Source organism: Lygodium microphyllum, chromosome 11 (assembly GCF_053477565.2).
Source record: "Lygodium microphyllum isolate KBCC chromosome 11, Lygodium_microphyllum_v1.1.10, whole genome shotgun sequence".
NCBI lineage: Eukaryota > Viridiplantae > Streptophyta > Polypodiopsida > Schizaeales > Lygodiaceae > Lygodium > Lygodium microphyllum.
Genome location: NC_141145.1, coordinates 107,936,451 through 108,080,629, shown reverse-complemented (window position 1 = coordinate 108,080,629; position 144,179 = coordinate 107,936,451). Strand labels below are relative to the sequence as shown.

The 144,179-nt window shown below is 37.7% G+C and overlaps 1 protein-coding gene across 1 annotated transcript; it reads right to left on the bottom strand.

Moving 5' to 3' along the window:
• Window positions 1-135,612: 135,612 nt before the first annotated feature.
• Window positions 135,613-139,785, bottom strand: LOC148029208 (Sodium Bile acid symporter family). The gene is made up of 5 exons (XM_087687976.1): window positions 139,198-139,785; window positions 137,433-137,528; window positions 137,026-137,332; window positions 136,697-136,944; window positions 135,613-136,250 (listed from the first exon to the last, which is right to left on the bottom strand). The coding sequence occupies exons 1-5, from the start codon at window positions 139,593-139,595 to the stop codon at window positions 135,995-135,997; spliced, it is 1,305 nt and encodes a 434-aa protein (XP_087544102.1). The 5' UTR covers window positions 139,596-139,785; the 3' UTR covers window positions 135,613-135,994.
• Window positions 139,786-144,179: the final 4,394 nt, after the last annotated feature.

Genomic DNA, 144,179 nt, shown 5'->3' with positions numbered 1-144,179 from the left:
GCTACTTATATCTCACTCCACAGGTCAAATCTCTTGGAGCTTCCTTCTGGAAAAGTATTCCCAAACTCACGAAGCTTCCCTGTATCACATCAATCCAGGACGTTAGACTATCTAGAGCTCAGCATTGTGAAAATTCTCAATCTCTGCTCTGTGTCTGCCATAGCCAGACAGGACCTACCTTACTTGGAGCTTTAATAACTCCTCAACCAGACCATTTCAGCTCTTTAATTCTTCTAGGGAGTTGTTCTTCTACTCAAGGCGCTTCATCCTAGAACATGAATCAATGGCATTGTTGCGCCCTAACCCCAGCATTGCGGAAATCGCACAAAACTGTCCTGAACTGCGCCGAATCTGTTCGCGCCCTCTGCGTGCTTCATACAGCCAGCGATCTTGACGATTATGATAGGGCTTTGATAGCCCATGAAGTTAGCTTCCTAGGCATGTAAGAATTTTTGAAAATGATCAAGTATAGCTCCTGCAATGTTGAAAAAACCATACCCCTGTCTCAGAAACCCTAATTCCACCATAGCCATAATTTCTCAAGCTTTTTTTTCTCAGTTTTTCTTTCTCCTGACACTCAACCCAAGTCTCTGTCACTCTAATCCCTTGACCCAGCATCAAATCAAGGAGGGGAAGGACCTGAGAAGATTGAAGAACGACCGAACGATCCCGAACAAGAAGAATCAAGAATCAAGCTCAACATCAACACTGACATAGTGTGTTTTCACACTGTCACTAACTGTGTCTCTTGACACACTGCATTCTGCTCTTCTACTGATAAAATCTCAGAATTCTGGTGTTGATTTGCTGCTGATCTTGCAACCTCAACATGGGAAAAGACTCTCCAAATGCTCGATTCAAAGGAGTCGGGTTTCACACCTGGCAAAGCCGCATCAAGCTCATCTTGATGAAAAACGGTCTCTGGGCCATCACAAATGGCAAAGAGAAGAAACCTCGGGACGTGGACCTTGCAACTACTTGGCAAAAGAATGATGACAGAGCCCAGGCCATTATCAAACTGGAGCTAGACGACACTTATATCCACCATGTGGATAACTGTGAGACCTCACAGGATACATGGAAGAGACGACACCCTGTTCGGTGCACAATCTAAATCATCAATTACGGCCTCTTGATTGAGTTCTTTAGGCTTGAAATGAAGTCTAGCACATCACTTGCCACACATCTCAATTACATGGAAGGACTCCTAACCCAACTTGCATAAATCAACATTAAAATGGATGAAGATGTTTGCATCGGTGTTCTACTTAAGAGTTTGCCTCCTGAATATAATAATGTATCAACAACTTTAATCAACATGCCAAATCCTGAACTTGTTGATATCCAGGCATCACTGTTAGAAGAGGAAAAGAAGCTAAAAACTAAGGAAGAACCAAGTACCTCTAGAGATGAGCATGCATTATATGTTGGAAACAAGTACAAAGGCAAGAAGAATCAGCTCTTCTGTGACTTCTGCAAAAGGACCGGACGCACCGAGAAGTTCTGCCACGCAAGAAAGAGATCCCAAAAGGCCTATCTAGTCGCAGTCAAAGAAGAAGAAGAAAATGGAGCAAAGGAAGAAGAAGATGAAGATGAAGACCACCAGGATCGGAAGGACAAGACTCATCAGTCCTTCTACTCTCATAACTCTGATAGACTGTTTTAAAAGCCTTGTACTTCCTTGCCCTAATGCTTCCTGCCATAAGCTTTGTAAACTCCTTATGTAACTTGGCATTACAGTCCCTGTACACTTTGTGAGGCCCCTGTTACAGCCTCTGGATGTCCATCATGTCTTGGTGCCCACACTTAGCCTTTTCTGCAACAGCCTCTGGTGTCTACCATGTTTGTGGTGTGCCCACACTTTGCAGGTGGTTCTCATTACAGCCTCTACACACTTTGTGCCTTTCTAGTTGTGATTGAGGAGGGGCGTTGAGAATCAGCAATCACACTCACTAAATAGCCTCTTTGTATGGAGCTTCAGGGTCAAGGATATGGAGGCTAACCTATCCCATATGCACAATGGTGCCTACTGCAGTTTCCTACTTTCCTATAAAGCATTGTACTTGCTTCCTTTTCTTAATGCAATGATAGTACTCTTTTCTTTTCAGTGAAGTGTCAATGTCATTGTCCACATACACAAGACTGTCTTTATGAGTCCAAGTCTCAATCTTGGAACCTAATTCACTTGTGTAACAAACAGTGTCTTTTCCATCACGAGTCCACACTTCTCCTTCCATCCTCCATAGCTTCTGCTTTTGCCATGATCTAGATCCCACATTTATCACACATCTTAGGCACACTCCAGAGGGTTATGGATATCTAGTAGATAATAGGTCAGGAGCCATCATCATGAATGATGAGGGGAGGAGGGTGACAGCTCGCATGAGAGAGTTGTGCCAATAAGTTTTTCGACACAACGTCTTGGATCATTGGAAGAACGTACCGGAAGGGAGCAAGGACTACATAGTAGCATCCTTGCACGAGGATTTTCCGGTGCCAGTCTCAGTAGATAGATTCTCTACATGCTGGATGATGGATTGCATGCGTGCATACATGTCACATAGAAGATCTACGCAAGGCAATCAAGAGTGAGGCTGCAAAGCCCGAGTGGTTAGATACAGACGACTAGCGTCGACTGAGGGAGGAGGCTATAGCTTCTCCAGGACGTTGGAGTTAGCAGCGCGAGGCGGCGAGGACACAACTCGAGGCCGGAGTGGTCCATCATCTTGGGAGTGGCGTCCACATGACATATTTGGAGGACTTTATAAGTTTTTCTTTTGTTTTGCTTGTTTATTTTTTTGAAATATTCTTTGTACTGACCATCATGTTTCTAACAGTTAGCATTTTATTTTCTTTGCAGCACTCCATTATAAATCGCGATCCGACTGGCCTTGAGACTCGATATGCAGAGAGGCACGGTCTCATTGCATTGATCGACCGATTGTATAAACGCGGCGGCCTTGTAAGTGACTCGTCTTTCTTGTCCGTAGTTACCATGAGATATTTCAATGCATTATTGTATGGTGGACTGATGTGTTGTTTCTTTTTCTGCAGAGTCCGTTCGATGCTCCTTTGCGACGGGACGAGCTTTCAAGGGACGAGGATTTGTAGCTCGCCCTTGGATCCTTGAAGCTCACACACCTTTATTTTTGAGTTGCCTAATCTATGTAGACATTTTCTATGTATTAGTGATATCGTATCATGATTGTATTAATCGCTTATTATGAGATCATGTATTTATTTCCTGTATCAATTTTATGATTTCACTATACATTGTTTTTGTTTGCAAGCGCATTGTACACAGTAGTGCAGTTTTTTTTTCATGTTACCGTCGCTATTAACGTTGCAAATTTTACTGCTCGGGTCGTTATTGGCGTCGTTATATACCTCGCAAATCGTCGCTATCAGCGTCGGTATTGGCGTCGAGATACCAACGCTGATAGCGACGGTAATATCGATTGTTCTATGGCGTCGCCAATAACGACACTTTTTGCGACGAACGGGAGCAAATTTTGTTATTTGCATTTTCATCGCTTTAAACGTCGGTATAAGGCCTATATCTTGTAGTGGTTTTTTCTTCTTTTCTTGTTTATTGTAGTGGTAGTGGTTTGTTGTTGTGGTAGTCATAGTCGTAGTCGTAGTCATCGTAGCCATGGTTGTAGTAGTAGTAGTAGTAGTAGTAGTAGTAGTAGTAGTAGTAGTAGTAGTGGTGGTGGTGGTGGTGGTTTTCTTGTTTGTTGTTGTTGTAGTAGTTGTTGTTTTTTTTTTCTTTTTTATTGTTATTTAGTTTTCTTGTTTGTTGTTGTTGTTGTAGTAGTGATAGTAGTAGTAGTTTTTTCTTCTTTTCTTGTTTGTAGTAGTAATAGTAGTAGTAGTTGTTGTTTCTTTTTTTTGTATTTTTTTCTTCTGTTCTTATTTATTGTAGTAGTAGTGGTAGTAGTAGAGAGAGAGAGTTGATGTGGTAGTCGTAGTCGTGGTCGTAGTCATTGTAGTCGTGATTGTAGTAGTAGTACTAGTAGTAGTAATAATAGTTTTCTTATTTGTAGTAGTAGTAGTAGTAGTAGTAGTTTCTTTTCTTTTCTTGTTTATTGTTGTTTAGTTTTCTTGTTTGTTTTTGTAGTAGTAGTAGTTGTTGTTGTTGTTGTTGTTGTTGTTGTTTTTTCTTCTTTTCTTGTTAGTAGTAGTAGTAGTAGTAGTAGTAGTAGTAGTAGTAGTAGTAGTAGTAGTAATAGTAGTAGTACTAGTAGTAGTAGTAGTAGTTGTTGTTGTTGTTGTTGTTGTTGTTGTTGTTGTTGTTGTTGTTGTTTTTTCTTCTTTTCTTGTTTATTATAGTGGTAGTGGTAGTGGTAGTGGTAGTGGTAGTGGTAGTGGTAGTGGTAGAGAGAGAGAGATGTTTTGTTAAAGGAAATGAGAGAGGGAGAGGAAGAGAAAAAGGAAGAAGGAACGAGAGAGAGGGAATAAACATACAACATAATAAAGAAAGAGAAAAAGAGAGAGAGATGGAAGGAGAGAAGAGAATGAATGGATTGAAAACAAAGAGAGAGTGGTGGCGAGGTTCGATGCAATACCACAAGACAGGAAACACCCCGACATATGCTAATTTGTGGGTGGGTGGAGACTTTACATACGTTAATTTTACTGAGTTACGAGAGAAGAAATCCATTATCAAACAATTTAAGAAAGAAAAAAAGAATGATAACAAAAATAAATTGTTTGTCGTAACGTAGACAAAATGCAAAATGATGAAGGTTGTTATGTTCAAGATCGCGATGCGTATCTTAATCAGCGTGTCCCGTGTCCTTGCTCTTAATGTAAGCTGGCAATTAGATACAAACGTCGATTTTCTATTATAGAACACGTACGACGCTTCAGTGAGTTTCAATCTGAGATCATTGATCAAGCAATCTCATATTTTGAGCAAACGGTAAGAAAAGTGTATATTAATCATGCATTATATTCGCAAGCTAATTGAATACCATATACAAAAACATTGGATGTGGCTAGCAAATTTTCTATCCAGGGAGGTGACGTCTCGTCCCAAGGAGGAGTGCACACTTTGCGGCCAGTTAGAAGCATTTGTGGGCGTGTGATGGATGGAGTGCCTGAGCCAATCCACCACTTGGAAGGTACTACCCAATCTATACTGTCAATACCAGAGGAGACATGCAGCCTTCCAGACTTACCTATAATCTTGGAGCCTAAGATGGAGGCAATGATTGATGCATTGATGCCCATGGATGTCGAGACTTTTGATTCGCTTAGAGAGGAAGCATCCATACCATTATATGATGGGTGCCGAGTATCTCACCTGAAGACATTGCTTGCACTCCTAAGTGTGCAAGCAAAATACGGGTGGAGGGATGCAAGTGTGACCGAGTTGTTCAGGTACCTTGTACGTATGCTTCGGTGATTTCTTTTCGACACTATCATTAAAAACATTTGTGCTTTTAAAGGTGTTTTATGATTTTTTTTTTAAGTAAGTGAAGTATCATATATTACCGCTTGCAAATACCATGCTTGAGTCTCGTGATGATGCAAGACATGTTTTACGAAAGCTTGGCATGGACTACAACAACATCTATGCATATATCAACGATTGCATACTATTTCGAGGAGAATATGAGACTATGGAGACATGTCCAAAGTGTGGTTCTCACAGGTGTCGACAGGACTTGCAAGGGCAAACCATCCCTCAAAAAGTTCTTAGACACTTTCCGCTTATCCCTAGTATAAACCACATGTTTTGTACGTCCGACATGGTGAGCTTGACAATGTGGCATGCACATAATAGGTCCATAGATGGAGTTCAATGAATATCAGCGGATTGATATGCATGGAGCCACATTGACTCTACCTTTCCAGGCTTTGCCTGAGAGACAAGGAATCTTCAACTCGGTCTTGCTATGCATGGCGTGAACCCATTCGGTCTGCACTCAAATTCTTACAGAGTATAAGCTTAATCATGCCCATGTTCATGACCTTAGATATGTTAGTGTTGGCTTTGTAGTGATTCAAAAAACTATAACAATCCTCTAAGAAGCTTGCCAACAAGTTTCCCATATTATCTTGAAGGATTTGGTAGGTATTCCATCTGACCTTGCGGATTTGACATTCTTCATTTGTGATGGTCATGAATCTAACATTGAGGTGTATAATGGCTTCATATCCCTTAAAGAGTAATCTAATATTAGTCTCAAAGTTGGAGAACTTATGAAGTATGGCCCTACAATAGAGGCTAGGTGTCCCTTGAATAAATTCAAATATCCCTCAAATTTTCTTTGACCAATTTCACATTATCATCTTCCAAATAACAAAAAATATCCCCTTTTTTCTTTCATTTTGAGTGCATTGAAACTAGCTTTTACAAAAAGATATATAATTAACTAGTGCTCCTAAAACGAACCTTACCACTTTAAACTTGTCACTTTGAATTAGGGTGCATTGATTCATTAGAGCATTGCCTTGTTATTTATTTTTCTTGGCTAAATCATTAGTTGTAGTCCTTGAAGAGTGAGGAGGTTTACTTTCAAGATAGGGTGAGTTTCAATAAGAATTTAGTAGTGCAAGTAAAAGAGTGTTGGGATAGGGTGAGTTTCAAGAAGAATTTAGTGAGTGCAATGAATTTGTGTCTCTTGAGAAAGACATTGCATTCAATTCATAGCAAGATAGCCATTGCTCTTTGCTTCTTGGGAAGCATTGATCACACCATTGCATTTTAGCTTCAACCGGAAGCTTTTTAGGGTTCTTAAGGACCTCCTCACCTTCCTCAACATCAAGAGTAGCCCCTAGCCCTTCCCAGACCTACATGCACAACCACATGGATAGTAGTAGATTAGTTTATAGCAAACATTCAATTTCTATCAACTTCCCTACTCCATTTAGGCTTCATTGGCAACTCATTAGAGGATTCAAATGCTTGTTTTATGCTTGTGTATTGGATCTTCTCCTGGCATTGATATTTGGAACTATTTTGCTTCAGTTATGGACTATTATAATAGTCCATAGCTGACAGTGTAAAACTGGGAAACAACATTAACATTTGATGTATGCTTGTTGGTATAATTTGACATTTGATGCCTATCGGTCACCGATATATATAGTAGTAAGTTTATGGTTGATAGGTCTAAGGAGTCATCTACTTCATTGTCTAATCTCACATACGCTTGATAGGTCTGAGGAGTCATCTACTTCATTGTCTAATCTCACATACTCTTCTCAGGATGCCCAAATGGTCATGTATTGGTGCTACTACATTGGGAGATGATATGCCTTGGATCTAAGATGCATTTGGCCTGGTTTTAACAAAGATTATACTCACATTTCTTGTCATTTTTACGGTTGTTTATAGTAGGGCTGAATGTACTTAGCAAAGCTTTGTGATATACCTATTGTATTTGAGTAATCTCTCGAGTACTAGTGAAACAATGTACATGCATACCTTGAATGCTAATCACTTGGAAGTGATTTTAGAGATGTTTTATGCTTCATTTGGAGAGCAGGAAAGGTTTTCTTGGTGATTATAAGAAATTGCAAACAACAGGTACTATATCTATAAGTGATTTTGATGGGGTTGTATGCTTCTAGTGAAGCTTATAAGCATGTTTTTGGTACAAACATAAGGTCACATGCTTGAGCAGTGATTGAATATGTGTTATGCTTCATTTTTTGATCTAAAAACAAATTATTTTGTGCTTGCAAAAATCTCGCTATTGTATACTATGAATAGCAAAGACCATTTGTAGGTAATTTGTACCTAGACTTGTTTGCTGCTATTTGGTGATATCTATATGCATGCTACTAGTTTGAAGTGTCAATGTCATGCTAAAATATGATTAGTAGAACGGAGATTTTTAAAGTATACTGAAGTTGGTTTTTTGCACCTCTTGTGTGATGGATTAGGCTTGTTCTCTTGTCATTTTGAGCTACAATCATGGCTAGCAACAGTGACAGCAATCATCTTTTGCACATCAAGAAGCTTGAGGGGCACATAACTTTGCAATTTGGAAAAAGAAATGCTACAACATCTTGGTGCAAAAGAAGCAAGTGAAGCCTATCAAGACAAAGATGGAAAGACTAGAGGACATGGAACAAGAGGATTGGGATGAACTCAATGAGCTTGCTTGTTCAACCATTGAACTTTCAGTTTTTAATGCCTTTTTGTTTAACATAGAGGGATTGGATTCTACCTATGCTATTTGGAAGAGACTCGAGGAGTTGTATGATCAGAAGAGTGCTGCAAGTAAAGTTTACTAGCTGAAAAAGTTAATGGATCTCCACATGAAAGAAGGTACAACAATGTCTACACACCTCAATGAGTTTAATTCCATTTTCAGCTAGTGCTAGTTGCCTTGAAGTCCAATATTGATGATGAGTTCAAGGCTACTTTCTTGTTATGTACTCTATCTGAAAGCTAGGATACTTTTAAGATAGCCATGAGAAACTCGAATGCTATGCTAATGTATTCCGATGTAGAGAGTGCTCTGCTTATGGAAGAGATGAATCAACAAAACAATGCATCTAACAAGTCATCTAGTGCTTTGTATATTAGAGGCAGATCTTAGTAGAAGGGAAAATCTGAAAGAAAAAGATGCAAATCTCACGAGAAAGATATAGAGTGCCATCATTGTGGCAAGAAGGGTCACTTCAAGCATGACTGTTGCTACAAAAGGAAGAAAGAGAATGGGAAGGATAAGAAGACTAATGACAATACGGATGAGAAGAAGGATAGTCAGTCAACAAAGAAGAGCACTGCCAAGATAGGAGTGAAAGTAGTCAACCATCAGAGCGATATTGGTAATGCCATACTCTTTGTCTCTTCTTGCTTTAGTGCACATGTCTTGGTAGCAGATACATATAATGACATGCATACTTGGATCTTGGATTTAAGTGCCTCATTTCATGTTACTTCTCAACGTGAGTGGCTCTCCGATTACACTGGGGGTAGACATGGTGTTACCCACTTGGGGACAACTATGCATGTGATATTGTAGGCATTGGCAATGTGTAGCTACAGTTTCAGCATGGTTCAATCTTTACTCTTCAAAATGTAAGAGGCATGTATCCTAGCTCAAGAAGAGCTTGATTAGCACATGGCAACTAGATGATGACGGTTATCATACCACCTTTGGTAATGAAAAATGAAAGATTTGTAAGGAATCTAGGGTCATTGCTAGAGGTTCAAAGAGTGATACTTTGTATTTGTTACATGTATCAAGTGCGCGTGACCATGTTATTTCCGTAATTGAGTAGCCAAGTGTTTCTTTGTGGCATAGTTGGTTGGGACACATGAGTTAAACTGGAATGAAAGTGCTCTCTCATTTGGATTATTTGTCTTATTTTGTGGTATGCTGATTTTCATCATTGTAATCATTGTGTCTATGGTAAACATGCTTAGATTTCACATAAAAAATCTATTCCATTGAAATCTTCTCCTTTAGAGTTTGTACACTTAGATGTATGTCAGATACCAAGGCTAACTTTAGAGGAAAAGAAATACTTTATCAGCTTTGTTGATGATGCTACATACGTAGTCTAGGTGTATCCTATTCATAGAAAGGGCGAGGCTCTAGATAAGTTTAAGAAATTCCTAGGATTTGCTAAAAATATGACTGGCAAGACACTTAAGTGTCTTTGCTCTAACAATGGTGGGAAATATGTGTCCAAAGCCTTTCAAGACTTTTGTGACAGTAAAGGGATAAAAAGAGAGCTTGTTGGCCCTCATAATCCACCCTAAAATGGAGTTGTAAAGCATATGAATCAAACCATTTAGGATAAGGTTTGCACTATGATGTCTCATGCTACATTATCCCATGGCTTTTGGACAGAGGCTATTGTAACAACGATTCACTTGATCAATCGATCTCATTGAATAAGCCTTTGGGAGGCCTTTGGGAGGGAGAATCCCTCAAGAAGTGTGGCTGGACAAAGCACCTTCATATGCTCACCTAAGAGTGTTTGGCTACGAGGCTTTTGTACACATTGATAAAGAGGAACACAACAAACTTGAGCCAAAAGTCTTGTAAGTGCGTTCTTCTAGGATATAGTGCCGAGGGTAAAATGGGATACAAATTATGGAATCTCAAGAGAAAGAAAGTAGTACACATCAATGATGTTATCTTTCATGGAGATCGCATGCATAAACAACCCCAAAAGGCAAAGGAGGCAGAAGGGTTGTTTTCAAGAAATATATACCTATTGGAAAGGAGACTATCTACTATGTCCCACGGATATCAATGAATACCTATTATAAATACTCTTGAAAATGCAAGAAATGATGCTTAAAATGGTTGGCAGGGTATTGCCTATGATGCAGCCTATGACGCATCATAGTCTCAGCAAGTTGACATGAAGTTCGGACAACCGATAGACACACGCACGCACACACACACACACACAAACTCTCTCTATCTCTCTCTCTGTGCGTGTCACTGTGATCGAGCTGCAGTATTGACCATACCACGTACGTAAGAGGACACACCTGATAAACGAATAAAAATCACTCGTGCCCTCATCGATAATTTTCGACAGAAGGGAGTACTAATACAAATTATAGCCAGTGATCACTCTCACTATTGATAGATTGCATAGACGAATACTGGCCAAGATCCATACTCACACTGCCCAAGATCCATACTCATACTGCCCAAGATAGACTTCTTGGAGATCGCATACCCAAGGGACTCACTGTTTTCTTTTCTTCTTGTTTTGAAAGACAAATTGCCCATTTATATCTGCAAAAATCTGCACAGATGTGGAGATTTGGGGTTGCAAAAAAGTCTGTACAAATATGGACATATTTGAGATATTGTCAGTGAGCCGCATATTAAGAGAAGAAGAAGGCATGGATGAGGTGGGTAGTCTCAACACTGGTGGGTTTGTCATGCTCGACGTGATGGCGAGGCACAGCAGAGATGGCAGCCGCAGCTTTAACTGGAGCACCATTATAAGGGGCCGGATCTGCGATATTACTACTATTCAGGCGCCCAGAATTACTGTTCCCGGGATGTGCATCAAGAAGGGATGGATCCTTGTGGTAGTGGTGGTGCTGATGATGATGATGATGGGCGAAGTCGAAGAGTCTGTGATAGGCAGTGGCTGCCGTGGCTGACAACATGCGAGGGGCTGGGGAAGGAGGTCCTGCATTAATGGCTGAAGCTGAGAATGCGTTCATTGATATTCCTAATTCTGGCGCTGTACTGCCAGCACTTAGAGGCGAGCGGGTGCCATATCTCTGCTGCAGAATATCCTTCTTCTTCTTCATGGTCATTGTCTGCTTGCGGCATGATGATGGCGCCGTATATATTTCATCTTGCAGATGATTATCATGATCATGATCATGCAGGGTATGGAGAATATCAGAGTAGGAGCAGTCGCAGCTGGAGTTGAAGGCGGAGGGGTAGATGCCTTGACACATGGTGGCTTGCTTGCTTACACTTATCACTTCTGATCTGATCTGATCTGATATGATATGAATGAGAGAGAGAGAGAGAGAGAGAAAGGAGTGCTGCATTTGCTTCTATATAGGGATCAGAGCGTGGTGGTAAGCAGCATCCTGATTCCCAGCAGAAACTGTGGGCGCCGAATTAGAATGGGTAATAATAAAAAACCTAAAAGGTACTGATGCATTATACAAAAACTACAAAAGTGTGAGACAACCAAGGTAATGCAGCCCTCCACACCCTGCCCATGACAACCGTAGAGACCAGAGGTTCAAAGAATGAGACATTCCAGTGACCGTAAATGAATTTATCCCAACCCTACACAACATGATATGCCTTATAAGCATCGATTTTCTCGGCTACATTTTTAAAAAAACTTTGATCATATAGAAATTTTTAAGTAGCTACAAAAAAGGTTTTAAGCCTCAAGATTGTAACTTGCACATAAAAAAGCCTCAACAAGATCCCGTATAAATTCTTACTGGCTTGCTTGGCCGGCCTTTTTGCTCGCAGAAAAGAGTTGAATGGCAAGTTTTATTCTTTAAATCTCATTTAGTTGCTTTTCTTATAAGCTCATAAAAGCATTTTAGGTGCTCTGCACCTATATTGATTCTCCCAGTTCTTCACACAAATGTTGAGCTACATCTTTGTTAAATATGCAAATTGACTCAATGGTATCAAACCATTTATATAACACATATAATGGATTTATACATCACATAATTCCCATGCCTTGCCTATAGTAACCTTTTTCTTTAACCTAAAAAATAGATTGATTACATGGTCACCAATTTTCACCAATTTTTTATAGGAGTGTTATAATGACAATGGACTTTCTCTTTGCCCATAAGTTCTAATGTGCAAAGATTTATTTACCATTACAATATCCAAAAGTCATACTAAAGACACCAATGTTCTTAATTGTCCCAAATACATTTACTTAACAACCTCGGTCATCGCATGGTGCAACCTCATGCCAATAAATTAGGAAGCCATAGAAAGCCTCCTCATGCCAACTCCCACAATCCACAACCTTGTGGCTATTAGAAGTAGATAAGGACAATGCACCTAAGAGGATGTAAAGTATGGGTGGTCATTATGGTGCCCTTCAAAGTATTTAAGTACGCCATTAGGTGGAGCTAGGGATAGAGACCATGGAGATAGACACTAATATAGGAAAAGAAAGAAGGTCACACATGCTTGAATATATGCCACATGTCCTTGTTTGCATCGGTTAATTAGTAATAGTTAAGGTAATTTGCATCTTGAGACATGCTTCATGCAACAATAAGGAGGTTCACATAAAGATATTATATTTTGGTTCTTTTATGGTTCTCATGAGAAATCATATCATATGCTCTCCTAGTCATTACAAACTATTCAATATTATTTGGGTGAGCATCTACAAGCACAATGAGTGGTGAAGGCACATAGAAACCAAACTTAAGAGACACCAAAGGTTAGCTCTAATTATTTTTAATGAAAAAGCTTTGATGTACTATACAAAATACCAAGTTGTAGCATCAAGTGGTAGTAACAATTAGTGAGACTTCGTAATATGCCACCATAAACATGGTGGTTCATCAATAAGTGTTGCTTTTACACACCCAAAATCCAATAATATGAAGACACATGGTGGTTCTATGGCTCTACACCTAGGCCACACAAAGTGTACTAGCACCATGTCAATGCTTCACACCAGCGTTACTAACATTAGGGTAACATGAAGAGATAGATTGTCTAAGGAGAATGGAGATCATATAAAGTAGATACTTGGTTGTCATTCTAAAATTACTGATAATTAGAAAAAAAATCTCCATCTTAGTTGGAGAATCTCTCTCTCTCTCTCTCTCTCTCTCTCTCTCTCTCTCTCTCTCTCTACGTGTGTGTGCATGCGCGCACATGTGTCACATTTTGTTTTAAGGTGGCATTAGGACTTATTCTCAATGGCTAGGGATAGGCTCTCCTAGATGGGGAGTTTTGGGTTAGATTCTTTTGTGTGTGTGTGTGTGTGTGTGTGTGTGTGTGTGTGTGTGTGTGTGTGTGTGTGTGTGTGTGTGTGTGTGTGTGTGTGTGTCCATGTAAGAACCCAATTAATTTCAATGTGGTACATGTGATATGTATTTTAGTGAAGGAAATGTAATATGTTTTTTAATTAAGGTAATCATATTCACTTGTAGGAAATTGATGACAATCTAGTATTAAGAGATCATGTACTTCTGTATAATCGATGGTACAATCAAACTTATGATGAGTGGCTACCAAATTGTAATGATGAAGTCATCCATTATTGTAACTTTAATTAACTATATAATATTTAAGCTAAACAAAAATACAAGCATAGGTAGTTACACATAGAAGGGCACATCCTAAAAGATCATTTCAAAATTTGCAAGTATTAGGATAGGATATTATTATGAAACTTGGGTATCTTAGCAAACCCTTTTCACTTTTTTGCAAGTGTTAGGATATGATATTATTATGAAATTTGGACATGTCTTGACAAACGCTTTTAACTTTATGCAAGGGTACAAATGCTCATACACATGCATCTAGCAAGCTTTGTACTCTGCAATGGGTGACAATATTTTCCATATTCTATAATGCATAAGCAAGTGTAAGGCATCTCTTTTACAACTCATATGGAAGTACACATAGCATATGCATGCATGTACACACATCTAATATTCATGATGATTAGCACACTCAAACTAATTCATGCCCAAATTTGCAAGCCTTACAATAATCGAGTCAAGAATTAGGCATTTAAAAAAGACAACATTATTCTATGTCAACAAAGACTTAATAGCTTAGATGCTTGTGTAATTCCATCCCTAGATTAGAAGCATTAAAGGATCATGAATCAACAATGATTCACTTAAATACATGTTCTTCTTCCATATCTTACTTCCCCAAAGTTTGCAAGATGTATAATCCTTTGCAAAAATCAAGAATCTCAAAGGACATGTCAACATACAATATCAACAAGAACATAGAACACTTGTAAGACCATTATGTCATAGATCATGTTTTCAAGGCACTATTATAATATTACCTGATGAAATGCACCAAATGCATCCATTTGATTCATATATAAGGGGATAGGTAAATATATCCATAGTTCATCTATAAGGAGATAGGTGTATACATCCATTGTTTCATCTATAATGAGAACTTATCTTGAACTTACTACCACTAAAGTGAGCAAAACATGGAGGAGCAAGTTCTCTCTCTCTCTCTCTCTCTCTCTCTCTCTCTCTCTCTCTCTCTCTCTCTCTCTCTCTCTCTCTCTCTCTCTCTCTCTCTCTCTCTCTCTCTCTCTCTTTCTCTCTCATAACCTTTCACAGGCCATGCAGAAGTTCCCCCACATAATGACATGGGTAAAGAAGCCATCTTGCTTAGATAAATTTTGGTTAATGAGTGACCATATTATGATCGGACAATAGGAATGAGATGAAAAGCTGCATGATATATGAATATGATACAAAAGAGATAGAATCAACAAAAACATCAACATGTGCTGATAAGTTGGAGAGGACATATCTAGCCTATAGATCCATCTCATAGGATAGTTAGCAAGACATAGCTAGTATCTCTTTTATATATGTTAGAGATATGATATTTTATTATAGCTACAACGCATTGATGATACTCTAGAGGGTGCAAAAAATAATGTTGACTATCAGGCAACTCATGAAAACTACAGCTATACTGAGGAGATGATAGATCTAGGAGTCGGGCTACCATAGATATCTAGCATGAGGTTCAAGCTAATGATAGACTATATGCGCGCTTGTAGGAACGAAAAGAAAGCCTTTGACAAACATGGTGATGTGATAAGTTGTTGGACTACATGGATACTTGAAAGGGAGGTAGAGAGGGCCAAGGCCAGTGTCGAGGCTAGTTTGAGATCAAGTGGCTCAATGAGTGTTACCATGTGCTTTGGCCATGTAATGCCTTGTGATGTGTGGCTCTAAGTCAATACCCATGGTCAAAGTGGACCACCTAAGGATGGCCATTGAAGATATTGGTAGATATTCTCATTACCATGCTCTCATAAGGTGCCACCAATGATCCATGGTGTTCTAAGTTATAAGACTTCCATTATGAGGAGAAGCTATGTGTGAGCCCAAGATCATGACTTGTATGTCAAATGAGGTCTATATAATTGGATGGAAAAAAGGTAACCTTTGTGGATCTAGTCTATGGGTTAGATAGAGTAGTTATGTTGGTAGAAACTAGAGGCACAATGCATCCAGTTGCAGGGTGCGGGAGTTATTAGGGACCACCTATTTTGGGGTTTGGGGTCATGCAGGCAACCCTTGGATGAGGGGGTCTAAGGGGGGGCAATGGACCCCTTGAAGAGGGTTCAATTCTTGGCCCCATGATAAAGGGAAAATTTCCTAGAATATTCATGATCGACTAGGGAAGGTTCATTATATGGTCACATAGGCCAACTAAACAACCTTTCTAGGCTATAAAAGGAAGACCCCAAAGCGATCATCAAATTTATCTTTCACTAATCAAATTTTTTCCATCTAGCTTGAAGCTATTCGTCTACCATTTATCTAGGTTGAGCTTCGTAGTAGAAGCACATGGGTGGGTAGAGCTATTTTTGTACTAATGAATTGTTTGGAATTAAAGAAGTTTATATTTTTCATATATTTGTTATGTATTCTCTACTCCTCACTTGGACTTGTTCACTACAATGTGTAATTTTTCCATGGTATTAGAGCCCAAGGAACTTTAAGAAGTGAAGAATACGTGAGAGACGAGGGCTTTAATAGTAAAGAGGAGCAATGTTATCTAACAAATCAAGTAACAATGCTGCTATACTGGCAATTCAAACATTAAAGGTTCGTCCACATACCTTCAACTTAGGCAAGCTAGATGGTACAAACTATACTTTGTGAAAGTTTAAAATTACAACTATCCTTAATTCTTATGAGCTTCTAAAGATGATGCTAGGGATTGACCTAGAATCACAACCCACCACTGATCCATCAAATTTGAGTGTTATTATCTCTCCAAATCTAGATCTTCTATGGGCTTGGAAAAAAAGAAATACATATGTATTGTTTGTCTTAGTTACAAGCTATTCTAATTAGAAGCAAAAGAATATAGATGCATTGTGTGTCTTATAAGCTATTCTCACAGTGTTTTGACTTTGATTAAGCATATAACCAAGGTATTAGAGGATTGGAACCTATTGAGGAATTAGTATGAAATGTGAAATCGATTAGAACCTGGAGAATCAACTAATAGCAGAGAATTTTTTTGAAGGAGAGATAAGTGAATCATTCATCACTCGAATTAAGAATCTATAAGATCACCAAATGGTTGGTTCTCAAATACAAAAGACTGGCAATAGGGAGCTAGCAACAATGAGCTAGCTCAAAGGTGTTTTCAAAAATTTTGACCAATGTTTGATGGATTGCTAATTACCCTAAACACTTAGGTGAGACCTCAAACTTTGACATTTGAGAAATTTTATGCACTACTAATGGAGGAGTTATGGCTTAAAGCTTGAGAAGGAAGCAATAATGGAGATGCTACATTGTCTATCAATGTGCAAGGCAAAGATAGTTTCTCTCCCACAATGGTGACAAAAAGAAGAGGGATGTTAAGAATAAATTTCAAGGAGAATGCTTCCATCACAAGAAGAAAGGACATATAATTGCATTTTGTCATGTCAAGATGGTAGATGAAAAGATTGGCACCTTGAAAACTAAAGGAAACGAGACAACTAGTATGGATAAAGAAGAGTTCGATTTATTTATGGTGACAATTGAGAAAGACTATTTCTTTGTACAAGAAGGATCTACCAATCACTCATGTTTATTGGATAATGATGCCTACCAAAAAAGGTTTATATAGTTCCATGCATCCTCTGCAAGAATCCATCATTGTGATAGTTGGAGATGATGCAAAATGCCATGTTGAGGGCATAATTACTATTTCCTTATAGTTGTAGCAAATGATGGACTTAAAAAGCTTTCAAATGTCTTTTAAGTTCTAGCGATTAAGAGAAATTTGTTATCAATTGCTTCCATAATTGATCTTGGCCATGGAGATGAGATTCACCAAGATGTGAAAAACTCTTGATAGCATTAGCAAATTTATCGACAAAGGGTAAAGGAGCAACCTATATGAGCTAAGTTCTCTTATAATCATTGTCGATGTGAACATAAGTAAACTTTGGAATGAAACATTTGTCCACATTGGATTTGAAGTATTAAAGGATATGCATAAGCAAGGTATAGTTTCTTATCTACCTGTCATTATTGAAATGAATGAATTATGTGAAGCTTGTATAATGGGCAAGAAATAGAGAAAGTTATCTCCACAGGAAAGAAAGAATAGAGCAAAAGCTTCTCTCTAGTTGTTGCATGTTGCATTATAATATTATAAAATGCCTACACTAGCCTTGGGGGGATCTTCTTATTTTATGTTGATTACGGATGACTATAATAGGAATATGTGGATATATTTGCTTCGCAATAAGGCTCAAGCTTTGGCAAGTTTGACGAATGGATAAAACTTATTGACAATGAAACATGGCAAAGCATGAAGAATTTTAGAATAAATGGTGGTGGGTGAGTTCAATTCAAAGGAGTTTGAAGACTTTTGCAAGAGCAAAGGGATTAAGATTCCACCATTGACGACGACATCTCAAACACCTCAATAGAATGGCATTATGAAATGCCAAAATCACACCACTATATAAATGGAAAGATGGATGCTTAAGGGAAAGGAACTGCCTAACCAATTTTGGATCGAAGCTTTTAATACTACATTTTATGTTCTCAATCGGAATTACACAAATCCTCTCAAGAAAACAATTCCTCGTGAGGGATATATTGATAAGGAACCATCTATCTTGCACTTTAGAACTTTTGGATATGAATGTTATGCACATGTTTCTAAGGATAATAAGAGGAACAACTTAAAACCAAAAAGCACCAAAAGTATATTCTTGGGTTATAGTGATGAGCAAAAAGCTTATATGTTGCATGACCAAGAGGCAAAGAAGATCATAGTGAGCCGTAATGTGGTACTTAAGAAGTAGCCACATATAGTGGAGGAGAAGAATGCAAGTTCATCCACTTTATTATTCAACAAATAAGTAGTCCATTATGAACCTATCCCAAGAGCTATCCCTACCTTCAAGGAGAGGGAAGCATCATCTTTCGATGATGAGGAGAAAGTTCACCATCTTGTAACTATACCCCTAGAAAAGCCATTGCTATGATGGGTGAAGATGCTCTATGATTGTGATAATCCTATCCCTCCAAAATGTAGAGGAAAAGGTAGATTGACTAAGGAGTTTTGAAAGAATAGAGGAGCAAAGAAAGAAAGTTTCTCACATTGTCAATATGGCCTTGGTTGAGATTGTGAGAAAAGTAAAGGAGCCAGTAGAGTTGGAAGAAGCACTTAACAATCTAGCATGGACAGCATATATCCAAGTTGAATATAATAACATAATGAAGAATGACACTTGGGAGCTAGTGGATTGGCAAAAAAAGAGGAAGATTATTGGCATCAAATGGATCTAGAAGGTAAAGTATAAGATTGATGGCAACTTAGAAAAGTACAAAGCTAGACTAGTTGTATAGGGACTACCACAGCCGGAAGAATTTGATTTTCAAGATTCATACACTCTAGCTTTCAAGATGACCGCTATTTGCATAGTGTTTGTAGTGGCTACTCACAAAAAGTGGCAAACTTACCAAATAGATGTTAAATCAATGTTATTGAATGTTGACCTCAAGGAAGAGGTGTACATGGCTCAACCCACTAAATTTTGAGCCCCCCCATTTTGAGAACAAAGTTTGTAAGCTAAAGAAGCCATTGTATGGGATAAAATAGGTCCCTAGAGCATGATACCAATAGATTTTTAGGATTAAACTTAAATAGATATACCTCAGATGCTAACTTGTATGTTTACAAGGATGGTGAAAAGTATGTAGTGATTGTCCTTTATGTGGATGATCTTCTTATTACAAGTCACTATGAATATATGTTTCATCAAACTTGAAAGACTTTGAGCTCTAAGTTTGAAATGTCAGATTTGGTATTGCTGCACTATTTTATGAAAGATTTGGTCTTGCTACACTATTTTTTAGGGATTGAAGTCTTCTTGACAAAATCTTTATCTCTTAGAAGAAGTATGCATGGGAGATCTTGAAATATTTGGCATGACCAACTGTAAGGAGATAGCTATACTCATGGAGGTCAATATAAAGTTATCCATTGAGGATACATCAACATTAGTAGATATTGGGAGATATAAGAGCTTAGTTAGCATTCTCATATATGTATGTAATACCAGGCAAAATATCAATTTTGCTATTGGTGTTTTGAGTAAGATATCCAACAAACCACGAGAAAGTCATTGAAAAGCTAGAATGTATATACTTAGATTCTTGAAGGAAACTCTCGACTATGGTATCACATACAACTCTAGAGTTCTCTTGTGGGCAATTGTGACTCTAACTGCATAGATGATTGTGATTCAAGGAAATTGATTTTTGGATGTTGCTTCTCTTTGGGTTTAGTAATCTTCTCTTGGATCGGTAAGAAGCAACCCCAATAGTAGCATTGTCCTACCAAAGTAGAGTACAAGGTAGCTTGCTTTGTTGCATGTAAAGCATTATGGTTAAGGAGGATCCTATCGCATATGGGAGTGGAGGATGAAGATTCAACAAGGCTAAGATGTGACAATTGAAGTTGCATCACCATTGCCAAAAGTCACATGTTTCATGTGCACACCAAACATATTGAAATCTAGTATCACTATGTACATAATATGATGAGTAGAGCTTGTCTACTTTTCAATGAAGGAGAAGGGAATACATATCTTCACCAAATCTCCTACAAATGATCTCCTTTGAGTTTATCTCTAGAGACTCCACATTGGGTCGATGTAATTCATCTATAGGTAGACATTGAAGGGGTTTGTTAAATGTACTCAATGCCCCATCCTCATAAAGTGCCACAAATGAACTATGATGCTCTAAGTTGTAAAGTTTCCATTAATATGAGGGTAAGCAATGTTTGAGATGGGCCCTAAGCTATGTGTCAAATGAGGTCTATGTGACCAAATGGAAAAAAGACAATATTTGTGGACCCATGGAGATCACTCATAAATATATGTATATATCATGTTGGTTCAACATAAGGGATTTTAAAATTACAATTTTTACACATTTTTCACATATAGAAGGGTCCCATATAAAGGGGTTACTTATAGATTGAATAGAAAAAGGTTATGTTTTATTAAGGACAAATTCACACATAAGGATATTCATAAATAGGCCTTGAATGCACATGATATAGAGGGATTTCCTCGAGTTTGTGGATCTAGCCTTTGGATTAGATAGAGTAGTTATATTGATAGCAACTTGAAACACAATGCATTGAGTTGTAGGGTATGGGAGTTATTAGGGACCCCTATTTTGGGGTATAGGGACTTTAGAAGTGGCCCCTAGTCGAGGGGGTTGTAGGGGGGGAAATGGCCCACCTGGCAGGGAGTAGCATCTCCTAGTCCTGGTAAAGGGAATATTGCCCGGCCTGGCTGACTAGGGAAGGTTCACAATATAGTTAGACAAGCTGAACAAACTACCTTCTTAAGCTATAAAAGGAAGACCCCTCTAAAGCCATCATAAATCTATGTTTTACCCAATCAAAATTTTTTCGGCTAGTCTTAAACTTGTTGCTTATCATGTATTGGGATCACCATCTAAGCTTCACGGTGGAAACATATCGGTGGACATAGCTATCTTTCTATCAAGTTGTTAAAGAAGTTTTTGTTCTTCTCATATTTGTTGTGTATTCTCTACTCCTTGTTTGGATTTTTTTTCGCTACACCTTGTAAATTTTTATTAATATGTAGCCTCATTCCTACTTATCCTCATTCCTAAGGATAAGTAGGTTTGCCTCTTGCATTCCATACTCGATGATAGGATTCTAGGTAAGAGTCCTCTCTCTCTCTCTCTCTCTCTCTCTCTCTCTCTCTCTCTCTCTCTCTCTCTCTCTCTCTCTCTCTCTCTCTCTCTCTCTCTCTCTCTCTCTCTCTCTCTCAGTTATTGTAATATGGAATAAGAAACAGATTGTGAGATTTAATTATTTTAATATGAAATAAGAAACAAATTATTGGACTTCTTGTTGTATATCAATAACTCAAACCCAAACATGGAAATATTCTTGATATTTTAGCAAAATTTTCATGCTTTTGTACAACTTGCATTGTAATCACAAGGAGGCCAAAATGATATCTTTCAATGTATCTTGTTAAGTGTGTTTGGATGTAGAGTGTAAACATAGGATCATAATCTTGGTATCTTTGGAGCCAAGCTGGAAGAGGAGATACAAAGCTCCAAAGTACATTGTCTCACCATATATCCAAACCAAAGTTCAAGGTAGCTTTGGTACATTCTAACATGTTCAATGAAGTTCTAATAAAAGATAAGGATAAATGAAGAGTGCCTCAAAAGCTCTGTAAATCATGTATACATAAGAAACAACTTGCATGTCACACCATTTAAACACATATACATATGAAATAACTTGGAAGTCACACCATTTGCATGCATTTCACTACAAAGAGAGAGAGAGAGAGAGAGAGAGAGAGAGAGAGAGAGAGTGTGTGTGTGTGTGTGTGTGTGTGTGTGTGAGTGAGTGAGTGAGTGAGTGAGTGAGTGAGTGAGTGAGTGAGTGAGTGAGTGTGTTTGGTGATCTCCATCAGTAAAGGAAATTGTTCATGCTCACACATGAATAATACCTAAAACTCATAGAGATATAAATAGAGTTTGGGGCACTCAATATTGGAACAAATATATACATGATATAGGTAGTCCAAAAGGGACATGCATGTAAAGAGAGGAACTTACACTGCTATATCTTGACCCCCCTTTTTTTTCTAATATCTATACTTCTCATATTTTTAAACTACCATATTTTCTAATAAGTAGTAGCTAAGAAAAGTCCCTATAATAATTCCATTCATGTCCACTCAAAGCCCTCCCTTTTTAGCACAAAGAAACAACTAGTTGTATTGATTAGATAAAAAACATGCACGAGTAAACAACCTGTTGTATTGATCAAATAATTACGTAGTAAAATGATAATGCCTATACAGGCAACATTGAGAGAGAGAGAGAGGAGAGAGAGAGAGAGAGGGGGAGAGAGAGAGAGAGAGAGAGAGTGTGTGTGTGTGTTATAAGAGCCGAGATACACACTCTTTCTTATATACTTAAAATATATATGGCAAATATTATGCTGGCATAGAGGGAGAATAGATGAGAGAAAAGAAAGATGTAGAGAGAGAGAGAGAGGTAGAGAAATTGGCAACACACTAGGGACTGGAAGATGGGCCAGTCCCCTCCCTTGTGGAGTTATATTATTGACAAGGAGCAAGCTCCTCCATTATACATAAGCCAGTTCTTACTTGTAGATCTTGGAAATACGATCACGGTTCCTTGCACGGTATACAACCGACTAACACTTGCACAACTTGGAAGTTAGTACCTTTTGATCCTTCTTGAGCCTCCTTCTCTCCTACACAATATATGTAGGGCTCTCCTCTTGGCTCTTGATTTCAGCAGAGCTTCCACAGCACTTGCACCTTCTCTTCTCCTCTTGGAACTTAATTTCAGTAGAGCTTCTGCAACACTTGATTTCAGTAGAGCTTCTACAGCACTTGCACATTCTTTTCTCCTCTTAGATGCATGCAAAGTGATGCTTCATTTTTCCTTCCTCACACCCAAGGAGAGCCTCCTCTTTTATAGGCTTTCAAGAGCTTCTCTTCTTGGAGAGAGACTTGAGTTGATCTTCATGCAAGATGTGGTTATTCCAAGACCTACTCTGGAGCACTAATTTCAAGATATCTCTCTGTGCATTGTTTGGATGAAAAAATGTCCAACACAAAAGTTGTAGATCTCACTGTTTTTGATAACCCCATGGCCCATTTTTAGAGATCGTTTTTCTATCGCGAGATATTTTTAAAATGGATTCACCATGTCTTTTTTAAAAAGAACAACTTCACAAATTGTACTCTTAACTTGTGGTCCATGCAACCACCTTAAGGAGAGTTCATTAAATTGCCTTGGGCCTCAACCTTAAGGTTGACTTTCACACAAAAGCTTGTGTCTTCTTAGTGCTGGAAGCGGAACACGTGGGAAATCTAGCAAGTCAAATCTCAATCATAAACAAAGAATTTAGTGAAAAAATCTAATATATTAAACATCTCAACTATTAAATACAAACAACATTATAATACATAAGAGGATTTGAATAACTCAATAGATTGAGAAAGACAAGAGAAAAACGCACGATTGGGCCCAACCTTCCCCATGGCAAAAGCCATGGTTTGCCATCCTTAATTATATATTATAGTTTTACATGGATATTTGCATACACATATAATTATAAAGAAAGTACAAATATCAATTGAAATACAGAGTTTTAAGAGTCAAGAGGTATCCTATATAACACGCTGCAGTTACTCTAGAAAGTTTTGTGCTCTGAATCTTGACGTTTTGACATCATCATCGCATCTGGAGTGTGCCAAAACCCTCAAAACGACTCTTGAATCTCTAAATTCCGATTCCAGATGAGGGAGAAACGAAAAAATTAAGTTTTCACCCTATTCTCCTATTTTACGCGCAATCCTATTGCTTTTATAAAGAAAGCTAGAAAAGCCTTCTAAACTTAACCACATTAATAAAATAACAAGTATTCCATAAAGAAAGCTTATTTCAATAAAATCATATCTTAAATCTTATATTCTAAAGTAATCTATATTTAAAAATAAATTAATTAATAGTACTAAGAACAATGATCTAATTATTACTAAAGAAGTTTAAACTTATAACTTACAAATAGAGTAATAATTTTAATAATAAAATTTACGCTTGGACATACACTAACACCCAGTGCTACCCAAAGCCACCGCTGCCTGCTCTACACATCAACTGAAGCATTCACAACTGTTTCTAAATAAAATAAACAAGCAATAGTGAATGCCTAGCAGTCTTCAACTACAAAATAAATAAATAGGTTGGAACTCTGTCCTAATCTTAATTTGATACGAGTGCACTCTAAACTCATAAACGTCCATTAATTTAAGTATGTATTTTTGCAGAATCACCCGCTGTGGAGTCACCCACGTGCACATTAAATTAACATGACACCCAAAAAGGACAGGCGTTCCCGTCAACTTCTCTCACAAGAAATCCACCTTGTATACGAGCCTCCGTAAATAAATATAATTTTATGAAATCCATCGCAAAACCTCATGAAATCCACTGTGGAATAAAAAAAATCATGAAATCCATTGTGGTCTCACGAAATCCACCGTGGAATATGCCTCCTGGCATCATACCCCCGGGTGGGATAGCAATTGTCCTCAATTGCTATTAGCTGCTCAATGTGGAGCTAGCAATGTAGGGTAAGCACTAAGGGCACAGGCAGTCATCCATTGCACATCTTCAACAAACCCAAGTATCTAATGTAAGACAATGAATCAATCAGAGTCTAATTATTAACAAATATTTGATGCTAACAAGATTAAAAACTAGTGTTAGTACTATAGATGTCTCTCATGGGAGTAAGAGAGTCAAAAGATAAGACATAAATATTATGAATGCTAGGTCTCATAGTCAAAGCATTGACAATAACAAATAAAATTGTTATTCTAGTTTAGTAGTAAGTAAAAATTAACTAAGAATTTTAGAAAAATAAAATAACAGACTTACTTATATTACCTTGATTGGAGATTTCTATCTTTATTAGAAAGCGTGAATTCACAATAGAATTAGGAAGTTCAAGAATTTTCCAAAGTACTTTTAAGAAAAATTTGTTAGTCTTAATGTCTATCAAATCAAAAGATAACAACATTAAAGGCATACTGTAATCGTAAAAAATTAGAGAGAATCATATTGAAGGCCTACTTTGAATAAAAAACAACATATATCTTCTTCTGAATCAAGTTAGTCTATAACTAGAGAGTTGGAGCTTATAAGGAATTTTACAAAACATTTACTTATGACTAAGACTAAAATTTAAAAAGAAACATATTAAAGATAAGGCTAAAGTTGGATAAAATACTAGTCTCTTGGGAAAAAATAGTAATACTCAAGTTCTATGGCATATTTAGATATAATTATCTTTTAATATATGCATATTTAGACAAAACCATGTCTAATATAAGTTTTAGATCTTTGTATAAGCTAAACTTTTTCTTTTGGGAGTATACTTAAATTCCAAATGGATTAAAAGTTATCCTACTAGGAAATTAGATGTTTGTATAGGTTAAAATTTGCAAATTTTATATTGTCTAGGTTAACTACGAAACCTACTTTCAAGATAAATAACTTTCTTTGTAGATAGAATCATGTCATGATGATAACTAGAGAGTTGTAGACAACAAAAAGGTCTACAATTCATGTCGCTATGATGGATTACCAAATCTGAAGGTAAGGTCATAGAAAATAGGGCTCAAAGTTGACTACTACATAGTTTTCTGCACATTGCTGTGAAATTTATATTCAGGGTCACTTTAGGGCTCAAATAACTCGCTAAATATTTAGAATTTGTAAAATATGTGTCTAATAACAATTGTAGAACTTTTTGAGGGCTAAAACTTTTATTTTCACACCATTCTCAAAATATGAACAAGTAAAAAGTTACATTACCTGAAAAATAGTTATTCGATGGGATTTTTATGGTGAAGTATATGCAACAGCTAGACTACTTTCAAGTGCCTCTTCTATATGGCTTGTAACATAAATCAAGACTTAGTTTGCTTAAACTTGAAACTTTTATAAAATAAAACAAAGCTATGAAATAAACTTCAAAAGCTTTTTGGCTATAACATCAAGTTTGCATAGCCAAGTCCATGCTATAATCCAAATTCAGAGAAGAACAAATTGAATCAATTTGACTAAATAAACTATGGATATAAGGCTATCCAAAACATGAGAAATGCAGCTGCAATGTTCATCTGTAGTGATTTATCTTGTAGATTGTAATGGTTCTACGGTATTCGCCTTTATATACTGATATCATATCAGAACATGTGGCAAATCTAGCAAATCAAATCTCAATCATAAACAAAGAATTTAGTGGAAAAATCTAATAAATCAAACATCTCAATTATTAAATACAAACAACATTATTATACATAAGAGGATTTGAATAACTCAATAGATTGAGAAAGACAAGAGAAAAACACACGATTGGGCCCAACCTCCCCCATGGCAAAAGCCATGGTTTGCCATCCTTAATTATATATTATAGTTTTACATGGATATTTACATACACATATAATTACAAAGAAAGTACAGATATCAATTGAAATACAGAGTTTTAAGAGTCAAGAGATATTATGTAACATGCTGCAGTTGCTGTAGAAAATTCTATGCTCTGAATCTTGACATTTTGACATCACCATCACATCCGAAGTGTGTCAAAACCCCCAAAACGACTCTTAAATCTCTAAATTCCAATTCCGGATGAGGGAGATACAAAAAAACTAAGTTTTCACCCTATTTTTCTGTTTTGCATGTAATCCTGTTGCTTTTATAAAGAAAGCTAGAAAAGCCTTCTAAACTTAACCACATTAAGAAAATAACAAGTATTCCATAAAGAAAGCTTATTTCAATAAAAGCATATCTTAAATCTTATATTCTAAATTAATCTATATGTAAAAATAAATTAATTAATAGTACTAACAACAATGATCTAATTATTACTAAAGAAGTTTAAACTTATAACTTGCAAATAGAGTAATAATTTTAATAATGAAATTTACGCTTGGACTTATACTAACGCCCAGTGCTACCCAAAGTTACCGCTGCCTGCTCTACACATCAACTAAACATTCACAATTGTTTATAAATAAAATAAACAAGCAATAGTGAATGCCTAGCAGTCTTCAGCTACAAAATAAATAAGTAGGTTGAAACTCTGTCCTAACTTCAATTTAATACGAGTGCACTCTAAACTCATAAACATCCATTAATTTAAATATGTATTTTGCAGAATCACCCGTTGTGAAGTCACCCACGTGCACATTAAATTAACATGACGCCCGAAAAGGACAGGCGTCCCCGTCAACTTCCCACATAAGAAATCCACCTTGTGTACGAGCCCCAGCAAATAAATATAGTTTTACGGAATCCACCGCAAAAGCTCACGAAATCCACTATGGAGTAAAAAACTCACGGAATCCACCGTGGTCTCACAGAATCCATTGTAGAATATGCCTCCTAGCATCACTTAGACCTTAGAAAGAGAAAATCACTTCTCTCCTCACTTCGAGAGGATCACATCTCTTGTCTTTCTTAGTGAGAGAATTATCTCTCTTGTCTTTCTTAATGAAAAAAAGGACCTTAAACCTTGACTTGTAAGGGAGAGGATGACCCCAAATGAATGCAATGCTCATTACACACAAGTAAACATTCCTAGGAGTCCCCAAATGCACACATAAATACATATACACAATGCTAATGCATTCCTCTTCTTAGAACTTAATCCATCTTCATTTATGTGTAACTCCTTGGTTCTTGTATACACTCTTAAACTTGGCAAACACTTCTTTCCTCCTTCATAACTTGTACTACCTGTACCAGATATCCCTATCACAGTGGTCTAATCACCCCATTAAGTGATGCACTAGGAATATTGGTCTCTAAATGGTCTCATGGCCATGCTAGATCATCATCAATACTTAAAGAAAAGTGAGTCATTAATTTATTGACATGAATTTATTAAATAGAGAATGCATAATAAGCAATCAATTTAGTGACATCTCTTTGGCTTTTAAACAGTTGACCTCAATTGTAGAGGGGATACATAGTCCTTAAGAAGATCTGGGAAGTCTTGTAGTTCTCTCTCAATCATAAACTGAGTGTCCAATGGGGGATATTTCTTAAACTTAAACAAATACTTTTGTAATACCTTACATGACCTTAGAGTATGGTCCTGATGGTGTAAAATTATTTTAGGCACAAGGAACTCTTCTTTTTCTTCTATGTCAAGTAAATCTTCCTTGATTGGTTCCATTGGAGGTTCTCCAATATAGGGACGTAGCAAACTAATATGGAAAGCATTATGAATGTTCCAATGACTTGTTAGATCCAAACAAAAAGTCACATTGTTTATCTTATTTGTGATCTTGAAAGGGCCATAACAGCTTTTAGAAAGCTTAACCACTTTACCCTTTTGGCATTTCTGCTTCTTTAAGTGAGCCTTCTCAAATTTAAGAAGAACATGTTGTCCCAAATTGAGATCTAACGTATGACGCTGCTTATCAGCTTCGCATCTCTGCTTCTCTTGTGTTCTTTGGATAGCAGCCTTTACTTGAGTGAAAGATGTATCAATGTCTCTAACAAACTTGTCTGATGCAAAGATCTTATCCTTTGTAAGAAGGATGGGTGGTAAATGAGGCTTACCATAGATTATCTCAAAGGGTGCCTTACGAGTACTAGAGTGCACCGTATTATTGTATGCAAACTCTACTAAAGGCAAATAATTTTCCCATTCTCTTTGATTATCAGAGACATAGAATTTCAAAAGGTCTAGAACAGTAGAATTAGCAGTTTCACTATGCCCATCCACTTGAGGATGATAAGAGGATGAAAATTTTAACTTTGTCTCGAGGTTCTCGAAGAGAGTTTGCCAAAAGAGGCTAGTCATGCGGGGATCTCGATCACTTATAATGGACTTAGGCATGCCATGATGTTTGAAAATATGAGCAATGAATAGCTTAGCCATATGATCGGCTTTGATTGTCTTTTGCACAGGTATAAAGTGAGCTTGCTTACTGAATCTATCAATGATAGTCCAGTTGCATCGTTGTCTGCTTTTGTGCGAGGAAGCTCCATGATAAAGTCCATGGCTATACTTTCCCAAGGCTCATTGGAAATAGGTAATGAGTTTAGTAGACCAGGTGGTTTATGCCTGTTATACTTTACTTTTTGGCATATCTTGCACTCACAGACATATCTTTCAATGTCAGCACTCTTAGTGGGCCAAAAGAAATATATTTCCAATGCTTGAATAGTGGATAGAATACCCCTATGTCCAACATATGGAGATGCATGTGCTTTATCCATTAGCTTGTGCTTGTGTTGCAATGGTAATGCTATACAAATTACTTGATGATGATACAAATAACCATCTCAAATTGAGTAAGGTGTAATTGACTGACCTGAGTTAAGCTGATCCCATATGGTTGAGAAGTCGGAATCAGTTGCATACATTTTGGATAAATCCATGAACTCATTATGGTAAACAGTTGTGATTGCATTCACTCGAGGTTACCGTGATAGAGCATCTACTACCACATTCTTAGTTCTAGATATATGAAGGATTTGAAAATGAAACATAGATAAGAAATTTTCCCAGCGCATATGTTTCTCTGAGAGCTTCTTCTGAGTGAGGAAGTATCTTAGACTTTGGTGATATGTTTTAATAAAAAAATATGCACCAAGTAAGTAGTGTTTCCATACTTGAAGAGCATGTACCATTGCCATAAGCTCTTTCTCATATACTAGAGCATGTAGCTCATGATCCTTGAGGCATCGGCTCTCAAATGCTACTGCATGATGCTCTTAGTTTTAAGCACAACTCCCATGCAATCCCCAAAAGCATCGCAGTGAACTTCAAAAGGTTTTTGAATATCCGAAACTATGAGAACTGGTTCTTGAGTCACAAGAAACTTAATTCTTTCAAAAGCTTGTAGTTGCCTTGATCCCTAGCGAAAAGGCATTCACTTCTTAGTAAGGTCATATAGAGGAGATGCAACATACACAAAATTTCGTATGAACCTCGTGTAGTATGAACATAGGCCCAAGAAACTTCTAACTTCATGTACAAAAGTAAGTGTAGGCCATTCAATAATGACTCGAATCTTCTCAGCATCCATTCTCACCAAATTGTGAGAAACAATATGGCCCTAGTAATGAATTTCCGAAAGAAAGAATTCACTCTTCTTAGCATTGACTTATAGTCTATGCTTGCAAAGCTCTTGAAAAATAGTAGATAGATCCTTTCTATGCTCTTCTTCAAACTGTGAAAATATTAGAATGTCATCAAAGAAGACACATGTGAGCTTTGAGTGAGGTCTGAAAATTTTCTCCATCATTCGATTGAATGTGGCGGGTGCATTAGTCAAACCAAATGGCATGACTAGAAACTCATATGGTCCAAATGTTGTACAAAAAGCTGTCTTATGAACATCTTCAGGTGCTATCCATATCTATTGATAGCCGCTTTTGAGATTAATGCGACTAAAGATACTAGCCCCTTACAACTTATCCAAGATATAATCTATCCTTGGGATAAGAAAACGATTCTTGATTGTGATTTTATTCAAAGATCTGTAGTCTATGCACATACGGAAAGAACCATCTTTCTTTTAAACAAGTAAGACTGGAGAGCAACTGGAGAGCAGTATAGAGAAGAGCTAGGTTGAACTAACCCTTTTTCCAATAGTTTGTTTACTTGTTTTAGGGTCTCCTCTTGCTGACTTGCACTTACTCAATAAGGTGGTTGGTTAGGTGGTGAACTACCTAGGATAAGATCAATTGTGTGATCTTCCGGGTTCTTAGGAGGTAACTCTCCTAGGAGTGAATCACTAAAAAAATCTTCATATTGTTTAACAAAATCATATCTGGCTTGATCAATTAAAGATAGGGGTTCTTTTAAAGACTGAAACTTAGAAGTATTAGTTAGTATTGTGTGTTCATTAGAGGCATCAAGTTCCCTTGAATCATTAGCTTCTTTTGACTCTCTCACAAAAATCATGTACACAGAAATAGCTTTCTTCATTTCTTTAGAGATGCTAATATGACTAACCATTGGCACATGCCAATCGATAGCATCAGCAATGCATACTTTGTTCCGACCCTTGAATTGAAATGCAAGGGTCTTCTTAACAAAATCGGGAAGAGGTCTAATCTTGTAATGCCAAGGCATGCCTAAGATAACATCACAGTTACCAATGGGTGCAAGTAGGAAAGATTCTTGGTCGTGGTAATCCCCAATTCTAAGATTCAACTTCCCTTGGATAGGAGTAAAATTGTTTGCGAGTCCTTCAAATGCCAAATCTGATCCAATTGGTGTTCCCAATCAATCCGGTGGAATTTGTAGCCTTTCAACAATATCCATTGACACAAAATTATCTGTGAAACCTGGATCAAAGAGTATCAAAACTAGTTGATTGTTGAGGGTCCCCCAACCCTTTAAGAGTTGTCTTTTCTTCTCATTTGAATGAGTGTTAGCTTGCACATCTGGAATAGAATTTGAGGATGGCAGAGGAGGATCTTTAACCACATTTTCTTCCTTCCTTTTGTGAGGACAATCAGGCTTCATATGCCCTAACTCACCACAAAGAAAGCACATTCTTTCCTCTTTACACTTTTGTGTCTCAGAGGGTGAGAGATACTTGCGCTTCTTCTTGTTACCCTCTGGCTTTGAATATTGGTCATGGGTAAAGGTAGGTCTTCTTCGATTAGTCCTGTCTCTTGGTTGATCATAGAGCTGCTCTTGTCTACCTCTATAAGAACTCATCTACAACTTTTGAGATGTACCAGGTTTATGCAAACTTTCAGCTATGATGGCAGACTCCATCATGTGAGATAAGGTTTCATGTGGATACACCTTCATGATTCTGTGTAAATGAGAGAGTAGGCCAGCTTCAAACTTCCTTTTCTTCTCTTCATCTCGCTGATCTCCATGAAAGGAGTAACCTTGAGAAGAGCAGACCAAAACTTGTCCACATAACTAGTGACCTTCTCATGCTATTTTTGGCCTAGCCAATCCCACTCCTTCTTGACATCACTCTCAAAATCAAGAGGCAAGAACTGAGCATAAAAATTCTTCTTAAACTTTTCCCAAGTCATAGGTTTCTCCCTCTAAAATGAGAGTCAACCACCAATTGCTAGCAGTGTCTTTCAAGTGCATGCCTACATGCCTTAGCTTGGACTTTTTTTAGAAATTACCATCAGAAAAAGCAACTTCAAATTGCCTAACAAAGGCTAACGCCTTAGCAGGATCTCTCTTACTGGAGTAAGAGTCAAAATTTATGTCCTTATCCCTAGACTTGAAAGTCTTAGTCTTCTTAAGCTTGCTACTCTTATGGTCCCTCTTTGTCCGTTTGCAAATTGTATGAGACTTAGAACCAAGAGAGTAGGAACTGGAAGTTGATGAGGAGGAGGAGGAACTTGAGTAATCAGGGGCATAGCTGGTTGCTGAGGGAGATGACTCCATCCTTATCTGCCTCACTCAAGGTGAGGTCTTTTTACTCTTCTTGACTCGAGAGTCCTTCTTCCTTCTTGGAAGCTTCTCAACAATTGAATGCTTTGCACCTGCACCATCAATTGGTGCAATGGTGTTTCTTCCAGTATCACCATCTTTTGGAGGATTTGGTCCTTTATAAGAAGCTTCTTCCCTTTCCCTTAAGCTGTCAATCAATTGATGTACTTTGGGAATTTCCAAACAAGCTATGATACTCTGCCAATTGAGCCTGCAATTGCTCAGTTGTAGGCACTTCATCAATTGGCATCTTTACCTTCTTCTTGCAAGGATCGCCTTTACTTTGAGAAAAGCAAAGAGACCTGCTCTGATACCACTGTTATAACATCCAAGATACACGCTCAACTTTCTTATATACTTAAAATATATATGGGAAATATTATGCTGGCACAGAGGGAGAATAGATGAGAGAAAAGAAAGATTTAGAGAGAGAGAGAGAGTAGAGAGAGAGAGAGAGAGAGGTAGAGAAATTGGCAATACACTAGGGACTAGAAGATGGGCTAGTCCCCCCCTTGTGGAGTTATATTATTGACAAGGAGCAAGCTTCTCTGTTACACATAAGCTAGTCCTTACTTGTAGATCTTGGAAACAAGATCACGGTTCCTTGCACAATATACAACCGGCTAACACTTGCACAACTTGGAAGTTGGCACCTTTTGATCCTTCTTAAGCCTCCTTCTCTCCTACACAATATGTGTAGGTCTCTCCTCTTGGCGCTTGATTTCAGCAGAGTTTCCACAGCACTTGCACCTTCTCTTCTCCTCTTGGAACTTAATTTCAGTAGAGCTTCTGCAACACTTGATTTCAGCAGAGCTTCTGCAGCACTTGCACATTCTCTTCTCCTCTTGGATGCATGCAAAGTGATGCTTCCTTTTTCCTCCCTCACACCCAAGGAGAGCCTCCTCTTTTATAGACTTTCAAGAGCTTCTCTTCTTGGAGAGAGACTTGAGTTGATCTTTATGCAAGATGTGGTTGTTCCAGGACCTACTATGGAGCACTAATTTCAAGATATTTCTCTGTGTGTTGTTCAGAAAAAATGTCCAACACAAAAGTTGTAGATCTCGTTATTTTTGATAACCCTAGCGGCCCGTTTTTAGAGATCATCTTTCTATCGCGAGATATTTTAAAAATGGATTCCCCATGTCTTTTTTAAAAAGAACAACTTCTCAAGCTATAGTCTTAACTTATGGTCCATGCAACCACCTTAAGGAGAGTTCATTAAATTGCCTTGACCTCAAACTTAAGATTGACTTTCACACAAAAGCTTGTGTCTTTTTAGACCTTAGAAAGAGAAAATCACTTCTCTCCTCACTTCCAGAGGATCACGTCTCTTGTCTTTCTTAGTGAGAGAATTACCTCTCTTGTCTTTCTTAATGAAAAAAAGACCTTAAACCTTGACTTGTAAGGAGAGGATGACCCCAAATGAATGTAATGCTCATTACACACAAGTAAACGTTCCTAGGCGCCCCCAGATGCACACATAAATACATATACACAATGCTAATGCACCTCCTCTTCTTAGAACTTAATCCATCTTCATTTATGTGTAACTCCTTGGTTCTTGTGTACATTCTTACACTTGGCAAACACTTCTTTCCCCCTTCATAACTTGTAGATATCCTCGTCACAATGCTCTGATCACCCCATTAAGTAATGCACTAGGAATATTGGTCTCTAAATGGTCTCATGGCCATGCTAGATCATCATCGAAACTTAAAGAAAAGTGAGTCATTAATTTATTGACATGAATTTATTAAATAGAGAATGTGTAATAAGCAATCAATTTAGTGACAGAGAGAGCTACACTATGTTAAACCACACGAATATATTAAGCCTAATGTTCCTCTCAAGGCCCAAACAAATTGCAAACAAAGCTAAAAAAAAATTCATACGGAATGCTCAAATACACATACATAAAAGGAAATAGAGGATGCAGTAGCCCCTTTGAGGATGGGGAACTATGAAAAGACATATCATTTGTAATGCATCCCACCTAGGAATGGAAAGAAGCACCCCACAACAACAAGCAATATGTTCCATTGCACTAATGCTACCATCCTACCATTGCCATGATAACTTATACACGATGATGTACTACTAGCTTCACCTAGTAAGAACTTGGAAAAGAAACACATGTACCTATACTATGTTTTTCTAGGTGAGAACTTGGGGAAGAAACGAATGTAGCTATATTATGCCTCGGTGCACATAAGAAAGGTATGCACCATTAAAAATTTGACTTACTTGGTGCTTAGTGGACATGTGGACCAATTATGGAATGCACATTGTAGAGTGTAACCCACTCCCAATTTAAGATAGGATCTCCTCATGGTTCTAGGGGAGACCCCAATTGAATTGGAACTCCTTTGACATCTAAGAAAAAAAAAACCAAGTTTATCCTTTTTTATCGTCAGACCCTCATGTGCAAGGGGTATGAGGAAACACAACTAGATGGTGCCTCTTGTGTAGGGTGATTGTCATGTGTTAGAGAGAGACAGAGAGAGAGAGAGAGAGAGAGAGAGAGATGGTTGAGAAGGTCATTTATTGAGTGTAGGTTGACGTATACATACACACACACACACACACACACACACACACACACACACACACACACACACACACACACACACACACACACACACACACACACAGAGACACACACAGACACACACACACACACACACACACACACACACACACACACACACACACACACACACACACACACACACACACACACACACACACACACATATACATATATATAAATGTACATATATATAGGAGTGTGGGGTGATTAACATTAGAGAGATAGAGATCTCACATGCTGAGGGGGAAGGGAGTCAACTACCTATTTCTTGGTCCCCTACGCCTACAAGGCGACACCCCTACACCTTCCAACCTCGCCTATTATCTACATGCCTCCCTACTACATTGGTAGAGAGAGAGAGAGAGACACACACACACACACACACACACACACACACACACACACACACACACACACACACACACACACACACACACACACACACACACACACACACACACAGAGGAATAGAGATCTTCCCACCCCTACACATCGAGGAAAAATTTTTTTTATAGAAAAAATGGAATTCAAATGTAAAAGAAAAAGAAAAAGTTTTGGAAGGGATAAATGTTTACTAGGTGGCTAATTATTGTACCTAACTATATCTTTTAGTTAAATTTAGTATTAATATTTCCATTAGCTTTATGAATGTTCAATGTTTAATTTTCATGACAAAAGTGACATAGTCCTTAGGGTGATTTTTTCTAACATCTTTGTAGGTGCAATCAGGATGACAACCAAGTCCCATGATGATGACACCTACAATACGCATTAGGTGGTAAGATTCTTACCTTCATCTTTTGTATGTCTCCAGGTAATAGCTAGACCCTTAACCCACTTAGGCTTGGAAAGATTACTCCAAGGGAGTACCATCAACAAAAGAAAAATTTTTGTATACTTACATGACAATTTATTCTTGATCTAAATTATACCCAAAAGGGTCTTTATTAGATTGCAATTTTGAAATATTTTTTAGTTTCATTTTTTTCTATTTGTAGTTTGTATAACACTCCATGTGCTTTTTGTAGTTACTTAACTTGATTTTAAAGAATTTAGTGTTTTTATTTTCAAATTCTAAATGAATTGTTACCCAAATTATTTAATATTAATTATGAATTAATTAATTAATCATTTTAAAATTTTCATAATATTTTAGATGCATTAATCACTTTATTTTAATAGTTTTCAATAATCTATATGATTAAAGTTCTATTGAGGGAAAATGTTACCTTTTTTTAACACACACACACACACTCTCTCCCTCTCTCTCTCTCTCTCTCTCTCTCTCTCTCTCTCTCTCTCTCTCTCTCTCTCTCTCTCTCTCTCTCTCTCTCTCTCTCTCTCTCTCTCTCTCTCTCTCTCTCTCTCTCTCTCTCTCTCTCTCTCTCTCATTGGCATATGCATACTCCTTACGGTTAGTATTGGCTCATATAGATGATTATGTCTTTAAATACTATTATCTCCTAAACACTAATCCTTGGAAGGGCCCTAGTCTTGGATAGTTTGGATTTCGTACCAGGCTGGCTAGAAACCCCTATAAGAACAAAAAGTCACATTGCTAAAATACTTTTGATGACATTTATTTGTTGCTAGAGTGAGAGATCCTCAATGGTACTCATGAATCTTCTATGTCATTAATGTTATTAACATCGGGTTTATATTTTCAAGCTTTCTTATTTCTTTTCAAAGTATTCGTAGTGGAGTTAGCTCTTAAGTTAAGATCTTCATTAATCATAACCATGGTTTACTTACTTCATGCAATGTGTTGTTCTTATATTAAAAGTAGTTTTTCATTATTGTGTAGTGATCAAATGTTCTTGTGACATGTGTTTTAGTGTGCTCATATATGGATAAAGGTGTACATATATTTTAGATGCATTAATCACTTTATTTTAATAGTTTTCAATAATCTATATGATTAAAGTTCTATTGAGGGAAAATGTTACCTTTTTTTAACACACACACACACACTCTCTCCCTCTCTCTCTCTCTCTCTCTCTCTCTCTCTCTCTCTCTCTCTCTCTCTCTCTCTCTCTCTCTCTCTCTCTCTCTCTCTCTCTCTCTCTCTCTCTCTCATTGGCATATGCATACTCCTTACGGTTAGTATTGGCTCATATAGATGATTATGTCTTTAAATACTATTATCTCCTAAACACTAATCCTTGGAAGGGCCCTAGTCTTGGATAGTTTGGATTTCGTACCAGGCTGGCTAGAAACCCCTATAAGAACAAAAAGTCACATTGCTAAAATACTTTTGATGACATTTATTTGTTGCTAGAGTGAGAGATCCTCAATGGTACTCATGAATCTTCTATGTCATTAATGTTATTAACATCGGGTTTATATTTTCAAGCTTTCTTATTTCTTTTCAAAGTATTCGTAGTGGAGTTAGCTCTTAAGTTAAGATCTTCATTAATCATAACCATGGTTTACTTACTTCATGCAATGTGTTGTTCTTATATTAAAAGTAGTTTTTCATTATTGTGTAGTGATCAAATGTTCTTGTGACATGTGTTTTAGTGTGCTCATATATGGATAAAGGTGTACATATAATATCAATGGTTGGATGATAGTTTTTTACTAGCATTGTGACTTCTTCTTTATATGTAAAGAATCCTTTGTAACTTGAATTTTATATCATTTTTTAAGTGTAATGATGTACTAAATAGATCCTATCTATATCTTTTAGTGCAAGATGATTTGAAAATGATCAATATGCTTGTACCTAACTATATCTTTTAGTTAAATTTAGTATTAATATTTCCATTAGCTTTATGAATGTTCAATGTTTAATTTTCATGACAAAAGTGACATAGTCCTTAGGGTGATTTTTTCTAACATCTTTGTAGGTGCAATCAGGATGACAACCGAGTCCCATGATGATGACACCTACAATACGCATTAGGTGGTAAGATTCTTACCTTCATCTTTTGTATGTCTCCAGGTAATAGCTAGACCCTTAACCCACTTAGGCTTGGAAAGATTACTCCAAGGGAGTACCATCAACAAAAGAAAAATTTTTGTATACTTACATGACAATTTATTCTTGATCTAAATTATACCCAAAAGGGTCTTTATTAGATTGCAATTTTGAAATATTTTTTAGTTTCATTTTTTTCTATTTGTAGTTTGTATAACACTCCATGTGCTTTTTGTAGTTATTTAACTTGATTTTAAAGAATTTAGTGTTTTTATTTTCAAATTCTAAATGAATTGTTACCCAAATTATTTAATATTAATTATGAATTAATTAATTAATCATTTTAAAATTTTCATAATATTTTAGATGCATTAATCACTTTATTTTAATAGTTTTCAATAATCTATATGATTAAAGTTCTATTGAGGGAAAATGTTACCTTTTTTTAACACACACACACACACACACTCTCTCTCTCTCTCTCTCTCTCTCTCTCTCTCTCTCTCTCTCTCTCTCTCTCTCTCTCTCTCTCTCTCTCTCTCTCTCTCTCTCTCTCTCTCTCTCTCTCTCTCTCTCTCTCTCTCTCTCTCTCTCTCTCTCTCTCTCATTGGCATATGCATACTCCTTACGGTTAGTATTGGCTCATATAGATGATTATGTCTTTAAATACTATTATCTCCTAAACACTAATCCTTGGAAGGGCCCTAGTCTTGGATAGTTTGGATTTCGTACCAGGCTGGCTAGAAACCCCTATAAGAACAAAAAGTCACATTGCTAAAATACTTTTGATGACATTTATTTGTTGCTAGAGTGAGAGATCCTCAATGGTACTCATGAATCTTCTATGTCATTAATGTTATTAACATCGGGTTTATATTTTCAAGCTTTCTTATTTCTTTTCAAAGTATTCGTAGTGGAGTTAGCTCTTAAGTTAAGATCTTCATTAATCATAACCATGGTTTACTTACTTCATGCAATGTGTTGTTCTTATATTAAAAGTAGTTTTTCATTATTGTGTAGTGATCAAATGTTCTTGTGACATGTGTTTTAGTGTGCTCATATATGGATAAAGGTGTACATATATTTTAGATGCATTAATCACTTTATTTTAATAGTTTTCAATAATCTATATGATTAAAGTTCTATTGAGGGAAAATGTTACCTTTTTTTAACACACACACACACACTCTCTCCCTCTCTCTCTCTCTCTCTCTCTCTCTCTCTCTCTCTCTCTCTCTCTCTCTCTCTCTCTCTCTCTCTCTCTCTCTCTCTCTCTCTCTCTCTCTCTCATTGGCATATGCATACTCCTTACGGTTAGTATTGGCTCATATAGATGATTATGTCTTTAAATACTATTATCTCCTAAACACTAATCCTTGGAAGGGCCCTAGTCTTGGATAGTTTGGATTTCGTACCAGGCTGGCTAGAAACCCCTATAAGAACAAAAAGTCACATTGCTAAAATACTTTTGATGACATTTATTTGTTGCTAGAGTGAGAGATCCTCAATGGTACTCATGAATCTTCTATGTCATTAATGTTATTAACATCGGGTTTATATTTTCAAGCTTTCTTATTTCTTTTCAAAGTATTCGTAGTGGAGTTAGCTCTTAAGTTAAGATCTTCATTAATCATAACCATGGTTTACTTACTTCATGCAATGTGTTGTTCTTATATTAAAAGTAGTTTTTCATTATTGTGTAGTGATCAAATGTTCTTGTGACATGTGTTTTAGTGTGCTCATATATGGATAAAGGTGTACATATAATATCAATGGTTGGATGATAGTTTTTTACTAGCATTGTGACTTCTTCTTTATATGTAAAGAATCCTTTGTAACTTGAATTTTATATCATTTTTTAAGTGTAATGATGTACTAAATAGATCCTATCTATATCTTTTAGTGCAAGATGATTTGAAAATGATCAATATGCTTGTACCTAACTATATCTTTTAGTTAAATTTAGTATTAATATTTCCATTAGCTTTATGAATGTTCAATGTTTAATTTTCATGACAAAAGTGACATAGTCCTTAGGGTGATTTTTTCTAACATCTTTGTAGGTGCAATCAGGATGACAACCGAGTCCCATGATGATGACACCTACAATACGCATTAGGTGGTAAGATTCTTACCTTCATCTTTTGTATGTCTCCAGGTAATAGCTAGACCCTTAACCCACTTAGGCTTGGAAAGATTACTCCAAGGGAGTACCATCAACAAAAGAAAAATTTTTGTATACTTACATGACAATTTATTCTTGATCTAAATTATACCCAAAAGGGTCTTTATTAGATTGCAATTTTGAAATATTTTTTAGTTTCATTTTTTTCTATTTGTAGTTTGTATAACACTCCATGTGCTTTTTGTAGTTATTTAACTTGATTTTAAAGAATTTAGTGTTTTTATTTTCAAATTCTAAATGAATTGTTACCCAAATTATTTAATATTAATTATGAATTAATTAATTAATCATTTTAAAATTTTCATAATATTTTAGATGCATTAATCACTTTATTTTAATAGTTTTCAATAATCTATATGATTAAAGTTCTATTGAGGGAAAATGTTACCTTTTTTTAACACACACACACACACACTCTCTCTCTCTCTCTCTCTCTCTCTCTCTCTCTCTCTCTCTCTCTCTCTCTCTCTCTCTCTCTCTCTCTCTCTCTCTCTCTCTCTCTCTCTCTCTCTCTCTCTCTCTCTCTCTCTCTCTCTCTCTCTCTCTCTCATTGGCATATGCATACTCCTTACGGTTAGTATTGGCTCATATAGATGATTATGTCTTTAAATACTATTATCTCCTAAACACTAATCCTTGGAAGGGCCCTAGTCTTGGATAGTTTGGATTTCGTACCAGGCTGGCTAGAAACCCCTATAAGAACAAAAAGTCACATTGCTAAAATACTTTTGATGACATTTATTTGTTGCTAGAGTGAGAGATCCTCAATGGTACTCATGAATCTTCTATGTCATTAATGTTATTAACATCGGGTTTATATTTTCAAGCTTTCTTATTTCTTTTCAAAGTATTCGTAGTGGAGTTAGCTCTTAAGTTAAGATCTTCATTAATCATAACCATGGTTTACTTACTTCATGCAATGTGTTGTTCTTATATTAAAAGTAGTTTTTCATTATTGTGTAGTGATCAAATGTTCTTGTGACATGTGTTTTAGTGTGCTCATATATGGATAAAGGTGTACATATAATATCAATGGTTGGATGATAGTTTTTTACTAGCATTGTGACTTCTTCTTTATATGTAAAGAATCCTTTGTAACTTGAATTTTATATCATTTTTTAAGTGTAATGATGTACTAAATAGATCCTATCTATATCTTTTAGTGCAAGATGATTTGAAAATGATCAATATGCTTGTACCTAACTATATCTTTTAGTTAAATTTAGTATTAATATTTCCATTAGCTTTATGAATGTTCAATGTTTAATTTTCATGACAAAAGTGACATAGTCCTTAGGGTGATTTTTTCTAACATCTTTGTAGGTGCAATCAGGATGACAACCGAGTCCCATGATGATGACACCTACAATACGCATTAGGTGGTAAGATTCTTACCTTCATCTTTTGTATGTCTCCAGGTAATAGCTAGACCCTTAACCCACTTAGGCTTGGAAAGATTACTCCAAGGGAGTACCATCAACAAAAGAAAAAATTTTGTATACTTACATGACAATTTATTCTTGATCTAAATTATACCCAAAAGGGTCTTTATTAGATTGCAATTTTGAAATATTTTTTAGTTTCATTTTTTTCTATTTGTAGTTTGTATAACACTCCATGTGCTTTTTGTAGTTATTTAACTTGATTTTAAAGAATTTAGTGTTTTTATTTTCAAATTCTAAATGAATTGTTACCCAAATTATTTAATATTAATTATGAATTAATTAATTAATCATTTTAAAAATTTCATAATATTTTAGATGCATTAATCACTTTATTTTAATAGTTTTCAATAATCTATATGATTAAAGTTCTATTGAGGGAAAATGTTACCTTTTTTTAACACACACACACACACACACACACACACACACACTCTCTCTCTCTCTCTCTCTCTCTCTCTCTCTCTCTCTCTCTCTCTCTCTCTCTCTCTCTCTCTCTCTCTCTCTCTCTCTCTCTCTCTCTCTCTCTCTCTCTCTCTCTCTCATTGGCATATGCATACTCCTTACGGTTAGTATTGGCTCATATAGATGATTATGTCTTTAAATACTATTATCTCCTAAACACTAATCCTTGGAAGGGCCCTAGTCTTGGATAGTTTGGATTTCGTACCAGGCTGGCTAGAAACCCCTATAAGAACAAAAAGTCACATTGCTAAAATACTTTTGATGACATTTATTTGTTGCTAGAGTGAGAGATCCTCAATGGTACTCATGAATCTTCTATGTCATTAATGTTATTAACATCGGGTTTATATTTTCAAGCTTTCTTATTTCTTTTCAAAGTATTCGTAGTGGAGTTAGCTCTTAAGTTAAGATCTTCATTAATCATAACCATGGTTTACTTACTTCATGCAATGTGTTGTTCTTATATTAAAAGTAGTTTTTCATTATTGTGTAGTGATCAAATGTTCTTGTGACATGTGTTTTAGTGTGCTCATATATGGATAAAGGTGTACATATATTTTAGATGCATTAATCACTTTATTTTAATAGTTTTCAATAATCTATATGATTAAAGTTCTATTGAGGGAAAATGTTACCTTTTTTTAACACACACACACACACACACTCTCTCTCTCTCTCTCTCTCTCTCTCTCTCTCTCTCTCTCTCTCTCTCTCTCTCTCTCTCTCTCTCTCTCTCTCTCTCTCTCTCTCTCTCTCTCTCTCTCTCTCTCTCTCTCTCTCTCTCTCTCTCTCTCTCTCATTGGCATATGCGTACTCCTTACGGTTAGTATTGGCTCATATAGATGATTATGTCTTTAAATACTATTATCTCCTAAACACTAATCCTTGGAAGGGCCCTAGTCTTGGATAGTTTGGATTTCGTACCAGGCTGGCTAGAAACCCCTATAAGAACAAAAAGTCACATTGCTAAAATACTTTTGATGACATTTATTTGTTGCTAGAGTGAGAGATCCTCAATGGTACTCATGAATCTTCTATGTCATTAATGTTATTAACATCGGGTTTATATTTTCAAGCTTTCTTATTTCTTTTCAAAGTATTCGTAGTGGAGTTAGCTCTTAAGTTAAGATCTTCATTAATCATAACCATGGTTTACTTACTTCATGCAATGTGTTGTTCTTATATTAAAAGTAGTTTTTCATTATTGTGTAGTGATCAAATGTTCTTGTGACATGTGTTTTAGTGTGCTCATATATGGATAAAGGTGTACATATATTTTAGATGCATTAATCACTTTATTTTAATAGTTTTCAATAATCTATATGATTAAAGTTCTATTGAGGGAAAATGTTACCTTTTTTTAACACACACACACACACACACACTCTCTCTCTCTCTCTCTCTCTCTCTCTCTCTCTCTCTCTCTCTCTCTCTCTCTCTCTCTCTCTCTCTCTCTCTCTCTCTCTCTCTCTCTCTCTCTCTCTCATTGGCATATGCATACTCCTTACGGTTAGTATTGGCTCATATAGATGATTATGTCTTTAAATACTATTGTCTCCTAAACACTAATCCTTGGAAGGGCCCTAGTCTTGGATAGTTTGGATTTCGTACCAGGCTGGCTAGAAACCCCTATAAGAACAAAAAGTCACATTGCTAAAATACTTTTGATGACATTTATTTGTTGCTAGAGTGAGAGATCCTCAATGGTACTCATGAATCTTCTATGTCATTAATGTTATTAACATCGGGTTTATATTTTCAAGCTTTCTTATTTCTTTTCAAAGTATTCGTAGTGGAGTTAGCTCTTAAGTTAAGATCTTCATTAATCATAACCATGGTTTACTTACTTCATGCAATGTGTTGTTCTTATATTAAAAGTAGTTTTTCATTATTGTGTAGTGATCAAATGTTCTTGTGACATGTGTTTTAGTGTGCTCATATATGGATAAAGGTGTACATATAATATCAATGGTTGGATGATAGTTTTTTACTAGCATTGTGAATTCTTCTTTATATGTAAAGAATCCTTTGTAACTTGAATTTTATATCATTTTTTAAGTGTAATGATGTACTAAATAGATCCTATCTATATCTTTTAGTGCAAGATGATTTGAAAATGATCAATATGCTTGTACCTAACTATATCTTTTAGTTAAATTTAGTATTAATATTTCCATTAGCTTTATGAATGTTCAATGTTTAATTTTCATGACAAAAGTGACATAGTCCTTAGGGTGATTTTTTCTAACATCTTTGTAGGTGCAATCAGGATGACAACCGAGTCCCATGATGATGACACCTACAATACGCATTAGGTGGTAAGATTCTTACCTTCATCTTTTGTATGTCTCCAGGTAATAGCTAGACCCTTAACCCACTTAGGCTTGGAAAGATTACTCCAAGGGAGTACCATCAACAAAAGAAAAATTTTTGTATACTTACATGACAATTTATTCTTGATCTAAATTATACCCAAAAGGGTCTTTATTAGATTGCAATTTTGAAATATTTTTTAGTTTCATTTTTTTCTATTTGTAGTTTGTATAACACTCCATGTGCTTTTTGTAGTTATTTAACTTGATTTTAAAGAATTTAGTGTTTTTATTTTCAAATTCTAAATGAATTGTTACCCAAATTATTTAATATTAATTATGAATTAATTAATTAATCATTTTAAAATTTTCATAATATTTTAGATGCATTAATCACTTTATTTTAATAGTTTTCAATAATCTATATGATTAAAGTTCTATTGAGGGAAAATGTTACCTTTTTTTAACACACACACACACACACACTCTCTCTCTCTCTCTCTCTCTCTCTCTCTCTCTCTCTCTCTCTCTCTCTCTCTCTCTCTCTCTCTCTCTCTCTCTCTCTCTCTCTCTCTCTCTCTCTCTCTCTCTCTCTCTCTCTCTCTCTCTCTCATTGGCATATGCATACTCCTTACGGTTAGTATTGGCTCATATAGATGATTATGTCTTTAAATACTATTATCTCCTAAACACTAATCCTTGGAAGGGCCCTAGTCTTGGATAGTTTGGATTTCGTACCAGGTTGGCTAGAAACCCCTATAAGAACAAAAAGTCACATTGCTAAAATACTTTTGATGACATTTATTTGTTGCTAGAGTGAGAGATCCTCAATGGTACTCATGAATCTTCTATGTCATTAATGTTATTAACATCGGGTTTATATTTTCAAGCTTTCTTATTTCTTTTCAAAGTATTCGTAGTGGAGTTAGCTCTTAAGTTAAGATCTTCATTAATCATAACCATGGTTTACTTACTTCATGCAATGTGTTGTTCTTATATTAAAAGTAGTTTTTCATTATTGTGTAGTGATCAAATGTTCTTGTGACATGTGTTTTAGTGTGCTCATATATGGATAAAGGTGTACATATAATATCAATGGTTGGATGATAGTTTTTTACTAGCATTGTGACTTCTTCTTTATATGTAAAGAATCCTTTGTAACTTGAATTTTATATCATTTTTTAAGTGTAATGATGTACTAAATAGATCCTATCTATATCTTTTAGTGCAAGATGATTTGAAAATGATCAATATGCTTGTACCTAACTATATCTTTTAGTTAAATTTAGTATTAATATTTCCATTAGCTTTATGAATGTTCAATGTTTAATTTTCATGACAAAAGTGACATAGTCCTTAGGGTGATTTTTTCTAACATCTTTGTAGGTGCAATCAGGATGACAACCGAGTCCCATGATGATGACACCTACAATACGCATTAGGTGGTAAGATTCTTACCTTCATCTTTTGTATGTCTCCAGGTAATAGCTAGACCCTTAACCCACTTAGGCTTGGAAAGATTACTCCAAGGGAGTACCATCAACAAAAGAAAAAATTTTGTATACTTACATGACAATTTATTCTTGATCTAAATTATACCCAAAAGGGTCTTTATTAGATTGCAATTTTGAAATATTTTTTAGTTTCATTTTTTTCTATTTGTAGTTTGTATAACACTCCATGTGCTTTTTGTAGTTATTTAACTTGATTTTAAAGAATTTAGTGTTTTTATTTTCAAATTCTAAATGAATTGTTACCCAAATTATTTAATATTAATTATGAATTAATTAATTAATCATTTTAAAATTTTCATAATATTTTAGATGCATTAATCACTTTATTTTAATAGTTTTCAATAATCTATATGATTAAAGTTCTATTGACGGAAAATGTTACCTTTTTTTAACACACACACACACATACACACACTCTCTCTCTCTCTCACTCTCTCTCTCTCTCTCTCTCTCTCTCTCTCTCTCTCTCTCTCTCTCTCTCTCTCTCTCTCTCTCTCTCTCTCTCTCTCTCTCTCTCTCTCTCTCTCTCTCTCTCTCTCTCTCTGTGTGTTTGTGGCACGTACTTGTTATAGTTGAGATTTGTTTCCTTTTGTTTATACAGATTTCTTTGTCTTGATTTCTTATGTAGGATCCTTGTATATGAGCTCTTAATTTCACTATTTTACTTGGGTATTTCCTTGGTTTTGGAAAAAAGAGGTGAACAACATCATTAGAAAAAGTGGGGACTAGGGGTTGAGGGACACATTAGATCCCTTTTGTCTTTAGGGTTTGGACTTCTATAAACAAGCTACCCTTTTGTCTTAGTCTCTTTCCCTCTCACACCTGATCATAGCTCCTATGCTATGCAATGACTTGTGAAAATGAGCTAAACTCAAGCTTCTTGGATGAACTACTTCCTTTCTCTATCAAACTCCATGCATTGTATGGCCGCCTTTCATCGGAGGAGCATTCTCCACTATCTACAAGGTTCTTGCATGGAGCATACTCTAAGACTCTTTTCTATGAGTCCTCTGATGAGTGTGATATGCTCCAAGCTTGAAATTTATCACCCAATTTTGGGTGAAGTAATGATTCTAGGCATAATAGGTTGTTATAACTCTTCTCGTGGTCCTACCTAATAGTTTATTACCCCTACCCACATAGCGCCCTCTACTCCTTAGCTACTATACTCTTGAAAGCCTAAAATGATATGTGGCGGTTTTGATGTCAAAGGTGCCATCATTTTCTAACGATAAGACCACATTTCAAGTTGTTATTGTGGCATTCACTTTATCTATCCTCCAATTTGGTTATGCTTGAATCACAAATAATTATTTATGGTTTGTAAGATTTTTGCTACTACTCATAGCTAAGTATAATCATTTTTACATTTTGCATTTCTTATTTTTAAATATTTTATTCTTTGAGTTGATCAACCTCTATATGTAATGCATCATACTGAAGCTCTTGAAGGCCTTATAGATACTTCTGTTTTATATTACATCATGATGATAATTTACAGTAGATACAACCCCATGCATAATTAACATATTATTGTACCTCTTTTCTCACTTATAGGCTGGCCATAAAGTCTATCAACTACCTTTTCTACCTATGTTTCATGTCATCATCAATAGTTCTGCACTTGCCAAGCATCACTTCTAATCTATCCTTCCAAATGATAGTAAGCTTCATATGCTAACTTCTTGGTCCTTACAAGCACATGGATTCTATACTTGATCTAAGTGCTTTATGTGGCTAATATAATCCTAAAGTATGCATAGTATTTATCTGAATTTTTCATTGCTATAAGTTGTCCTCTTCTTCATACATTCATTTGTAAGTAGTCATGCCAAAGCTATGTAACTATTCTACTCAACTAGCTTTAGTATCATAACCTTTAAAATGTCATCTAAGGCTTATTCCTTAATGCTAGTAGGTCTCGATACATTGATGATCCATGCTTTTCATCCACCCAATGATGGATTTTTATTCTTCCCTCCAATCCTAGACATAAACTTGCTTCAATGGATGGTGCTATCAAAACTTTCACTTCTCTCTAACAGAATTCTTATATAAAGTGAACACTCTCCCACCCTCTTAGCTCATCTATGGGTAAGCTATCTCATACTCAAACTAAGAAACTATATACCTCCTCAATCCAATGTAGCTTCATTAATAGGGAAACAAACTTGGACTACTTGGCCAAGCATTAGAACCTTGGGCTATCCCCCTTTGTGTTTATGGATACTTTCTCAACTATAAAAATAACAAAGCTCATTTCTCCTACATATTTTCAAAGAAAAGTGCTACCAAAGTGCTACACATATTTCATCTCTTCCTATACCTCTAATATCCTATGGAGTCCTCTAAGGTAATTGTGTAAGTGTTAGTGACATGGATAGAAAAAAATATCATGCCAAATAGCTTTATTGAGAGATTCAAGCAAGTTTGTGAGGAAAATAACCTCAATAGAGATTCCAAGAACACTCAAATCTTTTGGCCTTTACATGAGTGAGAAGCACAACATTATAGGTCTTGATGAGGTTGAGAAGCTTCTTTGTAGTTCCTAAGATTCTCTTAGTCAAGACATTCACAAAAAGTACTTGTGCAAACACAAATTTAATCTAATGAGAAAGACTTGAAAAGAACCATGTTAATATCTTTGTAGCCTTTGGATGCATAACATATGTCCAAAAAGAGACATCCAAATTTTGAAGACACCATTCCAAGAATGCATGTGCAATCTGACTTCATAGAAGCTTAACTTTTCATTTTGTGTCGAATGTGTGCTACTTTTATGTACTAGAAGAAAATAGGCCAAGCCCCTCCATATAATAAGGATATTAGTATACCATTGAAATCCAAAATCAAAGTAAGATTTGACTCAAAGTCCTTATGAATTTTTTCTTTCCACGGATGATGCATTTCTAGTAGCCTAGAACTCACTTCTTGTCCTATTGCGTTTCTACACATGCGTTTTCTTGTGCATCATTTCTTACAACATCCTATTTTGTCCTCAATAAGGACACACATTACTGTATAACCATATATTTAGGCTACTTCTCTTTAGGATTATTTGAAGGACTTATGTCATCAATGGTCATATGCATTTGTAGCTCATCATTTTCCATATCATTAATAGTGACACATGGTTTGGACACCACATGCATAGGTTGCTTCTTTTCAATATGCATATGAGCTTTTGAAGATTCTATACCCCAAATTTGATCATCACTAATCCTCAAAGACAAAACTACTACATCCATTAAATTGAATGTGTTAAGATTATTTATTTTAAAAGCACCATCAATAGAGCCCACACTTTTACAAGGATAACTGTTAATAAACAAATAAACACTAATCACAATAGTGGTACTTACAATGTCTGCACAAAGAATTCCAAAAATGATTTGACTCTTGTTGTAAAGAAAGTTTGGAAAGTGCAATACAAAGGTATCAAATTCCTGCAAAGTAATGGCGAGCCAATTTAATAAAGCTAGACTATAATTTACAATACACTAGTCACAAAGCAAAAATCAAAAAGCTTGTATAAGGGAACGTCTCTTTGATGTGGCTATTTCTACATTCATGCTTATGGATGTCACTTCTTTCCTATCATCTTGGCCTTCTCCCACATTTTGTAAATCTCCCTTTGCATCTACATCTGTAAGGATGCTAAAGTATATGATATCAATGAGAGAAATTCATAGATAGTAAATGTTGACTATATCCTTGAAAAATGTGTGTTATCGATCATTGAGTTTGAAACTACTTGCGGGTTCTGGTCATCCTTGGTATCTTTTCCAGATGTGAATTCTGTGGATAAGAAACAATATACTAAGCATGATAATAAAAAATGATTGCTAGTTCAAATGGTAAGAATTCATATTTCAAGTAGATAAATATTACCATTTCAAAACTGTGAATTTGTGGATGGTTTCTCTTCTTTCACCTGTGGGAGAAAGAAGAACAAGAGGCCATAATAGCATGAAAAACTTGATTTCTTTGATAGTTGATCCAAGTACATTATTTTATAGCTTTTCACATAGGACATTCTTCCTCTTCTTTTTGCTTATGGGATATGACATTTTGTCATATATTGTTTGTGCCTCTACCACCACCTTAGCACAGTACAATCTACCACCCCTCCTCCCTTGGTGCTAGCTTACCATCTAGATAATCACACCTAAGGATATAGGCTCCCCCTCCCTCCAAATGCTTGTAAGCTTGTTCAGCTTATGTAGTGTCAAAAAAGTGTGGATAATATGATAATTAAAAAATTAGTTTTAAAATTGTTCAAAAGATGATGATTCTTGTACAACATTACATTTTTTATTCCAATAGTCTTTCTCAATGTATCCAAATTCATTGTAATTGTTGCACTTGGGTTTCCCTTTGTTCCCGTAGTCCCTTTCCTTGTGTCCACCTTTCCACATCTCTTGTGAACAATATTTGAAGATTCTTTGCTATAAAGTGCATTCACTATGTGACTCAATATAGTATCATGGGGTCTTCTCTTTGGAGTTTACCTTTTTCCTCATAAAGAGTACATTGAATTTAGAGTCCTCAAGGTTGCTAGCACATATAATAGTGGTTAATTGCACCTTCAAGATTTTCAATTTATTTATCGGTGAAGCCAAAGAGTCAAATCATAATTGTTTAAACCTAACTTTAAAAAATCCATTAAAATATTTATATTTCAAATTCTTTCCTTGCAAGCTAACAATTTATCCAGCTCATCCCAAGCCTCTTTTGCATATTAATCCCCCATATGTGATGAAGGATATAATCTAAAAAGCCCCATGCTATTATCCCAAGTGCCTTGTTATTCATCCTTCTCCAAGTTGGGTTGTTAAGAGGCTCCTGTTCTTCAAACATTTCCCAACTATCTTTTCACATTAGGTGGTACATGATTTTCATCTTCCATACTATGTGAAAACCACTACCATTGAGTTTTTTCACTATTTCAATTTCTAAAATTGGAAAAAGAGATATCTTATCAATGGCTCAATACTAACCCCATCATGGAGTAAGCAGGGTCACTTTTCAGCCATTATTCTTTCTTTTTGAGTGGTTAAATATTCTACTATCACATTTTGTACCAAAATCACACTTCTTTTTTCATCTACATTCATTTAAACCATTGTTCTCTCCTCTTCTCTTTGTTTCTTAGTTCTTAAAGAAGATTTTACTCTGTCATAAAATCTCTCACCAAAATCATTTTCGGTTCTTACCAGCAGTCTGTATTGGTCCCCCTTCGTCTCCTTTCACAAAATCTTAAGAGAAGGTAATAAACAATCAAAAGAGTCTCTACAAAGAGGACCAACACCACTTACTTTCCGATTGAGCTATAGATATATGGTCCTCCATGGACCTGAAACAAGATCAGCTCATCAGCTTCAATAGACCCAACTAGGTTGGGACATCCAAGCTATATCTTTACTTCGTCCCCTAAGACATTCATTCTGTAAGATTTTGTTTCAACCAAATCCAAGCTTTTTCTTCCATCTCTTCAATTTGATTCATAAGAAAATGGTTAAAAGAGTCCCATGGTGTTGATACAAATTCATAGGGGATTCACTCATAGTAAAGAAGACATGTCACCTACGTGCAAGGAATTCTTTAAAAAACCCTATTTATGAAGCTTGTAAGACTAATATATCCGTCTATTTAAGATTATAAGATATATACATGTATGACTTTTTATGTATCCCCTTTCTTAAATGTAAGTCTTCATGGAACATATACTAACTTTCTTTTTAAAAGTTGGAATTATCTTAAGCAATTAAAAGTATCAAAATGGTCATATCACAAAGTGATTTATGTAGTGGCACTTGGATACCATCGAAGTATGTGTCGCAATGTTTTTGAGTGCCCATGTCCCCTTACCACATGAGGAGAGAGAGTAGGGGAATTGAACCCCTTTATACTTAAAGTGACTACACCAAGCGAATACCAAGATCTCTTTGGAAGAAGGGGAGTTGAATCTCTCTACGAAAACCATGGGAGAGTGCCAACTCCCCCCTCCCACACTATGATTAATTCAATAACCCTACTATGTGAGGGTTTAGAGTTTTAACCTTACTTGTCAAGGTCTCTTGTATGCCATGGAGAAACCAATCTATGGAGAGAGGTGATCAAATGCATCCCCCCTTTCTTTTTTCTCTCTATCCCCTCCTTAAATTTAAGTTCAATATAGGAAATTAAGAGGGGTCTACCTCTAATGTATACACTTAAGTGTCCCCTTTCAAAAAACCCCCTCCCTTACACTCACATGATACCATACAACATCTATAGTGAACCCCCCTGGGTACAAATTGGTAGGGATAGATGTACTAAGGATGAACCTCAAGCTAATAGAATAGAAAGTAAAAATTTTCACCTTCATTTTGGCACTTGAAAATAGAATATATTCATTATACAGTGTTGTAATATCAACTTTTTAGCAAGCACTAATGCTTAAGACAATGATAATATATTGTAATTAGAAGAAAGTAAGTACTTTGATTTCTGGGAGACAAAAACATTTACCTAGTAATAGATTTAAAAACATTTATTATTTAATTTTTAGTCTATTAAAATATAAAAAACATTAATCTAGTAATAGATAAAAGTATTAATGATATTGTGTATCATATCAACTTTAGGACTAAGAGGATTTTATGTATGCAGGATGCTTCAGAGAATATGAAGGATACAACTTTTTACTTGATATTAACTCTCTTTGGAGTCTTTTTCTCATCATACCCTCAACTCTGATTCTTAATAGCACTATCGGATTTCATTATTATCGATTGCGATTCTTAATAGCACTATTAGATCTCAATACCTAAATGGTGGCTTGATGTCATGGGATGATACTACTCATGCTATCATATCCTGGTAAATCTCTTAAGATCTCTTCCCTTGATTTGTAGGAATAAATAGAAAGGACTTGACTCTATTTCTTTCTCTCATAACTCTGATTCTAATGCAGATTGATTTTATAATTGAAAGCATCACTACATTATTAAAGCCTTATCCTTGTATATCTTTTTTCAAATGTAATATATCTCACATTTCAAAAAAAAAAGGCCATCAAAATAATCCTTATGATTATAGATCTCCTTTACTCTATAGCATTCATGATCTTATTTAATTTTTAAAGATAGTTCAAAGAGTATTATATGATGTCAAAGTCCTCTACATAAAATAATATGAACTTTTGACAAGTAAATGGAGATAGATAAATAAATTATTAGTGAAATCATTTATATAATAATATAAACTTTTGATAAATCAATGGAGTTGAATAAATAAGTCATTAATAGTCAAATTCTTACATGAAACCCATGACAATAGATATAATTATTCAATATCTCTTCACTTTTTTTCTATAGCTCAAAAGGATAGAATATATTATTTAGGAAAAATAAACTATATTCCATAACTCTTCAAAGATACACTCTCTAAAATAATAACATTTTAGTGAATTGATAGAATGATTGGTAAAGAAATGATTAAAAATATATATTATCTCAAAAATATATAACTATTCAATGTCTCTTGTATATTTTTAGAGCTCGTATAAAGAACATAGAATTTCTATAGAAAATATATACTAATGCAATATCTATTCTAAAAGATACTCTCTTTTGGATCCAAATCATGTAATGATAAGTAGAAAAAAAAAGTAAAGGAATAGCCCAAAAATTTTAAGCTTTAGGATAATGGTCACATGTGACTATGTGATAATGTTATGATCTTTATTTTTAGTAAGACCTTATAGCTATCAAAAATTTTCTTAAAAATTTTCATAAAAGTATTAGGCTCTAAAATTTTTGAAACGCTTTAAATAATTTTTTGAGCTCATTTTCTATTTTAAAAATATTTTGAAGCAAAAAAAAAAAGGAAGGGGATCCTCCTTATGTTAGAGGGGATAAGGGGAGTTGAGTGTGAATGGTCTTGAGGGGAAGGAGAAACCCTAACTCCAAAAAAACACAAAAGAACCACCAAAAAATATGCCATCATGATATGGCTTGAATGGGGGGATTATGACTTTGTGATAATGTTATGATCTTTATTTTTAGTAAGACCTTACACCTATCAAAAAATTTCAAAAACAAATTCATAAAAGTATTAGGTTGTGAAAGAAAATAGAAAATTTCAAAGAATTTTTTGAGCTTGTTTGCTATTTTAAAACTATTTTTAAGTTTAAAAAATACCAAAAAATGACTGAAAAAATATCCAAAAATAGCTTGTCATGATATGGCACAAATAGGGGGGTTGGGTCATATCATAATAAGCTATGTTTGGATTTTTAAAGGCGTTTTTTGGTCATTTTGGGCCTTTTTGCTTAAAAATAGTTTTAAAATAGTAAACGAGCTCAAAAAATTCTTTGAAAATTTCTAATTGTTTTCCAAGCCTAATACTTTTATGAAAGTTTTTAGAATTTTTTTGATAGGTGTAAGGTCTCATAAGAAATAAGACATTACAAAACGACACGAATAGAGGGGTTGTGCGCTTTGCACGTGACTGTTTGCTCCTCCACGATACAAAGCAAGCACGATCCCTATGGAGATTTCATTGTGCCACTTCTATGCCATATCTCCTCCATGATATGAAGCAAAAAGGATCGTGTCGAGATTACGCTTTGCCGCGCTTGTGCCGTATTAGCTGCTCCACAATACGGTGCGAATAGGACCCTGTAGAGATTTGGTTTCACTGCCCTCATATCATATCAACTTATCCTCTACCTGTCGTATCGACGATACCAATGAATAGTTTTTTATTACTCTTCATGTCATTTTCTCTCAGGCAAGAGTAATGGCAAGGACAAAGCAGACAACTACCAAGGTTCCAATCTCCCCTAGAGTACCTGATCAGCCAACAAATCAATCTAGACCCTCTTCTGCTCAAGGAAGTGAGCCTTCCAAGCCAAGGAGAAAGAGAAGATCTAGGTTTTACTATATGTAGAAGTGTTTTAATGAGATAAGAAAGGCCCAGAGAGCTTTACAACATATCATTCCCAAGAGACAGCTTTTATCCAAGTTGTCAAGGTTATTTTTGATAGATTATCAAGAGTGTTGTGACTAAAATTGGCTTGAAAAAGAAATGGCAGCTTGTAGTGATTCTTTGTCTTTAGGAGGTAGCTAAGACTTTGTTATTGACTTTATGAATGATCCTTACATTGTTGTTGCTCATGCTCATAGGATCACTTGATGAACAAAGATTTTGGTATGGTCAACAAAATAAGGTACATGTTCAATAAGGTACTGAGGCCCTTACCCACTATTGATAAAAAAGCCTTTGAGATCCTCAACATTCCTCTGAAATTGTCTAGGAAAGCGAAAGGGCCAAATATAGAGGATGTGATACATCTATACCCAACAAGGACTGCATCCCAATAAGAGTTTGTCCAAGAATAAAAAATACAAGAGGTCATAGAAAGTGAGAATGATGTTTGCAAGAGAAAAATCAATGTGCTTGGCCCTATTAATTATAAGAGAATGGATAAGTTATATGGACAAATGGTTATCAATGTTTCTTGCACTTCTGAGGAAGAGGACTATCTTAGCATATCTCTTGAGGACAAGTCCATGCTAGTTGTTAAAAAGGATATTCAATTGTTAAATTCTATAGTTTATTGTTGCATAAGGTAAGACAATTTGACTCTCAAAATTTTTAGTATATAGAATGATTGTGTTGATTGCAAATAACACTCCTTTATTTTTGTTATTGGCTTTAGGGCATTGATTGCATCTCTTAGCCAAGAAATCTCTAAAATTATATGTATTGTTGATCCACTATTATCAATGGAATTGTTTTCAAGATCTGGTTTAAACACAAAAATGTCTTTCAAAGCTTTTGATTTCATCACAAAATACCATATTTTTTTTCCTTACATTAGATACACTCACCAGAGAAATTATCCTCATGAACTCTCTAAGTGGTATCCATGGCCAAGCAAGAATGTACATTAAATGGAATATTGCTTGCTTTTTGGTTAATTTTTTATTTTATTTGATTGTCTATTTTAGTTACATGTTTCCATTTGCAGTGTTGGCAAGTTCATGACTACCTTCTTGGGCACCACATATGAAGATATTGCTGATCCTAAAAAACCATATAACTTTCTCTAACAAGAAGTACACTTGCAAAGTTATACACATACTTGTGGATGAAGAATGATTGCAAGTGTCTGCATGACAATAGAATCAAAGATAGTCAATATAGATGGGGTGAATGTAAGTCTCTTTTATATTGTTGGTTTTTTTAAGGACCCTTTTTCAGTTTACCAACTTGTTATATTTTTTCTCATAGTGCTGAGATTACCATGACTCATATATATGGTGGATAAGGGAGCAATATATTAAGTTGATTTTGGATAGGGCAATCACAATAGTTGATTCCAACTCCCCTCCACAAAGCCATGTGGAACATGCATAATATATAAAAACCCTTCCCTCAATAAAAGAATCCACAGTCTGATCAACATAGATAATATCTATGAACACCTTATAAATCACATGGAAGGTTCCACTTAAGCTTTCCATAGGTTGCCATTCAGTACTTATTGGTAGAAATATATATGCAACCAAGAATTCATTATTAGTACGTGCTTAAATGAAAAAAATATTACATACATTATCAAATCAAGACTTATAATGTGTTTGCTGTGAAACATACTCATTTGGAGGCAAGTGCATATCCTTGGCAATGTAAACATGTTGCACTTTGATAAACCACCCCCTTCAAGCATAATTGTGAAAGAATAATATGTCCCTTCCAGTGATGTTTTATATTGGTGCACAAATCGGATGCCGTAAGCATGCGTAGTGAGTATCAAAAGGTTCCCAAGAACAAAAGAACTCTAGTTTTTGCACACAAATCAATGTAGAAATCTTGCACGACATGAACAAGAGACCAATTGGGTGCAATCTCCCCCCATGCCTTGTGTGAGCGCTCCACAAAGCATGTATTTCATATATTAATCATCTTCAAGCTCAAATAATAGCCCAAATTACAAAATAGCATGCTTTAGCTTTTGAGTTTGCTTTTGTGCCAAATAGAAATAAAGCTAATGGGCGCCCAAGAAGTCAGGCGTACCCAAATACAATGTCCAAATACAAATATCTAAATTGTGCGCCCATGCACATACAAAAATAATAAATAAATATCAAGCGCCTTAATAAATAAGCGTGACAAAATATAGGCGCCATGCCTAAGACATGCGCCCATCAAAATATTGACGATAATTTGAATACAAGCTATCCTCCAATTCTTTCCACTGCCATCGCTGCTATCTCTACACATCAACTGAAGCATTCACAATCATTAGTAAAATAATACAATTAAACCGAAAAAAGTGAATACCTAGCAGTCTTCAGCTACATAAATAAATTGATTAGAAATCAATCCTAACCTTAATTTATCACGAGTATTCACTCTAAACTCATAAACATTTATTAATTAAATATGTATTTTGCGAAATCACCCACTATGGAATCACCCATGTACACATAAAATTAACAAAACGCCCGAAAAGGATAGGCGTCCCCATCAACTTCTCGCACAAAGAATCCACTTTGTGTATGAGCCCCGATAATAAAATCTTACGGAATCCACTGTGGCACGGAATCCACCATGGAATATGCCTCCTGGCATCATACCCCCGGGGTGGGATAGCAATTGTCCTCAATTGCTATTAGCTCAATGTGGAGCTAACAGAGTGGGGAAAGCATTTAAGTCTCTAGCGTGCATCCATTGGGCCTCTTCAACAAGATGGTTTTTAAACTTGACCAAATATCTAGAGTATCTACGGCCAGTTCTAGTGGTCATAAAGTCAGTATCTATAATAGTTTCAGGCTCAAGGATTTTAGTCTCATCATCTAATAAAGGTGGGTTTTCATAGACAGGGTGTACATGTAATTGGCCTCTAAAGAGTTGTGGTAAACTGATATGGAAAGTGTTTTGAATTTTCCAATGTTGTGGTAATTCTAGTTTAAATGCATTGTCATTGATTTTGTGTATGATCTTGAATGGTCCATAGAATCTAGGTGCTAATTTCACAACTGGGTGTTTATCTACACTTTGTAATCTATGTTTTTCTATTCGTAACCAAACATAATCATCAACTTTAAAATTCATGGCCTGTCTTTTCTTATTTGCTTGTTTTGTATATGACTGCTGTCCTTTGGCAATCATGTCTTTAACTTCATCGAAAATAGTAGCATGTATGTTAGCAATATCATCAGCAGTTTGAATTTTGTTTGACAATGATGCAACAGGTGTAGGCAATCTATATCCATAAATAACTTCAAATGGTATTTTTTTTGTAGCTGTGTGTGGTATATTATTATATGAAAACTGAAATAAATGTAGACGTGTATCCCATGTGTGTGGTTTTGAAATAGTGTAAGCACGCAAAAGATCTAAAATAGTACTGTTAGTAGCTTCTATTTGACCGTTTGTTTCAGGATGAAATGCAGATGAAAAATCAATCTTTGTTCCTAAGTTAGCAAACAAAGTAATCCAAAAATTATTACAAAATCTAGAATCATGATTAGAAATAATAACTTTTGGTAAACCATGATTAGTAAACACAGTTTTCAAAAACAATTGAGTAGCTTGAGATGCAGTTAAAGTTTTCTTGTATGGAATGAAATATGCTTGTTTGCTAAACCTGTCTACAACAGTCCAAATCATATCATGGTTAGCTTTAGTATTAGGTAAACCACTGATAAAATCCATTGAAATTTGTTCCCATGGTCGTGATGGAATAGATAGTGGCATTAGTAAACCATACTGTTTACCATGGTGTCTTTTAACTCGTTGACAAACTAAACATTCAGAAACAAAGTTAGATACATCAGTGTCCATATGTGGCCAATAAAAATCTTCAGTTAATGTATGCAAAGTAGATATAATTCCTCTATGACCTTGATATGGAGGACAATGAATCTCATGCAAAACAAATTATCTAAATGGAGCTGTCACACATAATGTATTTTCATAAAACATGAATCCATTATTGTAAGACAGTGAATCAATAGGAATCCAATTATTTGCAACTAATTTATTCCAATCAGCTTAAAAAATAATATCCTGACGATAAGTATCTTTCATAGGGATAAGGGAATCAAACGATATCACATAAATATTATGAATTGTCGATCTTCTACTTAAAGCGCCGGCTACAACATTCTCTTTTCCTAGTTGATATTGTATAAGGGGATGAAAACTTTGAATGAAAGCTGCCCATTTAATATGTCGATTAGATATTTGGGATTGACTAAGGAGATGTTTAATGCTTTGTTGGTTAGTTTTGATCATAAATTCAGAACCCATTAAATAATGTTTCCATTAACGTAAGGCTTGTACTACAACTAGTAATTCTTTATCATATGAAGAATATTTAAGTTCAGATGGTTTCAGTTTATAGCTAGAGTAGGCTATGGAATGATTATCTTGCATAAGGACAGCTCCTATTCCAGATCCACTTGCATCAGTAACTACTAAAAAGAATGGTCTATTGAAATCAGGTAGTTGTAATACAGGAGCATGGGTTAATGTATGTTTCAATAAATCAAAAGATTTTTGTTGATTGTCATACCAGTTATACACAATACCCTTCTTTAAAAGTTTTGTCAAAGGTAATGCAAGTAATGAGAAATTCCTCACAAACTTTCTGTAAAAACTAGCAAGACCTAGAAAAGAACATAACTCATGCACATTTTTGGGTATGGGCCAATTTAAAATTGCTTCTATCTTTTTAGGGTCAACCTTAATACCTTCTGATGAAACAATATATCCTAGATATTCAATTTATGTTTGAAAGAATTCACTCTTTTTTGGATTAGCATACAATTGATTGTCTTTTAACAACTTGAAAACTAAAGACAGATGTTCATAATGCTCATTCTCATTTTTATTGAATACTAATATATCATCAAAGAATACTATAACACAATGTTGATATTTCATAAATATGCGATTCATCATATGACTAAATGTAGTTGGTGCATTAGATAAACCAAAAGGCATCAGTAGAAATTCATAGTGTCCAAATTGTGTTCTAAATGCAGTTTTGAATATATCAGATTTATCCAATCTTACTTGATGATAACCACATTTAAGATCTATCTTACTGAATATGGAAGATCCTTGTAGTTTATCCATAAGATCATCTACCCTAGGAATTGGATATCTATTCTTAACAGTAATTTTATTTAGGGCACGATAATCAATGCACATGCAATAAGTATTATTTTTCTTCTTTACTAATAAAACAGGTGCACCAAATGGAGAACTACTAGGTCTAATTAATCCTCTGTTAAGCAATTCTTCTATTTGATTTTAAATTTCTTTCTGTTCAATTTGGTTATGTCTATATGGTGCTTTACATGGTGGTTGTGTTCTAGGAATTAAATCTATTTTGTGATCTTCAGGTCATGAAGGTGGTAGCCCAGGTGGTAAATCATCAACAAAACAATCTTGAAATTGGGCAAGAAATTGTGTATGCCTAGGATGCATTTGTTTTTCTTTAGCTTGAAGTTCATTCACCCATATTAAATAAGATTTGTTACTTTTACGTAATGCACGTTGTTACACGAGCGATGATCGAGAGCAAGTCTCTCTCACAACCCGATAACGAGACGTTAAGGACTTCTGGTTGGGGTAATTGACTTTGTTGAATGCACAACTCAATTTGAAAAATTCAAATATTCGATAAAACACCACGAAAAACAAGACTAAAAACAATGCCTCTTATAGCTCACAAAAAATTTTAAACCCGTATGCGGGTAGAGCATCACACAACCACACAATGGAAATACAAATAATTCGAAAATAAACCAAGAGAAATATATTCTCATACCTTAATAACCTTGAGCCGATGCTTGGCGCTTTGACACCCAAAAGCTCCAACTTCCAAATTAGCATGACAAGAGCTCACTCTAGCATACGACCCTCCTCTCTCCTCTCTCACATAATACAATTGAAAGCAAGGGGGAAGGCCCTTAACTCTCCAATCTCCTCTTCTTATATAGTTTTCTATCCACACTCACACACATTAGGCTTTTTGCTTTCAACTTTTGGCTTTTGCTTTTCTACTACTTTTCCCTATTTTCGTTTTTTCTACTTTATGCATGTTTACAACTTGTTTGGATCATAACTTCATCATTTGAACTTTGAATATAGACATTTGGATACTTAAAACAATTGGAACGCATCAGGTCAACAAGCCATCGCGGGCAGAATTACGAAAATCCATCAAAATCGAGTAAAAATTACAATATTCGTAAATTACATCATTTTTCTCTATCTTTTAACTTGGACGACTTATTCCCTTCCTTGGTCTGTTGTTCTTGTAATTGCACACACTTTCACCACACATGTCCTCTTTTCCTTCAAGAAATACTTGCTGACGATGCAAGATGTACGATCTTTTCCTTTGATCCTCGAGTCTTCAAAATAAGCATTCTTTGGATATGAACCTGTTTTTTTATGCAATGTGTCCTAGTAGGAATATGGTTTTTTGAAATGAACTCCGTGCCCAATCATTCATGATTTGAAAAAATATGCAATGTTGGATCCATGATATGCAACCAATCAATCCATGCTCACACAAAAATAATGTATGCATTTGAAGAATTGTGCCTAGCCTATCTAGATGTGATCGTGCGTCATGCAAAATGCAACATAGTTCCTTGATTATTTAAATCCTTATTCTCACCTCTCAACTCTCATAAAAAAGATATGATATACTCCGCTCCACCCATCCAAAATCTCATAATCTCTCTAGGAAATGGTGGTCCTCAAGATGTTGACCAATTATGAACAACCCTTCTCACAATTGTTGGCGTCCTTCATGACCCTCTAACTCTCCCAACCACCTTACACTCTCAACCAGAGGTTCCTAACTTTGTGATGAACATCCCAAATGGTGCATGCAAGAAATGTGCATGCTCAATGATAGGTGCTCTCTCATGTGCACGTGCATCTAAGATTTACTGCATATAGTTGCAGCGGACCTCACATCGTGCTAGTGCTCAATGATGGTGCAAAACGTGCATAATCCCAACCCATGGCATGGAAATATTTGATAAGAATAGGAGACGACCCCCGAGTGCAATGCATCAACAAGTGCAAGGTGAAGTGCTCGTGAACCCATAATCCCTATGATGTGCATGAGTCTCAACAAGAATACATACCTAGCTCCTCAATGTTCGATAACTAATAGCAAACTCCAACAACTTGTCCAAAAAAATACCAAGCTCGACCAAGGCTATCAAGTTTCACATTCAACAAATCAAATAAAATGACAGAAAAAAATCCTAGGCTAAATAAACACAAGAAATCCAACTACGAAATAACAAGACAAACTGTCATGCAAATAAGTAAGCTAGCAAAAATCAAACCTAACTACAATTTGACTAGGGCTTTTCAGTTTTCAGAAAAACACTTGACAACGTTTAGCCTGAGTATGAGTAAGCAGTGGAAAATTATTAGAAGTGTGCATACCATGCAATGTGATTTGTTTTCCTTGAAAATAAATTTTAATTGAATGCGTAGAATAATCTATGTCAGGATTATACTGATGACGCCAAGGCATTCCTAAGATAATATCACTAGACTGCAAAGGTACAACTAGGAAATTTCTTCGTTCAGTATATTCACCAATTTTAATTTCTAAATTATGCACCTCTTGTGTTCCATTATATCTCGTGCCTAGGAATGCTGCTTTAATGCGATAATGTGTAGAAACAGTTTGTAAATTCAATTCTTTCACTAACTTTGCAGAAATAAAGTCATGTGTGCTACCATCATCATGTAAAATAATCTTTTCTTTACCATGCACAAAACATTTCATTGTCAACAAAGAATGTGGAGTTGGCATACATGGCAAAGTATCCGAAGTAGTACCAATGTCGTCATCATCTTCCATAAAGTCAGGCATTTCCTCACATTCTTCTTCTTCCATTGCTCCAAGATAATTGATATGGATAGGTGGCTTTTTGGTTTGGCAATTGGCTGCTAGATGTCCAGGTTGATGGCATTTGTAATAAACTATGGGTTTGGCTTTAGATACATTGTTGGTAATGGTAGGAAGTTTAGGAATATTGGGATTTGGCTGTGAGGATGGCTTAGGGTTTGGATTGGTGTTTGATGGCAAAGCAGGTGGTCGTGTCCAAGACTTACGGAATGAAGATGGAAGAAAACGACTTTGATTGAATCTTCAAAAATTTGAATTGAATTGTTTGGAACCATAGTTACCATTAGTTTGAAATTATTGTGGTCGCTTGTCTCTTCCGCGAATCTTGTCTTCAGTGTCATGAGCCAAGGAAATTGCATCTTCAAGAGTTGTTGGCTTGAACATATTGACTTCAGCATAGTAATGTCCAAGTAGGCCAGACATAAACTTGCGTTTGTGAGTCGCTTCAGGTACATCTTCAAGCATGCATAGTTGCAGTAGGGCATTCCAAAAATGTTCAATGTATTGGGAAATAGATTTGCAATCTCTTTACTGTAGAAGATCCCATTGCTTTATGGCTTTTTCATGGAATTGAGGACGAAGGAAATTCTGCAAAAACTTCTTTTGGAAACTCTCCCAGGTAGTGGACAATCAATGCTCTTGCGAACCACAGTCCACCATAGAGATGCTCGATCGACTAAATGATTAGTGAAACATTTAATTTTGTCTTTCTCAACATATGTTTCTTCATGTAAGTAATCATCAAATTGACTGATAAATGCAAGTACAGTCTTTCCACCTCATTATCCATTGAAATTAGTACGAAATTTGAAGTTTCTTTTACTTATCTTTGTTTCTTTGCGGATGGATTGGGCTTCAAGTGTCGCATCGATGGTACGTCGTATAAGATCTTCGGGTTGCGATCCATCTTTGTTGGTGGTAGATCGTTGCAAATTGGCCAATTGAACTTGCAAAGCTTGTCGGGCTCTTCGTTCTTCATCAAGATGCATCATAATCAAATCCAACTTTTGCTCCATCGTTGGTTCGGGTAAATCACCTTCAGCCATTAAATCGTCCATGTTTGGATCGGTCATCCTATAAAATCCAAAAGACCTCACACTTTCAAAATCTGATTAGCGGGATGAGCGTAGCTCAAAGGCGGGTATATAAGGCTTATAAATTTTTGTTTGCCTTTTGTAGTCTTTTTCTTTTGTGATCGTGGTATTTGTTGTCTTCGTAGAAACTGCGTATGACCTTCTGTTCTTGCTGAAATTGGTTCAGCAAGTCTGCAGGTGTGAATAGAGTCTACCAAAGAGCAATAAATGAATTCTGTGCTTCTGCGTGTGAACAGCCTTTATGAGAGTGGTTGAAGTAAGTCTTTTATTGACTTCTATGGACTTAGGTGACTTGCAGAAGTATGAGAACTTGGAAGACTTGGAGTAACTTGGATGATTTAGGAACTTTAAACTTGATTTTCCCTGCGTGATCTTTGTGTAAGTGAGGATGTTGATGGCCATTTTGACGCCGACCAGTACACACTCTTTCCGCCCAATGACGAATTTGTTGACTGAAGCTTTTTAAAGCTTAATACTAAGCTTACTAAGCTTTGACTTTAAGCTTTAAAGCTTTTGTTTAAATATAGAGCTTATTGTTTGTCTGTTTCAAAACGACTTGAAGAAGGAGATGTCTACGTGGTCCTCCGCCTCCTCAAGCCGGTCCTTCGCGATCAAAGAGTGCAGAAGGGGGTTCTTGACCACCAAGAACACACCGGTATCACCGTTCGCGACAAAAATGACTGTAGAGCTCGATCGTTCCAGGAGCTCCGCCTTCGCACAAGATGGTAAGCGATTGGAAGCTCTCGATCTCAGCTTCGATCTGATACCACTGGTGTACAAATCAGATGTCGTAAGCACGCGTAGTGAGCATCAGAAGGTCCCCAAGAACAAAAGAACTCTAGTTTTTGCACACAAATCAATGTAGAAAGCTTGCACAACATGAACAAGAGACCAATTGGGTGCAATCTCCCCCCATGCCTTGTGTGAGCGCTCCACAAAGCATGTATTTCATATATTAATCATCTTCAAGCTCAAATAATAGCCCAAATTATAAAATAGTACGCTTTAGCTTTTGAGTTTGCTTTTGTGCCAAATAGAAATAAAGCTAATGGGTGCCGAAGAAGTCAGGCGTACCCAAATACAATGTCCAAATACAAATATCTAAATCATGCGCCCATGCGCATACAAAAATAATAAATAAATATCAAGCACCTTAATAAATAAGCATGACAAAATATAGGCGCCATGCCTAAGACATGTGCCCATCAAAATATTGACAATAATTTGAATACACGCTATCTTCCAATGGTTTCCACTGCCACCGCTGCTATCTCTACACATCAACTGAAGCATTCACAATCGTTAGTAAAATAATACAATTAAACCGAAAAAAGTGAATACCTAGCAGTCTTCAGCTACATAAATAAATTGGTTATAAATCAATCCTAACCTTAATTTATCACGAGTACGCACTCTAAACTCATAAACGTTTATTAATTAAATATGTATTTTGCAGAATCACCCGCTATGGAATCACCCATGTACACATAAAATTAACAAAACGCTTGAAAAGGATAGTCGTCCCCATCGACTTCTCACATAAAGAATCCACTTTGTGTATGAGCCCCAGAAATAAAATCTTACGGAATCCACCGTAAAACCTCACGGAATCCACCGTGGCACGGAATCCACTGTAGTATATGCCTCCTGGCATCATATATCCTCTTGTTCTCTTCTTTTCACCTTGTGAGAGTCCTTGCAAGAGGGCAACATGGCAACACAATTGTTTATACTAAATATCTTTGGCTTCCAATTTTTGTCAGCTCCTTGGCTATAGACAATGCAAGAGTTTACTAAATGAGAAGGGTGCCTTCTGGATGCCATACTTAAATTAAATTCATAGAGAAAGAAGCTACCAAGAAAGGTGAATGAACTAAAAAGCAGAGAAATAAGCTCACCGAGAAACGTGAATGAACTAAAAAGGAATATTAAGAAAACTAATGAAAATATATTGGGCACCAAAAAGTTCTCAACTTTCAAAAAAGCCATCATTAACTTCATAGCATCTTTATTATGCCCTTTGTTAAATTTTATAAGTAAATAAGGACTTCGGGACTACCAAAACATGTCAGACTTTGGAGATTTTGGCTAAATAGGAGGAGAGAATCACAAAGTGAACTCTACTATCTCCAAAAAAGAGGAGACAAGAATACCATTTTCTTGCACATGTGGCAAACTCTCTTTGGCCCTTTTTTTAATCTCGTGATTAACAAAAGTGCATTTTTTGAAGCGTTTTTGGCCCTAATGAGCTTATCACACGTGTATCCTAGTAAATATTTGTATTAGAAGCTTTAGTGGATTTGTTCTTCTCATTTGTTTCAAAGGAGTTCAATTTTTTGTGCAATATGAGCTTTAAGTTCTATTGATCCCACATTATAAATTTATACATTTTAGTTTCTGCATATAAGTTTCAAATTCTAGTGATCCCACATTCTAGAAAGTCAAGTTTCCTTCTATTGATCTAACATTATACATTTATGTAATTTTCTAAGTGTAGAAGTAGAGTGAGAAGATCCCTTCTTTAGTTTATTACTTGATTAATACTAATCACAGGATATCCCAAGCAATGCCAATGTGAGAAAATAGTGACGTGGTTTAGGCAATAGGAGGGAAATACTTTCTCATCCAAAAGTCATTGCAACTCTTAAAAAGGTCTTTAATATGAAATGTAATCTATTAGGATGTTCCAATCACAAGATTCTACTAATGGAAATAACCAAAGTGGATAGGAGTATGCACCTCAATAAATCATTATTACATGTTCACCTCAATGAACACTAAGAGTACAAATGCACAATTAGGCATTATAAAAGAAAAGAAATACATGATCTAACTTTTTAATAATTTGCTATAAAATGATAATGTGCTTAGTGATACATTGGTGGTTATATATATATTCCAAATCGAATTAGAATGGTATTATACTATGGACATAGTCTCTTGAACTATCTTCATATGCACTTCAATGATTGACTCTAAACATAGTCTCTTGATATGGACACCCATATCTTAATATCTTCAAGAGACTATGGGAATAGTCTCTTGGACCACACTCATATCTTAATATGCACAACATGCAAGAGATGAGTAGTCAAACAACTACTTAGAAGAATAGAATGCAACAGTGGTTCTCCTAGAACACAATTTTAGTGAATTTGGAAATCTTTCAAGTCCCATTCTTCATTATTTAGAATATTGGGACTCCACAAAGATACATTTAAATTTCCCAAAGCTATCATGTGACACATCATTGGAAACTTTATGAAAAATGGAATCTATTAAGATATTGAACAATAAATTTGGAGCAACAATGTGAGAGTTATAGCAAAGAGAAAGTTTTGACCATGAGTCCTAAACTTGTGGAAATTTTCCAAATTCACTAATAGTGTGTTCTAGTGTGGTTGAAAGCATAATCAACCATTTTTTTGGGGTGGTTGGAAGCAAGAGAGGGTAAAGGCATAGGAAGCCATATGCACAAAATTAAAACAAATAAATAACTAAGAAATTGGAAACATTACCATAAAAACTATATTAGTTTTTGCACATACCTCTTAGATAGCTGAGTGATACAGATTTAGATTATGAATATACTTCTCTCCTTTTCATTCAAGGCTTATACTACTAGGGATTCATTAGGCCTTTAAGGCTCCATGTAGACCAACTTTACAACCGCATCCCAAATGAACAATGACAAAGTTAGGGCTCAAGGAAAAGTGTAATTGACAAAGTTGGGGCTCAAGGAAAAGTGTAATTGAGGTAGAGATACATGGGTCATTGGCCATGTATGGTTAGGCAGGTCCCTATACAGTTCCTCTCACCAGTGATGAGAGACATTGTTTTCCATTCTATGGTTAGGTATTTACCTAGGACTCCTACTTCTTTGTTCATGTCATGGTCTTGATACTAACAACCATGTAATATCGGTATAAAAGCTTCTACTTTGTATGATTTGTTGGCAATCTTAGCACATACATCATGATGAGGAATGTGGCGTGTTCATGGTGCCAAAACAGGGGCTCCTACTAAATAGTGTGTGATCTAGTTTAATTACTTGTGTGTGATCGAGTCCAGTTCAATAGTGTGCCTAGTTTGACACTTATAGGTTTGAGACTTGAATTACAAGTTTATTGCATTTCTAGTAAGAAACATTCTAGAGACATTGTGTGGTTGCTTTCATTGCACCATCAATTTGCACCTTGATTAGGTCAACACGATAATGAAGGCAAATGCATATGTAACATCTTTTTGTTTTAGACAAGGCATCTAGCAAGTGATCTATCATGTGAGTTAGGGATTTGTTAATGTCATAATGAAGATAAATGTATATATGCAATCTTTTTGTTTTAATCAAGCCATCCGGCAAGCGATCTATCATGTGAGATAAGGATTTGTTAATGTCATAATGAATTCAAGTGATCATCATGTGATTCAAGAATTTTCTAAATGTTCTATATCAATATCAAGGATTGCACTAAACATGGTGTCTATGTCCCAAGTCTCTTTGGCTTGGCACTACAAGACACTATATTTAGTGTTGTGCTTTCTATCATCCATAGAGATCAAAAGTGATCTACCATGTGAGAGAATGAGTTGTTGAATCATCTATGCATGAAAAAAAGGGTCACACTAAACATGGTATCTATGTCCCATGCCCTCACAGTTTGGTGTTGTAGGATACTATATGAATTTTTCTATACAGAGACACAAAGTTTGCCTTATCTTACCATGCAATATGTTATCCATTCAACCATTTGTATCTAAGAACTTGTAACCTAATACAAGTCTAACAGAAAATCTAATGGATGAGTCTTATGAAAGAGACATGGAAAAAGTATAACTATTGTGAAAAGCACACTACTAGATTTCTTATTGGCAAGAATAGCTATGATCCATGTACACTACATTATTGCTATATGGACTAAGTAGTATATCGACTACTAAGTACTCCATGATTAGGATCTTATGGGCATTCTAGCCTTAAGATCTACATCAAAGTATGATATTTGGTACTGTATCTTTGACCACTTGAGCATTTCCTTGTGTAAAGGGACATCTCTTATAACCATATAAGGCAATAGAATCTAGCATTGGTGCTCTTGGTGGCAAGAACAAACCCCTCTCCATCAAAGAATTATCATTGAGCCTTAAAAAGGGAATCAAACCCTCAAGCTTAGCATTCATATCTCTAACCATATGCTTAACCATCCACAATGAGAGAATCTTCCGGATCATACTTAGTCCACATTATTTCAAATCAAGCACTGGATAATCCACATTACCATCACATGAGTAGTTTTTTCATAGTATGAGATGGGGAGATATATATATATATATATATATTATCGATATGTTTCATTGGATCAATTGATTAGGTATAAATGCTAAGGGAAAAACAAATGTTGAAGGCAATATGAGTAGATTTGATTAAAAAAAGCTTTTGGAAATATGTTGATACAAGATATTTAGAGATATATGCTCTATGGAAGAGGAGGAGATGCGAGATACTTGTTGGAACATCGATAAAAGAGACATACTAAGATGTAAAGTGATTTCACAAATAAAAAATATATACAAAAGACAAAGGGATAGCATGTTCAGTTTGAGAGTATGGATTTGGATATTATTGCCCACTAGATGGATCTCCAACATGATTAGTAATCTTTTGAAATTTGGAACGATGTTAAGTCTAGTTTTCAACAAGGTTTTGATGTTAAAAAGATATATGCAAGGGATGCATTGTATGCAGAAGCACAAGTTGCAAAATCTAAATCTAATAGAAGCATGAACAAGTCAATATCACGTGATAAAAAGATGTGGTTTGCATATGTTTCACTTGGACAAAATTCTACCACTTCAATGACAAGATCGAAAGTACAAGTCCATCAAAGTAATTAAGCACATATGTCTCATGTAGAAGATGAGATAATTCTAGGGGAGCACTAGGAAAAGGCACTTATGGTGTTGTTTTCAAAGTGAAGATTGTTGGAGTAGTAGGATTTGATTGCAATAAGATTTATGCAAGAAAGTGTTATAGAGGAAAAGACTACTTAAGGCAAGCAAAGCAATGAAGAGAGATAGTAATGCAAGTCAAACATCATGTGTTAGTACATGTGATTGTAGCTATTGTAGAAGAGCCTCTATGGATTGTCACACCGTACTTCAATGGTGGAAATATTTCAAGTTTCATGACTCAACTTCCTTTATCTCGTGGGTGTTTCACAAGGTTATTTCATACTTGGGATACAAGCAAAAGAAGGCATGATGATGAGGAATCTCAATTAAAAAGTGATGAAATAGTGCATCTAAATATATTTTCCAAATTCATCACATCCATTATGCTTGCATTGGTTTCGGGGATGTGTCATTTGCACAAGGCAATGTGGTTATACACTTACCTACATCTTGGTAATATTGCATTGGATTTTGTTGGTAATGTTTGCCACCCACATGGAATTATAGATTGGGGTAGATCTTTGGATTTCTTAGAGAAGAGAAAGACATTTTCTAAGCCACATCGAGAGTGTACTAATGATGACAAAGTCTATGCAAAGAAACTAGAGCAATCCAAAGCAAACCATGCATATGGAGAAAATGATTAGTCCCCCCCTGAATTGCAAGATACTGTGTTGAAGGGTTGTTATAGCCCACACATTGATGTTTATGCTCTTCATTTGCATTTTTTTACATGACTTGAAATTTTTATTTCACTTTAACAATCATGGATTATTTGATTAAATATCATTCGACTAAATGCTTAAGTATACTTATGATGCTTCAAGAATAAGTTAGTTATGTGGTATAAATCATGTTGTAGAATAGTATCTTCAAGTCTTTACTAGTCAATAAATGTGCAATCATTGGTGACTACCCTAGTGCCTATACAAAAGTATTACTAATTATATAATGATACTACATCATAGACATGGAGAGATTTTCACAATATATTAATTAAACATGACACTTGGAAATATTAGTCATTCTCATCTAATGAATTGATGTTTTTATAACATTCTTTCAATGTTGGATGCAATTCTCACTTAAGGAATATAAGACTTGATATTTCAGATTCATGGGATCTTTTCACAAGTTTCAAGTGATCCTTGATGATCCCCAAGAAGAATTAGGTCTTGTAAGAGTAAGAAAAGATGGATCTCAACCCACATTTGTCCAAATCTGTGAATAGATTGAGGGTGAGAGCTTGTAGATGGATCTTTTGACTTCATCTAGGATAACTATGTTGTTAAGACACAAAAAGAGGAGTGGTGGAATCTTGGTGATAACATTCAATTTCATAGAAAAATGAGTGCGAGTATCTCAAACAAACTTCCTTCTTCAAACAAGCGACCATGTTTGGAACAAGTTGAAGAGAAACAAGATGACACTCTAAGCAATCTCACATCCAAAAGCTAGGAAGTAAATTGTTAAGTCCAAGCATTCTTGAGACTTAAAAACAATAATGCAATAGAATAAGGCTAAAGTTAAAACATTCCACAATCTCAATAGATGATAGGTTTGAACTACACATCAAAGATATTAATGGAGAACCTTGAGTTCGAATTTGGTGTAATGAATGTAACTGATTGTATGGGAAGGGCACATTGGAAGGAAAGAGTGCCACATATACTTATCTATCTAACTTCCTGAGAACCCACAATTTGCAAGGTAAATGGCATGAAAAAAAAAAATCTCATGTTTTGAGGGTTTGCAAATGTGGATATAGAATATACAACAATGGAGCAAGAGTTAGATTATAAGAAAAAAATAGAGGCTTTAATAAAAAAAGTTGCATTATTAGATGGAGAAAAATGAAGGTATTATTTCTCTTCTTTATTTGGGTAATATATATGTGCTTTTTTCTCTCTTAAAAATTAGATTATATACTAGATGAGGTTCGGTTTAATACTAGACTTATTACATAACATAAGTTTATGCCTCATGTAGGTTGGGACTTTGAGGTTATTACAACTACATTGCATGACTTCAAAGATAAAAATTTGCTCATGTGAGGTGTAAGAATAATGATACATGGCTGCATCTATGTCCTCCAAGGTCTAATTTGTATACCATTTTGAACAAACACACAAAGTCCATCCTACACAAAGGCATTCTCGAAGGAGGTGGAAAAATCAAAGCCATTACTTATAGGCTCACATCATGGACATCCTTGAAAGGGATGACACATTATCTGATGCAAACTTCTCTCAACAACAATTTTGTAGTTTCTACAAAGGTGGGAAGCTCATATCCATCAACCTCCTCTCTAGAAAACCATGAAGATAATGAAAGTCCATTGATAAGTTTAAACTTGTTATGCTAGGGTTTATGGAGTCATATTATTACAATGAATAAGAAAAAAATCAATTGAAACTTTTATTAAATGATCAATGTGGTGGAAAACTTTGGTTTATAGAGCCTTTTGCCAAGGTCAATCTAGATGATGGAAAAGCATGCTTTCAAATAAATGGTTACTTTTGTCATATTGATTGTCTACATGTTTCAACTAATGGATAACCTTTCACAGACCTCTTTTGTAGCCATTGTAGCATACCTAGACTTAATGACTTTATTATGAGAGTCTACAGGGAGAAGCTAGTACAAGAGAAGAGAGGAATTAGGGGTAGAGGAAGACTAGACTATCTCACTAGAAAAGAGCTTAGGCATACAACACTTGTTGCCAAACAACATGTAAGAGATCTTACTCTCAAGTTGTGGATTAGTAAGTCTTAGCTTGTAGTCCTTTCAATGAAAATAAGGAGCTTTAATGAAGCCAACATGGAGTCTTTGAATCAAAAAGATGTCAAGAGGTTTTGTAACAATATAATAGAAGCCCATAGATTATGAAAATTTGGTTTGGAAAACTTACTCTATGTAGGACTTTTTACAAGACATAGTTACAAACATGGTACAATCAAAGGAAGGTCAACAATATAGCGCAAATATGAAAGCTTTGTTTAAGGTTACAAAGATGTGGGGTGGACCAAGGTTCCTCATTGCTAATCTCAATGGCCCTTCACTCTCAATGACAAAGAGGGGCCATAAACAAGCCACCCCCTTTATACATGGGATATATGGATATATCTTTAATGCCATTGCTGAAATATATTAAAAGGAGAAAGAAACACATTGCATCACTAGAAACATTCCCTTTATTTTGGTGGAAGACGAGACAACCATAAAGAAGTGGATAAGATAAATGTACTACAATATTTGTTTTATTGATTTTCATTAAGTATACACAACAATCAGCTTTTAGATTTTATAACATATACTATTTTCATTGTAGGTGGAACCCTAAGGATGATACTCTTGTTGGATTTGATGGGCATAAGACTTCAAACCATGAGTGCGGGACTTCATGCATGATTAAAGTTGGAGAAGGAAAAGTAAGATATGATGTGATTATTAATGCATTTGAGACAAGTATCATTGGTGGTTATGCAAGAGTCTTTGTTGCAAATCCACTCCATGAAGCACTTCCACACTTGGTTGTGGTTGCTCATTATACCTCTAATCAATTTGATGTAAGTTTTGTTCACAAAAGATGGACTGAAATTTTGGCATTATGGGATGAGAAGCTTAGAAGCTCAAACCCACAATAGGTCCTATTATTGGACATGCATTAGATGGAGATAGTTGACAAAGAAATTTGATGTAAGTTGATTATGTCAACAAGCGTGGCACTAGATACGATATCAGATGGGATGGATGGCCTCTTCCAGCTAAATTATCAAATGGAGAGGTTTCAGGTATGCATGATCAAGATTTTATACACAATGGAAAAAAGCTAGTTAATATTCTTGACAAACCAAAGTGTTAGTTGGCCCTTGGTGATGTTTGGGTTACTTTGGATCATGTCACTATTGTCTATGATTGTTTTCCTATTGATAAGTGTATGCTTAAGGAAGGAGATATTAGGCAAGAGGATCGTAAAAATTGGGATGTAGCACAAAGGATATGTAGCATTCAAGTCCAATGGTGTTTGGGGGACCTAGCAAACAATCGAAAATATAGAAAAGAGTAGGGCATCGTAGAAACACAAGCTTATCTCCAAATTGATGGAGACTACATTGATATTTTATTGTACCCACACTTGAGCTTGGTGGAGAAAGTCTATTAGTAGCAAAAGTGGCATTATTCTTTCAAATATGGAGATCTTGGATTACAAAACATGCCACGTACACACTATCAAAGGATTTTATTATTAAGGAGGCATTCCTAGACGTACAACTCTCATGCCACTTTGTTGTACTACTCATAAAATATTTTAGAGACTCCATCCAAATAAGATGCTTCTAATACATCTAATTAGATTAGATGTAGTTGAAATCTTTTCCAGAAAATTTGGCATTATGTTTGGGCAAGAGCACACTTATGACTTGATGGACATGTTGCATATGGTATAGGGATCTTGAATAGGATTTAAATTTTGAATGTAAGGAAGATGGTGTCAAATTTATGCGGGCCCATAAGAAGCAGGAACATGTATGGAGAGAGTTAAATCTCAAAGAGACCATGAAAGAAGCACATTTAGGTGATTACAAATGTGTCTCAACTAATGAGAAGGCATCAATGCAATGAAAAGGAGATTACAATGTGCTTAGTGGATTTGTGAAGGTTTGCATATGAAGCCAAAAGTTAAAGTGGAAAAGAAATGGTGGCTAGAGCCTTGGTTTGAAGGCTTGTGCAAATTCAAATATGCAAAATTTTGATACAGATGAGGAATCTTTACTTTTTGCAAATGAGGGAGTGGATTCTACTGAGGATGTATGTTCAATTGAGATATGACATGTAGTGGATTCTATGTTGGATGAAAAGGATGAAGTAAGCCTAGTAGTGGAGCTTGAGAATAATAGGTTTCTTTTTAATTCTACATTGGTAAGCCAACTCAATGGAAATCCTACATTGTCCAAAGATAGGAGGCTTACAAGGGTGTGACAAGTGGTATACTACAATAAAGATGACAAGTATCAAACTCAAACAAATGATAATATATTTAGTATTGGCTCAGATTGTGCTATGTTCTTCCAAGAAGAAAATACTAATGGAAATATCACAAGGTCATCAAAGGCAAGCTCTTCAAAAAGTACGAGGAAAAAAAATGGCTATGTGTGTTGTACTTAGGACGAGTTCAAAAGATGAGGAGGAAAGTTGGAAGTGCCTATGTGGAGTACAAGAGAGGGTTTAGTCTCTCAGATCGGCCATTAGGGGTAGAGGTTCAACCTGGATGGTATAAAAAATCAAAGGGATTAAGGAGTTTTACATATGATTTAACGAACCTTGATGATATGGTAGATATTGAATGTATCATTGCCCTCACAAATCTCACATATGATTGTAACAATAACAAATATGAACTTGATGAAAATGATTGGAAGATATTAAATGATTTTGTAAGGGACCATTGAGAATAGGAGAAGGAACATTATTTTTTCTCTTCCTAGATATTTCTTGCTATCTAAAATGACTAAAATGAAAGTCTTATCAAACTCTTTTTTCCCATTTTGCTTAATGCTAATTTCTTGTGTTGTTGTGTTTGCTTTAGGAACATGACTAGTGCATTATGACAATGCATCTACAAATGTAAAGCCAATGATGAACTCCAACTTTGACAAATTGAGATGCTGAGTAGAAGACATGTATAGGTTAGATGAAAATATTATATATTCACATTTTTTGTATAGTTGTATGTACTTTATAAAAGAAAATAAGATATGTTTTGTATAGATGCAAAAATAAAAATACGCGCTTTTAATTACATCATCATGCAAATAATTTTGGAGTTTTTTTAAGGGTTATGAAAATGCAATATACTGTTTCATTTCAATGTAGCTACCTTCTTCAAATAAAAATCAAGCTCATATTCATTGTGTCATCTATTATGGTTTGATAAGATTTCAACCAAGTGGTAAATTTTGAGTCTTTGTCTCTTGTTATCTCTAGAATTTGTATATATATGTGTGTATGTATATATGACATACACACTCAATATTGCTTTATAGGAATGGTGAAGAAAATAATTTAACATGAACTAGATACTAAAAAATGCAATGATATAGTCCAATATCATCAAATGGGAGAATACTAAGTTCAGTATTGCAATGTAAGAGAGCCTTAAGATAGTTGTAAAATTGGTCAAAATATGTATTCTTGCATTTCTATTTCAATTTTCATATTTAAGGAGCCGTAAGCCGTACACTAAGGTAAGCTTGAGCAACTACCTTACTAGTAAGCATGCATCATAGCTCATGCATCATGGTTTTATTTATAAAATTCTACATTATACCATTGGAAGTCAATAGCTTGAAGATATTTATAAATTTCCAAAATGACTAATGTTAATAAATGTATTTTATAAACCTTAAAGAGCTATTTTATGATCAATTTTATGATTAAACTAGTATTTGCATGTATTAAATAAGGATATATTACATTATATTATTTTAAAAATAAACTTACAATAAGGGATTTATAAACTAAAGTAAAATTACATAGAATGGTAAAAATATATATTGCAAAGAATGTTATATAGGAATATATAAAACATGCCATGAATGCACGTGATATAGAGGATTTATACATAGTAACCCCCTCGAGAGAGTGAGGGACTTGGTGAGAGAAGCTCTTGCTATACTCTATCCTTTCACATCAAAAACTAAGATTGAGGGAGTGGGCATGAGATTGAGTCAAGAGTGAGTGAGAGATGCATTGAGAAGCCCATTTTGCTTTATTTCTCCCCTTTTCATCTTTTTCTCTCCATATCGCATGTGAAGTTGATGTGCGGGACATGGAGAAAACTAAGGAGAATTATGTGGATCATAGAGGTTTCTTATCTAGATGTGGTGACTACAATGAGGTAAGTTGGTAAGTATTCTCTCTACACTTGTGCTTTGAATTGCTCTATAGGACAAGTGGTAGATAGATTTGTAAGGTCATCTTGCTCCTAAGTTGGCTAGGTGAGAGATAGTTGTGGCTACACGCAACATGCCCTTGAAATTATAGGGATTGTGTCCTAAATACTGATGTCGAGCCTATGGAGTGCAACATTTTTTATTTTGTTGCTGGAATGAAGGACACTATAGCCATTAAGTTGCTTCATGCTTTGTGTGGTGGATTAGAAGGGGGTTGTGCATAAGTGCCAACTTTGAAACACACACGAATAGTTAGATTGTGTTTTGATTGGCTGAAGAGAAAGCGTAGAGAATTTGTTTTTCTCCATTGAATTATTTAAGTTATAGTTGTGTATATTGAAGGATTACTAAGTCTAAAGCATAAAAGTGTTAAAACACTCTTACTTAATGAACATAAGAACATGCAAAATCATTATTGAATAATGATTGCATTTCCAATGTGGAATAAGAAATATTATAGCAAGTTGATTGTACAAGTGTCCTCAAGTAAACATTGCATATATGTGTTCCATCTCATGGAAAGGAAGAGGAAGGTTCATGATAGGGAAGAAGAGGATGAACACATGTATACAATGTGTCTTGGTAAGGGATTAAGTTGTAATCCTATTGCCCCTTGATCTTATTAACATTTATGTATTGTTTCACATGACTCTTGCTCCATAAGAATTATAAATCTCTTAGGCACATCGAACTCTATCGCCATCCGCTACTACCATACAACACCACCCCTCTAGTAGGATAGATGCCTCCATCACCTAGCTTGCAGCTTGGATCAAACCTTCATGTTTCTTGTTGAAGTTCTTGAAGAGTAAAGTTTGTTGCTCTCAATAGGCCAAAGTGGTTAGCTAGACCTAAGTATCATCTTGAGTATCTTGATTAAATCGCACATGGCTTCACCTTTGACTACTTCAAACTAGACAATGTCGCCCACCAATCAACAACATCTATTTGTCACACTATCTATCTTGGCTACTGCAACAATGCCTACAATATTAGTGCTTCAACTGCCTTGGGCAACCATATCATCATTGCCTTGTCCACCTTCCCTATCACCTCTTCCTCCTTCCATCCCAAACCCTCTTCTCTCTTCACTTTGTAACCCTTTTGCCACTACCCATCCCACCATACAGTCCCCCACAACCCCCATATCCACTTAGCACACTCTCATATCCTCTATCTCCACCTTCTCTACTACCATTATTCCCTATCACCATCCCATATTTCCACCATTATGTCTCCATATCTACCACTACCTTATCATTCCACCTTTTATTCTCTTCCATATCTCAAATGCACTTGAAAGTCTTGGAAGCCTTTGAATACAAGACTTGAATGTCTTTGGATAGCACCTTGTTCCTTGCCTTGAGCTTCTTTAAACTCATGCATAGTTATGGATGATTCTCTACCTAAGACAAGCCTCAAGGATGAGCCTTTGATACCATGTTACAAAATATGGTTTAAGCAAGAATAGAAGAGTGGACTATGCAAGAAAGAAGAAGAACAAAATGGAAAACATGATAGCTTATGAAAAACTTGATTGCTTTGATAGTTGAGCCAATTACATTTTTCTATAGCTTTTCAAGTAGAACATGCTTCCTCTCCTTGCTTATGGGATACAACATTTTGACATAGATTTTTTGTCAAGAATCACATGGTGGGGGACTTGCTTGAGCTGCTATGCCAAACACACACTGTATACACAAGAGGAAGCTCACTCGCTAGTTTCTCTTTCTTCTTTCACACACAATACAATGTACACAAAGTATAGATAAGATACAACATAAAGGAAAGTGGCCTACTAAGTCAAATAGTGCATAATTGACTACACTAGTCGACTGTGGTGTGCCAACTGTAGGTAGGTGTAAGAAACTTGTTAACCCTCAAATGAACGAAGGTGAAAAATCCGGAAAAGCTAAAGCAGAAGACAAAGACAAAGGCCAAGGCAAAGAGAAACGGAAGACAAAGATGCACAAGGAGAAGAGTCCTAAATAAGGGAGAAAGGCGCACAAGGAAAAGCGCAAGTCAAAACCTTTGCAAAGAGCGCAAGCGCATCATGGTTTAATTCAAGGAGCGCCGGGCTCTCACCCGTGCAATTTGTAAATGTAGATGGGCGGTGGAAAGGAAGCTAGGAAGATAGAAAGACAATGGGAAAGCCAGCCATGTAAGAAAGAGGAAAAGGGGATGACCGCCCAAAAGGGATTTAGGGTTTTGTATATAAAGTTGAAAAGTGAATGAGAAGCTCATTCTTGTGTGTGGCCAAAAGTAGCTCTCCTCTTCTTCTTCTTGCTTGCTTGCTTGAGCTTGTGCTTGAGAGAGGGAGTGTGAGAGTGTGAGGGAGTGAGTGTGTGAGGGTGAGGGACTGAGCAGGAGAAGCTCTCCATCTTCTCCTCTCTTCTTCTCTTCTCTTCTCTTCTCTTGTCTTGCTGGCGGCAATGGAGCTTGAAGTGTGGAGCTTGAGGATGGAGCTTGCTTGAAGCTTGCACTTGGATCGTGGAGCTACCGAAGTGTGCAGAAGAGGAGGTAACTCGAATGGCATGGAGGTAAGCTCACTACACCCGTAGATATGGATGGCGTGTCGGTTATGTGAGAGGTAGCCATTAGTGCTCGGCTTGGAACGCTTGAACAATAAGCGGTCCGTGGGTCTTGGCGGTTGAGTGAAAGCTCCCACATTTTGGTTCCGTTGCCGAGACCAACGGATTCAAGCCTTGAGCACTTGCGCGCTTCGAATCAAGCATCGAAGTAAGGGCTTTCCCCGAACCGGTGCTTGAGATAGGTAGGAAGGGAGGGGGTTGAAGATGGTATTCGATCTCCTTGGCAAGTAGGTTTTTTGTTTTCTTGAAATTTATGTTGTGGAATAAAGTAGTGTAGGTATTTACTTTGTGATTTGGATGCATTAGGATAGGAAAAAACAAAGAAAAAGAAGAAAAACAAGCATCGGGGTTTCTGCTATCATAACAGGGCATGAGGGTTTGATTCGTCTTTTGATTTGCATTTTGGAGTTTATTGGCTATCCCAGGTATATAGATCTCTTCCCCATCACTCCAGCATCATTCCTGTGGAATCTTGTAGCTTACAATAAGCAATACCTTAAGATTTTGGACGATTTCATGCTCGAAAGTGCGTTCAGGTCGGCGGAATCGGACACCCGATTCAATGTCCGATTCTCAGAATCAGACGTCCGATTTTGAGAATCGGACACTCGGACTCGGACCATCGGACTAACCCGTCCGATTTTGGAAATCGGACCACTCGGACGCTCGGACTCGGACACTCGGAGTGCCGTCCGATCGGACCAACCCCGTCCGACTCGGACACTCGGACCACCCAGAATCGGACGAGTCCGAAATCGGACCAGCCACAATCGGACCACCTTGTCCGATCCGATTCCCAGAATCGGACCACTTTTTCGATCCAACTCCCAGAATCGGACGTGACCAAAATCGAACCACTTTTTCGATCCGACTCCCAGAATCGGACGTGACCAAAATCGGACCATTGGGCCGATCGGACCAACCCAAAAATCAGATGTCCGATTCTGATAATCGGACTCCTGAAAATCAGACATCTGAGAATCGGACAGAAAACTGTCAAAATCGGACAGGTATCTAGAACACAAATTTTGACACATTTAAACCCCGAGATTGATCCCAAAGGCTACGCAGAGCTAAAGGAACATCACAGATCCATCACTGGGCTAGAATTTAGAGCACGTGGTTCAAAATTTGGCCATAAATGGTCCTCCAAATTGTGCATGGCTTTTACTGTAACGGCCCTGCAGGCCGGGGGGGACTGCCCCCTAGACCCCCGCAAAGGGGGCTCTGCCCCCTTCGCACCTCCCTCGAGTAGGTTGGAGAGAAAATGCGCGCTATGACAGGTCCTCCAAATTGGACCCTAGTGTAGTAATGGCTCTACACGAGCATGGATTCTCAGTTGCAAAAGAGCAACCAAAAGCCCATACCCGAATAGAGACAAACAGAAACCCTAGAACCTCAATGGGCCAATCTAGCCATCAAGGGCAAAAAGGCCACACCACGAGAACACAAACATTGTGTTCATACCATGTCTAGTCAGAGCGAAATGCAACAAGAAACAAGCTACAAATGCCAAGATGACTAGATATGACACTCTTGACGAGAGATGTACCTTGAGCAACACTGCACAGACAACCCAAGACATTGGTGGAGAATCCACGTCCGGTCATGCAAGTGGGGACTCAAGGGCATCTGTCAGAAGGCTTAAATTTACAAGCCAGGACCCGGAAGATGAAGACATAGTACCACCTGCTTATCTTAGGGTCAAACTCACCGCGAAAAGAGAGCATACTATCGATGCTCTGATTGATGAAGGAGCAGATTTTAACATCTTGACCTATGAATCATGGACCCTACTAGGCCAACCAGAGCTCACACCGACTAGTGCAACTCTTAGCCCTTATGGGGAACACCCACAAGCACTCATAGGGAAGTGTAAAATCCTTGCGACAATTGAAACAGAAAGCTTGCCTATCCTATTTCATGTTCCTCCAAATAGTGCTAGCTGCGGGAAAGAAACCCTCCTAGGAAGGCCCTTCAAAAGGGCGACCAAGTGTGAGGCCGACTATGTAGCACAGAGGATACACCTGACACTACCGGGTGTGAGGATAATCACAAACCTTTAGCAAGGGTGACCTCATCAAACCTCAAGGGAAAGGCAAGGAAGGTGCTGACATAATAGTCAAGCCTACTAATGAGAGCAAGGACTTGTTAGAAAAACTGATCCAAGCACAGGTCGAACAACGAGAACGAGTGAGTGAGGCCAGGCCTAAAAAAAGAAGGTCAAGAGACAATGCCAAGGACGGGCTTTGGACTTACAAATATTGGAGAAGACCCCAAAAGAAGCCCAAGCCTTATAGACGCAGGCATCGATAGAGGACCAGCGCAACGCCGCGATGGATATCCAAAGCATTGCTATGTGCTCAAGGGTACTACGTAAGTAACCGATGGATTTGGGTACCAAAATCCCCTGCTAAACCGCCTCTATCAACTGAAGGCCAGAGTGCATCAAAAGCAATGAAGCATAGGAGAAAATCTAAGAGAAACTCTAGGTCTTGAGGCAACAAACCAGACATGATTGTTCGAAAGAAAGAGCCTCGGCCTAGCATGCTAAATAGACAAATGTCATATGTAGCCATTGAGCATGCACAAAAATCATTAGTGCCCAAAGAGCCTTTGATTTCCCAAGGGGAGAACAAGCATCATAGGCACAACATTGCTCAAGGCAAGGCTGATCACTCAACAAAGCAAATGGCACAATCTTCTAATAGCCTCGAGCAAATCATTCAGCCAATGCCAAGCCCACCTAAGAGTCCTAGATCTCCTACATCCTCTTTCGCCAAACGGACACAGAAAGCACAACAGCAATCGTCAAGGGCGGCTGCTCAATCCCAATATCCATCTCCATCTAAGCTTCCAAATGTCCAAGAGGTGGGACATGACACCATCTGTAGCTCTCGGCCCAAGGATATGCCTATGCGACCTAAGATGGATAGCTCAACTGATACTCGACCTACACAAGTGAATGCTCTAAGAGCAACGACCACTTCTGATCTGCCTAGGGATTTGACACCGCAATCCACCAAGGGTAGCCAGCCCACTAAACTAGTTGCTACTACTTCCAATCAGGGATCACAGCAGTCACAGCCCTTGGCCGTGACAATGCCCCTTGTGGAACATGTCCTTAGAAGTTTACTTGTGGAGGAGGTGTCACAACCAACTTCCTCGACAACTCTAGCACTTTCAAAGTGCTTAAATCCTAGGCTGGAGGAGTTACGCGCAAGGGAGTTGGCTAAAGAGCTAGACTCTTCGAAAAGGGAGGCAGTTGTGCTCTCACAACCTAGCAAGGCTATTCAACAGGCCATGGCCACGTCCCATAAGGACACATTAGAGAAGGAGAATGTTGAGGTCCAACCAAGCACATCAACGATTGACCTAGTCCAGGGTCCTGAGTCGTTGAGAGATGCACCTACACTGACCAAGAAAAAGAGGAGAAAACAACGAAAACAACAGCAGTTGTAGGTGGTTGTGGACCCCAAGACATCGGGACGAAGAGTGTGGGAGAGCTTATGAATAAAGCATCGAGTCCATCCACCAATGAGCCCACTGATGCCTCTCCTAATGGCGGTGCAATCTCAGACACATCCGTGTGCTCCGACAAATCAAAGCAGTCGTTACCATCAATGGGTGCTTGCAACACTCTATCCACTGGCAATAGAACTTGCATTGACAAATCAAGAGTGGATACAACACTACCACGACAGGGTGACGAATTCACACTAGTCACACCCAAGGAGAACCATGACGCAATAACGAAGCCTCAAGAGAAACAAGGAAACCCCAAGAGCATGAGCAATCCTAGTGTTGACCAATCTTGCTCATATAGGCCTGAACCCCCAGCTATGCTAAAGCCTAGGCAACCTCCTAGAACCTTGCATGAAATAGCGATCGAGCAAGCCCTCGTTGAACATAGAAGTGTCGCAGAATGCTTAACTGAGTTGGATGCTAAGCTCAAGGTGGTTGCACGCGTTTACGTCCTTGCGGACATGGGCACAATCCCTAAGGAGCAGCTTGGAGATTGCTTGCCCTTCGCTTTATCTTGGGAAGAGCAGGAACATCTTAACGAACACTATGACAGGCTCCTGCATGAACGCATGCGACTCATCTCTGACGAGGAAGCCGACGAACTGCGCTTAACTGTCACGTTCAATGAAGTGCTCTGCCTACCGAATCACGTAGACATAGAGCAACTAAAGCGACTAACAAAGGGCCGAAGTCAATTTGAACAGCGTTGGTGTGAGAACCGCGTTGCAATGGCCGAACTAGAGGCTCAGATCATGACAGTCTCAGAGGAGCGATTGGCCAAATGGCGATCTCAAAGAGACCCAACCTATGTGGCACCAACTTCCCTTCGAGTGCTGACTACCATTCGGGGTACAGACTTAGCTGGAACTAGCCAAGAGAATGCTCTGTTTGATAAGGTTCTCACTGAGGAGGAGTTACATATTGCCAGTAGACTCGGACAAGGTTCCATGCTACTAGATGTGGCAAAATATCTATCGGTATTGAGTAAGCTGCTACGAGTACTAGATGCGTGCGCCACACTCCAGTACAATCCGAAGTTCTACAATTGGCTTTTATCGTGAAAGTGACATGGTTTCATGAACATGTACATAAATAAACAACGTGTTTTGTGATTGTGTAAATAATACCAAAAGAAGCAAATGCCAACACACCCCATGAGCAATGATGACCAAGTGCAGGTGATACGCATCAAGTCAAAACTAAGGGATTCAGGTTGGTGATGTCTTGTTTAGCTGGACATTTTCATTATGGTTGAAGCATGTGACTTGCATGTGCTCTCATGCCTTTCCAAGTGAATGCAGAATGATACAGGTCAATGTCTAGAAGTGTTTAATATCCAAGTCACCACAAGACCACCAACCCCACAAAGAACCATTATGGAGGAAGTGACAGGAATACCAAGAAACAAAAGCCATGACGGAAGTGCCACTGGATGAGAACCCAAGGACACCTCTACAGAAAGCACATATTGCAACTGAGCATAGCCAAAGCATAATCATCGATTACCTCCTCCTTCTTGGCCAGACTCTATGTTCGGGTAGGAGCCACGCTCTCAACAAGGGCGAACGTCTCTTCATCATCCAGGATTCAATTCACAAGATGCTCTGCCCTTGTCCTAGACAGCTCACTCCAAGTGCTACCTCAGTTGTTCGATGTCTCACATGTTACAAAGAGGCTTGCAAAATCTCAAGTGTATCTCTTCACCTCAATAACAGTTCCTCTAGCATCAAGGCTGGTGACACGATCATCTCTGTAATATCCATTTTTCATAGCCTTTGGATCCCAACATTTCTCAATCCAAATGAAAGGCTAACAGTCTCAATGTATAGCATTGATTGTATTCATTTTTTCCACACAAAAAAAAGAAGAAAGAAAGAAAAAAAATAAAAGAAAAGAAAAAAAAAAGAAAAAGAAAAAAAAGAAAAAGAAAAAAAAAAGAAAGAAAGAAAGAAAGAAAGAAAAAAAAAAGCACACACGATCACAGCACCGCACCTAGGGGTCCTCAAATTAGGTACGTCCAGTGACCTTGGTCCGCTGGATCCGTCCCTAATCCCCCAGCCCTTTGTACACCCCCCACAATTGTTCAGGGCACGTCAAGGGCAGGACATACCTAGGGAGCTCGCCTCGCCTAGGGTTAGACCGGTCACCCTGAACCACTTGCACAATTCTTTTACACTCCATCTCAATGCCATTACAATCAACAGTGGTAAGCAAGGCATGGAAGACAATGGAAAAGTACACCATACTTTTCAAGCACTACAAGTAGCCACTAGCTACCAAAAGCTAAGACATCAAGGAGCTTAATTATGCTACATTGCCTTGACAAGACCATAATGATGTCTCAAGCAATCTTCAAGTGTACTCCCCGTCTTCATCGAGAAATTTTTCCATCAACTTAGCCCCTTGCTTCACTAACCCATTGCTATACAAGGAACCATGCCGACAGTCTTCTAACTAAGTAATACCTAAATATGCACGAGCACTCACATAATATCTGCACCGAAGTATATACACGGTTTGGGTCCTCAAGTGCAGGACAATACTCTCAGCTTGCTTAGAGTTCGGCCTGTCTCCCAAACTAATCAAAATTTTTCTTGTGCACAATAAGAAGACTAGCACTACCCCTTAGGGAGAGACCACATGAGAGGTTTTCCATTGCAGGTATTGAAGACCCCAATGAAGGTGTCATTCGCTCTTCATCAATACTCAACTCTGAATTCCTATCCTTATCACCCTGTAAGCCTGCCAAGAATCAGCATGCATAGAATCCCCAATAAACCAACACTTGTGCTAGCCATCAATGCAATCCCCAACACAAAATAGCCCTACCACCAACTCCAGCACACTTCCACCAGCCACCTTGGCCACCAACAGGTCCCCCAGGACCTTCTGCCACACCACCACCAACACTTCCCCACGGAAACCACAGGCGTCCTTGTCACCCACGTCTTCAGTGCATGCTACAGCCTGCTACCTACGACGGTGAGTGCCATGGGACTGGCACTCGTCTAGGAGGGGGGTAATGTTAACCCTCAAACGAACGAAGGTGGAAAATCCGGAAAAGCTAAAGCAGAAGACAAAGACAAAGGCCAAGGCAAAGAGAAACGGAAGACAAAGACGCACAAGGAGAAGAGTCCTAAATAAGGGAGAAAGGCGCACAAGGAAAAGCGCAAGTCAAAACCTTTGCAAAGAGTGCAAGCGCATCATGGTTTAACTCAAGGAGCGCCGGGCTCTCACCCGTGCAATTTGTAAATGTAGACGGGCGATGGAAAGGAAGCTAGAAAGATAGAAAGACAATGGGAAAAAGGGCCTAGGCTACGGTCGGGCCATGTAAGAAAGGGGAAAAGGGGATGACCGCCCAAAAGGGATTTAGGGTTTTGTATATAAAGTTGAAAAGTGAATGAGAAGCTCATTCTTGTGTGTGGCCAAAAGTAGCTCTCCTCCTCTTCTTCTTCTTCTTGTTCTTGCTTGCTTGAGCTTGTGCTTGAGAGAGGGAGTGTGAGAGTGTGAGGGAGTGAGTGTGTGAGGGTGAGGGACCAAGGAGGAGAAGCTCTCCATCTTCTCCTCTCTTCATCTCTTCTCTTCTCTTCTCTTCTCTTGCTCGCAGCAATGGAGCTTAGAGCATGGAGCTTGCTTGAAGCTTGCACTTGGATCATGGAGCTACCGGAGTGTGCGGGAGAGGAGGTAACTCGAACGGCATGGAGGTAAGCTCACTACACCTGTAGATATGGATGGCACATCGGTTATGTGAGAGGTAGCCATTAGTGCTCGGCTTGGAACGCTTGAACAATAAGCGGTTTGTGGGTCTTGGCGGTTGAGTGAAAGCTCCCACAAAACTAAACATAGTAAGCGATAAGTCAGTGGCCATGTGAGTATCATAATGACCACCGACGTGCTAAGTGTAGATGTGCGGACCCATCTCGCCAGGCGTTCCATCATCAATGTCCACATGTACTGAGCTTGCCATCTCAATATTTTTTGTGTCTTTAGTACTACCTCTAGTAGCATACAATCTAGAAAACATTGATCATTGTAAAAGAAATTGGCAAGTCACAAATATACATCTTTAATATACTAGTAAATCCTAGCACCACTAGTAGCTACCATTACAATTGGTGGCTACTGGTATAATTATTGGCTAGCTACTAGTATAAGTGGTAACTGCAACTTGTAGCTTCTAATTACACTAGTAGATACTGTTTTAAATGGTTTCTACTAGTGTACTAGTAGCTACATATAGTATTGCTTATAGTGGTAGCTATAGTTGTGTTGCTACCAGTGTATTGGCATCCACCAATACAAGTAGTATTTGGCTACTAGTAAAATTGATATCCACTAGTATAAATGGTAAACTAGTAGCCGCTATGTATAGTGGTATAAGTGGAAGCTACCAAGTGGCTACCGTACCTATTGACTACTAGCTATTGGCTATAGTATAACTAGTAGTAGCTATTATAACTACCAACTATATTGACAACAAACCTAGTAGTCTAGTAGCTACTACTAATATATTAAAACCAATAGCCATAAAGTATTGATTAATCCTTGCATATCAAAATCTAATGGCTTATAAGCTTTTCTTTAACTTGCAAACCAAGTTTTTTTGCCTTACTTTTGCATAGCCAAGTAGTCGAGCCATGTATATCTCTTTTTATAATGTCGCATCTCACAAGGCATTGTATATGTCCAATTGGTAAATATTTCATTTGTTTACTGAGAGCGATTTTTTAAAGCTAGTTTGGAAGCGAAAAATAGCCTGGGAGGCTGTAAAATACCAATTTTCATGCAAAACGAAACGATTTCGGATTGATGAGCTGGAGTTTTCCTAGATGGAGTTTGATGCCAAGAACCTAATGCAAGTCTCGGTTTGTCGATCAGAGTCCGTTTGACCCCCCATTTAATCCCTCCAAGGTTTCGTGTTATGAAGCAGCTATATGGTTCGAAAGCCAAAAAGTGTGTGACTATGACCAAATTTATAGATTTTGACGTGATGAAGCCAACAATCCGGATAGATCTCAAATTCGAGCTTGTTTACCCCTCCAAAATTCAAAAAACTAAAAGTTTCAGCTTAATGAAGCTTTGGATAGGAAAAGACATGACTTCTCAAAACGTGGGGGGAGGGCACCGTTTTTCTCAGCGCCCCCTAATTTGATTAAAAAATGGATTTCTATGATCAGCATCATATAGGGAATCATCAAGGCAAGAGGCTCCATCAATTCTTTGCCGTTTATCACTTCAAAAATGATCCAAAATGATGCATTCTATAGCAAGATCTGATTTTAGTATTTCTCTCTCCTCTCTCCTCTCTTCTCTTGTGGTTTGTTCTCATGGGTCAATGTAAAAGAGAGGGGTTGGATTGAGATGGACGTTTTTTATCGTACAATGATGCGGGAGTGGAAAGAGATGTGAATCAAGATTGGAAGGATTGTTATCAGCCGTGAAAGAGCATCATCGAGCCTCCAAGTTCAAAAAATGCACGTCATAATGAGCGATTTTATGAGAAAAATGTAGATTTTATTGCTTTATGATCAATTGTTGATTGAAATGGTTAGCAATGATTGTATTTAATTTCCCATACTCTGTTTGGTTAGTCATGTTAAAAGAATCATAAAAAATCAATCGTATAATAATTTTACACAAAACACACAAAACCCAAGGGTTTAAGGAAAATTATGCGATTTTTTGGTTTTTGATATACACTTGGTGTTTCCATGGAATGAAATATTCTAAGAAAATCATATTCCATAAGTTCATTTAATCTAAACCAAAAAATCAATAATTATTAGTAATTTTATATAAATAAATAAAAAAATAGAAAATTTTAGGTTTTTCGTATCATAAAAATAATTAAAAATAAGATTTATGTGTGTGAATGTATGATAGAGTTGAAGCATAAGGTCGCCTCAGTTCAGCCCTATCTCTTTGTTAGAGTGAGTTTTTTTTCACTTTCAATAAAGAAAAATCCATTAAAAAAACCACGTCTTACACCTATCAATGCATGCAAAATCTTGAACGGTAGGGTGTAGGGGGTTGTTGAGTGGTTAAAGTATGTCAAATGCTGATGTTTCATGGTGTATGTCATATAGGGTTCGGTGTTGTTTAAAATTAAAAAGGGACTAGTAGCACGAGGAAGCTTGTGCTAGCCCTAAGCAATGAAGCACTATCGAAGTAAATGAAAATCGTGAAAAGAATTTTCTTCGCACTTTCACGTTGCTGATTTTCATAGAATAGATTTGTCGGAGCACAATGGTCATATACATGCTTGCATTGATGCACCATATGGTATCATATCTGGATGCATAGCACATGTTTGTATGTGTGATGACCAACGCTGAGAGTGTGAGGTATCCCAAGCCATAGGGCTAGATATTTGGTTCCTTGGGGGTTATTTGGTGAGTTTTATCTATCACCTCTTGGATTGTTTAATTGAAAGAGTGCACTTTGTTTCGAATGTGGTTTATGTTCACGGCGCATCTTGGGGCCAATCCTCGAGGAGTAGGAGAGCCATAGTGGAGCCATGGTGATCAACCGAGGGGTGTTCCCTTTGTGTGTGCCACGTGGTGTATAACACCAGCATGTTTAGGGACTCCCTTTGAGGAGTGGGAAAGGAATTATTCATTGGACCACAAGATCAGAAAAATGCAAAGTTCATAGATGCTCCTGGCCGCAAGGCCATGTGGGGTGGATTTAGGTGAGTAGTAGAGGCCCTCGGCTAGTGCCTTAGAGCCAATGTCAAGCCTGTTTTAGGTCCTGACATTTATGGTAGCAAGAGAAATGAGAATTATTACTAGATTCATTTTGGCGATTGGAGTATAGTTTCCTCATATCTACCCTAAGTTTTTGAAAGAACCTTTTTGCAACTAACCTAGCTTTATACTTGATTTTATAAACCCATTTATAACTATGTGCTTTCTTCCCTTTGGAAAGCTCATGCAAATCCCAAGTTTTATTTTTATACAAAATATGCATTTTCTCATCCATAGCCTTCTTTCACTCATGTTTTCTACATGCATCTGATCCACACAAAGTAGATTCCTCTTGCTCCATAATAGCTATAAGCAATGCAAAGTTAAAATTTTCAACTTGAGAGATTGAGTTACCTATTCTCTAAGGTGTCAACCCTTGAGATACTTTTGTTTGTCTTTTATAGACCTCCTAAGAGTACCTATTTGCTCTTCCTCAATGGTATCCCTATCTCCATCACAATCTTGGTCAACTTCTTCTTGTATTTCTTATATATGGATAGTTGGCATGGATATGTAGTAGTCTATAAATGAGTTATCTTTTGCATTCTATTGTATTATTTCAACTACAAGATCTTTTCAACCTGCATATACATCCACAATGTCATCTTTAGATGCAAACACAATTCTTTTGTTAAGATCATAAACTTGTATATGTTGTTGATATTATTATGGCCCACAAGAACATATTTGATAGAGTTAGGCTACATTAGGAGAGCCTTCACTTCTTTCTTTTTCTACTCTTGATGTCTCTCTTATTTAATCCTCATCAAGGAGAATTTGTTGAAGCTCATCCAAAGAGTCTCTTTGTTTTTTTATGATCAACCCTCAATGTTCTCATATTCTTCACCTAGTCCATTTATGATCATTGTGGTGATCTCATTATCTGACATCTTGTCTCGAACAACCACTACCTTGTCTTGGATCTCTTTGACCTTCAAAACATAAGAGATAGAACTTTCTCCTTTGTTGTAATGGATACTCATGATTTGACTTTTGAATATCAATTGGTTTGAGATGCTTTTGGCTTCTAATAAGTTCTTTAGATTCTTCCATCATGCATCCTTGGGAGTCTTCACATCAATGCCCTAACCAAGCAACTTACCCTTCATATTGTGCCTTATCAAATAGATACAAGCATAGCCTTTCTATCCCATTTTTTTTGGGCCCTTCACCAATACCTTCATGCCTTTTGTATTTGTCTTCCACAAATTTTCAGCAGTCATGGAGAAACAAGATTATCTCCATACGACGCTTGCAAGATTCATAGTTGCTATCATTGAGCTTTGTTGAAGATTCAAGGTTGGTGCTGGTCAAGAAAGTGATCTCTCCTTGGTCTCAAGATAAATATAAGCTTAAGCAAGAAGAAAACTCCCACATTATTCACTATGCTTGCTAAGTAGAATCATTCATAGGAAAGCTTCAATAAGAGAGTACACGAGGTCCTATACCCTGTGAAAAGTGGATGTAGAAGGGGAGGAAGAGATGAGGCTCAATTGCAACTTGTAAAATAGTACTCATATAGTGATAATAGTACTATTAAAAAGTACTTTTATCGATACAATAATATTTTTATAAAGACAATAGTACTTTTAGTATTAAACAAGAGAATACACTCTTGATTGATGTATGACTAGTTATAACATCACATCACTCTTCTAATATATTGTTCTAAACACAATGTAGCTAAAAATTTTCAACAACTTTTTGAATTTATTTTTAAGAATGTAGAAAGATTCAAGGGAAGAAATATGACAACGGTGTTGCATGAGCAAGACGATTACAGCTCCATGGATGATTCAAGGGAAGAAATATGAACCACGGGGGGGGGGGGGGGGCATCTGGAGTGCTGCATCCCGACGACCACGAAAGAAAAGCCATCGGACTCCACGTTCTGCGAGAAGCATTCCTCTCGCACCACCACAACACACCCAAACCATCATGTCATATGCAGTTAAAGAGTTGGAAGCTATCACGCGAGAGAGAGAGAGAGAGAGAGAGAGAGAGAGAGAGATCTCCCCATGTGGTTCACTCGGAGTCTCATTCCACCTCTCAAACTTCACAATTGCCTTCCATCTCTTAGTAACTAAAGTTCATAGCTTGACGATTTTGCATAAGTCCTAGTTTACCAATTATAACTCATTCCAAATATTCTCCCTCAATATCTTCACATCTTTAACTTAAAAAGGGTGTTAAAGCACCTTGAAGGAGGATTCCTATAATGCTTAGGCTTTCAATTTAGCAAAACACATGCATGCATCCACACATATGTTCTCTCCTTTCATGCTAGTCATCATTGATTTTATAGTACAAAGTCTCCCGTGTACAAATAAAGACATAGATGGGATGGCATTATGAATAGGGACATATGATGTAGATTGGGTGACACTATCACAATGATGACTCTACACGCATTTTCAACCTTCCGTTTGGTATCGAACCTCTCATTTTCCTTGGAGGTGTTTGTAAAAATTTGCACAGTGCAATGTAATAAATCTAAGCGAGTGCACAATATAATGAGAGTACAAGAACAAGGATTTCTTTAACTCGAAATAATTGATACAAAGATGGCTAGGTGAGAGATAGATGATGATGGCTCTGAATGGGTCTGCGTTATTTTATAGCCCCTTGAAGGTGATAATATTGGTTTCTCTAACCTACCATGCTATGAATCTTCGCTAGTCAAATAGGAAAAATTTCCTTTTCTGTTGGCCTAGGGGTGTTGTCCCCAAATCCTCATTTTGCACCCCCCCCCCCCCCCCCAAAACCCTTAACCAAGGGCCATTAGACCCTAAAAATAGAGTTATTGATAACTTCTACATAACCCACAACCCAACGTAATGTGCCTCAAGTCGCTACTAGCTTAACTACTCTATCTAATCCAAATGCTAGACATACAAAGGTTAGCTTTTTGTCATCCGATCACATAGACCTCATGTGATATATAAGTCAAGACCCAACCAAAATCCAGCTCACATGTGGCCTCTCCTCTTAATGGGGGCCTTATAACTTTAAGCATCTTGGAGGTTAGGGTATTGTACACACCTAATAATCCTTCTAATCTAATACTTATGTGCAATTTTCTAATCTAATGCTTATCCACAGTTTTGAGATCATCCACAAGAAGAGATGGACATGGGATATTCAGAAACTACCAAGTTTGGGATCTAGATACATAGATCCCTAAAACTATGTGTACAATACTTTCCAAATGCCTTTTCTTGAAGAAATATCAGGAACCCCTAGAACTCCTAGCCCAATTAGTACTCATCATTTAGTTATGTACTTCACCACTATATGAAAGGATGTCCAAATGAGGACCTCTACATTGATCTATACATAATCTATGATGAGTGGGTCATTTGCTATGGATTGTGACCTAGGGTAGTAGCGGCCATCATGACGAGATTGATAGAAATACTAATAAGCCTTAGGCTTATAAGGTTGTGGGATAGGTGATTTGTGGGGTAAGTTGTGAGATGATTCCATGGTAGATTCGGTTTGTATTATGTCCCTAAATCAGTCACATATATTTTGCGTGTTGCATTGTAGTTGGATTGTATTTTTGTGGAGTTGGAGAAGAAGTTTGGCATTTCTAAACATGTGTTCCATTTCCAAGTTTTTTTCATTTAAGAATTAAGGGTTCCTTGTTCTATGTCAAGAGTGTTGTTGGATTCAGCTATGGAGTATCAGAGCATCGATCCTCTCACTTCCCACAGTATCTACTAGCCAGTTTGTACCATGGCCATTTTGCTTTATGAATGTTGGGGTAGTTATGGAGAGGTCTGATTTCATAGTGTGTTGAGAAGAATTCATGATCACTAGGAGATCGTCCAATACTTTTGTTAGTACAAGGGTTTATGTTCTTGATGGGGAGCATAATAGAAAAAGAAAGTTGGAAGTCCTAGATTTTGTTCATATGTTGACTATCATGAGCAAAGATTGCATATTTTCATAATTTCAATTTTGTACAAGTGTGAAGTGTGTAGTCAGACTTTCCTTCTTTGCACCCATTTGTTATTGCTTAAAACAACTTGTAGCACTTTTAAATAGGCTATCTATAAGTCAACAATGATTGTGGTACCTTTTTCTTTCTTGGTTCCTAAGCTTCCACTCTCTCTAGTTCCTTGTATCTCAGCTTTTTCTTTCCTCAAATCCTTATATTCCTACTTCTGGTTTAGTGTCCACACCTTAAAGTCCACATGTGCAACAAGATCTACACATGCAATGGTGTGATATAACCTATATGGCCTAGACCTATATGTGTGTGGATGTGAGATGCAAGGTAAATGTGTAGGTACATGGATCCTGGGATGGATGTGTGGATTAGCATGTGTGTGTGAAACTGCCAATGACGAAGTGTGCATGCCAGGTTATAGGCATATGTGTAATGATAGTGCACTAAGAAGTTTCCTGCATGTGTGAGATTGTGTTTATATATGACGTATGCAAGAGAAGAGGGCAATGCATTAATGCACAAGGCATATGCAATTGACTATTGTACTATTCTAGTGTACATGTGCCTAGGACATCGCTTACACATGCTATGCACATACACATTAAGGTATTGCCCTAAGGGATTGCATGGGTGCACTAAAAAGATGTTTTAAGGTTGGGGATGTGTGCCCTATAATTTTAATCCCAAGGGAACTATAGTAATAAGCAAGGATGGTGCCTCTCTTGCAATGTGTGACCTACAATGCAAGGTAAATGCATTTTACCTCTAATGGATGTGGTTAATGGTAGTGTAATTGAAAAATGTGCACTAACTTAAGGTGTAATGCTAGGGTGTTTAATGTGTGGGTGCGCTAGGTGCCCTAAGATGTGTCTAAATGTTAGTGTACTTGTGCCTAGCCTATGTGTACTAATGTGGGATGTGCCTAAGTGTGTATGTGGTCAATTACAAATTCACGTGCATGGCACTAAGGGGATGCTAGTGCACATAAGTACACTAGTCATGTTGCTCTCTTGTATGTCTACTTGTATGTCTATGCTCGTGAGCTCCTAAGGTATACTGAACTAGTGCACCAATGTATGCAAGAGTGAATGATCCCGAAATCTTAGTGTGCCTTAATGCATTCACGAGGGCACTTTAGTGTGTGCGGTGTGCCTTAGTAGGTGTAGCAATGATGTGTCAACTTTCAAGTGCAAGGTATAATGCACAAGGCATACCTAGGTGGGCCCATAATGCACCAATGCCCTAGGTATAGTTAGTACATACGCGCATTATGTGAGTGTGTGTGAATGGGTCCTCTGTGTAAGGAGGTTTGCTAGCACGTAGTGTGTACTAGTGTAGTGCATGTGTACCCATGCAATTGCATGCATTTGAATGCACACAAGTATCCTAGTGTATGTATGAATGCACCTAAGTGTAGAGTGAGTGAACTAGGTATAGTGTGTTTGGTTAGAGGTTTAGACACGCATCTAAAGAAAGGGTACTAGGTTTTGTGGGCAGTAAGATGATGTAAATGCAATAATGTGTATAACTAGGGTGTAAGTGTTGTGTGTGTATGTGTATGCAGAATGCACAATGTAGTGCTCTATGAATGCAATCTATATGTGTGCATGTGAGGCTTACATGCAATGTTGTGAGTGTAGGTGTATGTATGTGCGAGTGCAGTGTGTACTATGCATGTGTGCATGTAAATGTGTCTATTCATAGGTCCATTGAGTGCCTATGCAATGGTCCACGTGCATGTGTCCATGGGTCTATGCATGCATATGTGTGGACATTCATGTGTCTATGTGCACGTGTGGGGGTCTACGTATAGGGATATTGTGTGTGTGTACGTGTGCAAGGGTAATGTGTAGTGTCCTAAGTGCTAGTATTTATGAGTGAAACTGATGTACATGTGCATGTATGGGGGATTGTAAGAAGCTGGGAATAAGGATTTAGTGTAAATAATATTGATATTATGCCATGTCACACTGACATTGGTATAAAAGGAGAGGACATGCAATTTTTCATATATTTTTGACACATTAATACAATTATTGTCCTTCTCTCCCATCTTGCTCACAGCTTTCATGGCTTTTCCCTCTTTCCTGTCTTTCTCTCTCCAAATCCAATCTTTCTCTCTCCTCATCACTCTTCTTCTCTCTCTTCCTGTGGTCTTTCTCTCTCTTCTGCAATCTTCTCTCTCCTCTTTCTCTCTCCCTAGTTCACTCTCTGACAAGTGGTATCAGAGCATTGGTCTTTAATCTATTCTTTTTCTTCTATTTTCAGTCCTATTTTCCTCCATCAAAATCAAATTCATACAAAAATTGTACAAGACAGTGACTAGTGGAGTGTTGTAGATCATTTACAGTTAGTAAGAGACTACATCTAGAGATATCCAAGGTCAGATATGGAGGAGGAGGGCTTAAGTGGCAAGTCGTCATCAAACTTCATGCAAAATTGGAGGTAACTAGGGTAAAGGAAGGTTAACCGGGCTTAGTTAGAGGTTAAACTCCAGTTACTTTTCAAAAGGGAGCTTCTCTTCTCTCTCTTTCAAGCTTTTGGCTGAAGCTTCAATGGTGGCCTGCCAAGAAATCTTCAAAGATCTCTCTCTACTGATCATCCCTCATAGCCAAACCATGGGGCAATGATTCCTTGTCACGTGAGCTTTAAGAGGAGTATCCTGGTTAGGTAGTGATGTAGGAAATGGAGCAGTATACAACTTGAAAATTGCACCGAAATTTGCGTTGAATTTCTTGCTCTCAATCTCTTCCTGATCTGCTCCAAATCTCCCACTGATTGATCACTTGCCTTGAAGCACTTCATCAGCCTCTATTTCAGCAACTCTCAGCTAGAGGAGAACTCTAATCATCAACTTCTTTGTTCAAAACCCTAAAACACAGTAGGGCAGCCATAGCCACAGATCTGGAAGCTCAAATTTCTTCAAATTTTGGACTTCTCCGACCTCCAAGGCTTCTCTAGTGCTATGTACAAGTCGGATAGACTTCAAGATTGAAGACATTGAGGAGATTTCATCCCATGGAGGACATTGGAGCTCAAAAGGAAGGATTATTTTGGGGCTTTTCTTCAAGAGGCTTGAATCTTTGATATTCAAGTGTTCAAGCAAGGCCAGGGCATTGATTCTTCACGGATTTAATCATATTGGAGCTTGTATGGATTGACTCTATGGAGATTTTAAGCTTTATGATGGATTTATGGTGGAATTTGAAGAATTCTTCCATCAATGGGATTGGAGCTGACATCTACCATCTTCTTCAAACTTAATTGAGGTATTTCTTTTACTAATCTCTGAAATCTCTCAATAATCCACTTGCTATTGCTTTTTCACTTGTTGATGGGAGATTATTGATCAATTAATTCACTGAATTGATCAATAGATCAGAGATTAGTGTTACTTTTCATTAATTTCAGCCTATTCCATTAAATTTCAGTCTTGATTCAATCATTACTTCATCATAGATATCATTTGTCAAGCTTGATGCATAACCTTGATTTTTTTTTTGTTGAATTCTTTTGCCCAAGGTGAAATATTGTACAAGGGTAAGTACTAAAGCAATCAGTGAGTCGTTGAATTACATTGGGAAGACCCTTCCCCTATCCAAACTTTCAAGATTCCATTCAATTGCATCTCATGAAAGGCTGAATGAATATTTCAGAAATGCATCTCATGCTGATTTATTAGATTAGCAAGCTACTGCCATGTTGATATACCCACCAACGAAAAAGGTGGATGCCGGGGGAGATAGTGGGACAAAAGAGAGGTGACCCTCCCTCACTATCAAAGATCCCGAAGGGGTGCAACCAACCAACCCGAGGGGAACTTTGCCCACCTCCCGGTGATTCGGAGCCCATGTAGGGAGCCTGTCATGCCATTTTATCCCTCACACAGGTACAGTGAGTGGAGAATTGAAGACTGAAGACTTTCTAAAGGCTCAAGTACCTACAGGTTCAAAACAGGGTAAAACAAGGAATTTACAAGGCCCTACAGGGCATTTACAAGTGGTTACAGGTACACCCTTCATTATTGAAGTACAAGTGCAGGTACTATAGGATACCCACAGGTCCTATTCAGCCTTCTACAAGGTTTGGTAACCATTTGGGGTTACTATCTTGCCTTACAGGGTCAAAACAGGACACTTACAAGTTTAGACAGGGTGCAAGCCTGGACAGTTCAGACTCAGAAACCGAGCTACATAAGTTTCTGTCCTAAATCTGTTATAGCGTGCTATAGCTCATCTCGAAGAGGGCATTCTTGGCTTCTATTTGAACTAAAAAGTTTTTAAATCGGAGTTCCCTAACAAAAGTTATAGCCGTTTTTCTGACAAGGGGTACTGCAAGACTGCACTATTATGGCAGGACATAAGGGTAAAAATAAGGTCCAAGAAGATTATGCTCAGCAAATTAGGGATTCCATGTTGGATAATACACCTCAAGAGAGCCCTGAAGAGCCTCAACAACAAGGGGAAGTTAGTATACTAAATAATATCTTGCACGTCCATGAACAAAGACATAGGGAACGACATGAAGCCATATTATCAAGAATGGAGCAAATGGTTTTGTCTACTGATCAAACGAAGTCTTCCATTGAGAAGTTGGTGGATTCAATGACTCAAACAAAGGCTTCTGTTGATAAGTTGGTGGAATCTAATGCTCAACTTATGGCACAATTCTCCCAATGGATGCAAATGCAAATGGGATCAAAAGAAGCTAAGGAGAAAGCTTATTCAAACAATGAGCCTTCAGTCCCACTTCGGCCATCTAACCAAAATAGTCATGGACATGGGATTATTGGAAGAAGATGCATCCCAAATAGCCAGTATGAAGTAGGAGAGGCTTCACAATGGCATGATGACTATTTGGGCAGTTTGAATGGAGCTAATTCTCAAGATTTTGGGCTGAATACTAAAATTCCTAGGGGTTCTCTACCAACAGGAAGATTGCATAGTGGTTCTCAGCCACCTGTTGGGAGATTCCTGTCTCAATTTGGGGGTTCCATATATGGTATTCATGATCAACCTATTTTGAGACAGCAACCATTTCATGAAAGAGAGCTAAAGGACAAGATTGTTCTAGCTAAATTTAATGGTCAGTCATCTTCACCATTTGATTTAGAGGAGTGGACCTCTAAGATGGAATCCTACTTTGACATATTCCCTAAAACTGATGACATGAAGATTCATTTTGCTTCCTTGCATTTGGAGGGATTTGCCCATACTTGGTGGAGGTATATAAAAAAAGAAAATATACTTGTAGATAATTGGGAAGCTTTCAAGGCACTTATGGCTGAAGTATTTGTCTCCCCTCTTGAAAAAGAGAAATTAGCACGGAGATGGTATGGTTTGGAACAAAGAGGCCTAAGTGTAAGAGAGTACACTAACCAATTCCTCAACCTAACCATGTATGTGGAAAGCATCAGTGATGAGGCTAAGCTCCACAAGTATATGTATGGATTGTAAGAAGCTGGGAATAAGGATTTAGTGTAAATAATATTAATATTATGCCATGTCACACTGACATTGGTATAAAAGGAGAGGACATGTAATTTTTCATATCTTTTTGACACATTAATACAATTACTGTCCTTCTCTCCCATCTTGCTCACAGCTTTCATGGCTTCTCCCTCTTTCCTGTCTTTCTCTCTCCAAATCTAATATTTATCTCTCCTCATCACTCTTCTTCTCTCTCTTCATGTAGTCTTTCTCTCTCTTCTGTAGTCTTCTCTCTCCTCTTTCTCTCTCCCGAGTTCACTCTCTGATAGGGACTATGTGTGTATGGGTCCTAAGTACAAGGAGTTGTATATGTGTGCATGTGTGCACGTGCGATTGTGCAAGTGCAGATCCAAATGTGCACATTCATGCATCTACATGCAAATACACTTGTGCATGTGCATGCATCTATGTGCGAGTGCACATGGGCTATTTGCAAGTATCTATGTGTAGGTGTCTAAGTGTAGGGATATCTTGTGTGTGTGCCTATGTGCATGTGTCTAAGCATGTGCACATGGGTCTTGAGTAAGTGCACAAAAGATGTTTGCATGTGCACATGTGCACATGTGGGGAGTTGTGTATGAGTGACTATGGGTAGATATGCAAGTGCAGGAATCCTAGGATTCATGTGCGCAAATATAGGGGTCTCGTGTATGTGTGGTAGTGTTGTGTGCACGTGTGTTGGCTCATGTGCAAGTGACTTTGTGCATGGATCTATGTGGATATGCATGCATTTTTCTATGGAAAATCTATGTGCCTATGCACAAGGGTGTTGTTTTCATGCACATTAGGTGCATGTGTGTGGGTTTATGTGCATATATCAAGGTGTGTTCGTGCAAGGGTATGTGTGCATAGTCATATGTACATGTGTGCACATACATGAATAGTGGTGTGCAAGTATCCTAGTGCATGTGTGAGTGCTTGTATGCATGGGTCATTGCAATGCAGGTGCAAAAGGGATGTGAGCATGTGCACATGTGCACATGTATGCATGCATGTGTCTATGTGTACATGCATGTGTCTTTGTGTAGGGGCTTGTTTCATGTGTGTAAGGGTCGCAAGTACAATCCCAATTGTGTAAATGCAAGAATACATGTGCCTAGGGATGTGCGTGTGTGTATGCATGATGTTTTATGTAGTCTACTATGCATGTATTGTGGCATGTGTGCACATATACGAGTATGTGGGTATGTGTGTGTATCTATGTGCATGTGTCAAGGTGTGTTATGTGTGCATAATGTGTGTAGGTGGTGTACTTTGTGTGTGTGTGTGTGTGTGTGTGTGTGTGTGTGTGTGTGTACTTTGGATATGAGTGTTTGTTTTTGTGTGCATGTGTGGGTGGTGTGTCTTGTGTTAATGTGAGGTATGTGTGAAAATTGTGAGGTGTGGCGTGTGCATGTGGTGTGCACATGGAATGTATGTGTGGTTTAAGAATGCAAAATACAAAGTATAACTTATCAATAGGACATATTATCAGATAATTCGAAAGGAGGGTTACCATACCCATATGACAAATGGGATTATGATAAAAAATATGATTTCAACACATCAAAGTACAATGATTCCAAGAGGATGGAAAAGCATTAATTCGATATTGCCAAGTTACTATGATCCATAAGTTCAATACTAATACATGTAGACAAGGGTTTCAACAACATATAGTTAATGCTTTAGAGCTTCCATAAACAAGTAAAAGAAAACCTAATTTGATGAATGGTTGAACCTGATACTTGCAAAACCATCCATAATAATGGGTTGAACCAATTCGATGGAGGGTTGAACCTAATACTTGCAAAACCATCCATAATAGTGGGTTGGTGAGAACGAACACATCACTATGAATCAAAACATCAAAAGTCAATCCGATTGTCATCCCATCACATCAAACATAGTTCCAAAACTTGAGGAGAAGTAGAAGAAGATATGTTGATCTTCCAAGACATGTAGGTAGCCATAATGGATGGTTAGATTGTAGGTGTGAAAATAGCATTCTTCAGCTTCCTTGTCCAATATGTCTTACATGATCCTATCTAAAAGCTCACCATGGTATTCACTGAGACATTCTTTCTCCTCCTACATTAGCAGCCATCTAGGTATTCCTCATATTCCTTTGGCTATGTACCCATGTTCGCATGGACATAGAGACATGGAACAACTTTAGCTTAGCATTCAATTCATTAAGTCGCTCTATTACATTGCTATTCTTTATGCAATCTTACTCCATTATAATTTTCTTTAGAGTTCTAATCATTGATACGGGTTTTAGTTTGGGGTTTTAGTTTGGCTAGAGATTTTGGCTAAGATGAGCACAATTGGCTAGGTGCAAGGTTACTTGTACCTTCGAGATTCTCATGGTTATCCTAATGCATCATAGCTACCAAAGCTTGTTCCTTGTCAAATGTGACAATTGTAGTCACAACTTGCAGTTGCAACTGCTTTGTGTCCGTTGTTATTGGGCTTCATACGCTTCATTATTCATAGTCTGAGTTTTGTCCACAATAGTTGAAGGTAACAATTGCTTGGAATCCTTAGAGCTTCGAGAAGTATCCATAGGCTTATCACTTTTAGGAGAAGCACACTTGGAAATATTTATAGATTGGTTGTGTGACAAGTTGAGCTTCTTTCTTTTATCCTTGGGTTGCATTTTTTTGGCTTCTACATGCACTTACTATTGTTGTCATTTCCTTTTCTTCCTCTTTTTACTTTTGGGCAATGAAGATGCAAACTTAGGGGATTTTGGGTCTTCAATTGGTTTGAAAATTACACCACTAGGCTACTCATCAACAATGATCTCTTTTTCTTTTGACTCCTATTGGGGCTTCCCTAGGTCATGTTGAGCAACATTGTTAGGTTGCAATAACTCAATTACCTTTTGTTTTTTAGAGTCCATCTTTTCCATTGTTTCTCCTTCATTAGGGGCATTATCCATTGGTGTTGGTGGTTTCTCTTGCTTAATTCCAAACTCTAGGGCTTTATCCTAGTCAATTGGGATTTTGATCAACATTGCCTTCTTCGATGGTTCCTCTTTAGATTTCATTCTACGTTTAGTTTTGTTTCTCTTTCATTAAGGAGGTGATTGTGTATAGTACAACAGAGGTCATTCTTTAGGGTTATTTTTCTAGATTATTGTGATGAATGTGCATACAACAAAATTTTTCTTTTATTATCCAATGTGTCTAAATACAATTTCAAGTGTCCTAAGTACAATCTATGATCAATTAGTCTTCCCACTTCTCAATCAACAATATGTCATACATAATCATCTCCCTAGCACAATGCACAATGCAGAGTGGTCTATTTCTTTAGTTCTAGGCACAGTGTTTCCTCAATTTGACTATGATCGTCTCAACATCCTTAGTCACAACCAAGTGGGTCCTAAATGGAATGTAGTTGTAGCTTATGTGACAATGGATCCCAAAATGTGGCAGGCTTGGATTATCCAAACTCCTATTATGCAACTAGTTAAATGTAGTGTTGGAGTTGTGGATGTAGCCTAGGGTTTCATGGTCCCTAAGGAATTCCTAAGATGCTATGGGCATCAACTTCATGTAGCCATAAGCTAGGTGGGTGGACTAATGTTAACATGGTATCACCCTACACTCCTACCACCCAAGGGTCCTCCAAATGCCTCAAGATATTGATACCTCAAGGTATTCGCATTCTACATAAATCCAACTAGAAACTTATTAAGTGCTCATGAGTTCCATCCTCTAGCCTAAGCTTATCTATGGTTTTCTTCTAAAAGCAATAGCAATGATGTAGAGCTCTTAGTCCATGTTGAAAGATGTGCCTAGTCTTAGTTCTAGGGATATAAATGCAATATCACCAACTTCTTTTTGTATTTGGCCCTAACTCTCAAGCATGTGTGGGATGCTTTAAGGTAGCCTACAAACATTTAAGCTTAGCCAACCTAGAACTTTTCAAAAAGATTCTTATGTCATCACTTGAATTTTAATTGCAATGTAATCTTGAGTCAACACACTACTTATAGTAGTGCTAGCTAGTTTGTGAAGGGAGAAGGCCAAGTGGAAGCACAAGCAAGAAAAAGCAAGAGAGGTGCAAGCTATGAAGGATGGAGCAAAAGAGCAAGAGAGAGAAACTCGAGATGGGGGAACTCCAATAGTCACAATGTGTAACTAGCCTTTGCTTATTCATTAGTCACTGAAATTCCTAAAGAATGAAATGGCAGTGATGGTGGGCACTCGCCACTATGGATAAACTTCCAAGCATACATATCCCATAGGCAATAGCCCATCTCACTTGCATCCCCATAACCAAGAAAGATGCATTTCATTACACCTGTCCTTGGGAACATGGCAAAAAAACCCAAAATCAAAGATGCACAAATGAGCATATGGTGCAAGTTTTCTACACCTTACCTCCTCTATAACTTGATACCCAATAGTAGTACATGGGTATTTGTTAATCGAATATATGATAGTAGTAACTACTTGAGCCCAAAAATGCTACAATAAGCCTGCCTGGCAAAACGTGCTATAAACTCTCTCCCAAATTGTCCTATTCATGTGCTACCATTCTAGAGTGAGGTATACAAGGTGGTCAACTGATGCTTAATGCCCTTCTCATCACCAAACTACTCAAAGGCTTTAGATACATACTCATTGCCATTGTCAAATCATAGTCGTTTCAACCTATACCTACATTAGTTCTCAACAAGACCAAGCCAATGCTAAAACATAGCCAATACATCTAGCTTTTTCTTTATGGGATATGCCCATACCTTATGTGAGTAATCATCAATGAAAGTAACAAAATACTTCTTGCCACCTAATTATTTACAAGGCATAGGTCTACAAATATCAGAATGAATAAGAGCAAGAGGCTCACCCATGCGTGGAATGCCAGACTTATTGTGCAAACTACATGTCTACCTTCCATAAAGAGAATGATCACAAGAATCAAAATATTTATAGTCAAGGACAAAAGGATTGCAAACATGTAAGTTTTTTTTTTTTCCCTTTAATGGCATGTGCCCAAGGAGACGATGCCATAATGATACATGTGGTACTACAACCATGGCCAAAACATGGTCAATGTACCTAGATACAAGTAAGAAATAAAGAGTATCAGTCTTGGCACATCGTGCAAGGACTAGATTCCCATAAGTAATCTTCCATGAGAAATCACCAAAAGATACAAAGTAACCTATAATATCCAATTGGCCAGTAGAAATAATACTTTTGGTTAAAGCCAAAAATGGCATACATCATGCAAAGTAAAGATGCTACCTAAAGCAAAATGCATACATACCAACAATATCCAATGCTAAGTCATTAACCAATTTGATAGATCTTGTTTTGCTATGATAGGAGTGGAACCACTCAATGAGGGGTAATATGAAATGAAGCCCCTAAATCAATTAGCCAATGCTAAGCATAAGCAGACAATGCATTAATCAATTGTGAAACATCACGAGAAAAAGATGTAATTATATCATCATCATCCAAATCAAGTTGCATTACATTAATCTCTTCAATCTTGACACTAGACTTACTAGGGATAATGCTGCTATCATCATTATTTTCCTTCATTTTTCCTTTTTCTTTTCCTTGCACTTGTCTCATTATGCATTTTATGGCACAGTGGATAAATATAACCCAGATTTCCACAATAATGACAAGTCAATGGGAACTTATGGCCATGGAACTTACTGTGAGACTATCCATGTGACTAAGAACAAGACTTCTGAGAGTCTCTCCCATGATAGTACCGCTCTTAGCATCCTTAATGCCTTTGACTATCAAGGCTTGAGAGCTACAAGAAGTATCAACATTATTTCTATCAATTTCTTCATTGAAAAAGGCAACCTCTACATCTTATAATTCTAGCCCATTAATAGGCATACTTGCACACACAGTAGTATGGATGTGTTATCATGAATGAAAAAATGTAACCAACAATAACAAAAATGGAAGATTCTCCTTAAATTCAATCCCCTATAAAAACAAGTGACTGAAAATGGAATGAAACTCATTTAAGTGGAAAAGCATGGAAGTTCCTTCCTTCATACGAAGGCCCATGAGTTTCTTCAACCAATATCTGAGAGACATGGCTCTACTTATCATAGATATTACGGATCTTCTCTTATAACTACCATTATTGCCCTTTAGAGACAACATTGTATTATACCTACTTAGAAAGTGACAAAAATGATTATAGATTTATATAAGTCATCCATTTCAATCCAATCCTCCTCATCAAAGTCTTCCAGTTTTACACTTTCATATCTCAATGGCTTAATCTGCAATTTTTACACCATAGCTTGCCATATCTGTGCCTCCCAATAGCTGTAATTAGCTTCATCCAATTTGTCAATGTTGAAGATAGCATTGTAACGTGATCCACCAACCATCATGCCAACAAATGAAAGAACAATACAAGAAAAAAATCTATTTTAAATTGTTGCAAATCAACCTCAAAGCACAACCCAGAAAGGTTTAAATAGAAGAAAACACCAAAGTGTAGGGCTATCCAGTAATTGCCAACAATCAACTCTCAAATCAAAGCATCTGCTCTCATAAAGAATGCATAACCCTTCAAGCACATCACTGCTCTAATAAATGCAGCAATGAATCCATGATCAACTGTGGGAAATGAATCAACAAAATCCAAGCTCACATTGCTAGATGTATCTTTCAATAAGAGTAGCTACTAGCAGTGAGGATTCATACAATAGGTACCAATATCTATCACAACCTCAATGTGTCAATAAACCATACATCTAGTAGACATAGACATCATGCATGTATCAGGTCTCAAGAGTAAGAAAAGATAACTACCAAATGCACAACCAATTGAGCAAGGGTAATGAAGCTCAATGCATAGCCATGAAGCATGTATACATCACCAACATCATGTTGACAATGATAAGAATTGATGTCCAAGACATGTGATCAAATCAATCCACTGAGATGTAACTACATCTAATAATTATCAAGAGAGCATGTACATATATCAATGAGTCCCATTGTCTCAATGAAAGAAGCTCAAGCTCAACTACATGAATCCAAAGCTCAATGCAAATATCCAAGTGTCAAGTGACTTGCACTAGAACAAAATCGAATGCCAATTGAACAAGGTAAGCTAGGAGCATAAAACCCAAGAAAATTTTTAAGCCTATAGCTATGTAAGCCACTATAGCAACCAAAGCATATAATCATAGCCAATATGAATGCCACTAAGATCAAAAAAAAAATCTAATCTATAAAGCTCTCGAGAGCATATCCAAGCATGTAGCTCAATGATAAGCATCAATACATCCAAATAGTATACCCACATATCATCAAATGATACTAGGCATAAACTATCTTAGAAAGTGCTTGCTACCTTTTTTATTATAGCAATGAATATTTCTATATAACATGAGCTATTTCAAAAAAATAGTCCACAAAGATCTCTAGACATCACCCAAGCATCCTTTAATACCCCAGTACCAAATATATGAAGTATATGAGCAATAATGAATCCCAAACACTAAAGAGTTGCTACCGTAGACCTATATGCATTAGGTCTACTATATATTCACAACAATGGATGAAGGTATACACCTCTAAAGTGTACCTAAGTGGAACCAAGAATGCTAAGAAGAGTGCCCAATGTATTGCCAAGTATCCAAAAGGTCAAAAAATAACCAATGGGGAATTGTCAATGCTAGTAGGGAGATGGATTGAAAAAAGGCATAAGTTGGTATGCTCACACTAATCAATCTACTGAAGTGAATGACCACAATAGAGCACCTAGTAATGCTCAATAAATTCTTTGGAAGGCCCTAGGCAAGCTAGAAAGCTTGGAGAAAAGGGAGGCTCAATAGAGTTGATGCATACCTCAAATGTATGAACCAATGGTTTCCCTAAAAGCTTTCAAACTGAAGCTCTTCTTCCTAGGCTGAAACTAATGATGAAGAAGCTCCTTAAATGGTTGGCTATGATACCAATTGAAGGGAGAATCCCAAGTGGAAACACGAGCAAGTGAAAGCAAGAGAGGTGCAAGCTATGGAGGATGGAGCAAGAGAGTAAAAGTGAGAGAGACTCAAGATGTGGGAACTCCAATAGTCACAATGTATGAACGGCCTTTCCTTATTCATTAGTTAGTGAAAGCATAAAGAATGAAATGGTAGTGATGGGCACCTACCACCTATGCAGTGTACATGTATGCGAGTATTGTGAGTTTAGTGAATACATAGGTGGTGTTGGAATATGCACCTTTGAAGGGAGAAGCCCTAAGTGGAAGTGCATGAGCAAAAGCAAGAGCTATGGTAGAACAAGTAAGAGACCAAGAGCAAGAGACACAGGATGTAGAAACTTCAATAGTCACAATGTGTGACCAGCCTTCCCTTATTTAAATGTCAATGATGAAAGAATAAAGAATGAAGTGATAGTGATGGACACCTGCCACATATAGTGTATAGGTGTGTGGATATTGTCAGTATAATGAATACACACGCAGTTAGGCACATGCACCTTTATCCCCCAATAACCTCCTACTTAAAGATGATATGCTCGTAGTAAGGAAATAACAAGAAATAAGTGACAAAGTACAAATGTACATAAAGTACAATAGGATGAGAAAATTCGTCATCTCATCCAATGCCCATCAGCTTCCTAAGGCAAAACACACTATTGAGAGACTTTTGGTGAGAAAATCTACAAGATTTTGGTCAGTTGTTTAGATCTTGAAAAACTCAATGAACTTTCCTCAATACCCTCTTGGATAGATTGGTAACTCACTTCAATGTGCTTTGTCTTTGCATGGAAGAATTGATTCTTGTTATGGGTAAAGTTGCTCGTGTATTAGTTACACTAACATTATATGCATACCCGCACATCTGTACACATTAGTTCTTCCATTCACATTAGTATGGCAAGTGTTTATCACTGTCCCTTCATTCTTTATTCTTTCTATGATATTTGAATAAAGGGAAGGCTACTCACACATTATGACTATTGGAGTTCCCACATCTCATCTCTCTCTCTCTTGCTCTTGCTCGTTCCACCATAGCTCTTGGTTCCGCTCCATGCTTTTACTTCATGCCTCACCCCCTTCAACTAGTATCATATCCATTGCATTGGCATTGAGGAACTCAACCCATCATTATTGCTTTAGCTTGTGGAGAAAAGCTTTAATTCACAGTTTTAATGGCAGCCAGGGATTCTTTATCTCGAGGTATGCATTGAGCCCTACCTTCTTCCCGACTTCTTCCCCCTTCTCAAGGCCTCATCCAGGGCCTTGCTAGAGCCCATTGAGAATTTCCACAATGCCTACTAAGGCTAGCACTTGAGGTGGCCCCTTCAGTAGCATGTTACATCCTTGCTCAGCCTACCTCCAACCTCTAACAGGCTCATGGCACTCTTGGCATCCCTAGCGATCATTGGCAACACCTCTTGCACTTGTATTCAACATTTATCATCAATTGGAGCTCTTGGGATCAGCCATTTGTGGTAGTTTGCTATCATACAGTTCAAGATAACACTTCATTCATTGTCTATAGATCACTTATGCTTCTCAGGATGTCTATTTGATACCAGATTATCTAGGGATGTTATGCCAATGTATTGGAATGCTATGGGACTCATTTGAGCACTTTTTTTCTCAATTTTATAGAAGTTTTTTTACTATTGTAAAAAACAAGGCTGAATGTTATTTTATCATTGAAAGCATATGCCTATTACTCCCAGGTGCTTACCAATTATTCAAGGTGATGTAGAGATGCTTATGGTTTATGTTACATGCTTGATTATGCTCCGAGACTGCATTTGAGCTAAGATTGGATCTTTGAATCTTGACATTGGTTGTCATTCACTATTTTATATCATTATTTGATGCTCTAGTAAGAGCTTTACAAGTTACTTGGCTTAAATGCTCCCGAATATATGTTACTTAGATCTTGGATGTATGGATGCCTTCCACATGATGTTTTGATCTTTGTTTTCTCATCTAGCATTCTACTTTTGTTCCAATGGGAGCTGCTAACACTAGATGTTTATATTGAGCATTTGGTTCAAAGTTGAGCTTGAGGGTCTTATAATGAGACCGTGGGACTTGATGACATGTACATTCTCTTGTTATGCTTTATGTATGGAGTTGATACTTAGTGGGCTAATCTAACATTACTTTTGGGCTGCCACCTATCTCTGCTCACGATATTGTTAGTGATGTATGCATCTTGGTTGGCTATGTACTAAGCTTCTGTTACATTGCTTAGTCTGTTGTGCCTTTAGTTGGACTCTTCTATTGCCCATGAGTCCTAGTCTATGCATGATGGTTGTGCTTATGGGATTTATCTAAGTTTAACACACTAATCCTTTGAAAATTCTTGGTACATGTCGCTTCTTCATTCATTACTAGTTGGAGCTATTCCCTAGCAGTTTTAGTTTGTCTTACATCAACAGTTGCCCCTCTTTCTCATTCATTTCTTATTAATGTCCTTCATCTTTATCATGTTGTAATTGCAATTTACTGTACTATTTATGCAAGTAGTCACCTTCATGTGACTGTTCTTTGCATTGAGTTTGTAGCCAATTCATTACTCAGTACCCCTTGTTTTCAGCTTGCTCTAATAGTGGTTCTAGGGCATTTGTGTACTCATTTTCCTTCTCATTATGGCTTATGACTCGAGTGATAGTGTTATCTTTGATATTGACAAGTTGGATGGCACAAACTATAGCTATTGGAAGGCCCAAATATGGCAAGTTTTAGTGCAAAGAGCATAGGTTAGGCCTTTGAAATATGAGGGTGTCAAGCCCAAACTTATTGATGTAGAGAATTGGGCTAAATTAGATGAGCTATGTAAGTCCATCATCATATTATTCCTCTCTAAGCAGGTGTTCTATAATGTTGTCCTTGATGGGCAATCCACATGGGAATTATGGGAAAAGATTCATAATGTCTATGATAAGCAGAGCCCTGCTTCTCAAATGTATAGCTGAAGCAACTCATGGACCTTCGCATGAAGGAGGGCACTTCTATGTCAACTCACTTAAATGAGTTTCATTCCATTATCAATCATTTGTCTTTGCAGCAGGGGAGGTTGAATGCAAGGGCACTCTTCTTCCCTTGTTCTCGTCTTAGTTACACTATATGAATCATGGGATACCTTTCATATTACTATGTGTGCCAACATACCCTACTGATGTGTACTCTATGATGACTGAAGAGGTTAACAAAAATAATATCAATGCTTCATGTATCTCTTATGCTTTGACAGTTAGAGGCAATAATGGTAGGAGGGGTAATGACTGCCATGGAGAGACTCTTAGCTATCTCATTCTCAATCACATGGACAGTCTCACAATAAGTCGCATGGCTGTAAGTCCTCATTGACTTGTCATTACTATGGAAAAATAGGGCATATTTTGCCATAGTGCAATAACATGTGCAAGGACAAGGGTAAAATACATGACAACAATGATAATCATAGCATTGTCCCTAGCAAGTCACGAGTTAAGATTGAAGAGATTAATGTTGTGCAAACTACTTCTGATGATGATTCCATACTTGCAACTTCTTCTCTTGATACTTCAATGTGACTGGTGCCTTCTCTAGGTATACTAAGTGTTGGCCGATAGATTCAAGGGCTTCCTTTCATATGACCCCTAATAGAGAGTGGTTTCACTCCTATCATAGGCATGATTGGATATATCCATTTGGATAATGCCTTAGCATGGCAAATAGTTGGTATTGGTGATGTCCAACTACAGTTTAGTTCATGTTGCTTGTATTTGGGTCAGTTGACCATATTTTAGAAGTGGATGTAGTTTCATATGTATTTATGTGGCATCATCGCCTTGGGCATATGTCCTTGAAAGGAATGAAAATGCTTACTTGCTTATAGTATCTTCTGCTCCTTGACTATAAATGCTTTGAGTCTTATGATCATTGTTTATATGTTAGGAAGACACGCAATATGCATAAAAAGTCTGGTATGGCATGCATGGGTGAGCCTTTGGCTCTTGTTCAATTATATGTATATGGTCCCATGCCTTGTAAGTTGCTAGGTGAGGCAAAGTATTTTGTTACTTTCATTGATGAATATATGCATAAGGTGTGGGCATATCCTATTAAGCAGAAATAAAAATTCTAAGTTAGCTACATTTTAACATTGACTTGCTCTTTTGTTGAGAACCAATCTTGATATAGGCTAAAATACCTAAGGTGTGTTGAGATATCGAGCTCCACTCGTGATACGCCAGGGTGACCGTTGTGTATTTATGTCACCGACTTGTCAGTTGCAGACGCGGTTGGTACACCGCCCATGAATAATAGCTACATGATAGCTATCCTTATCTACTCTAGTTTGTGGCTCAGTTAGTATGCCACCTTAGTTAATTGAGTTTGGTTTTGAGACCCATATAGAGGGTTCTTCTATTTCTTTGTACTAGAGTTCTTTTGGCTTACACAACTAAGAAGAGGAAAACTGTTTTCAGCCTCCACCCTTGTGTGTCTTCCCCCATTGTGCAAGCAAGAAAGCTTCAAGCAAGACTCCTTCCTTCTCTCCCACAATCTTGACATGGTATCAGAGCCTTGTTCGTGGTAAGGAGCTCAAGAAAGCAAGCCAAGCTCGCGGTGGTCTGGTAAGAGGAGCAGTGTTGCTTTCATTTTCTGTTTTGGGAGCAGATCTCTGCAGGTAGCACAGCCGGAAATTGCAGGAGTGCATTGTCTCAGGTTGAGACGCCCTTCGCGGTGAAGCAAGAGGGCAGTATATGCTACGGGCGAGGGCTTTAGCCCTCAGCGACCTTGTTTTTTTGATTTGAGGCCATTTCGGGGCCTGTTTTGCAGACGGAAGTTTTCTGCACGCACTCAGGAAAAGGCTCAGTTTTATGCTGTGCAGCCACTGTTCTACAGGTCGGTGAAAAGTTACTGTAGAAATTGCATCGTATGCTTGTGTGCAGAGACATTGGGAGTTTCAGAATCATCCTTGGTTCCTGTTTATGCAAAATCGTCACTAGGAAGTGACTGTGTGGTCAAATACCACTTTCGCCAGTTTTGCAGATTTGCCCTTGTGAGGGTGAAGCTGTGTTTTTTGTAGTGACAGAATTTCTTGCAGTATTCTGTAATGGCGTCTGATTCTCTTTCACAGATTGTCACTGAAAAGCTTGACAAGAACAACTTCCAGGCATGGAAGTTTAGAATGACGAATTTCCTTATGGGAAAAGGATATTGGGAATTTGTTGCAGGAAATGAAGAAGAACCAGTTCTTCCTGATGTTCCCAATCAACAACAAATGCAGGCATTTAAAACATGGCATGAGAGAGCCAGGAAAGTTATGTACTGGCTGTCTATCAGCATTTCAGACTCTATGATTGTGCATATTCAGGATGCAAGTACGCCAAAGGAGGCATGGGATACTTTGTCAAAAATGTATAGCACAAATACGCAAGCCAGGAAAATGCAGCTCAAGCAAGAGTTGCACAATGTACAAAGAGAAAATATGAGCATCAACGACTACCACATGAAGGTGAAGAAGATTGCAGATGCACTTGCTTCCATTGGGTCGCCAGTGGAAGATGATGATTTAGTTTCCGTGACCTTGAATGGTCTAGGAAAGGATTATGCACAGTTTCGGACATCCATTTCAGTTCGTGAAAGATTTCCTGATTTTGAGGAGTTGATTGCTCTTCTAATTTCTGAGGAGCAGAGAAATGGTGGTGCATCTTCTTCAGGAGGAACTTCAAAAGAAGCTGTCTTCTACTCAAATGCTGGAAGAGGTAGAGGCAGAGGTAGAGGAGGCCGATTTGGAGGCCGTGGTAGAAATCAGAATATGCAGCAAACTCAAGAAAACCAGTCCTATGGAGGAGGACGTGGTAACTCTAGAGGCAGGGGGAGCCAAAGAGGTCGTGGTGGATGGCAAAGAGGTCAAAATGCAAACAGTAATGTTGAATGCTACTAGTGTGGTAAAATGGGTCATATGGCTAAAGACTGCTATAAAAAGCAGAATGACATCATGAATGGAAAACTGCAACAAGGGAATTATGCATCTTCTAGTAGACAGGGTGATGACAGAAATGAGCATTTGTTCATGGTGCAGCACATGAACAATTCTGTGACAAGTGCAGAAGAAAGCAATGATGTATGGTATGTTGACTCAGGTGCATCAAACCACATGACAGGTCATGCAGAATGGATGGAGGATGCAAGGAAAATGGAAAAACCAGGATTTGTGGAGACTGGTGATGATACTGCACATCCTATTGTGCAGATTGGAAAAATTCCCTTGTCTATGCAGGATGGGAAAAAGAAATACCTGTCCGATGTATTTCATGTCCCGAATATCACCAAGAATCTGGTTTCTGTTGGTCAAATGGTTGAACAGGGCTTGCAGGTTAGATTTAATCCTCATGGATGCTTTGTTGAGGATATGAAAAATAAAGGTCGCTTGATAGCAAAAGGAAAGAAGAAGGGCAGAATGTTTACGTTGGATGCAGACATGTCTGAATTGAGTGCAGCAATGTTTGCACATGGGACCGGTGTAGTTGCAGATATTGATATCTGGCATAAACGCATTGGTCATGTTAATGTACAGCGACTTAAATCAATGCAGGCCCAAAATATTGTTGCAGGTTTGCCGAAATTCAAGGTTGCAGAAATGCATAAGGTATGTGAAGCCTGTCAGTTTGGAAAACAGGCAAGGAAACCATTTCCTAGACATGTTCAAGAGAGTGAGAAGCCATTGGAATTAATCCACTCTGATGTGTGGACTACTAAAGCTGCATCTCTTGGAGGCTGTCATTATTTTGTCACTTTTATTGATGACTATAGCAGAAAAGTTTGGGTGTATTTTATGAAAAAGAAAAGTGAAGTTTTTGGGCATTTCAAAACTCTTAAAGCTATGGCTGAAAAAGAAACAGATCTGCAAATAAAATGCCTAAGGTCAGATGGAGGGGGAGAGTACCTCTCAAATGAGTTTGCAAAGTTCTTGCAGGAGCATGGCATAAAGCAGCAATATTCATGCAGTTATACCCCACAACAAAATGGAATTGCAGAAAGGAAAAACAGGCATATTGGAGAGGTATCTCGTGCCATGCTCAATGAAAAAGACTTGCCAGATTTTTATTGGGCTGAAGCAGTTGCTACAGCAGTCTACATAATGAACAGGACTCCCACTACAGCAATACATGGAATGACTCCAGAGGAGAGGTATACTGGTAGGAAACCAGATATTTCTCATTTGAAAATTTTTGGTTGCATTGCCTATGTACATGTGCCAGATGAGCTGAGATCCAAGTTGGATCCAAAAGCTGAGAAGTGCATCTTTATAGGTTACTCTCTGCAGCAAAAAGGGTATAGATGCTATAACCCTTCTACTCGTAAGTTTACAGTGAGCAGAGATGTTGTTTTTTATGAGATGAGTAGCTGGTATAAACCAGTAAATGTGATTGATGATGAAGATGCACAAAATGGTAATGCTACACAGAATTCACAGCAGCAGTCACAAAATATTAGTGGACCTGGAGCGTCCTCTAGCAGTGGTTCACATTCTTCGCCATGGATAGGCAGATTGAGATCAGGAGAATCTTCTCAAAGCAATGCAGATAGTGGTATGCAGGTATCACGAAAAGGAAAAGAGAAGGTTGATCAGCCCATGTTTGATGTGAATGCAGGTCACTCTTATGTGGATGGTGAATCCAGTGGCTCAGAACAGAGCATTGATGATGAGTTGGGTATTCCTTCTATTGTTACACCTGGAGTAAGGAAGACCAGGGATGTTTTGAGAGCACCTGGGAGTGAACCTACTTTGCGCAGGTCTATGAGAGCTAGGTATCCTGTGGATAGGCTGAAATATGATGGATTTACAGCCATTCACTATGCATATATGGTCAAAGTGATACAGGAACCAGAACCCACATCTTTTGAGCAAGCCATGGGAAAAGAAAAATGGGAGAAAGCCATGGATGAAGAAATGGATGCCTTGGAAGAAAATGCTATATGGGAGTTAGTACCTTTGCCTAAAGGTAAGAATGCAATTGGCTGTAAGTGGGTTTATAAGGTGAAGCACAATGCAGATGGTTCTGTGAACAGATACAAGGCAAGATTAGTAGTCAAGGGGTATGCACAAACATATGGCATTGACTATGAAGAAACATTCAGTCTAGTTGCAAGGATGGCAACTGTAAGAGCAGTCATTGCTATGGCTGCATCAAAGGGATGGTCTTTACATCAGATGGATGTAAAGAATGCCTTCTTGCATGGTGATTTGCAAGAAGAGGTCTATATGGAGCAGCCACCAGGTTATGTGCATGCTGTTCATCCTGAGTTTGTTTGCAGGTTGAAGAAAGCCTTGTATGGCTTGAAGCAAGCACCTAGAGCATGGTCTGACAAGATAGGACAGTATCTTGTCACTATTGGCTTTCAGATTTCCAAGGCAGATTTCTCACTTTATGTGAGAAAAACAGAGAAAGGTATTATGCTACTTGTCATTTATGTTGATGATTTGATTATGACAGGTGACAGTGTTGAAGATATACTTCATGTGAAAATGCTATTGAAGCAGAAGTTTGAGATGAAGGATTTGGGAGAGCTGCGTTATTTCTTGGGCATTGAGGTGATTAGATCACCAAGTGGGATACAGCTCTTGCAGAGGCAGTATGGATTGGACATGCTGTCCAAATATGGGATGACAGGCTGTAAGCCTATTTCAGTTCCTTTGGAGCAAAATGTGAAGCTGAGCACAGATGCAGGTGAGCTTCTAGAAGACCCTACTATGTACAGACGCATAGTAGGAAGTTTGATTTATATGACTATTACCAGGCCAGATTTGAGCTATGCTGTTGGATTGGTAAGTCAGTTTATGCAGGCTCCAAGGAAACCACATTTGGATGCGGCTAGACGCATACTCAGGTATGTGAAGTCCACATTGCAGTATGGACTATTTTATGAGACTGGGGTTCAAATACAGTTGCATGGATACACTGATGCTGATTGGGCTGGTAGTATTTCTGATAGACGATCTACCAGTGGATATGTATTCTCTTTTGGGAGTGCTGCAGTCACTTGGAGCAGCAAGAAACAGCCTACAGTTGCCTTGTCGAGCACAGAGGCTGAGTACAGGGGTGCAGCAATGGCTGCATGTGAGGTAGCTTGGTTGCATAAGCTACTTTATGATATGCATCAGTCTACAGATGGGCCAGTTGTCATTTATTGTGACAACATGAGTAGTATACACTTGGCAAATAACCCAGTATATCATGCTAGAACAAAGCACATTGAGGTGCATTATCACTATGTGCGAGAGAGGGTTTTACTAGGTCTTATTGATCTAGTTTATGTCAGCACAGAGGATCAGGTAGCTGACATATTCACGAAGGCATTGGGCGCAGAGAAGCTGTGCAAGTTCAGAGACCTGCTTGGTGTGCAGGAATTGGGATTGAGCTCGAGGGGGAGTGTTGAGATATCGAGCTCCACTCGTGATACGCCAGGGTGACCGTTGTGTATTTATGTCACCGACTTGTCAGTTGCAGACGCGGTTGGTACACCGCCCATGAATAATAGCTACATGATAGCTATCCTTATCTACTCTAGTTTGTGGCTCAGTTAGTATGCCACCTTAGTTAGTTGAGTTTGGTTTTGAGACCCATATAGAGGGTTCTTCTATTTCTTTGTACTAGAGTTCTTTTGGCTTACACAACTAAGAAGAGGAAAACTGTTTTCAGCCTCCACCCTTGTGTGTCTTCCCCCATTGTGCAAGCAAGAAAGCTTCAAGCGAGACTCCTTCCTTCTCTCCCACAATCTTGACAAGGTGCAATAATGGGAATGAGCATGTCTCAAAAGCCTTTGAGCAATTCCGTGATGAGAGGGGTATTAAGTGTCAATTGACTGCCCCATATACCCCACCCCAGAATGGTATGGCTGAGCGCATGAATAGGACAATTCAAGAGCGAGTCCATAGTATGCTTAGCCAAATAGGCTCACCATAGCATTTTTGGATTGAGGCAATTACTACTACCGTACATTTGATTAATCGGTTCCCATGTACTACTCTTGACTATTAGGTTGCAAAGAAGGTATGGTCTGGAAAACCTCCCTCATATTCTTATTTGTGTGTCTTTGGTTGTGAGGCTTTCTACCACGTACCCAAGGACAAATGTAATATGCTAGATCCTAAGTCTAGGAAATGCATCTTTCTTAGTTACAGAGATGTAGGTGAGATGGGCTATCACCTATGGATCTGCAGGCTTGGAAGGTTATCCACAGCCCCATGATGTTGTTTTCCATGAGGAGAAAATACATAAGAAGCCTAAACATATCATTGAGATACACAGGGTGATATTTCAAGAGGAGCCTCATACTCGTGTACAGTCAACTGCACAGCCTCTTGCAACAACAATTGATGTCTGAGTGGCCCAGGCCTCTGATGCTCCATAGGATGTATATGCTCCACAACTAGCTTTGAGGAGGTCTACTAGAGATAGACACTAGTCTGCACAGTTTGAGCCCTCTATGGATTATATAATGGTGATAGTTGCTAGTGAATCTCTTACTTCTGAGATGAGGCCATGCATAGAGGTGACAATTACTCTTGGGAGAGGTCCATGCAGTCAAAGTATGACTCATTGTAAAAAAATCATATGTGGAATTTGGCTCCTTTGCCTAGTGGCAAGCGTGCTTTACCTTGCAAATGGGTGTACTAGTTGAAAAGTACCCTTGGATGCCCCAAGCTAGGATACAAGGCCAGATTGGATGCCCCAAGCTAGGATACAAGGCCAAATAGGAACATGGTGTGGACTTTGATGAAGTCATTTCTCCTATTGTTAAATGACACCTGGTACTAGCTTTGGTTGCTCATCTTGACTTGAATCTTCATCAAATGGATATGAAGATAGCTTTCCTTCAAGGGAACTTGCATGATGAGATTTACATGGAGCAGCCTAATGGCTTTATAGACCTTGGAAGGGAACACCTAGTGTGTACATTGAGAAAGAGTCTTTATGATCTTAAGCAAGCACCTAGAGAATGGTATCACAAGTTTAATGCCTTTATGTATTCACAAGGATATTCTCACACTTATATGGATCTGTGTGTATACAAAAAAAGGCTCATGATGGTAGTCTTATGATTTTGATCCTCTATGTGGATGCTATATTGATTGCTGGGAGTGCTCATGATGAGTTTGCTACCTTGAAATGTCAGCTCAAGAAGAGCTTTGATATGAAGGACATGGGACATGCCTCACATATTCTTATGATGTGCATTATGCACAATCACTCTAAGGGGCTCCTTTATTTGTCACAGAAGGAGTACATCCACAAGGTCCTTGAGCGATTTCATCTACAGGATGTTAACTCGATTGGATATCCTTTACCTTCTCATGTGAAGGTTAGTTAGGCTGATTATCTACAGTCTAATTAGCAAAAGGCTGAGAACGACATAGCATTTGCAGTGGGAGTTGTGGCATGCTATATGGATACACATAGCAAACTAAATAGGGATGTTATCAAGGGTATCATGAGGTACTTGAAGAGCACAATAGCTATATGTATCTATTACAATGGTCAGGATGATACAAGAGTTGTGGGATACACTGACTCTAATTATACATGACATGTAGATAATAGGAAGTCCACCTCTAGTTATGTCTTTATCTTTCTTGGAGGTCTTGTTTCTTGGATTTCCATGGTGCAAAAATGCATGGCCCTATCTACTACAGAGGCAGAGTATGTTGCAGTCACCACTGAGGCTTACAAGGAGACTCTCTAGTTAGTAGGTCATCTAGTTGGAATACCTTGGGATTATTGATTGGTCCCTACACTACATTTGGATTCCATGAGTGCTATTCAATTGTCCAAGAATCCGATCTTCCATTGGAAGATGAAGCACATTGAGATGCATTACCATTTTATTTGAAGGTCATTGAGGACAAATCCATTGAGCTTTTTAAGATCTCAACTAACCAAAATCCTATAGATTTGCTCACTACAAGCCTCTCAACATAGCATTTTGCCTTCCTTAGAAAGTTGATGGGCACTAGATGAGATGATGTCTTTTCTCATCCCATTGTACTTATGTACACTTATACTTTGTCACTTTTTTCTTGTTCTCTCCTCACTTGAGATACATTCACTTAAAGTGGGAGGTTGTTGGGGATAAAGGTACCTGTGCCTAGCTACCTGTGTATTAGTTACTCTGACAATACCCACATAATCGCACACTTGTAAACTACATGTGTGGTAGACGTCCATCACTATCACTTTATTATTTTTTCTTTCAATGACATTTGAATAAAGGAAAGACTGGTCATACATTGACTATTGGATTTTCCATATCTGGTGTCATTGAAAGAAAATCCAATATAACACTCTTGCTCCTTCCACTATAGTGCTTGATTTTGCTCCGTGCTTCCACTTCAGGGCTCACTCCCTTCAATTCTTAGCCAACTCAATAGCACTCATAGAATCCAAATGCAATATAGGAACCACATCAATAATACCAAGGTCTACAACTAGACATCCTCCTTACAAGCCTTAGTGGCTGTAACATACTTTGTCTCTATAGTGGATAGGGCTGTGCATTTTTGCACCATGGACATCCAAGAAATAGCACCTCTAGCAAAGGTGAATATATAGCTAGAGATGGACACATATCCTATATAATCAAAGTCAATGTACCCCATGACTTATGTATCTTGGCTACCATAACATATGCACATATCTACAATGGCCTGAAGGTATGTCATGATACCCTTGACGGCATCCCAATGCCATCAGCCAAGTGTAGCCATATAGCACACTACAATTCCCACTGCAAATTCTATGTCACAATGAGTGGCTATCATAGCATACATAAACTACCCACTATGGATCCCTTATTGGCCATCTCAACCTTTTACTTATCTGACTTTGGATAATCAACCTAACCAACCTTCACACGAGAAGGTAAAGGACAACTAATAGGCTTAGCATCCTGCATATGAAACCACTCAAGGATCTTCTAGATGTGCTCCTTTTGCAAACAAGTATTCAAAGCCCTTAGGTTGCTATATATAGATCTCATTATGCAAGATCCCATGTAAGAAATCCATCTGAGAGAGATCCAAATCTAGTGGCACAACCAAAGCCAATACTAAGTGTAGGGTAGTCATCTTGACTATTGGAGAGAAGACTTTATTGAAGTCAACACCATGCTCTTGCTTAAAATCCTTAGCAACCAATTGGTCTTATAGGCTGGCTTGGGGCATCCAGAAGTACTCTTCAACTTCTATACCCACTTGATGGAAATCATGTTCTTTACTAGGAAAATGAATTAAATCCCAAGTATGATTATCTGTAAGGAGTCATACACTAACTACATGGCTCTCTCCCAAGAGTGACTATCATCTCTATGCATGACCTCATCATAGGTAAGAGACTCACCAGCATCTGTCACCATAACATAATCCATAAAGGGCACAAACTGATTAGACTGACATTTATCTCTAGTAGACCCCACCACAAAATAGGCTGTGGGGCATGTACCTCCTATATAACATCATGGTGTTGGGCCACTAGAGCATCAACTCTACCCCATGCTATCTAGCTGGTTATACAGTAACATGAGGCTTCTCCTGAAATATCACCCTGCATACCTTAAATACTTGCTCAAGCCTGCTTATGCATTTTCTCCTCATGAAAAATAACATCATGGACTGCAGATGACCTTTCAAGCTTGTGGATCCCATAGTCAATAGCCCATCTCACTGGCATCCCTATAACCAAGAAAGATGCATTTCAAAAACTTAGGGTCTAGCTTGTTGTGCTTGTCCTTGGGAGGAACATGGCAGAAAACTTCACAACCAAAGACATGCAAATGAGCATATGATGGAGGTTTTTCAAGCATGCCTCTTGTGTGGCTTGATAGTCAAGAACATTGCATGGGGATCAATTAATCAAATGTATAGTAGTAGTAACTGTCTTAGTGCAGAAGTGGTGCGGTAAGCTTGGCTAGCTAAGCATACTACGGACTTACTCTTGAATCATCCTATTCATATACTCACCTATACCATTTTGGGGTGGGGTGTACAAGGTAGTCAACTAATACTTAATACCCCTCTCATCACAAAATTAATCAAAGGCTTTAAATACATACCCTCTCCCATTATCAAATCATACATATTTTAGCTTATACTAGACTGGTTCTCAACAAGAGCAAGCAAATGCTGAAATGTAGCCAAGACTTTTGATTTTTACTTCATGGGGGGGGTATCCCCAGACCTTATGCAAGTAATCACCAATGAAAGTAACAAAATACTTTACGCCATCTAAAGACTTGCATGCATAGATCCACAAACATCATAATGAACAAGGGTTAGAGGCTCACCCATGTGTGGATTGCTAGACTTCTTATGCAAACTATGTATCTACCTGCCATAAAGACAATGATCACAAGAGTCAAAATACTTATAATTAAGGGGGGGAAATATTGCAAATGGGTAAGCATTTTCATTCCCTTTAATTACATATGTCCAAGGTGATGATGCCATGATGACACATGTGATATTACAACCACTACCAAAACACAATCAATAGACTCAGATACAACTAAGAGATAAAGAGTACTAGACTTGGCACCTCATGTTAGAATAAGATTCCCACAAGTAAGCTTCCATGAGGAATCACCAAAAGATACAACATAACATGCATCATCCAATTGTCTAGCCAAAAGTAGACTTTTGGTCAAAGCCAGAGTAGACTTTTGGTCAAAGCCAGAACATGGCGTACATCATGCAAAGTAAAGATACTTCTTGAAGGAAACTGCAATTGGACATTTCCAATATCAACAATATCCACTGCCAAGTCATAACCCAATCTGACAGATCCTATCATGATGTGATAGGAGTGGAACCACTCTCAATGAGGGGTAATATGAAATGAAGCCCCTGAATCAATTAGCCAACACTAAGTATAGGTGGATGAGGCATCAGTCAATTGCAAAACATCAAGAGAAAAAGGTGCAAGTATATGGTCATAATCAAAATTAGTATATATGACATTAATGTCTTCAATCTTGACACTAAACTTGCTAGAGACAATGTTGTGATCATCATTCTTGTCTTGCACTTAACCCTTTCTCTTTTCCTTTGCTTGTCATCATGCTTCTTATGGCAATGTGGTTGAATATGACCAAGCTTCCCATAATAGTGACAAGTCAATGCACACTTATGGCCAAGGGACTTACTATGAGACCGTCCACATGACTAAGAACTAGACTTCTAAGAGTATCTCCCACAATGGTCATTTTACCACTTCTACCATTATTGTCTCTGACTATCAAAGCATGAGAGGTAGTACGAGAAGCATCTATATTCTTTCGATTAGCTTCTTCTTTCAAGAGTGCACCCCTCTATATCCTATAATTTTAGCCCATCAACAAACATTTTTACATACATAAGTAGTACATAATGTGTCCCATGACTCAAGCAATGTAGCCAGTAAGAGCAAGAGAGAAATATTTTCCTTAAATTCAATCCCCTATGAAGACAAGTGGCTAAGAATAGAATGAAACTCATTTAAGTGGGTAGATATGAAAGTCTTGTCCTTCATACAAAGAACCATGAGTTGCTTCAGCCAATACATCTAAGAGATAGGGCTTTATTTATCATAGACATTATGAATCGTATCCCATAACTGTTAGGCAGCCTATTTGTCAGAGACAACATTACAGGAGACCTACTTAGAGAGTAACAAAATTATTCTATATTTACATAACTTATCCAGTTTAGCTCAATCTCGTGTATCAAAGTACTCAGGCTTTACACCCTCATGTGTCAATGGCTTAATCTACAATTTTTGTACTAGAACTACTAAATTTGTGCCTTTCAATAGCTGTAGTTGGTGCCATCTAGTTTTTTAATATTAAAGATAACACTGCCATTCAACCCACCATTCATAGTGGAAGAAATGAAAGCACAATCCAAGACAAACAGGTTACTATAAATGATAGCAAAACAGTCGGAAAGCATAGCCAAAATAGTGTCTAACAAATGAAAAACAAAAAAAAAATTGGGCTATCCTCTAATTGCCAAAGAATGATGGTCAAGTCAAGGCATCTACCCCCATAAATGATACATAAACATGCAATTATAGCAAAGTGAAAATAATGACAGCAATAAAACCCAAAGCAAAGTGTGAGCAATCAACCAATAAAATCCAATTTGCAAAACTACCATGTATATCCTGCAAGAACGGGGATATATACAAACCACTAGTAGTCACTAAGCATATAATCAATATTGAGAACTATCAAGCTCAATGTGCTAGAGAGAGATACATCCAATAGGCATAACTATCATGTATATAGTAGGTCTCAAAGATAGCAAAAGAGAAATGCTAAATACACAATCGATTGAGTAAGTGTAAAGAAGCTCAATACATAACCCAACAAAATGAATACATCACTAACAAAAACTCGATAGAGATAGGTACCAACTCAAAATATGAATCAAATCAATCCACTAGGCAAAAACTACATACAAATAGTATCCAGTGAGCTTAAACATAACCCAACCGAGTCCTACGGTCTCGCTGAAGTAAGCTCAACTACATAGATCCAAAGCTCTACTCAAATGTAGAGTATCCAAGTAGTGCAAGTAACTCCCACTAGAGCAAAACTGAATGCCAAATTAGCAATGTAAGCTCAATAGATCATAGGCATGACATCTCAGCATCCAAGATACATGAAGCATAAGCTGAGAGCATAAAACCCAATAAAATCTTCAAGCCCGTAACTGTGTAAGCCTCTAAAGTAACAAGGTATGTAACCACATCCAAGATGAATGTCACCAAGCTCAAAATCGAAGCTCAAAAGCTTTTAATAGCATATTGGGCTGCAAATCATCAAGGCATATATCAATAGACCAAATGAAGAATATGAATAATATCCAAGAGCAATCGGCATAAAACTTCCATGGGGAAATGCTTGTTGCCCTGCTATTACAATACTTAAATGAGAGTGAAATTTGAGCTATTTCGTTCTCCAATTAGTCCCAAAACCATTCTCCAATACATCAATATAACATCCCCCAATGATTCTGCATCAATATGCGAGAATACAAGCATCGATAGAGCAATACAGAACCCACAATCTCTAAGAAGACATTGTTCCAAGTCTATTACAGTATATCTACTATTCATGTACACCAATAGTCGGTTTTAGGAGCTCCAAAACTCAAGTTTCCAATGTTGAGGAAGTGTCCAAGAGGTTTCTCAAGTGCCAAGGAGTGCTAGATGTCACAGAGGAGGCAGAAGATACACTAGATTGATCGGGAAAGGGGCAATAGGAGCAAGCACAATCCATGCTATTATTGATGCTGGTCTTGATGCTACTACTAGCCTTAAGGATAGCTCTTGAAGCTCAAGGGAAGCTCAATGGGACCTCAACAATGCGTGGAAGAAGGCTTGATCACCAAAAGGAAGCAAAGGATCAAGTGCATACCTTGAGAGATGATGCCAAGAGGCATATTCCACGGTGGATTCCATATAATATATAATTAAGGATAACAAACAATGGCTTTTTCCATGGGGGAGGTTGGGCCCAATTGTGTGTTTTTCTCTTGTCTTTCTCAATATTGAGTTATTCAAATCCTCTTATATATTATAATTTTTTTTATTAAGAATCATGGACCTAGAACTAGATGAGCTATGGTGGACGCAAATCAAACACACGATACATGATTAGAATGAGAAATTGTAACTCAAGTGAATTAGGTTCCAAGATAGATTAGCTTGGACTCATAAACACAATCTTGAGAGACTCAAAATGATTGTTCCATTACATTGAAATGAGTGTCAAGTACATGCATTTATAGCTTTATGGATAGTACCTCTTTTCTTCTCTGTGCTTATGGAATTTTGGACATCTCTTGCTAGAGCTTCTAGAGCATACATCTTTATCATATATCTCATACAAAGCCACTTGTGGGCAAGCATCATTTGCTATTCTCAACACCCCCCTCAAATGATGAATCTCTACCTTTGCTAGCTTTTGCTCCCCTACATGTGAACATGGACCAAGAGACTAGCTCTTTGGCAGCCTAGTCAAATTAAGGCTTGAAACTTTACATCTTGGTAGGATTTTTACATTCACTATGGGAAACAAGATCCATTAAGGGAATTCGAGATCCACAAGATCCACTATGGGAAAGATCCACTTTGGGAAAACATGATCCATGATGGAAAATTTTTGCAAAACATTTTGTTTGTAGTAGGGAAAGTATCTTCTTCATCTTCCTTTGGCTTCTTTTCGCACTCTTTGGTGCAGTATTTAATCTTCTTGGACTCCTTCTTGGTCTTCACGCACTTTGCCTTTGTTGTGATTTTTGTCCCTTCATTGACGCATGGTACCTCTCCTTTTTGCTTTATGCTTTTACAAATGGATACAAAAATAAGTTCATGACCTTGTCTTAACAAGCTCTCTTTGACATAGATTTTGGGATACATAGCATTTCAAGGTTCTATTGGCCTTTTTGAATGCAAACAAATTTCAATCTTGAAGTGGGAAAGTGAAGGTGTGAATGGGTTTTATCAACCTGGTTTAGTGTGGAAAGAGGTTTGATAAAGAGGGTGTGAAAGGGAGTTAAGGAAAAGAGACTTTTAATGTTATAAACCTTAGGATAAGGATTAAAAGAAAAAAACAATTACAAGTATGGGGGTCCTGGTTCATCCACTGGAAGTAGGCATTGAAGGCGTAGGAGGCGTGGGAGGTGATCGTGTCCAGGTTGTCCACCCTGCGAGATGGACCTGCAGTCCACCTGGGGCCCTAGTCACTGCCCTACCCGCACACCAAGTCCAGCACATTCTGCAGGTCTATGAGCTGGCGTTCGACCTCATTGCACGTTTTGCAAGTCCATCAAGCTGGCGTCTGTGCTACGGTGGACGCAAATCAAACACACGATACAAAATTAGAATGAGAAATTGTAACTCAAGTGAATTAGTTTCCAAGATAGATTAGCATGAACTCATAAACACAATCTTGAGAGACTCAAAATGATAGATTAGTTTCCAAGATAGATTAGCTTGAACTCATAAACACAATCTTGAGAGACTCAAAATGATTGTTCCATTACATTGAAATGAGTGTCAAGTACATGCCTTTATAGCTTTATGGATAGTACCACTTTTCTTCTCTGTGCTTATGGGATTTTCGACATCTCTTGCTAGAGCTTCTAGAGCATACATCTTTGTCATATATCTCATACAAAGCCACTTGTGGGCAAGCATCATTTGCTATTCTCAACATGTTTGTATTTAATAGTTGAGATGTCTGATTTGTTAGATTTTTCCACTAAGTTTTATTATGTGTGACATAAAGTTGTTATGATTGAGATTTGATTTGCTAGATTTGCACATGTTCCACTTCGCACCATTAGTATTAGAGCTTGGCTACGTTGCTACGCTTCGAGTTTTCAATTGTATGATATCAGTGTGTAAAGGTGAACACCATGGAACAATCGCAATCAAATAACTACATATGAATATTGCAGCTGCATTTCTCGTGTTTTGGACAGTCTTATATCCACAGTTGATTGACTCGAATTGATCCAATTTGTTCTTCTCTGAATTTGGATTATAGCATGAACTTGGCTATGCAAACAGAATGTTATAGCCAAAAAGCTTTTGAAGTTTATTTCATAGTAAATCATAGCTTTGTTTTATTTTATAAAAGTTTCAAGTTTAAATATATTAAGTCTTTATTTATACAACAGGCTATATAGAAGAGGCACTGGAAAGTAGTCTAGCTATTGTATATGCTTCACCATAAAAATCCTCTTGAACAACTATTTTCAGGTGATGTAACTTTCTACCAGTTCATATTCTGAGGATGGTGTAAAAACAAAAGTTTTAGCCATCAAAAAGATCTACAATTGATCTTAGACACATATTTTACAAATTATGAATATTTAGTGAGTTATTTGAGACCTAAAGTGACCCTAAATGCAAATTTCACTGCAATATGCAGAAAACTGTGTAGTAGCCAACTTTGAGCCCTATTTTTTATGACCTTACTTTCGGATTTGGTAATCCATCATAGAGACATGAATTGTAGATATTTTTGTTGTCTACAACTCTCTAGCTATCATCATGACCTGATTCTATCTACAAAGAAAGTCATTTATCTTGAAAATAGGTCTCGCAATTAACCCAGACTTGGTGAAATTTGTAAATTTCAACCTATACATACATCTAATTTCATAGTAGGATAGCTTTTCATCCATTTGGAATTTGAGTATACTCCCAAAAGAAAAAGTTTTAGCTTGTACAAAGATCTAAAACTTATATTAGACATGGTTTTGTCTAAATATGCATATATTAAAAGATAAACATATCTAAATATGCCATAGAACTTAAATATTACTATTTTTTACCAAGAGACTAGTATTTTATCTAACTTTAGCCTTATCTTTAATATGTTTCTTTTTAAATTTTAGTCTTAGTCATAAGTAAATGTTTTGTAAAATACCTTATAAGCTCCAACTCTCTAGTTATAGACTAACTTGATTCACAAGAAGATATAAGTTGTTTTTATTCAAAGTAGGCCTTCAATATGATTCTCACTCTGATTTTTTACGATTATAGTATGTCCTTAATGTTGTTATCTTTTGATTTGAAAATTCACTCTTTCTAATAAAGATAGAGATTTCCAATCAAGGTAAGATATGTAAGTCTTTTACTCTTTTTTTCCTAGAATTCTTAGTTAAATTTTTACTTACTACTAAACTAGAATAACAATTTTATTTGTTATTGTCGATGCTTTGAGTATGAGACCTAGCATTCATAATATTTATGTCTTATCTTTTGACTCTCTTACTCCCATGAAAGACATCTATAGCACTAACACTAGTTTTTAATCTTATTAGATTCAATTGTTTGCTAATAATTACACTCTGATTGATTCATTGTCTTATACTAGATACTTGGTAAAAATCTTTTTTTTTTTAACTCATTCAATTGAAGACGTGCAACAGATGACCGCCTACGACCTAAGTGCTTACCCCTCACTGCTTGCTCCACATTGAGCTAATAGCAATTGAGGACAATTGCTATCCCACCCCAGTGGTATGATGCCAAGAGGCATATTCCATGGTGGATTCCGTGAGGTTTTTCGGTGGATTCTGTAAAACTAGAGGCATATTCCATGATGGATTCCGTAAGGTTTTTCGGTGGATTTTGTAAAACTATATGTATTTGCAGGGCTCGTACACAAGGTGGATTCATTGTGCGAGAAGTTGATTTGTAGCTGAAGACTGCTAGGTATTCACTATTGTTTATCTATTTTATTTATAAACAATTGTGAATGCTTCAGTTGATGTGTAGAGTAGGTAGCGATGGCTTTGGGTAGCACTGGGCGTTAGCGTAAGTCCAAGTATAAATTTTATAATTATAATTATTTATCTTAAGTATAATATATAATATTATGTATTTATATGATAACGTATTATTAAAATTATTACTCTATTTGTAAGTTATAAGTTTAAACTTCTTTAGTAATAATTAGATCATTGTCCTTAGTACTATTAATTTATTTATTTTTAATATAGATTATTTTAAAATATGAGATTTAAGATATGCTTTTATTGAAATAAGCTTTCTTTATGAAATACCTTGCTATTTTCTTAATGTGATTAAGTTTAGAAGGCTTTTCTAGCTTTCTTTATAAAAGCAACAGGATCGCACGCAAAACATAAGAACAGGGTGAAAACTGAGTTTTCATTGGTTCCTCATCCGGAATCGGAATTCAGAGCTTCAAGAATCATTTTGGGAGTTTTGGCACGCTCTAGATACGATAATGATACCAAAACGTCAAGATTCAGAGCACAGAATTTTCTGCAACAACTATAGTATGTTACAGGATACCTCTTAACTCTTAAAACTCTGTATTTCAATTGATATTTGTACTTTCTTTGTAATTATATATAAGATATGAATGCAAATATCCATATAAAAATATAATATATAATTAAGGATGGAAAACCATGGCTTTTGCCATGGGGGAGGTTGGACCCAATCGTGTGTTTTTCTCTTGTCTTTCTCAATCTATTGAGTTATGCAAATCCTCTTATGTATTATAATGGGGGAGGTTGGACCATGGCTTTTGCCATGGGGGAGGTTGGACCCAATCGTGCGTTTTTCTCTTGTCTTTCTCAATCTATTGAGTTATGCAAATCCTTTTATGTATTATAATGTTGTTTATACTTAATAGTTAAGATGTCTGATTTGTTAGATTTTTTCACTAAGTTTTATTATGTGTGACATAAAATTGTTATGATTGAGATTTGATTTGCTAGATTTGCCAGGTATTCCACTTCACACTAGAGGAAGCCACGGCTACCTTGAAAAAAATGAAGCATTGTAGGTATTGATATAGACTGAAACAAGCTAAGAAGAAGCACCTTGAACTTAGCTCTAATAGCAATTGAAGGGAGAAGCTCCAAGTGGGAGGATGCGAGTGAAAGCAAGAGCTATGGTGGAAGAAGCAAGAGAGCAAGAGCAAGAGACATAGGATGTGGAAACTCCAATAGTCACAATGTGTGATTGGTATTTCCTTATTCAATGTCACTAAAAGGATAAAGAATGAAGTGAGAATGATGGGTGCATGCCACCTATAGTGTACAAGTGTGTGGTTACTGTTAGTGTAATGAATACACGAGTAGTAAAGCATAGGTGCCTTTACCCCCAAACAGCCTTTACCCCCCCCAGTTTGATAGTTCTTGGGCAATGCGAGTAGATCTAGAGATCAAGGTTCTAGGTTTGGAATTGGGGTTCAATGATTGTCCTTGACTAGTCATAATTGGATTTCTATTCTCAACATTTAGGAGGTGTTTGCATTTCAGCTTGTGAAGTGCTCAAACAACTATTTGGAGTCCCTTTGATTGAGATGTTTGGGCAAGATTCAAGTAGCTTGAGGTGCTCAAGGCAATATCGGTGTACAACTATGTGATTGAGGGTTTGTTACAATTATGCTCCTATTATTCACTCACATTAAGGTTCCAAGCACATCATTCTTCAATATGGCTTCGTGTTTCGAAATTTGGCTTACATGCAAGTGCACTTAGGTGTTCTACTTTCAAGTTCCTCTAGGATGACTAAGAGAAGGTTTGCTAGGGTTGTGCATCTATTTTGCAAGTTCTAGAAGTAAGTGTATGTCACACTCATTCTTGTATGTGCAAACCTATGGACCTATAAACTCTTATGCATATGCCGACCTAGGGTTTCCTACAAGTTCATGCAAGGTGTGCATGAATGGACTAGTGCAAGTAATGTGCCTTAATGTCGCACATCCTAAGTAGCATGTTTAATGTGTGAGCATGATGCGATCATGTGAGTGGGGTGCTTGGGTACCATGTGGCTTGGCATGTTGTGCTAGTGGAACCTAGTGTGGCCTAGTGTAGGGTCTAGCACTTAGTGAGATTCAAGATATAATTACCTAGTCATTGTATGTTATGTGGCCTAACTTGTGTGTACATGCAAGAAAACTAGTGGCAAATGCCTAAATGCATTGTGTGGCATGATAGGATGGTATGTCCACATACATCTTAGAGAATAAGTCACAGTATATGGTTCTTAGTGTTGTGAGTATTTGCAACAAGGGTTCTAGCAAAGGGAGAGGGGCATGAGTGAATGATGGGCCATTCAAGGAGTCCTATCTTTATCTATGTTTGAGTGTTGTTTGAGGTGAGAGTACATTAGCTAGAGGTGCATTAAGTGGTTACACATGCACCTAGGGGGAGTTGGGTTTCCCTCACTTGAAATGGATGCCTAGAGGGCAATGTTCACAACAAGTGATTCCCATTATGTCTACACTAAAAGAATTAAGGTGATTAACTATGCCAAGATAAGGTTGTGAAAGCTAAGGGTTTCATTGTTATTCTTGTAGTTATATGAAGTTCCACTTACTTCCAAAGTTAGAGGTGCTTTCAACTAGAGCACTCAGTGCATTAGAGGTAATGTCAAGGATCAATGGGCTCCTAGGGCTACAAGCCACTAGGATGGTCCATAGGAAGGGTGCCTAGAGTGTGATGAATGACATGATAATTAAGTATGTTCCTAAGGCCAATCCTCTTTGCACATGGATAATTCTCACCTTACCATTAGTGTATTTTGATGTGTCACCCGAAAAATGTCTTAGTTTGAAGTAACTCCATTCAATGTCCTCAAGTCATGACTTCTTGGGAGGGGTTTGGTTATGCAATGCAAGTTTATTGTTGAGACCCCAAGATGTAGTGGATCTGGCCTACTTAGCACAAGTTCCCATGGGTTGTCTTTATGCACTCTTTCTTCAACTAGATGTTGCTTATTAAGCCTCAAGCATTCAATATGCTCAATCTCCAATTCACTTCACTTGATGGCTTAAGGAACAAGAGTCTCTATCAACATGTTGATTGTAGGATCCTCTCCATCTCAAGGTCAACACTTGGGGGTTAGATGTTCGGGGGGTTCACTATATGGAAATCCTCTATATCAAGTGCGCTCTAGGCCTACTTTAAAATACCCTTATCTGTGAAAATTCTCTTTTTAAAAACACCCCTTTTCTACTCTATATATGAATAATCCCTTTCTATGGCACCCTTTTGTATATAAAAACTACATTAAAAATATATATTTTTAAAATATTTTATTTTGGACCCATATGATATGCTTACATATTTTAGAGTGACCCTCTCCCCCCCCCCCCCCCCCCCCCCCCCCTTCATTTAGATGTCAATCTAGAGCGGCTCCAATGGTAAGTAGACAAACACGAGACATATGTACGAGTTGGTAGCAAAGTAAGTGATCGAAGCAAGGGTGAGGGGTTGACACTCTCACCAATTGTCTGATGGATGCACCTACCACAGTAGTCTCCATGTGTGCTTCAACAAGTAGTTTATTGATTTAGCATTGTATTATGCAATTGCTTTGTGTGTCCTCCTCACCCTTTATTGAATTGTGTTATGGTTTTCACGTAGATCGATGTGGCGGCATGGGTTGACATGGTAGCAATGGGTTATGAAAAGGGTACAGTAAGTTGAGAACTAGTGGATCCAAGCCAACATAGGGTGAGGGCTCACGTGGGTGGCTAAGGGCAGCGTCTACCACGACCGTCTATCACTTGAGCATGGCCATTGTCTAGCTAATAGTCATGTGGGCTCATAGGTATTTATGTAGGTTGTATGCTCCTTATAGTGGTCGTGTGTTAGCCCATGTGGCCCTCTTGAGGCGGCATGGAGTGTGACATGGACTGATGAAAGCTAACCAACCATCAAGGACATTTAAAGCCACATTTGGGCTATCAAGTCTAGTAGCCGGCCAAGAGTTGAGAATGAAGTATCAAGATGGACAAGTGAATTGCCATGTCTAAGTCAAAGGGTGGCATCTAGATGAGGTGGTGTTGGCTAAGTGGCATCTTCCAATGGGCATGCAAGGCCTGGGCTAAGGCATGATTGACTGGCCCATAAATGGTGGCCAAGAACCCCAAGATGATAGGACCAAGAGTCATGTGAGGGCATTTGGGCCAAGGCTTTAGCCGTTGGGTGGTATTTGCGGGGTCTAACATTTGTTTCTCTAAATCCAACGTGTCTCATCTGCGACCACTTGTTTAGGAGGGTGTTGCAATACTATGCGGACAGCACACGCACCATGTATCCTCGTGGGATCAGCTCATGGAAACCAGAAGCAATGGAGGCGCAGGCCACCACTTGTTTAGGAGGGTGTTGCGATACTATGCAGAACTCGTGGGATCAGCTCATGGAAAGCAGAAGCAATGGAGGCGCAGGCCTCGAGGCCTTGAACGAGAAAGCAGACAGGCTGAATCTGTTGAAAGGAGAATAGGACCAGCCTTTGATGATCCTCATCAAAGGTTGCATCAAGAAGGACATTGACCCTAGAGGCAAAGGGGAAGGGCTTGATTGGCAAGGTCGGGTACTATTCTGTCAAGACCTCAAGCTAAATATCAAGCAATCCGATGCTGCCTATGCTTCAGTCAAGTCTTGGAAGAATACCTTCATGACCTATTTCTGGGTTGCCAATGAGGATGGTAGAGGAGATGTCTCCCTCCCCCAGCGTATCTGGTCCCGAGGAGCAGCCTTCCCTAATCAATATGTTCCACTTATCGAAGAGCCTAAGCGCTCTCACTCAATTTACAAAAACGGGCTTCAAAGATGGCGTCTAGCACAGAGCAACTACGGAGCTAAAGGATGCTTGTATGCTCAACTTGCAGTTTAATTTAGTGCCGGATGAAGCGGTCTAGCTACATAGGATAATCCGTCACACTAAGGATGTAATACAATTCAGGATGGGGGCCTTTTGTATTAGTGGGCTAGTTGCAATGGCGCTTAAGCCTCTTGCCTCCACCAGAGGCATACTAAAGACCCAGGAGGGCTAGTAACAAATGGAGAATAGAAGCAAGGTTCCAAGAGATTGATGCATGGGTGGGTGGCTGCTCCTTATATAGGCCGAACGTTCTTTTATGGCTGGTTGTTATCAATAAATTGCCAACCAAGCAACTCCTTTGCGAGCTTAGAGATGTATCACAAACGTGTCAAGACAAAAAGAAGACCCACAGCATGTCTTGTAGAGTTGCAGAGAAGCGAGGACTCTCTCGCTTGGAGTTATCAAGACCATGAAGCTAGTTGGACTTAATGAGGTAATTGCATGGAAACAAGCATTGCTGGGAGAGAAGGGGTCACCTCAATGATGAGTCTACAAGGATTCGGGACATTGTTAGAGCCTATCGTAAAATCTGGGCTGCTAGAAGTGATTTCCTTGTTGGTAGATCGATCTACTAGTTATGAAGCTTTCATCGTTAAACTCTTTGACAGAGACTAGTGAAGGAAGTCAAATTATGCTGTAATGGGCAAACTAGCTAAGCGTTAACCCACTTTTACAGTGATTGCCAATTTGCTCAGGAAAGCTGCTTGACCCCTCCAGGGCTTTAAATGTACGTATATATCTTTTCAATATCTAATATTTATGACTACATTATAAACAACCTACTACTCTCATCAAAATGATCTAAAAGGGAAGAGAATCACACACTTTGCCAGGACTCCATCTCCAAAAAAACCTAATAATATTAGTCCTATACATATTCCATACTTTTGAGACTCGTCACCATGGGCGCACGCACCTCAAAATGTATGGTAGATTCTTGCAAGCTATATTATCAAGTCATATAAACAATGGCACTTCCATGCTCCCTCAACTAATTGGAGAAAAGACAACCCTCCTCCCCACCCTTTCCTACAAAGGAACCTAGGTTCAAGTATCAACCAAGTCTATCCTTGAACCTTGGTCTCCTTTGAGAAAGCCAAGGTTCACAATACTAATTAGGAGTAATATGAAATAGCAATATGTAAGGGGACATTTTTTCCTTTGCCCTCTTAAGGCACGCACATTTACCCGTAGCTTACAAGCTCTTTGTAGAGTTTTTCCTTTTCTCCTACAAGGGGTTGATCATTTCCCTTACCAACCACCAAAATTTGCAAATGCGAAAACAAAGACTTAGCACAAGGCAATGCTCCAACATATTATGTACACTTTATTTAGTTGCATAGGTTCAAGTCCTTAGAAGCCAATACATTTGACTACATATATTTTATTTGGCTAGCCACTCTTTCAACTCATTCTAAGGTTCAAATTCTTATGAAAGCATACATTGACTAAATGTTTTTTAATTGAGCAGCTCCTCCTCGGACTCATTCTAAGAAAATGTGTATCCATTAGCATGCAAAGGTAAAGTTGGCTCTTTACCCAAGCTTGAGAGAGAGAGAGAGAGAGAGAGAGAGAGAGATGGAACAATTCCAAAATAACCAAGAGGCATATCCCACAAGTCCAAGACTTGATTCCTCATGGACTCAAACTTGAAGATTCTGGAACCTCTTCTACTATTCTACCCCCATAAAGGTGATAGCATGGTTATTGGAAAGTCTCATATTTAGACACCTATCTCCTCTTTTTTGTTTGTTTTAGTGATGTCACACACGCACCCATTTTGTGTGTGTGTGTGTGTGTGTGTGTGAGTTTTGGGTAGAAGGCCCTTCATAAATATTTCAATTCATGAATTCAAACTTTCTTCACACACAGTGTGTGTGTGCACGCACATGCATCATAGTGATGGAGCAAGCCATCCCCACTACTTTTGTCCTGCGTGTCATGTAATCGGTGTTATGCAATTCAAGTCTTACCATCATATGTAGCCATCAATGTTCAATTCATAAGTCCTCTTCCCATAATTGTTTAAGTTGTCAATTTACACTCGAGAAAATGGAGGTAGAGTGAATGGCCAAGGCTGGGACTCACAGGCTATTACACCTGACAAAGACACTATTCTTCCTCTCACTCACTGAGAATCATTGTCAGCCGGTCATTAGCTACCACTGCCAGATTCCTCAGAATTCCTGTTTCCCAATCGGATACATCCTCACTCAATTTCCCCTACTCTATTGTACAGTTTTTGATTTTTAAGCTTTCTCAGCCTTCAGCTATAGAGATCATTGTAACTAGCTGCCTATCTTAGTGAAGATTAAAGGGGAGTGAGTGATTCACATATATGTAGATATATACAGAGGTGCATACAGGTATTCACATTCAGCTGGGTGCTTGCAAAGAGGGTAGTAAACCATGGATGCCTTTGCTTCTTAAACCCTGGGAGATCTCCCTAAAGCTGTTGCCATTACCCCAAAATGATGCTAGGCTCAGACCAAACACGGCCATAACCACCACTGAGCATGCAGCTGGTACTGCTTGGCTTCCTCCCAGAAATTGTGTCGCCAACAGACCTGCCAAGGTAGAGCTCTGCATTCCTGTGCAGAGAGAGAGAGTCCTTGAAGCCTTCTCATCAAGCCTATGCAACCAAAAAGAGAAGAATACCCATCACAGAGCATCAGTAAATGAGTGTGTTATCAATCCAATCATATGTAAAACATATTCCCGAAAAACACTTACGAAGCTCACAATAATGAACAAGGGCAGTGTAATTGTTATTTGGTCAATGTTACTGCAGGCAGTGTAATTGTTATTTGGTCATTGTTGCTGCTCATTCACAAAAGGTGGGCAGAATTGAAAGTAGCCATTATTTATCACAAGTCCCCCCATCACAGGTGCAAGCTACAGATAGTAGCATGCCAAAGAGTAGTGCGGTTGACTTTAGTAATGTAACTGCCCATCTACCAGCTTCCTAACAGAAATGCAAGATTCTTATTGCCATGCATATGACAATCAGATTCAACCATGGAGTAGATTATTATCATAATTCTGAGAGTATCATGAGGTAGCCTAAGCAGGTCTCACCTTAAAGCAGGCAGCTTGGATATCCAATATCCAAATGTAAAAGCTGCTACATGAAAAGCCACAATAGGTACCAACAGTTGGATGCCTTGAATGCTTGCTAGTTGGGCTCTGTTCAGAGCAAGTGGACTCCCTATGCACATTGATGTGCAAACCATGGCCATAAGGGGCAAAACAGGACGGATTAAATCAACAACTGGCTTTGCATAGGTATTTAATGTGAGGCCCAACATTACAGGGCACAAAACAACCTGCACACAAACTAACATGAGCATTCATAAAAACTTCTAATACCAATAATGATTTAACTGAATCGTGCTTGAAAAAAATACCTGTAGTATAGATTTGGCCATAGCCAAGCCATCTACAGGCACCACAGATCCAATCAATAATCCAGTCAGGAGCGGAGTCACAACCACTGATGTTATGGTCGATAAACTAGTCAAAACAATGCTCAATGCTACATCCCCTTCACTCAGATAGCTTGCATAGCTTGACAATTGAGCCCCTGCAACACTCGCTGTAAGAATGAAACCAGAAGCAAAAATAGCTGGGACTCTGAAAGCCTTTGCTACCAACAGCCCAAGGAGCGGCTTGATTCCATATTGTGCAACATAGCCTGCAAGGACTGGTTTTGGCCTGAAGCCATAGAAAGAAAAAGGTTAATTGAAGCTAGATCCTAAAAACAGCGCGTGTTGATACCTTAGTGTCATCTCACAGAAATCTCAAGATTTCTCACCTCTGAAGGACGATAGCAAAGTCCTTAACAGAGAGCTGAACACCAATAGAAAGCATGATTCCACCAAGAGCAGGGGCATAATACTCCTTACTCACCCTGCATTGTTGTTGGCAAATCCAGTTGAAACATTGAGAGCGATAATAGAGTTTACAGCATTAACTTGACATGCACATAACATAAGAATGAGGTGATCTGAACATAATGTCAAGGACCAGTTGTTACAGACAGATAAAAATAGGTATAACCAGTCAAAACAGACCAACCATTGAGAGCAATAATAGAGTTTACAGCATTAACTTGACATGCACATAACATAAGAATGAGGTGATCTGAACATAATGTCAAGGACCAGTTGTTACAGACAGACAAAAACAGGTATAACCAGTAAAAACAGGCATAAGCCAAGGCCTGATGCTGTGTTAGTGAATCTGAATAAAAAGAGAGCTTTCAAAGATCCTATTTTGATGAGTCCAAGATCAGGAGACTGATCAAGACCATATCTCATAACATAGAACAATGCTGCAGTGACGAAACTGAATAAAAAGAAAAAACTTCTGAGATCCTCTACTAATGTGAGGAAACAAACTAGGGAAAATCCTCGATAGTTTAGCATTAACTTTTGGATCCCAACAGATGGCATCACAACAAGGACTAGATCAAACAAAGTGTGGCACCATCACAAGGACTAGGTCAAACAAAATGTGGCACTGTCACAAGGCATAAAATGTGCAAAGAGCATGGTAACCATGCACGCTCAACTATGAAGTGCAAATGCTTCAGAACATGTTAAATCAATCACACAGCTTGAACAAAGGACTTCTCCCTTAAGTACTCCTCAGACCTATGGTACCCACTAGAGCACCCAATAACTGGAATACGGGACGAAACTAAAACTTCAGGCAAAAGAAAGAGGGACTAGACCTACACAGATGGAGAATCTAACATTGGATTGGAATGTTTTCTGACAGGTTAACTGCTTGCTAATATTGTCGAGAGGCTAAGGCCACAACCAATAACAGAAAAGGCTACAACTCTCCAGATTGTGACCCAGGGATAAGGCACACTTACGATTTCCCTGGATCATTAGGGATAACATGATTACCAAATGCTTCCATTTCTGGTCCTTCAATAAATTTCTGAATGCCAATAGGGAAAAACAAAAGGTACTACTGTTTAAACAATAGCTTGACAGTAGGCATGACCTAATCTGCATAATCATAACTATGAGTAGAGAGTGGAAAGCTTTGTACCATGTCCTTTTCACCCCAATCTTGTGAAGGGAACACAAGAAAAGACTAGTACCTTGATTCTGACTGTACAATGATGCAATACTATTATGAAGAATCCAGTAGTAATGTCATGTCAAGTCTTGACATTCATCGGAACTCTCAAATATCTCTGAAAGGGCAAAGTCTAGTTTGCAAGGATTCAATTGACACTGTGACAAACACTGTAGGTACAGCATGTTGTTGGTGATATATGTCCTGAGGAAACTCATTCCTGTTCGGCAGTTCATAGTGCTGTCATCAGAAATCAATGCCATTGACCCAAAACAGGTTGTGTACCGATATATGGAACCTCACTAATCAATGCAATTTGAATTTTTCCGGTAAAGAGTAACCGAGACACGTATAATCGGAAGTTCAAAACAAGTTGTTCTATTTAAGCTAATGCGTATGAGCAGCATATTGAAGTCATATCAATACAAGTTGGATATCTACCAGGACGATCCGCATGCATGAAAGCGGCATTTTGAGTTACATACCACGCAAATGTATTGGGCTGGACCAATGCTGCGACCGCAGTGGCGACGACTATGTACGGCAAGAGAGCTGCCAAGGTCTTTGCAAAATCCCTGTTCTTTCTCCCCATCAAACCCTTTCGGGCCCTCACCTCAAAGGAAGCCAGGGACACGTTGCCCTGCCTGCCATGGGTCCCCACTCGTCCTCCATGTGCGGCCAAGCAATAGACAGAGAACCTTGGGAGCTTCCTGAGATGGCACAGCCTGACTCTGAGGCCGTCTGAATGATGGCACAGGAGGCTCCTTCCGTCTGTCGGGGCACAGAAGCAAGTCGAGCCATTGGAGAGGGAGATTCTAGTGTTTCTGAGATGAGGCTCAGCTTGCTCCAAAGACAAGAGGCCAGCTGAGGCAATGGCGGCCATTGGCGTTTCAGAGGGGTTAGGCTCAGGAAGAGGGCGCTTCCATTCTCTCCATGAATCACGAAAAATCAGATAATATGAGAGACAGAGAGAGAAACACACACACGAGAGAGAGAGAGAGAGAGAGAGAGAGAGAGAGAGATACCGAATCTGCTAGAATTGCTACTCACATTTCTATTGCTATTCTATCATTATCTTGATGAAGGATTGCTGCTAATTATCGTGATTATGCCTGATCGAAAAGGAAAAATACCCCTCCTATTTGGTAAAATTACCCCCCAACCGAGAAATTGCAGAAAAAATGTCCCACGGCTCTCAATATAAAATAATATACTTGGTCAAATTTCCCCAACCCTCCAAATTACCATTTCCCCAATACGGGTACCCTCATAGCTTACCATAATGTCCAGCATATATGCAAGTATTTTATGTAAAATTTTCATATGGAATGCACTCTTTTAGGAATCGAATATCAATTTTTCAAAATTATCAATGTTCCGTCAAAACTCCACAAAAACACCCCTCCAATTTGGTCTCGGCCAATTGGCCCCTCAAATTTTCCCAAAATTTTCAGCATATTTCGAAGCATTTGGTTGGAAATTTTGTACGTCCAAAGGATATTTTGTACTTTCCTGAAATGCTCTTACGAATATTAAAAGTTCTTTCTTCCTAAACGTTATTATCCTCGATTTAGTAATTGTTGCTCACTTTTGTAATTAATACTAAACCCCTTCCTTAATCTACAGAATTAGCGCGGCTTTATCTTCGGGGCTTCGAGCCTCTGAAAGGAGCGCGTGTGGCTTCAAATGCCACCGGGCATAAGAGCTGTTTCGCGGCTTTCGTTTAACCGCTGGTTTACGTAAACCAGCCAGAGAAAACCGCTGCTCGTGATTGTAGCTGCTGAGTTGGCCTACTTTCACGCGATCTTGGTCCCGCGACGTGGCGCTTTTTGAAAAAAATCGCGGCGTGGCGCGTTCCTGACCAACAGTCTCCTTCCATTGGCCGGGGCCCACGCCACTTTGCGGTTCAAAAATCACACTTATGATTGGGATGCTAACGATTAGAAAAAAACATTTTCCGGAGACCTCCGTCACACGCTGCAACTGTAGCACAGGTAACAGTGGTAGCATAAAGGGTCACACGTAATAGTAGGCCTTTCCCGCTACACCTGCAATAGTGTGGTAGTGAAGGTGGTCCTTGCCATCATCGTCATCGTACTCTTTGTAGTAGTGGTGGTGGTCGCCACGTAGTCATAGTTGTAGTCCTAATAGTAATAGTACTAGTGGTGATCACCACTTAGTCATAGTCATAGTCCTAGTAGTAATAGTACCAGTACTAGTAACAGTAGCAACACCAACAACAACAATAGTAGTATAAGGAGGCAACCCCACTTGACGGCTAGTGATCGACCTTGTTGGTGTGCTTTCACGGCTTGCTCCAACAAATAGAGCTTTCTCACTAACCATTGCAACCCTTGATCTCTCTAACCCTAAAACCTAAACCCTCACAACTAGTTTGGGTTTTAGGGTTTAGCTTTTTTTCTCTTAACTTTTTATGCAACAAATGTGAGCATAGTTAGCTACTCCAAATGGACATTTAGGATTGGCCTTTGAATAGGAGATTTTGAGCACAATTGATACAAGGAAGACTAGTAATTTCAATTTTTTCCAAAATAAAATTCTTCGTGGCTTCTCTAGATACTTTGGGTTGTTGTGCTTATTACACCATACTTAAAAAGGGATGTTGTATAACATTATGAAGTATGGAGTTGGCTTGTCTTGGTTTTTTGTCAAAATCTAAGTCTTTGTGGCATGTAGTAGGTCTCTTATGAGTGAGTCTCTGTTCTCATTGCTTTCTCTAACATTGCATGTTTATGTTTGTGTTGACTAGATATAGATGTTGTGGTAGGCTTGGTCACCTCAGGTTACCATGCATGTCCATCCTGTAGACCAAAGTTGGTCTCCCAAAGGTTAGGGACAATGAAGAAGATAATTTATCAGGGGCATGCAACATTCTTACTAGAGAGCCATGATTTGAGAGAAGGATTCCTTAGATGAGCTCTTGCACGAATGAATGCCCAAAGTTGGTATGAGTCCACCTGTTGCCAGATTGACTATTTTCTTATGTTCATACTAATGGAGATGCTCATGGACACCTTTCTCAACTAATGGAGATGGTGGCTATGGTGGATGTCTCGGGGAGCTACAAACTTCATCTCCTTCCCATTCTAGGGGCGGTTTTGGGGGGTGCTATGGAGATACAAATGTTGTGACCCTATGGCCGGTTGCTATGTCTCGCTCCCATCCCAGTTCTAGAGAGGGTACCTCTCATATGTGGTATGGAGACACCGATACAGTGTCCCTATCCCGTCAATCAAGTGGACACTTATCACCTTCTAGATTTGCTATATCTATAGGCTCTTCCACTCCTATTATGTGAGGCTTGCTTAGCCATCTCTATACCCTACGGGTGCTACTCTAATAGGTATCACCTCTGCAGGTGCATTAGATATACGTGGGTCTTCTAGTTATGCTTAGGAGTATAGTCACATAGGTGGGAGAGGGCACACCTTAGATGCACCCCACCAAGATATAAATACTTAGTGGATAAGAAATCTGGTGAGGTATACATGAATGATTAGGGGAAGAGACTAATCGCGCACATGTGTGAGTTGTGCCAACAAGTTTTTAGGTGCAATATATTGGATCACTGGAAGAATATACCAAAGGCTAGTAAGGACTACATGATAACATCCTTGCACGAGGAGTTTGCAATACCGACACTGGTGGTTGATCAATTTTGTGGCAACTAGAGTACCTACTTGGAGGACTTTGTAAGTTCTCTATTAGTTATATTCACTTTCTTATTTTATATATTGTTTGTAGTAATGACCTTATTTTAACAATACTACTTTGTCCTTTTTACTGTATCACTTGATTACAAATCGCGATTCCATAGGATTGGAGACCCCATATGTAGAAAGACATGGTCTTATTGCACTTATTGACATGTTATATGCGCATGACAGTCTAGTAAGTCATGTCTCTTTGATGTTTCTAGTTTTTAGTTCTTGTGATACATTTTGTACATTGAATTGATCTTTGGTTATGTTGCAAACTCCTTTTGACGATCCGTTGGGTCAAGATAAGCTATCAAATGGTAACGAGTTGTAGCAGTCACTTAGATTCATGGATCATCCCTCCCTTTTTTGGCCTTGTGCTCCATACATATTCGTTCCATTGATTGTATATACCTTTCTTTAGATACATTTCTCCTTCATTGCATATGGCTTGCATTTAGTGACTTTTATTATTGTTTTTTTCACGTTTTTGTTCCTCCTTCCTATCATTCAATCTAGTACTATGGAATGTCATCTTGTTATTATACTTGTTTAGAAATTCAATCAATGGATTCCTTCTTCTTGGTGAATCATGATATATGATTTTTGGATAATAGCTATATATTCCATTTGTAAATGGATTACGGAACAATATTTAGCCCATGTGATTAGAAGGGTGGCAGGGCTTCATGTCCTACAACCTTGTTTTTTCTCTACAACCATTGCTATTTGCATTGAAAATTAAACTTGCAACCATTACTATTTGTGTTGGAAATTAAACCTACAACTATCATTATTTGCATCAATATGTGCATTGATATCAACATTGCTACATATCTATGTTGTTATTTGCATTGACATCAACATCGTTGTATAGCGATGTTGATATTGACACACATATCGGTGAAGATACCTATGCAAATAGTGATAGTTTTGTAGCGATGTGGATACCAATGTTTGACAAGGGAAATCTTTCACATGAATGATTCCCTCGCTTTAAACGCCAATATTGGGTCTATATGTTGTACTATCAGCCATCTTTTGGAAGGAGCTTTTCAAGTAATGGAGGTCTAAATGGTAGTTATTTGGATCAACAAAGCAGTGGATAACCATGCTTTAATGAGAGGAACCTCAAGGATAAAATAGTAATTTTCAAGTATGGCAAGAAATCATTATCCCCATCTAACTTGGAGGATTGGACATCAAAGCTCAAGTCCTATTTAGCATTTATCTAAGATGGATTAGCAAAGTATACATTTTGCTCCATTTGGAAGGACTCGCTAATACTTAATGGAGACGTGTGAAAATAGAGAATCAATCCATAAATTGTGGAGGAAGGATAAATTTAATGACTCCTTACTCATTTTGAGGTATGTTAAGGAGGCATTTTGGTAAAAGGGAGTCTACTAGACTTGGCATTACCAAGGACTTCAAATTTTGAGGTATGTTAAGGAGGCATTGTGGTAAAAGGGAGTCTACTAGACTTGGCATTACCAAGGACTTCAACCACAATTACTTTTCAAGAGTTTTCTTCTCCAGTCATTTCTTTAAGCTTCCATGGATTCTTCTAGTCATTATCTCTTCAAGATTCATTATTGGGCTCAAAGGGATGACCAAGAAGCATTCCAACATCATTTAATTAAGTTGTAGAATACCATTATGAGAGCATCAAGCTTGGGCCCAATACCATTAGTGCATTTTTTGGTGCATTTCACGCTAATCTTGTTGATCATCCTCTCCTATTTCCT

What these genes read in the sequence shown, in the direction of transcription:
- LOC148029208 (XM_087687976.1), bottom strand. Translation starts at nt 139,595, where the DNA reads ATGGCCGCCATTGCCTCAGCTGGCCTCTTGTCTTTGGAGCAAGCTGAG. An exon ending in CAGCCCAATACATTTGCGTG is followed by an intron (nt 137,529 to 139,197) that starts GTATGTAACTCA and finishes ACAACAATGCAG; the next exon opens with GGTGAGTAAGGAGTATTATG. An exon ending in TTTGCTATCGTCCTTCAGAG is followed by an intron (nt 137,333 to 137,432) that starts GTGAGAAATCTT and finishes CTATGGCTTCAG; the next exon opens with GCCAAAACCAGTCCTTGCAG.